Source organism: Anabrus simplex, chromosome 2, assembly GCF_040414725.1.
Source record: "Anabrus simplex isolate iqAnaSimp1 chromosome 2, ASM4041472v1, whole genome shotgun sequence".
Lineage (NCBI taxonomy): Eukaryota > Metazoa > Arthropoda > Insecta > Orthoptera > Tettigoniidae > Anabrus > Anabrus simplex.
In genome coordinates this window covers 1108510606-1108654784 of record NC_090266.1, presented here as the reverse complement: position 1 = coordinate 1108654784, position 144179 = coordinate 1108510606, and the positions used below count along the sequence as shown (strand labels likewise).

At 40.6% G+C, this 144179-nt stretch overlaps 11 pseudogenes; all 11 read right to left on the bottom strand.

The window, feature by feature from the left end:
• Positions 1 to 37257: 37257 nt before the first annotated feature.
• On the bottom strand, positions 37258 to 43809 carry LOC137498517 (mitochondrial 2-oxoglutarate/malate carrier protein pseudogene; annotated as a pseudogene).
• Positions 43810 to 46494: 2685 nt separating this feature from the next.
• Positions 46495 to 47313, bottom strand: LOC137498516 (mitochondrial 2-oxoglutarate/malate carrier protein pseudogene; annotated as a pseudogene).
• A 2616-nt stretch (positions 47314 to 49929) lies between these two features.
• LOC137498515 (mitochondrial 2-oxoglutarate/malate carrier protein-like) lies at positions 49930 to 50725 on the bottom strand (annotated as a pseudogene).
• Positions 50726 to 51182: 457 nt separating this feature from the next.
• On the bottom strand, positions 51183 to 51978 carry LOC136863796 (mitochondrial 2-oxoglutarate/malate carrier protein-like; annotated as a pseudogene).
• Positions 51979 to 55342: 3364 nt separating this feature from the next.
• Positions 55343 to 56157, bottom strand: LOC136863795 (mitochondrial 2-oxoglutarate/malate carrier protein pseudogene; annotated as a pseudogene).
• A 2845-nt stretch (positions 56158 to 59002) lies between these two features.
• Positions 59003 to 101417, bottom strand: LOC136863799 (mitochondrial 2-oxoglutarate/malate carrier protein pseudogene; annotated as a pseudogene).
• Positions 101418 to 104101: 2684 nt separating this feature from the next.
• LOC137498514 (mitochondrial 2-oxoglutarate/malate carrier protein pseudogene) lies at positions 104102 to 104920 on the bottom strand (annotated as a pseudogene).
• A 2616-nt stretch (positions 104921 to 107536) lies between these two features.
• Positions 107537 to 108332, bottom strand: LOC137498513 (mitochondrial 2-oxoglutarate/malate carrier protein-like; annotated as a pseudogene).
• Positions 108333 to 111105: 2773 nt separating this feature from the next.
• LOC136863797 (mitochondrial 2-oxoglutarate/malate carrier protein pseudogene) lies at positions 111106 to 111901 on the bottom strand (annotated as a pseudogene).
• A 2775-nt stretch (positions 111902 to 114676) lies between these two features.
• LOC137498512 (mitochondrial 2-oxoglutarate/malate carrier protein pseudogene) lies at positions 114677 to 115491 on the bottom strand (annotated as a pseudogene).
• Positions 115492 to 127077: 11586 nt separating this feature from the next.
• Positions 127078 to 130032, bottom strand: LOC136863794 (mitochondrial 2-oxoglutarate/malate carrier protein-like; annotated as a pseudogene).
• Between the last annotated feature and the right edge of the window lie 14147 nt (positions 130033 to 144179).

The window sequence follows — 144179 nt, the reverse complement described above, 5'->3', positions numbered from 1 at the left end:
TTAGTATGAGTGGCGCTATTATGTGATGTGCACCATAGTTCTGCGTTTCCTAAGGTACGAGCAATTTTTAAAATGTTTTTTAAATTTGTGGAACGAAGTGAGTTCCTTAAATTACTTTTTATTTTTTGTTTGATACGAATGTACAGCATCGGATGAGTACACCTTAAGCTCCACACTTCTGTTTTTAATAGCACCAATATCACTCATTTCTTGTTATATCATGTTATATCATGTGTCATTATAACAAATAAGCGAAACAAGACGAACACCACTGGATTACCGACGCGTGTCATTAGTGCACCAAGGTGCCAAACACAATGGCTTCTCGTTGCTTATGAGTGCCGCCATTATGTGAGAATGACGCGCACTTTACATAGATAGATGTCATGTGCGCGCACTTGATATAGAGAGATGTCATATGCCGCGCACTTTATATGGATAGACGTATTGTGCCGCGCACGTTATATAGATAGATCCCATGTGCCGCGCACTTTATATAGATAGATGTTATGTTTCGCGCACTTGATATAGATAAATGTATTGTGCCGCGCACTTTATTTAGATAGGTGTATTGTGCAGCGCACTTTATATAGATAGATGTCTTATTCGCGAACTTTAAATAGATAGATGTATTGTGCCGCGCACGTTATATAGATAGGTGTATTGTGCCGCGCAATTTATATAGATAGATGTCATGTGCCGCGCACTTTATTTAGGTAGGTGTATTGTGCCGCGCACTTAATATAGATACATTTCATGTGCCGCGCACTTTATATAGATAGATTCCATGTGCCGCGCACTTTATCTAGATAGATGCCATGTGCCGCGCACTTTATCTAGATAGGTGTATTGTGCCGCGCACTTCATCTAGATAGGTGTATTGTTCCGCGCACTTGATATAGATACATATCATGTACCGCGCACTTTATATAGATAGATATATTGTGCCGCGCACTTCATATAGATAGATGCCATGTGCCGCGCACTTTATATAGGTACATGTCATGTCCGCGCACTTTATATAGATAGATGTATTGTGCCGCGCACTTTATATAGATAGACGTCATATGCCGCGCGCTTTATATAGATAGGTTTATTGTGCTGCGCACTTTATATAGATACATATCATGTACGGCGCACTTTACATAGATAGATGTATTGTATCGCGCACTTTATATAGATAGATGCCATGTGCCGCGCACTTTATCTAGATACATGTCATGTCCGCGCATTTTATATAGATAGATGTATTGCGCAGCGCACTTTATATAGATAGATATATTGTGCCGCGCACATTATGTATATAGGTGTATTTTGCCGCGCAATTTATATAGATAGATGTCATGAGCCGCGCACTTTATATAGATGTATTGTGCGGCGCACTTTATATAGATGGATGGCATGTGCCGCGCACTTTATATAGATACATGTATTGTGCGGCGAACTTTATATAGATAGATTTCATGTGCCGCGCAATTTATTTAGATAGGTGTATTGTGCCGCGCACATTATATAGATACATATCATGTGCGGCGCACTTTATATAGATAGATGTATTGTGCCGCGCACTTTATATAGATAGATGCCATGTGCCGCACACTTTATCCAGATAGGTGTATTGTGCCGCGCAGTGTATATGTAGATACATATGTGCCGCGCACATTATATAGATAGATGCCATCTGCAGCGCACTTTATATAAATAGATGTCATGTGCAGCGCACTTTATTCAGATAGGTGTATTGTGCCGCGCACTTTATATAGATACATATCATGTGCCGCGCACTTTATATAGATAGATGTATTGTGCCGCTCACTTTATATAGATAGATGCCATGTGACGCGCACTTTATCTAGATAGGTGTATTGTGCCGCGCACTTTATATAGATTGATGTCATGTGCCGCGCACTTTATCTAGATAGGTGTATTGTGCCGCGCAGTTTATATAGATACATATCATGTGCCGCGCCCTTGATATAAATAGATTTCAAGTGCCGCGCACTTAATTCAGATAGGTGTATTGTGCCGCGCACTTTATATAGATAGATGTATTATGCCGCTCACTTTATATAGATAGATGCCATGTGCCGCGCACGTTATCTAGATAGGTGTATTGTGCCGCGCACTTTATGTAGATAGATGCCATGTGCAGCGCACTTTATATAGATAGATGTCATGTGCCGCGCACTTTATTCAGTTAGGTGTATTGTACGCGCACTTTATATAGATACATATCATGTGCCGCGCACTATATATAGATAGATGTATTGTGCCGCGCACTTTATTCAGTTAGGTGTATTGTACGCGCACTTTATATAGATACATATCATGTGCCGCGCACTATATATAGATAGATGTGTTGTGCCGCGCACTTTATATAGATACCATGTGCCGCGCACTTTATATAGATAGATGTCATGTGCCGCGCACTTTACATAGATGTATTTTGCCGCGCACATTATATAGATAGGTGTATTGTGCATCGCAATTTATACAGATAGATGTGTGTCGTGCACTTTATACAGATAGATGTCATGTGCCGAGCACTTTATGTGGGTAGATGTCGTGTGACGCGCTCTTCAGATAGATAGATGTATTAAACCGCGCACTTTACATAGATAGATATTATGTGCCGCGCACTTTATATAGATAGATGCCATGTGCCGTGCACTTGATATTGATAGATGTATTGTGCCGCGCACATTATATAGATAGGTGTATTGTGCCGCGAAATTTATACAGATAGATGTCGCGTGTCGTGCACTTTATACTGATAGATGTCATGTGCCGAGCACTTTATGTAGGTAGATGTCGTGTGCCGCGCTCTTCAGATAGATAGATGTATTAAACCGCGCACTTTACATAGATAGATAGTATGTGCCGCGCACCTGATATAGATAGATGTATTGTTACGCGCACTTTATATAGATAGATATCATGTGCCGCGCACTTTATATAGTTAGGTTTATTGTGCCGCGCACTTTATATAGACAGACGCCTTGTGACGCGCACTTTATAAAGATAGAAGCCTTGTGCCGCGGACGTTATCTAGATAGGTGTATTGTGCCACGCACATTATATAGATAGATGTCGTGCGCCACGCACTTTATATAGATCGATGTATTGTCCTGCGCACATTATATAGATAGGTGTACTGAGCCGCGCAATTTATATAGATAGATGTCATGTGCCGCGCACTTTATACAGATAGATGTATTGTACCACGCCCTTCATATAGATGGATGTCATGTGCCGCGCACTTTATATAGATAGATGTCATGTGCCGCTTAATTTATATAGATAGATGTCATGTGCCGCGCAATATATATAGATAGACGTATTGTGCCGCGCACACTATATAGATAGATGTCATGTGCCGCTTAATTTATGTAGATAGATGTCATGTGCCGCGCACTTTGTATAGATAGATGTCATGTCTCGTTCATTTTATATAGATATACTTATTGTGCCGCACAAGTTATGTAGATAGATATCATGTGCCGCGCAGTTTATATACATTCATGTATAGTACCGCTCACTTTATACAGATAGATATCATGTGCAGCGCTCTTTGTATAGATAGATGTCATGTGCAGCGCACTTCATAAAAATAGATGTATTGTGCCGCGAACGTTGTACAGATAGATGTCATATGCCGCGCACTTTATATCGATAGATGTATTGTGCACCGCACTTTATATAGATAGATGTACTGTGCCGCGTATGTTATATAGATACACGTCTGCTGCCGCGCACGTTATATAGATATTTGTCATGTGCCACGCACTTGATATAGATAGATGTGTAGTGCCGCGCATTTTATATAGATACACGTCTTCTGCCGCGCACGTTATATCGATATTTGTCATGTGCCGCGCACTTTATATAGATAGATGTCATGTGCCGCGCACTATATATATAGATAGATATGATATGCCGCACACTATATATTTATATAAATGTACAGTGCCGCGCACTTTATATAGATAGATGTATTGTGCCACGCACTTTATATTGATAGATGTATTGTGCCGCGCACTTTATATAGATAGGTGTCGTGCCCGCGCACTTTATATAAATAGATGTTTTTGCTGCGCACTTTATATAGATAGATGTAGCGTGCCGCGCACTTTATATAGGTAGATGCCATGTGCCGCGCACTTTATCTAGATGGGTGTATTGTTCCGCGCCCTTGATATAGATAGATGTCGTGTGCCGCGCAATTTATATAGATAAATGTATTGTGCCGCGCACTTTATCTAGATAGGTGTATTGTGCCGCGCACTTTTTATAGATACATATCATGTACCGCGCACTTTATGTAGATAGATGTATTGTGCGCGCACTTTATATAGATAGATGTCATGTGCCGCGCACTTTATGTAGATAGCTGTCATGTTTCACTCACTTTATATAGATAGGTGTATTGTGCCGCGCACTTTATATAGATGTTATGTTTCGCGCACTTGATATAGATAAATGTATTGTGCCGCGCACTTTATTTAGATAGGTGTATTGTGCAGCGCACTTTATATAGATAGTTGTCTTATTCGCGAACTTTAAATAGATAGATGTATTGTGCCACGCACGTTATATAGATAGGTGTATTGTGCCGCGCAATTTATATAGATAGATGTCATGTGCCGCGCACTTTATTTAGGTAGGTGTATTGTGCCGCGCACTTAATATAGATACATTTCATGTGCCGCGCACTTTATATAGATAGATTCCATGTGCCGCGCACTTGATATTGATAGATGTATTGTGCCGCGCACATTATATAGATAGGTGTATTGTGCCGCGAAATTTATACAGATAGATGTCGCGTGTCCTGCACTTTATACTGATAGATGTCATGTGCCGAGCACTTTATGTAGGTAGATGTCGTGTGCCGCGCTCTTCAGGTAGATAGATGTATTAAACCGCGCACTTTACATAGATAGATAGTATGTGCCGCGCACTTTATATAGATAGATGTATTGTTACGCGCACTTTATATAGATAGATATCATGTGCCGCGCACTTTATATAGTTAGGTTTATTGTGCCGCGCACTTTATATAGACAGACGCCTTGTGACGCGCACTTCATAAAGATAGAAGCCTTGTGCCGCGGACGTTATCTAGATAGGTGTATTGTGCCACGCACATTATATAGATAGATGTCGTGCGCCACGCACTTTATATAGATCGATGTATTGTCCTGCGCACATTATATAGATAGGTGTACTGAGCCGCGCAATTTATATAGATAGATGTCATGTGCCGCGCACTTTATACAGATAGATGTATTGTACCACGCCCTTCATATAGATGGATGTCATGTGCCGCGCACTTTATATAGATAGATGTCATGTGCCGCTTAATTTATATAGATAGATGTCATGTGCCGCGCAATATATATAGATAGACGTATTGTGCCGCGCACACTATATAGATAGATGTCATGTGCCGCTTAATTTATATAGATAGATGTCATGTGCCGCGCACTTTGTATAGATAGATGTCATGTCTCGTTCAATTAATATAGATATACTTATTGTGCCGCACAAGTTATGTAGATAGATATCATGTGCCGCGCAGTTTATATACATTCATGTATAGTACCGCGCACTTTATACAGATAGATATCATGTGCAGCGCTCTTTGTATAGATAGATGTCATGTGCCGCGCACTTCATTAAAATAGATGTATTGTGCCGCGAACGTTGTACAGATAGATGTCATATGCCGCGCACTTTATATCGATAGATGTATTCTGCACCGCACTTTATATAGATAGATGTATTGTGCCGCGTATGTTATATAGATACACGTCTGCTGCCGCGCACGTTATATAGATATTTGTCATGTGCCACGCACTTGATAGATGTGTAGTGCCGCGCATTTCATATAGATACACGTCTTCTGCCGCGCACGTTATATAGATATTTGTCATGTGCCGCGCACTTTATATAGATAGATGTCATGTGCCGCGCACTATATATATAGATAGATATGATATGCCGCACACTATATATATATAAATGTACAGTGCCGCGCACCTTATATAGATAGATGTATTGTGCCACGCACTTTATATTGATAGATGTATTGTGCCGCGCACTTTATATAGATAGGTGTCGTGCCCGCGCACTTTATATAAATAGATGTTTTTGCTGCGCACTTTATATAGATAGATGTAGCGTGCCGCGCACTTTATATAGGTAGATGCCATGTGCCGCGCACTTTATCTAGATGGGTGTATTGTTCCGCGCCCTTGATATAGATAGATGTCGTGTGCCGCGCAATGTATATAGATAAATGTATTGTTCCGCGCACTTTATCTAGATAGGTGTATTGTGCCGCGCACTTTTTATAGATACATATCATGTACCGCGCACTTTATGTAGATAGATGTATTGTGCGCGCACTTTATATATATAGATGTCATGTGCCGCGCACTTAATGTAGATAGCTGTCATGTTTCACTCACTTTATATAGATAGGTGTATTGTGCCGCGCACTTTATATAGATAGATGTCGTGTGCCGCGCAATTTATATAGATAGATGTATTGTGCCGCGCACTTTATCTAGATAGGTGTATTGTGCCGTGGACGTTATATAGATACATATCATGTACCGCGCACTTTATATAGATAGTTGTATTGTGCCGCGCACTTTGTATAGATAGTGGTCATGTCTCGTTCAATTTATATAGATATACTTATTGTGCCGCACTAGTTATATAGATAGATGTCATGTGCCGCGCAGTTTATATACTTTCATGTATAGTACCGCACACCTTGTACAGATAGATATCATGTGCAGCGCTCTTTGTATAGATAGATGTCATGTGCCGCGCACTTTATATAGCTACATATCATGTACGGCGCACTTTATACAGATAGATGTATTTTGCCGCACACTTTATATAGATAGATGCCATGTGCCGCGCACTTTATATAGATAGATGTCATGTTTCGCGCACTTGATATAGATAGATGTATTGTGCCGCGCACTTTATTTAGATAGGTGTATTGCGCAGCGCAGTTTATATAGATAGATGTCATGTGCCGCGCACGTAATACAGATATTCGTCATGTGCCGCGCACTTTATACAGATAGAGGTCATGTGCCGTGCACTTTATACAGATAGAGGTCATGTGCCGCGCACTTTATATTGATAGATGTTTTGTGCAGCGCACTTTATATAGATAGTTGTCATATGCCGCGCACTTTACATAGAGAGATGCCATGCGTCGCGCACTATAAAGAAAACGATGTATAGTGCCGCGCACTTTATATAGATGGATGTAATGTGCCGCGTACTTTGTATGGATAGATATCATGTGCCGCGCACGTTAAATAGATAGATGTTATGTGCCGCGCACTTTATATAGAGAGACGTATTGTGCCGCGCACTTTATATAGATAGATGTCATGTGCCGCGCACTTTATATAGATAGATGTCATGTGCCGCAGACGTTATATAGATAGATGTAGTGTGCCGCGAACTTTATATAGGTAGATGCCATGTGCCGTGCACTTTATCTAGATTGGTGTATTGTGCCGCGCACTTTATATAGATAGATGTGTGCCGAGCAATTTATATAGATAGATGTATTGTGCCGCGCACTTGATATAGATAGATGCCATGTGCCGGGCATTTTATCTAGATAGGTGTATTGTGCCGCACACTTTATATAGATACATATCATGTACCGCGCACTTTATATAGATAGTTGTGTTGTGCCGCGCACTTTATATTGATAGATGCCATGTGCCGCGCACTTTATTTAGATAGATGTATTGTGTCGCGCACTTTATATCGATAGACGTCATGTGTCACGCGCTTTATACAGATAGGTTTATTGTGCATCGCACTTTATATAGATACATATCATGTACGGCGCACTTTATATAGATAGATGTACTGTGCCGCGCAGTTTATATACATAGATGCCATCTACCGCGAACTTATCTAGATAGGTGTATTCTGCCACGCACTTTATATAGATAGATGTCATGTGCGCGCAATTTATATAGATAGATGTCATGTGCCGCGCACTATATTTACATAGGTTTATTGTGCCGCGCACTTTATATAGATACATATCATGTACCGCGCACTTTATATAGATAGATGTATTGTGACGCGCACTTTGTATAGATAGATGCCATGTGCCGCGCACTTTATCTAGATAGATGCCTTGTGCCGCACACTTCATCTAGATAGATGGCATGTGCCGCGCTCATTATATAGATAGGTGTATTGCACCGTGCAATTTATATAGATAGATGTCATATGCCGCGCACTTTATTCAGATAGGTGTATTGTACCGCGCACGTTATATATATACATATCATGTGCCTTGCACTTTATATGGATAGATATCATGTGCCGCGCAATATATTCAGATAGACGTATTGTGCTGCGCACTTGATATAGATAGATGTCATGTGCCGCGCACTTTATATAGATAGATGTATTGTGCCGCGCACATTATATAGAAAGGTGTATTGTGCCGCGCTATTGATATAGATAGATTTCATGTGCCGCGCACTTAATTTACATAGGTGTATTTTGCCGGGCATTTGATATAGATACATATCATGCCTCGCGCACTTTATGTAGATAGATATATTGTGCCGCGCACTTGATTTAGATAGGTGTATTGTGCCGTGCAATTTATATAGATACATATCATGTACCGCGCACTTTATATAGATAGATGTATTGTGCCGCGCACTTCATATAGATATTTGTCATGTGCCGCGAACTTTATATAGATTGGTGTCATGTGCCGCGCACTTGATATACATAGATGTATTGTGCAGCGCTAATTATATACATAGATGTCATGTACCGCGCACTGTAAATAGATAGATGTCATGTGCCGCGCACTTTATATAGATAAATGCTCTGTGCCGCGCACTTTATCTAGATTGATGCCATGTGCTGCGCACTTGATCTAGATAGGTGTATTGTGCCGTGCACTTTATATGGATACATATCATGTACCGCGCACATGATATAGATAGATGTATTGTGCCGCGCACTTAATATAGATAGATGCCATGTGCCGCGCACTTTATCTAGATAGATGCCATGTGCCGCGCACTTTATCTAGATAGGTGTATTCTGCCGCGCACTTTATCTAGATAGGTGTATTATGCCGCGCACTTTATATAGATTCATGTCATGTACCGCGCACTTTATATAGATAGATATATTGTGCCGCGCACTTTATGTAGATAGATGCCATGTGCCGCGCACTTTATATAAATAGACGTCATGTGTCGCGCGCGTTATATAGATAGGTTTATTGTGCCACGCACTTTATATAGATACATATCATGTACGGCGCACTTTATATAGATGGATGTACTGTGCCGCGCACTTTATATAGGTAGATGCCATGTGCCGCGCACTTTATATAGATAGATGCCATGTTTCGCACACTTTATATAGATAGATGTATTGTGTCGCGCACTTTATTTAGACAGGTGTATTGTGCAGCGCACTTGATATAGATAGATGTCATGTGCCGCGCACTTTAAATAGATAGATGTATTGTTCCGCGCACGTTATATAGGTAGTTGTATTGTGCCGCGAAATTTATATAGATAGATGTCACGTGTCGCTCACTTTACTTAGATAGGTGTATTGTGCTGCGCACTTTATGTAGATACATATAATGTGCCGCCCACTTTATATAGATAGATGTATTGTGCCGCGCACTTTATATAAATAGACGTCATGTGTCGCGCGCGTTATATAGATAGGTTTATTGTGCCACGCACTTTATATAGATACATATCATGTACGGCGCACTTTATATAGATGGATGTACTGTGCCGCGCACTTTATATAGGTAGATGCCATGTGCCGCGCACTTTATCTAGATAGGTGTATTCTGCCGCGCACTTTATATAGATAGATGTCATGTGCGCGCACTTTATATACATAGATGTATTGTGCCGAGCATTTTATTTAGATAGGTGTATTGTGCAGCGTACTTTATATAGATACATGTCACGTGCCGCGCAGTTCAAATAGATAGATGTATTGTGCCGCGCACATTTATAGATAGGTGTATTGTGCCGCGCAACTTATATAGATAGATGCCATGTTCCGCGCACTTTATTTAGATAGTTGTATTTTGCCGCGCACTTTATACAGATACATATCATGTGCCGCGCACTTGATATAGATAGATGTATTGTGCTGCGCACTTTATATAGGTAGATACCATGTGCCGCGCACTGTATCTGGATAGGTGTATTGTGCCGCGCACTTTATATAGATACATATCATGTACCGCGCACTTTATATAGATAGATGTATTGTGCCCCGCACTTCATACAGATCGATGCCATGTGCCGCGCACTTTATGTAGATAGATGTCTTGTGCCGCGCACTTTATTTAGACAGGTGTATTGTGCCGCGCAATTTGTATAGATAGATGTCAAGTGCTGCGCATTTTATTAAGGTAGGTGTATTGTGGCGCGCACTTTATATAGATACATATCATGTGCCGCGCACTTTATATACATAGATGTATTGTGGAACGCACTTTATATAGATAGATGCCATGTGCCGCGCACTGTATATAGATAGATGTAATGTTTCGCGCACTTAATACTGATAGATGTATTGTGCCGCGCACTTTATATAGATATCGTGTGCCGCGCAATTTATATAGATAGATGAATTGTGCGGGGCACTTTATTTAGATAGGTGTATTGTGCCGCGCAATTTATATAGATAGATGTCATGTGCCGCGTACCTAATATAGATAGGTGTATCTTGCCGCGCATTTTATATAGATGAATGTCGTGTGCCGCGCACAGTATATAGATACATATCATGTGCGGCCACTTTATAAAGGTAGATGTATTGTGCCACGCACTTTATATAGATAGATGCCATGTGCCGCGCACTTTATCTAGATAGGTGTATTGTGCCGCGCACTTTATCTAGATACATATCATGTGTGGCGCACTTTATATAGATAGATGTATTGTGCCGCGCACTTTATACAGACAGATGTATTTTGCCGCTCACATCATATAGATAGATGTATTGTGCCGCGCACTTTATTGAGATAGTTGTGCTGTGCCGCGCACTTTATATAGATGTATTGTGCCGCGCACTTTATTCAGATAGGTGTATTGTGCCGCGCAATATATAGAGATACATATCATGTGCCGCGCACTTTATATAGATAGATGTATTGTGAAGCGAACTTTATATAGATTGGTGTATTGTGCCGCGAAATTTATATAGATAGATGTCATGTGCCGCGCACTTGATATAGGTAGATGTATTGTGCCGTGCACATTATATGGATAGATGTATTTTTCCGCGCAATTTATATAGATAGATGTCATGTGCCGCGCACTTTATATAGATATATGTATTGTGCGGCGCACTTTATTTAGATAGGTGTATTATGCCGCGCAATTTGTATAGATAGATGTCATGTGCCGCGCACTTTATATAGATAGATGTATTGTGCCGCGTACCTGATATAGGTAGGTGTATTTTGCCAAGCAAATTTATATAGATGAATTTCATGTGCCGCGCAATTTATTTAGCTAGGTGTATTTTGCCGCGCACAGTATATAGATACATATCATGTGCCGCGCACTTTATCTAGATAGGTGTATTTGCCGCGCAATTTAGATAGATATATGCCATGTGCCACGCACTTTATCTAGATAGGTGTATAATGCCGCGCACTTTATCTAGATAGGTGTATTGTGCCGCGCACTTTATATAGATAGATGTATTGTGCGGCGCACTTTATTTAGATAGGTGTATCGTGCAGCGGACTTTATATAGATAGATGTCATATGCCGCGCACGTTAAATAGATAGATGTATTGTTCCGCGCACGTTATATAGATGCGTGTATTGTGACGCACAATTGATATAGATAGATGTCATGTGCCGCGCACTCTATATAGATACATATCATGTGCAGCGCACTTTATATAGATAGATGCCGTGTGCCGCGCAATTTATATAGATAGATGTATTGTGCCGGGCACTTTATTTAGATAGGTGTATTGTGCCGTGCACTTTATATAGATAGATGTCGTGTGCCGCGCACTTTATATAGATAGATGTATTGTGCCGCGCACATTATATAGATAGGTGTATTGTACCGCGCACGTTATATAGATACATATCATGTCCCGCGCACTTTATATAGATAGATGTATTGTGCCGCGCACTTTATATAGATAGATGACATGTGCTGCGCACTTGATTCAGGTAGTCGTATTGTGCCGCGCAGTTAATATAGATAGATGTACTGTGCCGTGCACTTTATATAGATACATATCATGTGCCGTGCACTTTAATAGATGTATTGTGCCGCGCACTTTATATAGATAGATGACATATGCCGCGCACTTTATTTAGATAGGTGTATTTTGCCGCGCATTTATATAGATAGATGTACTGTGCTGTGCACTTGATATAGTTGAATATATTGTGCCACGCAATTCATCTAGATAGATGTCATGTGCCGCGCACTTTATATAGATACATATCATGTACCGTGCACTTTATATAGATAGATGTCACGTGCTGCGCAATTTATATAGATGAATGTAATGTGCCGCGCACTTTATATACAGAGATGCCATATGCCCCGCAATTCATATAGATAGATGAATAGCCGTGCACTTTATATGGATATATGTATTGTGCCGCGCCCTTTATATCGGTAGGTTTATTGTGCCGCGCACTTTGTCTACATACATATCATGTACGGCGCCATTTATATAGACAGATGTATTGTGCCGCGCACTTTAGACAGATGCCATGTGCCGCGCACTTTATCTAGATAGGTGTATTCTGCCGCGCACTTTATATAGATAGATGTATTGTGCCGCTCACTTCATATAGATAGATGTATTGTGCAGCGCACTTTATTGAGATAAATGTGTTCTGCCGCGCACTTTATATAGATAGAGGTATTGTGCCGCGCAATTTATGTAGATAGGTGTATAGTGCAACGCAATTTATATAGATAGATGTGTTGTGCCGCGAACTTTATATGGATAGAAGCCATGTGCCGCGAACTTTATATAGATAGATGTCATGTGCCGCGCACTTTGTGTAGATAGATGTATTGTGCCGCGCACATTATATAGATAGGTGTGTTGTGCCGCGCAGTTTATATAGACAGATGTCATGTGCCGCCCACTTTATATAGATAGAAGTTATGTTTCGCGCACTTTATATAGATGTATTGTGCCGCGCACATTATATAGATAGATGTATTGTGACGTGCAATTTATATAGATAGAAGCCATGTGCCGCGAACTTTATATAGATAGATGTCATGTGCCGCGCACTTTGTGTAGATAGATGTATTGTGCCGCGCACTTTATTTAGATAGGTGTATTGTGCAGCGCACTTGATATAGATAGATGTCATGTGCCGCGAATTTAAATAGATAGATGTGTTGTTCTCGCACGTTATATAGATAGGTGTATTGTGCCGCGCAAGTTATATAGATAGATGTCACGTGTCGCTCACTTTATTTAGATAGGTGTATTGTGCCGCGCACTTTATATAGATAGATGTATTGTGCCGCGCACTTTATATAGATAGACGTCATGTGTCGCGCGCGTTATATAGATCGGTTTATTGTGCCACGCACTTTATATACATATCATGTACGGCGCACTTTATATAGATAGATGTACTGTGCCGCGCACTTTATATAGATAGATGCCATGTGCCGCAAACTTTATCTAGATAGGTGTATTCTGCCGCGCGCTTTATATAGATAGATGTCATGTGCGTGCACTTTATATACACGGATGTATTGTGCCGCGCACTTTATGTAGATAGATGCCAAATGCCGCGCACTTTATATAGATAGATATGATGTAGCGCGCACTTTATATGCATAGATGAATTGTGCCGCGCACATTATATAGATAGATGTCATGTGCGTGCACTTTATATACACGGATGTATTGTGCCGCGCACTTTATGTAGATAGATGCCAAATGCCGCGCACTTTATATAGATAGATATGATGTAGCGCGCACTTTATATGCATAGATTAATTGTGCCGCGCACTTTATATAGATAGATGCCATGTGCCGCGAACTTTATATGGACAGATGTCATGTGCCGCGCACTTTATATAGATAGATGTGTTGTGCCGCGTACTTTATTTAGATAGGTGTATTATGCCGCGCCCTTTATTCATAGATGTCATGTGCCGCGCACTTTATATAGATAGATGTATTGTGCGGCGCACTTTATATAGATAGATATATTGTGCCGCGCACATTATATAGATAGTTGTATTTTGCCGCGCAATTTATATAGATAGATGTCATGTGCCGCGCACTTTAAATAGAACATGTATTGTGGCGCGCACATTATATAGATAGGTGTGTTGTGCCGCGCAGTTTATATAGATAGATGTCATGTGCCGCGCACTTTATATAGATAGATGTATTGTGCCGCGCACATTATATAGATAGGTGTATTTTGCCGCGCAATTTATATAGATAGATGTCATGTGCCGCGCACTTCATATAGATAGATGTATTGTGGGGCGCACTTTATTTAGATAGGTGAATCGTGCAGCGGACTTTATATAGATAGATGTCATATGCCGCGCACGTTAAATAGATAGATGTATTGTTCCGCGCAATTTATATAGATAGATGTCATGTTCCGCGCCCTTTATATAGATACATATCATGTGCCGCGCACTTTATATAGATAGATGTATTGTGCTGCGCACTATATAGATAGATTTATTGTGCCGCGCACTTTATATAGATAGATGCCATGTGCCGCGCACTTTTTCTAATATAGGTGCCATGTGCCGCGCACTTATCTAGATAGTTGTATTGTGTCGTGCATTTTATCTAGATAGGTGTATTGTGCCGCGCACTTTAAATAGATACATACCATGTGCCGCGCACTTTATATAGATAGATGTATTGCGCCGCGCGCTTTATATAGACAGATGCCATGTGCCGCGCACTTTATACAGATAGAAGTTATGTTTCGCGCACTTTATATAGATGGATGTATAGTGTCGCGCACTTTATTTAGATAGGTGTATTGTGCAGCGCACTTTATATAGATACATATTATGTGCCGCGCACTTTATATAGATAGATGTATTGTGACGCGCAATTTATATTGATAGATGCCATGTGCCGCGAACTTTATATAGATAGATGTCATGTGCCGCGCATTTTATGTAGATAGATGTATTGTGCCGCGCACTTTATATAGATAGGTGTATTGTGCAGCGCACTTGATATAGATAGATGTCATGTGCCGCGCACTTTAAAATAGATAGATGTATAGTTCCGCGCACGTTATATAGATAGGTGTATTGTGCCGCGCAATTTATATAGATAGATGTCACGTGTCGCGCACTTTATTTAGATAGGTATATTGTGCCGCGCACTTTATATAGATACATATCATGTGCCGCGCACTTTATATAGTTAGATGTCACGTGTCGCGCACTTTATTTAGCTAGGGTTATTGTGCCGCGCACTTTATATAGATACATATAATGTTTCGCGCACTTTATATAGATAGATGTATTGTGTCGCGCACTTTATATCGATAGACGTCATGTGTCACGCGCTTTATACAGATAGGTTTATTGTGCATCGCACTTTATATAGATACATATCATGTACGGCGCACTTTATATAGATAGATGTACTGTGCCGCGCACTTTATATACATAGATGCCATCTACCGCGAACTTATCTAGATAGGTGTATTCTGCCGCGCACTTTATATAGATAGATGTCATGTGCGCGCAATTTATATAGATAGATGTCATGTGCCGCGCACTATATTTACATAGGTTTATTGTGCCGCGCACTTTATATAGATACATATCATGTACCGCGCACTTATATAGATAGATGTATTGTGACGCGCACTTTGTATAGATAGATGCCATGTGCCGCGCACTTTATCTAGATAGATGCCTTGTGCCGCACACTTCATCTAGATAGATGGCATGTGCCGCGCTCATTATATAGATAGGTGTATTGCACCGTGCAATTTATATAGATAGATGTCATATGCCGCGCACTTTATTCAGATAGGTGTATTGTACCGCGCACGTTATATATATACATATCATGTGCCTTGCACTTTATATGGATAGATGTCATGTGCCGCGCAATATATTCAGATAGACGTATTGTGCTGCGCACTTGATATAGATAGATGTCATGTGCCGCGCACTTTATATAGATAGATGTATTGTGCCGCGCACATTATATAGATAGGTGTATTGTGCCGCGCTATTGATATAGATAGATTTCATGTGCCGCGCACTTAATTTACATAGGTGTATTTTGCCGGGCATTTGATATAGATACATATCATGCCTCGCGCACTTTATGTAGATAGATATATTGTGCCGCGCACTTGATTTAGATAGGTGTATTGTGCCGTGCAATTTATATAGATACATATCATGTACCGCGCACTTTATATAGATAGATGTATTGTGCCGCGCACTTCATATAGATATTTGTCATGTGCCGCGAACTTTATATAGATTGGTGTCATGTGCCGCGCACTTGATATACATAGATGTATTGTGCAGCGCTAATTATATACATAGATGTCATGTACCGCGCACTGTAAATAGATAGATGTCATGTGCCGCGCACTTTATATAGATAGATGCTCTGTGCCGCGCACTTTAGCTAGATTGATGCCATGTGCTGCGCACTTGATCTAGATAGGTGTATTGTGCCGTGCACTTTATATGGATACATATCATGTACCGCGCACATGATATAGATAGATGTATTGTGCCGCGCACTTAATATAGATAGATGCCATGTGCCGCGCACTTTATCTAGATAGATGCCATGTGCCGCGCACTTTATCTAGATAGGTGTATTCTGCCGCGCACTTTATCTAGATAGGTGTATTATGCCGCGCACTTTATATAGATTCATGTCATGTACCGCGCACTTTATATAGATAGATATATTGTGCCGCGCACTTTATGTAGATAGATGCCATGTGCCGCGCACTTTATATGGATAGATGAATTGTGCCGCGCACTTTATATAGATGCCATGTGCCGCGCACTTTATATAGACAGATGTCATGTGCCTCGCACTTTATATAGATAGATGTGTTGTGCCGCGTACTTTTTTTAGATAGGTGTATTGTGCCGCGCCCTTTATATAGATAGATGTCGTGTGCCGCGCACTTTATATAAATACATGTTTTTGCCGAGCAATTTATATAGATAGATGTCATGTGCCGCGCACTTATATAGATAGATGTATTGTGCGGCCCACTTTATTTAGGTAGGTGTATTCTGCAGCGTACTTTATATAGATCGATGTAATGTGCCGCGCACTTTATATAGATAGATGTATTGTGCCGCGCACCTTATATAGATAGGTGTATTGTGCCGCGCCCTTTATATAGAAAGATATCATGTACCGCGCACTTTATATAGATAGATCTATTGTGCCTCGCTCTTTGTATAGATAGATGCCATGTGCCGCGCACTTTATATAGATAGATGCCATGTTTCGCACACTTTATATAGATAGATGTATTGTGTCGCGCACTTTATTTAGACAGGTGTATTGTGCAGCGCACTTGATATAGATAGATGTCATGTGCCGCGCACTTTAAATAGATAGATGTATTGTTCCGCGCACGTTATATAGGTAGTTGTATTGTGCCGCGAAATTTATATAGATAGATGTCACGTGTCGCTCACTTTACTTAGATAGGTGTATTGTGCTGCGCACTTTATGTAGATACATATAATGTGCCGCCCACTTTATATAGATAGATGTATTGTGCCGCGCACTTTATATAAATAGACGTCATGTGTCGCGCGCGTTATATAGATAGGTTTATTGTGCCACGCACTTTATATAGATACATATCATGTACGGCGCACTTTATATAGATGGATGTACTGTGCCGCGCACTTTATATAGGTAGATGCCATGTGCCGCGCACTTTATCTAGATAGGTGTATTCTGCCGCGCACTTTATATAGATAGATGTCATGTGCGCGCACTTTATATACATAGATGTATTGTGCCGAGCATTTTATTTAGATAGGTGTATTGTGCAGCGTACTTTATATAGATACATGTCACGTGCCGCGCAGTTCAAATAGATAGATGTATTGTGCCGCGCACATTTATAGATAGGTGTATTGTGCCGCGCAACTTATATAGATAGATGCCATGTTCCGCGCACTTTATTTAGATAGTTGTATTTTGCCGCGCACTTTATACAGATACATATCATGTGCCGCGCACTTGATATAGATAGATGTATTGTGCTGCGCACTTTATATAGGTAGATACCATGTGCCGCGCACTGTATCTGGATAGGTGTATTGTGCCGCGCACTTTATATAGATACATATCATGTACCGCGCACTTTATATAGATAGATGTATTGTGCCCCGCACTTCATACAGATCGATGCCATGTGCCGCGCACTTTATGTAGATAGATGTCTTGTGCCGCGCACTTTATTTAGACAGGTGTATTGTGCCGCGCAATTTGTATAGATAGATGTCAAGTGCTGCGCATTTTATTAAGGTAGGTGTATTGTGGCGCGCACTTTATATAGATACATATCATGTGCCGCGCACTTTATATACATAGATGTATTGTGGAACGCACTTTATATAGATAGATGCCGTGTGCCGCGCAATTTATATAGATAGATGTATTGTGCCGCGCACTTTATTTAGATAGGTGTATTGTGCCGTGCACTTTATATAGATAGATGTCGTGTGCCGCGCACTTTATATAGATAGATGTATTGTGCCGCGCACATTATATAGATAGGTGTATTGTACCGCGCACGTTATATAGATACATATCATGTCCCGCGCACTTTATATAGATAGATGTATTGTGCCGCGCACTTTATATAGATAGATGACATGTGCTGCGCACTTGATTCAGGTAGTCGTATTGTGCCGCGCAGTTAATATAGATAGATGTACTGTGCCGTGCACTTTATATAGATACATATCATGTGCCGTGCACTTTAATAGATGTATTGTGCCGCGCACTTTATATAGATAGATGACATATGCCGCGCACTTTATTTAGATAGGTGTATTTTGCCGCGCATTTATATAGATAGATGTACTGTGCTGTGCACTTGATATAGTTGAATATATTGTGCCACGCAATTCATCTAGATAGATGTCATGTGCCGCGCACTTTATATAGATACATATCATGTACCGTGCACTTTATATAGATAGATGTCACGTGCTGCGCAATTTATATAGATGAATGTAATGTGCCGCGCACTTTATATACAGAGATGCCATATGCCCCGCAATTCATATAGATAGATGAATAGCCGTGCACTTTATATGGATATATGTATTGTGCCGCGCCCTTTATATCGGTAGGTTTATTGTGCCGCGCACTTTGTCTACATACATATCATGTACGGCGCCATTTATATAGACAGATGTATTGTGCCGCGCACTTTAGACAGATGCCATGTGCCGCGCACTTTATCTAGATAGGTGTATTCTGCCGCGCACTTTATATAGATAGATGTATTGTGCCGCTCACTTCATATAGATAGATGTATTGTGCAGCGCACTTTATTGAGATAAATGTGTTCTGCCGCGCACTTTATATAGATAGAGGTATTGTGCCGCGCAATTTATGTAGATAGGTGTATAGTGCAACGCAATTTATATAGATAGATGTGTTGTGCCGCGAACTTTATATGGATAGAAGCCATGTGCCGCGAACTTTATATAGATAGATGTCATGTGCCGCGCACTTTGTGTAGATAGATGTATTGTGCCGCGCACATTATGTAGATAGGTGTGTTGTGCCGCGCAGTTTATATAGACAGATGTCATGTGCCGCCCACTTTATATAGATAGAAGTTATGTTTCGCGCACTTTATATAGATGTATTGTGCCGCGCACATTATATAGATAGATGTATTGTGACGTGCAATTTATATAGATAGAAGCCATGTGCCGCGAACTTTATATAGATAGATGTCATGTGCCGCGCACTTTGTGTAGATAGATGTATTGTGCCGCGCACTTTATTTAGATAGGTGTATTGTGCAGCGCACTTGATATAGATAGATGTCATGTGCCGCGAATTTAAATAGATAGATGTGTTGTTCTCGCACGTTATATAGATAGGTGTATTGTGCCGCGCAAGTTATATAGATAGATGTCACGTGTCGCTCACTTTATTTAGATAGGTGTATTGTGCCGCGCACTTTATATAGATAGATGTATTGTGCCGCGCACTTTATATAGATAGACGTCATGTGTCGCGCGCGTTATATAGATCGGTTTATTGTGCCACGCACTTTATATACATATCATGTACGGCGCACTTTATATAGATAGATGTACTGTGCCGCGCACTTTATATAGATAGATGCCATGTGCCGCAAACTTTATCTAGATAGGTGTATTCTGCCGCGCGCTTTATATAGATAGATGTCATGTGCGTGCACTTTATATACACGGATGTATTGTGCCGCGCACTTTATGTAGATAGATGCCAAATGCCGCGCACTTTATATAGATAGATATGATGTAGCGCGCACTTTATATGCATAGATGAATTGTGCCGCGCACATTATATAGATAGATGTCATGTGCGTGCACTTTATATACACGGATGTATTGTGCCGCGCACTTTATGTAGATAGATGCCAAATGCCGCGCACTTTATATAGATAGATATGATGTAGCGCGCACTTTATATGCATAGATTAATTGTGCCGCGCACTTTATATAGATAGATGCCATGTGCCGCGAACTTTATATGGACAGATGTCATGTGCCGCGCACTTTATATAGATAGATGTGTTGTGCCGCGTACTTTATTTAGATAGGTGTATTATGCCGCGCCCTTTATTCATAGATGTCATGTGCCGCGCACTTTATATAGATAGATGTATTGTGCGGCGCACTTTATATAGATAGATATATTGTGCCGCGCACATTATATAGATAGTTGTATTTTGCCGCGCAATTTATATAGATAGATGTCATGTGCCGCGCACTTTAAATAGAACATGTATTGTGGCGCGCACATTATATAGATAGGTGTGTTGTGCCGCGCAGTTTATATAGATAGATGTCATGTGCCGCGCACTTTATATAGATAGATGTATTGTGCCGCGCACATTATATAGATAGGTGTATTTTGCCGCGCAATTTATATAGATAGATGTCATGTGCCGCGCACTTCATATAGATAGATGTATTGTGGGGCGCACTTTATTTAGATAGGTGAATCGTGCAGCGGACTTTATATAGATAGATGTCATATGCCGCGCACGTTAAATAGATAGATGTATTGTTCCGCGCAATTTATATAGATAGATGTCATGTTCCGCGCCCTTTATATAGATACATATCATGTGCCGCGCACTTTATATAGATAGATGTATTGTGCTGCGCACTATATAGATAGATTTATTGTGCCGCGCACTTTATATAGATAGATGCCATGTGCCGCGCACTTTTTCTAATATAGGTGCCATGTGCCGCGCACTTATCTAGATAGTTGTATTGTGTCGTGCATTTTATCTAGATAGGTGTATTGTGCCGCGCACTTTAAATAGATACATACCATGTGCCGCGCACTTTATATAGATAGATGTATTGCGCCGCGCGCTTTATATAGACAGATGCCATGTGCCGCGCACTTTATACAGATAGAAGTTATGTTTCGCGCACTTTATATAGATGGATGTATAGTGTCGCGCACTTTATTTAGATAGGTGTATTGTGCAGCGCACTTTATATAGATACATATTATGTGCCGCGCACTTTATATAGATAGATGTATTGTGACGCGCAATTTATATTGATAGATGCCATGTGCCGCGAACTTTATATAGATAGATGTCATGTGCCGCGCATTTTATGTAGATAGATGTATTGTGCCGCGCACTTTATATAGATAGGTGTATTGTGCAGCGCACTTGATATAGATAGATGTCATGTGCCGCGCACTTTAAAATAGATAGATGTATAGTTCCGCGCACGTTATATAGATAGGTGTATTGTGCCGCGCAATTTATATAGATAGATGTCACGTGTCGCGCACTTTATTTAGATAGGTATATTGTGCCGCGCACTTTATATAGATACATATCATGTGCCGCGCACTTTATATAGTTAGATGTCACGTGTCGCGCACTTTATTTAGCTAGGGTTATTGTGCCGCGCACTTTATATAGATACATATAATGTTTCGCGCACTTTATATAGATAGATGTATTGTGTCGCGCACTTTATATCGATAGACGTCATGTGTCACGCGCTTTATACAGATAGGTTTATTGTGCATCGCACTTTATATAGATACATATCATGTACGGCGCACTTTATATAGATAGATGTACTGTGCCGCGCACTTTATATACATAGATGCCATCTACCGCGAACTTATCTAGATAGGTGTATTCTGCCGCGCACTTTATATAGATAGATGTCATGTGCGCGCAATTTATATAGATAGATGTCATGTGCCGCGCACTATATTTACATAGGTTTATTGTGCCGCGCACTTTATATAGATACATATCATGTACCGCGCACTTATATAGATAGATGTATTGTGACGCGCACTTTGTATAGATAGATGCCATGTGCCGCGCACTTTATCTAGATAGATGCCTTGGGCCGCACACTTCATCTAGATAGATGGCATGTGCCGCGCTCATTATATAGATAGGTGTATTGCACCGTGCAATTTATATAGATAGATGTCATATGCCGCGCACTTTATTCAGATAGGTGTATTGTACCGCGCACGTTATATATATACATATCATGTGCCTTGCACTTTATATGGATAGATGTCATGTGCCGCGCAATATATTCAGATAGACGTATTGTGCTGCGCACTTGATATAGATAGATGTCATGTGCCGCGCACTTTATATAGATAGATGTATTGTGCCGCGCACATTATATAGATAGGTGTATTGTGCCGCGCTATTGATATAGATAGATTTCATGTGCCGCGCACTTAATTTACATAGGTGTATTTTGCCGGGCATTTGATATAGATACATATCATGCCTCGCGCACTTTATGTAGATAGATATATTGTGCCGCGCACTTGATTTAGATAGGTGTATTGTGCCGTGCAATTTATATAGATACATATCATGTACCGCGCACTTTATATAGATAGATGTATTGTGCCGCGCACTTCATATAGATATTTGTCATGTGCCGCGAACTTTATATAGATTGGTGTCATGTGCCGCGCACTTGATATACATAGATGTATTGTGCAGCGCTAATTATATACATAGATGTCATGTACCGCGCACTGTAAATAGATAGATGTCATGTGCCGCGCACTTTATATAGATAGATGCTCTGTGCCGCGCACTTTAGCTAGATTGATGCCATGTGCTGCGCACTTGATCTAGATAGGTGTATTGTGCCGTGCACTTTATATGGATACATATCATGTACCGCGCACATGATATAGATAGATGTATTGTGCCGCGCACTTAATATAGATAGATGCCATGTGCCGCGCACTTTATCTAGATAGATGCCATGTGCCGCGCACTTTATCTAGATAGGTGTATTCTGCCGCGCACTTTATCTAGATAGGTGTATTATGCCGCGCACTTTATATAGATTCATGTCATGTACCGCGCACTTTATATAGATAGATATATTGTGCCGCGCACTTTATGTAGATAGATGCCATGTGCCGCGCACTTTATATGGATAGATGAATTGTGCCGCGCACTTTATATAGATGCCATGTGCCGCGCACTTTATTTAGACAGATGTCATGTGCCTCGCACTTTATATAGATAGATGTGTTGTGCCGCGTACTTTTTTTAGATAGGTGTATTGTGCCGCGCCCTTTATATAGATAGATGTCGTGTGCCGCGCACTTTATATAAATACATGTTTTTGCCGAGCAATTTATATAGATAGATGTCATGTGCCGCGCACTTATATAGATAGATGTATTGTGCGGCCCACTTTATTTAGGTAGGTGTATTCTGCAGCGTACTTTATATAGATCGATGTAATGTGCCGCGCACTTTATATAGATAGATGTATTGTGCCGCGCACCTTATATAGATAGGTGTATTGTGCCGCGCCCTTTATATAGAAAGATATCATGTACCGCGCACTTTATATAGATAGATCTATTGTGCCTCGCTCTTTGTATAGATAGATGCCATGTGCCGCGCACTTTATATAGATAGATGCCATGTTTCGCACACTTTATATAGATAGATGTATTGTGTCGCGCACTTTATTTAGACAGGTGTATTGTGCAGCGCACTTGATATAGATAGATGTCATGTGCCGCGCACTTTAAATAGATAGATGTATTGTTCCGCGCACGTTATATAGGTAGTTGTATTGTGCCGCGAAATTTATATAGATAGATGTCACGTGTCGCTCACTTTACTTAGATAGGTGTATTGTGCTGCGCACTTTATGTAGATACATATAATGTGCCGCCCACTTTATATAGATAGATGTATTGTGCCGCGCACTTTATATAAATAGACGTCATGTGTCGCGCGCGTTATATAGATAGGTTTATTGTGCCACGCACTTTATATAGATACATATCATGTACGGCGCACTTTATATAGATGGATGTACTGTGCCGCGCACTTTATATAGGTAGATGCCATGTGCCGCGCACTTTATCTAGATAGGTGTATTCTGCCGCGCACTTTATATAGATAGATGTCATGTGCGCGCACTTTATATACATAGATGTATTGTGCCGAGCATTTTATTTAGATAGGTGTATTGTGCAGCGTACTTTATATAGATACATGTCACGTGCCGCGCAGTTCAAATAGATAGATGTATTGTGCCGCGCACATTTATAGATAGGTGTATTGTGCCGCGCAACTTATATAGATAGATGCCATGTTCCGCGCACTTTATTTAGATAGTTGTATTTTGCCGCGCACTTTATACAGATACATATCATGTGCCGCGCACTTGATATAGATAGATGTATTGTGCTGCGCACTTTATATAGGTAGATACCATGTGCCGCGCACTGTATCTGGATAGGTGTATTGTGCCGCGCACTTTATATAGATACATATCATGTACCGCGCACTTTATATAGATAGATGTATTGTGCCCCGCACTTCATACAGATCGATGCCATGTGCCGCGCACTTTATGTAGATAGATGTCTTGTGCCGCGCACTTTATTTAGACAGGTGTATTGTGCCGCGCAATTTGTATAGATAGATGTCAAGTGCTGCGCATTTTATTAAGGTAGGTGTATTGTGGCGCGCACTTTATATAGATACATATCATGTGCCGCGCACTTTATATACATAGATGTATTGTGGAACGCACTTTATATAGATAGATGCCGTGTGCCGCGCAATTTATATAGATAGATGTATTGTGCCGCGCACTTTATTTAGATAGGTGTATTGTGCCGTGCACTTTATATAGATAGATGTCGTGTGCCGCGCACTTTATATAGATAGATGTATTGTGCCGCGCACATTATATAGATAGGTGTATTGTACCGCGCACGTTATATAGATACATATCATGTCCCGCGCACTTTATATAGATAGATGTATTGTGCCGCGCACTTTATATAGATAGATGACATGTGCTGCGCACTTGATTCAGGTAGTCGTATTGTGCCGCGCAGTTAATATAGATAGATGTACTGTGCCGTGCACTTTATATAGATACATATCATGTGCCGTGCACTTTAATAGATGTATTGTGCCGCGCACTTTATATAGATAGATGACATATGCCGCGCACTTTATTTAGATAGGTGTATTTTGCCGCGCATTTATATAGATAGATGTACTGTGCTGTGCACTTGATATAGTTGAATATATTGTGCCACGCAATTCATCTAGATAGATGTCATGTGCCGCGCACTTTATATAGATACATATCATGTACCGTGCACTTTATATAGATAGATGTCACGTGCTGCGCAATTTATATAGATGAATGTAATGTGCCGCGCACTTTATATACAGAGATGCCATATGCCCCGCAATTCATATAGATAGATGAATAGCCGTGCACTTTATATGGATATATGTATTGTGCCGCGCCCTTTATATCGGTAGGTTTATTGTGCCGCGCACTTTGTCTACATACATATCATGTACGGCGCCATTTATATAGACAGATGTATTGTGCCGCGCACTTTAGACAGATGCCATGTGCCGCGCACTTTATCTAGATAGGTGTATTCTGCCGCGCACTTTATATAGATAGATGTATTGTGCCGCTCACTTCATATAGATAGATGTATTGTGCAGCGCACTTTATTGAGATAAATGTGTTCTGCCGCGCACTTTATATAGATAGAGGTATTGTGCCGCGCAATTTATGTAGATAGGTGTATAGTGCAACGCAATTTATATAGATAGATGTGTTGTGCCGCGAACTTTATATGGATAGAAGCCATGTGCCGCGAACTTTATATAGATAGATGTCATGTGCCGCGCACTTTGTGTAGATAGATGTATTGTGCCGCGCACATTATGTAGATAGGTGTGTTGTGCCGCGCAGTTTATATAGACAGATGTCATGTGCCGCCCACTTTATATAGATAGAAGTTATGTTTCGCGCACTTTATATAGATGTATTGTGCCGCGCACATTATATAGATAGATGTATTGTGACGTGCAATTTATATAGATAGAAGCCATGTGCCGCGAACTTTATATAGATAGATGTCATGTGCCGCGCACTTTGTGTAGATAGATGTATTGTGCCGCGCACTTTATTTAGATAGGTGTATTGTGCAGCGCACTTGATATAGATAGATGTCATGTGCCGCGAATTTAAATAGATAGATGTGTTGTTCTCGCACGTTATATAGATAGGTGTATTGTGCCGCGCAAGTTATATAGATAGATGTCACGTGTCGCTCACTTTATTTAGATAGGTGTATTGTGCCGCGCACTTTATATAGATAGATGTATTGTGCCGCGCACTTTATATAGATAGACGTCATGTGTCGCGCGCGTTATATAGATCGGTTTATTGTGCCACGCACTTTATATACATATCATGTACGGCGCACTTTATATAGATAGATGTACTGTGCCGCGCACTTTATATAGATAGATGCCATGTGCCGCAAACTTTATCTAGATAGGTGTATTCTGCCGCGCGCTTTATATAGATAGATGTCATGTGCGTGCACTTTATATACACGGATGTATTGTGCCGCGCACTTTATGTAGATAGATGCCAAATGCCGCGCACTTTATATAGATAGATATGATGTAGCGCGCACTTTATATGCATAGATGAATTGTGCCGCGCACATTATATAGATAGATGTCATGTGCGTGCACTTTATATACACGGATGTATTGTGCCGCGCACTTTATGTAGATAGATGCCAAATGCCGCGCACTTTATATAGATAGATATGATGTAGCGCGCACTTTATATGCATAGATTAATTGTGCCGCGCACTTTATATAGATAGATGCCATGTGCCGCGAACTTTATATGGACAGATGTCATGTGCCGCGCACTTTATATAGATAGATGTGTTGTGCCGCGTACTTTATTTAGATAGGTGTATTATGCCGCGCCCTTTATTCATAGATGTCATGTGCCGCGCACTTTATATAGATAGATGTATTGTGCGGCGCACTTTATATAGATAGATATATTGTGCCGCGCACATTATATAGATAGTTGTATTTTGCCGCGCAATTTATATAGATAGATGTCATGTGCCGCGCACTTTAAATAGAACATGTATTGTGGCGCGCACATTATATAGATAGGTGTGTTGTGCCGCGCAGTTTATATAGATAGATGTCATGTGCCGCGCACTTTATATAGATAGATGTATTGTGCCGCGCACATTATATAGATAGGTGTATTTTGCCGCGCAATTTATATAGATAGATGTCATGTGCCGCGCACTTCATATAGATAGATGTATTGTGGGGCGCACTTTATTTAGATAGGTGAATCGTGCAGCGGACTTTATATAGATAGATGTCATATGCCGCGCACGTTAAATAGATAGATGTATTGTTCCGCGCAATTTATATAGATAGATGTCATGTTCCGCGCCCTTTATATAGATACATATCATGTGCCGCGCACTTTATATAGATAGATGTATTGTGCTGCGCACTATATAGATAGATTTATTGTGCCGCGCACTTTATATAGATAGATGCCATGTGCCGCGCACTTTTTCTAATATAGGTGCCATGTGCCGCGCACTTATCTAGATAGTTGTATTGTGTCGTGCATTTTATCTAGATAGGTGTATTGTGCCGCGCACTTTAAATAGATACATACCATGTGCCGCGCACTTTATATAGATAGATGTATTGCGCCGCGCGCTTTATATAGACAGATGCCATGTGCCGCGCACTTTATACAGATAGAAGTTATGTTTCGCGCACTTTATATAGATGGATGTATAGTGTCGCGCACTTTATTTAGATAGGTGTATTGTGCAGCGCACTTTATATAGATACATATTATGTGCCGCGCACTTTATATAGATAGATGTATTGTGACGCGCAATTTATATTGATAGATGCCATGTGCCGCGAACTTTATATAGATAGATGTCATGTGCCGCGCATTTTATGTAGATAGATGTATTGTGCCGCGCACTTTATATAGATAGGTGTATTGTGCAGCGCACTTGATATAGATAGATGTCATGTGCCGCGCACTTTAAAATAGATAGATGTATAGTTCCGCGCACGTTATATAGATAGGTGTATTGTGCCGCGCAATTTATATAGATAGATGTCACGTGTCGCGCACTTTATTTAGATAGGTATATTGTGCCGCGCACTTTATGTAGATACATATCATGTGCCGCGCACTTTATATAGTTAGATGTCACGTGTCGCGCACTTTATTTAGCTAGGGTTATTGTGCCGCGCACTTTATATAGATACATATAATGTTTCGCGCACTTTATATAGATAGATGTATTGTGTCGCGCACTTTATATCGATAGACGTCATGTGTCACGCGCTTTATACAGATAGGTTTATTGTGCATCGCACTTTATATAGATACATATCATGTACGGCGCACTTTATATAGATAGATGTACTGTGCCGCGCACTTTATATACATAGATGCCATCTACCGCGAACTTATCTAGATAGGTGTATTCTGCCGCGCACTTTATATAGATAGATGTCATGTGCGCGCAATTTATATAGATAGATGTCATGTGCCGCGCACTATATTTACATAGGTTTATTGTGCCGCGCACTTTATATAGATACATATCATGTACCGCGCACTTATATAGATAGATGTATTGTGACGCGCACTTTGTATAGATAGATGCCATGTGCCGCGCACTTTATCTAGATAGATGCCTTGGGCCGCACACTTCATCTAGATAGATGGCATGTGCCGCGCTCATTATATAGATAGGTGTATTGCACCGTGCAATTTATATAGATAGATGTCATATGCCGCGCACTTTATTCAGATAGGTGTATTGTACCGCGCACGTTATATATATACATATCATGTGCCTTGCACTTTATATGGATAGATGTCATGTGCCGCGCAATATATTCAGATAGACGTATTGTGCTGCGCACTTGATATAGATAGATGTCATGTGCCGCGCACTTTATATAGATAGATGTATTGTGCCGTGCACATTATATAGATAGGTGTATTGTGCCGCGCTATTGATATAGATAGATTTCATGTGCCGCGCACTTAATTTACATAGGTGTATTTTGCCGGGCATTTGATATAGATACATATCATGCCTCGCGCACTTTATGTAGATAGATATATTGTGCCGCGCACTTGATTTAGATAGGTGTATTGTGCCGTGCAATTTATATAGATACATATCATGTACCGCGCACTTTATATAGATAGATGTATTGTGCCGCGCACTTCATATAGATATTTGTCATGTGCCGCGAACTTTATATAGATTGGTGTCATGTGCCGCGCACTTGATATACATAGATGTATTGTGCAGCGCTAATTATATACATAGATGTCATGTACCGCGCACTGTAAATAGATAGATGTCATGTGCCGCGCACTTTATATAGATAGATGCTCTGTGCCGCGCACTTTAGCTAGATTGATGCCATGTGCTGCGCACTTGATCTAGATAGGTGTATTGTGCCGTGCACTTTATATGGATACATATCATGTACCGCGCACATGATATAGATAGATGTATTGTGCCGCGCACTTAATATAGATAGATGCCATGTGCCGCGCACTTTATCTAGATAGATGCCATGTGCCGCGCACTTTATCTAGATAGGTGTATTCTGCCGCGCACTTTATCTAGATAGGTGTATTATGCCGCGCACTTTATATAGATTCATGTCATGTACCGCGCACTTTATATAGATAGATATATTGTGCCGCGCACTTTATGTAGATAGATGCCATGTGCCGCGCACTTTATATGGATAGATGAATTGTGCCGCGCACTTTATATAGATGCCATGTGCCGCGCACTTTATATAGACAGATGTCATGTGCCTCGCACTTTATATAGATAGATGTGTTGTGCCGCGTACTTTTTTTAGATAGGTGTATTGTGCCGCGCCCTTTATATAGATAGATGTCGTGTGCCGCGCACTTTATATAAATACATGTTTTTGCCGAGCAATTTATATAGATAGATGTCATGTGCCGCGCACTTATATAGATAGATGTATTGTGCGGCCCACTTTATTTAGGTAGGTGTATTCTGCAGCGTACTTTATATAGATCGATGTAATGTGCCGCGCACTTTATATAGATAGATGTATTGTGCCGCGCACCTTATATAGATAGGTGTATTGTGCCGCGCCCTTTATATAGAAAGATATCATGTACCGCGCACTTTATATAGATAGATCTATTGTGCCTCGCTCTTTGTATAGATAGATGCCATGTGCCGCGCACTTTATATAGATAGATGCCATGTTTCGCACACTTTATATAGATAGATGTATTGTGTCGCGCACTTTATTTAGACAGGTGTATTGTGCAGCGCACTTGATATAGATAGATGTCATGTGCCGCGCACTTTAAATAGATAGATGTATTGTTCCGCGCACGTTATATAGGTAGTTGTATTGTGCCGCGAAATTTATATAGATAGATGTCACGTGTCGCTCACTTTACTTAGATAGGTGTATTGTGCTGCGCACTTTATGTAGATACATATAATGTGCCGCCCACTTTATATAGATAGATGTATTGTGCCGCGCACTTTATATAAATAGACGTCATGTGTCGCGCGCGTTATATAGATAGGTTTATTGTGCCACGCACTTTATATAGATACATATCATGTACGGCGCACTTTATATAGATGGATGTACTGTGCCGCGCACTTTATATAGGTAGATGCCATGTGCCGCGCACTTTATCTAGATAGGTGTATTCTGCCGCGCACTTTATATAGATGGATGTCATGTGCGCGCACTTTATATACATAGATGTATTGTGCCGAGCATTTTATTTAGATAGGTGTATTGTGCAGCGTACTTTATATAGATACATGTCACGTGCCGCGCAGTTCAAATAGATAGATGTATTGTGCCGCGCACATTTATAGATAGGTGTATTGTGCCGCGCAACTTATATAGATAGATGCCATGTTCCGCGCACTTTATTTAGATAGTTGTATTTTGCCGCGCACTTTATACAGATACATATCATGTGCCGCGCACTTGATATAGATAGATGTATTGTGCTGCGCACTTTATATAGGTAGATACCATGTGCCGCGCACTGTATCTGGATAGGTGTATTGTGCCGCGCACTTTATATAGATACATATCATGTACCGCGCACTTTATATAGATAGATGTATTGTGCCCCGCACTTCATACAGATCGATGCCATGTGCCGCGCACTTTATGTAGATAGATGTCTTGTGCCGCGCACTTTATTTAGACAGGTGTATTGTGCCGCGCAATTTGTATAGATAGATGTCAAGTGCTGCGCATTTTATTTAGGTAGGTGTATTGTGGCGCGCACTTTATATAGATACATATCATGTGCCGCGCACTTTATATACATAGATGTATTGTGGAACGCACTTTATATAGATAGATGCCATGTGCCGCGCACTGTATATAGATAGATGTAATGTTTCGCGCACTTAATACTGATAGATGTATTGTGCCGCGCACTTTATATAGATATCGTGTGCCGCGCACTTTATATAGATAGATGAATTGTGCGGGGCACTTTATTTAGATAGGTGTATTGTGCCGCGCAATTTATATAGATAGATGTCATGTGCCGCGTACCTAATATAGATAGGTGTATCTTGCCGCGCATTTTATATAGATGAATGTCGTGTGCCGCGCACAGTATATAGATACATATCATGTGCGGCCACTTTATAAAGGTAGATGTATTGTGCCACGCACTTTATATAGATAGATGCCATGTGCCGCGCACTTTATCTAGATAGGTGTATTGTGCCGCGCACTTTATCTAGATACATATCATGTGTGGCGCACTTTATATAGATAGATGTATTGTGCCGCGCACTTTATACAGATAGATGTATTTTGCCGCTCACATCATATAGATAGATGTATTGTGCCGCGCACTTTATTGAGATAGTTGTGCTGTGCCGCGCACTTTATATAGATGTATTGTGCCGCGCAATATATATAGATACATATCATGTGCCGCGCACTTTATATAGATAGATGTATTGTGAAGCGAACTTTATATAGATAGGTGTATTGTGCCGCGAAATTTATATAGATAGATGTCATGTGCCGCGCACTTGATATAGGTAGATGTATTGTGCCGTGCACATTATATGGATAGATGTATTTTTCCGCGCAATTTATATAGGTAGATGTCATGTGCCGCGCACTTTATATAGATATATGTATTGTGCGGCGCACTTTATTTAGATAGGTGTATTATGCCGCGCAATTTGTATAGATAGATGTCATGTGCCGCGCACTTTATATAGATAGATGTATTGTGCCGCGTACCTGATATAGGTAGGTGTATTTTGCCAAGCAAATTTATATAGATGAATTTCATGTGCCGCGCAATTTATTTAGCTAGGTGTATTTTGCCGCGCACAGTATATAGATACATACCATGTGCCGCGCACTTTATCTAGATAGGTGTATTTGCCGCGCAATTTAGATAGATATATGCCATGTGCCACGCACTTTATCTAGATAGGTGTATAGTGCCGCGCACTTTATCTAGATAGGTGTATTGTGCCGCGCACTTTATATAGATAAATATCATGTACCGCGCACTTTATATAGATAGATGTATTGTGCCGCGCACTTTATATAGATGGATGCCATGTGCCGCGCACTTTATATAGGTAGATATCATGTGCCGCGCACTTTATATAGATAGATGTATTGTGCCGCGCACTTTAGATGGGTGTATTGTGCCGCGCACATGATATAGATAGGTGTATTGTACCGCGCAATTTATATAGATAGAAACGTGTGCTGCGCACTTTATTTAGATAGATTCCATCTGCCGCGCACTTGATATAGATAGATGTCTTGTGCCGCGCACTTTATATAGTTAGATGTATTGTGCCGCGCACATTATATAGATAGGTGTATTGTGCCGCGCATTTATATACATAGATGTCATGTGCCGTGCACTTTATACAGATAGATGTCATGTGCCGAGCACTATATGTAGGTAGATGTCGTGTGCTGCGCACTTCAGATAGATAGATGTATTAAACCGCGCACTTTACATAGATAGATATAATGTGCCGCGCACTTTACATACATAGACGTCATGTGCCGCGCACTTTATATAGATAGATGTATTGTTACGTGCACTTTATATAGATAGATGTCATGTGCCGCGCACTCTGTTGGTTTATTGTGCCGCGAACTTTATATAGATAGGCGCCTTGTGCCGCGTACTTTACATAGATAGATTTATTGTGCCACGTCTTTATCTAGATAGGTGTATTGTGCCACGCACTTTATATAGATAGATGTCGTGTGCCGCGCACTTCATATTGATCGATGTATTGTTCTGCGCACATTATATACATAGGTGTACTGTGCCTCGCAATTGATATAGATGTCATGTGCCACGCACTTTATATATATATATGTCATGTGCCGCGCCCTTTATCTACATACGTGTATTCCGCCGCCGATTTTATATAGATAGATGTCTTGTGACGCGCACCATCTATAGACTGATGTCATGTGTGAGCAATATATCTACATAGGTGTATTCTGCCGCGTACTTTATATAGAAAGATGTCATGTGCCGTGCACTTATATAGATAGATGTAATGTCCCGCGCACTTTATGTAGGTAGATGTCATGTGCCGCGCACTTCAGATAGATAGATGTATTAAATCGCGCACTTTATATAGATAGATATCATGTGACGCGCACTTTATATACATAGACGTCATGTGCCGCGCACTTTATATAGATAGATGTATTGTTACGCTCACTTTGTGTAGATAGACGTCATGTGAGTGCGCTTTATATAGATATGTTTATTGTGCCGCGCACTTTATATAGATTAGTTGTATTGTGCCGCGCACTTTATCTAGATAATTGCATTGTGCCCCGTACCTCATCTAGATAGACGTCATGTGCCGAGCACTTTATATAGAAAGATGTCATGTGCCGCGCACTTTGTATAGATAGATGTATTAAGCCGCGCACTTTATATAAATAGATGACATGTGCCGCGCACTTTAAATAGATAGATGTATTGTGCCCCGTACCTCATCTAGATAGACGTCATGTGCCGAGCACTTTATATAGAAAGATGTCATGTGGCGCGCACTTTATATAGATACTTGTATTGTGCCGCGCACTGTTTTGAGATAGATGTATTGTCCCGCGCACATTATATATATAGGTGTATTGTACCCCGCAATTTATATAGATAGATGTCATGTGCCGCGAACTTTATTTAGATAGGTGTATTGTGCCGCGCATTTTATACAGATAGATATACTGTGTCGTGCACTTTATATAGGTAGATGTCATGTGCCGCGCACTTTATATAGATATCATATGGCGCGCACTTTATATAGATAGATGTATTGTGGCGCGCACTTTAGATAGATAAATGTCATGTGCCTTGCACTTTAGATAGATAGATGTCATGTGCCGCGCATTTTATATAGATAGATGTATTGTGCCGCGCACTTTATATAGAAGGATGTCATGTGCCGCGCATACTATATAGGTAGATATCATGTGCCGTGCACGTTATGTGGATATATGTATTGTACCGCGCACTATATATAGATAGATATATTGTTCCGCGCACTTTAGATAGATATCATATTCCGCGCACTTTATGTAGATAGATGTATTGTGCCGCGCACTTTATATAGATGGATGTTGCGTGCCGCGCACTTTATTTAGATTCATATCCTGTGCCGCGCACTTTATCTAGATAGATGCATTGTGCCGCACACTGTATATAGATGATGTCATGTGCCTCGCACTTTATATAGATAGATGTAATGTGCCGCGCTCATTACATAGAAAGATGTATTGTGCCGCGCACTTTATATAGATAGATGCCATAGATGAATATCATGTGCCGCGCACTTTATATAGATGGATGTATTGTGCCGCGCACTTTATATAGATAGATGTCAAGTTCCGCGCACTTGATATATATATATTGCCGCGCACTTTATACAGATAGATGTCATGTGCAGCGCGCTTTATATAGATAGATGTATTGGGCCTCGCACTTTACATAGATAGATGTCATGTGCCGCATTCTTTATATAGATAGATGTCGTGTGCCGCGCACTTTATATAAATAGATGTTTTTTGCCTCGCACTTTATATAGATAGATGTATTGTGCCGCGCACTTTATCTTGATAGATGTATTGTGCCGCGCACATTATATAGATACACGTCGTCTACCGCACCGTTATATTGATCGATGTATAATGTCGCGCACTTTATATAGATAGATGTCATGTGCCGCGCACTTTAAATAGATAGATGTAATGTGCGCGCTCAAGGTCACAGATCTGCTGTGAGTGATTGCTTCCGACAGGCGGTTTTTATTCACCTCACTGTGAGTGCCTGCTCTAAATTTGTGAGTAAAGAGTGCGTGCTCATTTTTATTCACACCACCCAATGTTAAAACTATAATCACAAACACGAGCATAATACTTTCAGGTTGCACATCACTGGAAAGCCAAGAGCTTCTTAACCACATTTCTGCTCCAGTGCAACATGAGGAAGCACTGCCTAGTTTTGCTAGATGCTTCTTTTTCAATTTTCTAGTACTCTGATATTCCATGATCTCTTCATGACATCTTCTCATCCTAACATTGTTATGGATATTGAGCAGAACTCCCCGTAGGTGGGGGTGTTCAATTTAATACCAACGGTATACCCTGCCTGTCGTAAGAGCCAACAAAATGGCCAGAGGGCTCTCAACTTGTGAGCGAGGGCTGACGACAACGGGGCTCTCAGCTGAGTCCTATTATTGCTTATGATTCTCTCCCAAGGAACTGAAACTTCGTCAATCCTACTAGACTTCCCTTGTCAACACTTGCTTTTTTCCAACCCCGATGTTCCTAGTCCATTCGGGGGCTAGGGAGTCCCTCATTTTCACGTCCTTCGTGTTACTTGTCTTCGTATTGCCGATAACTTCGTTTCTCGGAGTGTCGGATCTCCTGCGTTTTTCTTTCTTGTTAGTGTCATATAGAGGGTGGTTGCTAAGAGGTACTTCCATTAAAAATATATTCAGAACCAACGACAGTACTTTTGTGGGAGCAGTATCACCTGCGAAGCCAAGAGTCTCTTCACCGTGATGCTTCTGGAGAGCAACACGAGGAACCTTTGCGAAATTTTGTTACATTCTTCCTTTTTATCTTTCTCCGTCTCTGATCTTGCCTGATCTATACTTGTCCAGTTCTGATCCTATCAATCTTAGGTTTATTGAGGTCTTTGTACCCCTGTGTTTTGGGTAATTGAAATTATCACCCATGGTAATCACTTCCTGTCATAAGAGGCGACTAAACGCTGCCACGTGGGTTCTCACCTTTGTACCATGGTTGGCGAAAAAGGGGCCTTATTTGAGTCCTGGTATTGCTTCCGACTAGTTGTGCAAGACTCCTCACTTCCATCTATCCGATCTGAATTCGCTTGGTCGACTCTTGTTCTTTTCCAACATCGCCGTTATTAGAGCATTCGGGTCTAGGGAATCTTTCGTTTTGAAACCATTCGTGGCCCTTGTTGTTCTTTGGCTGATATCTCCACTTTTCGACGCGTCATGTCCATTCCATTTTTTCTTCTCTAATTTGTGTTACACAGTATATAATCTAGTTTAAAACTATAGTTAAAACCACCATCATAGTCCTCTTGAGTGCAGTACAACTTGCAAGGGAAAGAGCTACAATACCATACTTCAACTCCAGAGCAGACGATCCTGCGTACGTTTGTATGCGACTTCTTTTTCAACTTTCTCCTTTTCTGATCTTCGCTGATATTTCTTCTTCTCTTGTGATCCTAACAATGTTAGGAAGATCAAGGGCTTTCTCCCTCCTGTTGGTGGGAGTGGCAGTATGTGCACTCCCGTTATCCCCTGCCTGTCGTAAAACGCTACTAAGACAGGCCAGAGGGCTCTTAAATTGGGTTCGTGGGTTGGTGACAATGAGGCCGATTACAGAGTCCAGGTACTGCCTTCACATATTTCTGCCATGGCTCCACATTTATTTCTATAATATCCCACCTCCCTTGTGAAAATCCATTTTTTTCCGAACCGATGCTCTTAAAATTTTTGTGGCCTATAGATCCTCTCATTTTCACTCCCTTCGAGGCCCGTGTTTTCCTATGACCGATACCATCATTTTCGGAAGTTTCACAACCCTTCCATGGTTTCTTTGTGTTTAGTGTTATATAGAACATTTTTACTAAGATTTTCTTCCTGTTAAAACTATAACCAAAAACATCAGAATAATATTTTCAGGCTGCACATCACATGAAAGATATGTTCTTCTTACGGACAGAGATAGCTCATATGACGACGATGCGATAGGAAAGACCTAGGAATGGAAGGACGTGGCCGTGGCCTTCATTAAGGTACAGCCCCAGCATTTACCCGGTGTGAAAATGGGGAAAAACGGAAACCATCTTTAGGGCTGCCGACAGTGGGGCTCGAACCCACTATCTTCCGGATGCAAGCTTACAGCTGCGCACCCTTAACCGCAGGGACAACTCACCCGGTAGAGGATTCTTAATCATATTTCTGCTCCAGAGCAGCATCAAGAATCTCTGCCTAGTTTTGCTAAAAGCCTCTTTGTTCCGTGGTTTCCGTGGAACGCAGAGGTGAGGTTAAAGAAGGTGCCGGGGTGAATGGGTCTAAGTACAATATCAAAATTAATTTAAAACTTAAACTGAAGGTTATATTTTCAGAACTTCAAACTTAACCGTTTCTTGACAATATTACAGGTACAAGTAGCAATCATTAAACAAGACTGGGAAAAATCCAAGATTCTGAACCTTAACACTTTGGGCTTTAAGCCCCTAGTTTTACAATTTTACAAAAGGAAGAGGAATTATTTAATGAGGGACAGAAATCCCCTAATTCAAGAGCACTTGCTCCCTAAAACACAATATCTAGCCTCCCCAGAGGCACACTGTACAGTTACGAAACTAGACAAAGAGCTAACAGGCTCTCAGTTTCTTACTGCCTACTCAAGGCAACATTAAATCAATCTCTGGTCTCCCAGGCCACCATTTACAAATTGAACTTACTTTTACAGGGGTATTTAATACCCAACCTACCAGGCCTTCATGGAAACGAACAGGTTAAATAACTGGCCCAAACACAAAAGGAATGGAAGCACACGGCTTTCCAATATAATGAACACTTAAAAACCTAAAGGGCTATTGCTAAACTATTGAGGTGACTCGTATAGGATTTACTTTAACACTTTACAGAAGAAAAGTTACAAAACATAGTCGCCTCAATCCAAGATGAAGGGGAGCTCGAGAGGGTACATCACTCTCTATCCCCGATCTACAGTTAAAGATTTAACGAAGTTTTACATTAGCCGAAAGAAGATTTACATTTTAGAAAAGTTGGTTACATAGCTAAAGATTCGGACCTTTCCCTCGGGTTGAACTGCGGAGGTAGTAAGGAGGAATAAAGTTATGTGGCCATTACCTTGTAGATGTTCTGCTGACCGATGAAAGAGGCCGCCCGCCTCCTGCTTTGACACACACACTCAGTAAGATGACGACCAATTGGCCAAGAAACGAGAAAAGCCGCAGTTTATGAACCCGCAGAGAAGGTACGAGATCATTCAAGACGAAACCAGCCACACCCTTTCATTTTAATTGGTCAATTTCAAAGTTACACTCAGAGTCGAACAAGAAACCTGTGAGAGGTTGAAAATTAATTACAGAAAATTGGGATTGGCTAGATTCAAAACTAGCGGAAATAAAAAGGAAATATTGCCAACCCAAAAATAAATGAACATCATTCAGTTACAAAAACTTAGAAATACAAAATTTCTTTAACTTTATAACATCTTACACCTCGCACCAGGGTGCGTGATCATAGTTTTTAGTAGTGTCATCTGTGGAGGAACGACCAAACTTCGTGATGAATGGCAAACCAAACGAGGAGAAATTCACTAAGTTTAGGCAACTGCACAATAAAAAAATTACATCATATTTATGTGGTGACATCTTCTGAGTTAAGTTCTAAGTTGGTGTAGTTTCAGTTTGACTGTTTTACCAAAAGAGGAGCTCATTTAGGCGCTAGATTTGAATGCGCGGCGTTGAGGTGTACCTCCCGGTACACTCTTTTTCAATTTTCTAATTCTCTGATATTCCCTGATGTCTTCGTAACCTCTTCTGATCCTAAAAATGTTATGGTTATTGAGGAGTTTCTCACCCTTCAGGTCTGGGTTGTAAAATTAACACCAACGGTATCCTCTGCTTGTTGTAAGAGGAGATTAAAATGGCCAGAACGGCTCTCAACCTATGAACATGGCCCGGCGACCACGGGGCTCTCTGCTGAGCCCTGGTGTTGCTTGTGATTCTCTCCGCCAGGCTTCAGTTTAGCAACTATCCTATCTGAACTTCCTTGCTCAAATATGCGTCTTTTCCTACCCCGTCCTTCTTAGACCATTCGGCTAATGTGTCTTCCATTTTCGGCCCTTAATGGCCCTTGTCGTTTTTGGCCGGTAACATCACTTTTCAAAGTGTCGGACCCATTCCATTTTTCTCTCTGATTAGTGTTTTATAGAATATAGTTTCTAAGATCAGCTTCTTCTAAAGACTATAGTCCTTCTGGATGTAGTATAACTTGCGAAGGAAACAGCTACTCCTACATACTTCAGCTCGAGAGCAGCATCACGGTTCTGCATACTTTTCCTAGTCTTCTTTTCTCAACTTTCCCCTTCTCTGATTTTCGCTGATCTCTTCTTCTCTTCTGATCCTAAAAATATTGGGAATATTCCGGGATTTTTCACCCAGTGGGTGAGGGGTTTAAAATTATCACGCATGGTAATTACTTCCTGTCATAAGAGGCAAATAAACGGGGCCCCATGGCTCTCAGCATTGACCGTTATTGGCGAAAAGGAAGTCTTTATCTGAGTCCTGTTATTTCTTCCCACTAGTTGTGCAAGACACCTTACTTCCATCTATCCTATCTGAATTCTCTTGGTCAACTCTTGTTCTTTCCCATACCGACGCTATTAGAGCATTCGTGGGAGAGATGTATATCGTTTTCACACCATTCGTGGCCCTTGTTATATGGCCGATATCTCCATTCTTCGAATTGTCGGATCCCCTCCATTTTCTCACAGATTCGTGTTATATAGTGGATGATTGCTAAGAGTACTTCTTTTTAAAATTGTATTCAAAGCCAACAGCACAGTGTTTTTGTGGGAGCAATATTGCTTCACCATGGTACTACTGGAGAGGACATGAGGAGTGTTTGCGAAATTTTTCTAGACTCTTCGTTCTTAACTTTCTCATTCCCTGAACTTTCCCGATCCCTACTTGTAAATATCTGATCCTTAAAAAAAGGAATAATTGAGGGCTCTCTCCCCCCATTCGAGGTTTATAGATTCTTTCATCGCTTCCATTCCGTGCAGCTCGACAACCTCGTTTTGCAGCAGGATAATACTTGGAGTCAGACAACATAGGTATCTCTGGTTAGCCTTCGTGATGTTAATATGCTTCCTTCGCCAGCAAATTTGCCGGTCCTTCCGTCCATCAGAAACAAATGAAATCATATTGGAGAGTGTTGCTGGAATGAAAGATGACAGGGAAATCCGGAGTACCTGGAGAAAATCCTGTCCCTACTCCACTTTGCCCAGCAAAAACGTCACATTGTGTGACCATAGAAACCACTGGCCATCTCCCGCCCGAGTCACGGATGTTTTTAAGGCAAATAAACTGTTCACTTGAGAAAATAAATAAATTGACTTTCATGCGGCCGAACGTCAAAAGATTCGAACCCACATTTTTTAACGTACATGCCACCAGCCACAAATTATGATATTGTTCGCAAGTAATTCACTTAAGCCTTCGAAGAATATAGCACTATTATTTATAGACTTCTACGGCTTGGCGATTATTTTGCAAGTATTTACGAAATTTATTTAACACTGTTAAGACGCTATGAATAGCAATTACTCAATCTGTCATGTTCGTGTTCACACACGAATAATAATGCTGGTAAGGCGTTATAATACTTTGATAGTGAAAATTATTTCCGTTCACTAGTACTCCTGATCTCAGTTAAAGATACCCTGAAATAATAAGAGAATTCAGACGTGAAGTTTGATGGTTCCCTAACATTCATCATTCACTTGAATAAATACAAGTCCTAATGCACTCTTCAAATTTTAAGTTCGTTGTCTGAAGAAATATTTCAATTACTTTGAAGTATTTAATACCTGAGAAAACACAATTCCTAATGCACTCGTTCATAATTCTAAGTGCGCAAAACTTTTGGAATGTTTTCATCACTTCTCACCGTAATTTCATTGATTGTAGACTTCAATTCCGTACTGTCACTTCGCGACGCAATTTTCCCCTAGCCTACCGACCTACTTTGACTGTGGGACAAGACTGTGTCGTGTTGAATTTTCGCTACTCTTTTTACCAAAATTCCGGAGATTGAAGTTGTTTCATTTCTTTCAGTATCTTCCTTAACCCGAGGTGGACCTTAACGAAACTTGATGGTACTGTGTATATTAAAAGGGTGTATACGCCGGTTTTATTATATTCATGTTATAATTCTTATACGAGTTATCTATGATGGAAGGTTTGGAAGAATCTATAGATGATGCTACCTAGCCTTAGCGAGACGGGGCTGGCTCCTACGTCACTCGCCTAACTCTAATGCTGGACCAGCGTTCCTGGTACATATCCCATTTCCTTGGGAAAAAGAAAATTCTATAGGGATTTTCATTTTCTTCAATTTTCCTCTCGAAGTATTTCCTTAAATTTGTTGAATTGTAAATTCCCTTGACGCCACCATGTAGCTTATCAACTTGATAAGCTCCGTTGTCGAGTACCTCAGCTATCTTGAATAGTCCTATGTAAAGAGGACAAAATTTGGCATAGATGCGGAGTTCAAGATGTGACACAGCAGGTTTCATTATTAAAGCCAAGTCATCAACTTGTAACGGTTGCCTAAAGGCACGATTCCCCTCTCGCCTATCCCTTGTTCGCGCAGCGTTTCGAAGCCTCTCCGTAACTATCGTCACACGAGTCGGGTGGATTACTGCTGCATCTTCACGTGCTGGCAAAATCTGATCCCTCGGTCTATCAGGTGTAAGATCCTTATGCACTCTTATAGGGAGGTCTTGGATGGACTCGTGAGTCATTGAGTTGACTATCATCTGAATTACGGGGAGAACCTCGACCCATTTCCAATGTTGTGATCCGCAGTATAGTCTACAAAACCTCGCAATTACACGCGTGATTGATTCTGCGGGATTTGTTTCCGTGTGCCTTATGGAGTTCATTATATGCTTCATTTTAAGCTTTTCAATGTCCGCCTGGAATTGCACAGAAGTAAATGGCGTCCCATGATCGATTAATAAAAATTCCGGTTTTCTATAAATGGAATTCATGTTTTGTATTCTTCTGTTGGCCATATCCACAGGCATTGAAGCAGCAGCATTAACCAGCCCAAATATCATGCTGCTGCAGAAGTGGCCGAATATATTGTCTTTGAAATTACCTGTGCCAAGAAGGAATTGTGTATAGCTCCCCGACATAAGGTGAAGACACCTCCCTCCTTTGAGATACGAAACAGAGTTTCCACCACATTCGTGTAGTTTCTCGATCTTCCAGAGGTAACCGACCGTACGCAGTCAAGGGAATTATGGTCACTTCAGCAGGTGAGCCTACAAATGCACCAGTGGTCCCAGCACCCTTTCCAAGAAGAGCTTTAATGGCAAAGTTTGGTGGTTGTCCATCCGCTCCAGTGAATATTTCAAACAACCATGTATATACTGTATGGTATATGTCGCCTGAAGTAGAAGTCCTGAAGAAAGGGAAGTGTACATGCCCACAATTCCTTTCTTTCTTAAAATGCCTGGAAATTGCATGAGAACTTGTTTTGTACTCTTTTGCTGCTCCGCACATTCCGCTCAACTGCATTCTGTTTTTCACCAAATCAAGAGGCTGACTAAAACATGTTGCTCCCATATCGGCTAGACCACCAAATAGGAACTTAACCCTTCTTTGAATAGACGGTTGTTTCAGTTCAGCCATTTCAGTGATATATTTCGTCCCTTAAGTATGTACAACTATTTCGAACTTAATGTCAGTCTTATTTTTGAATGACAAAAAATGGTTAACAGCATAATATATTATCACTCATTTGTAAAGATCTCAATATCACCTTTAATGTCCAATGGTTTAAAGTTCATCTAGAAATATATACTCAAATATTTAAACATCTTAACTTTTTAATCATTTACACTATATAAAAAATCAACGTTCAATATTTTCTATATTACCAGCCTAGTATTGTGCCGTATAGTATAATCATCACTTAACTTCTCGGAAACACAAAGTTTTTCTTAATTTAAAGTTCACTCGAGTATTGAATGTTATTGTCTGATTGCTCCAAGTAAATTGAATCACTTTATTAATTGCACTTCAATGAAGCTAAATACGGCTGTGGCGTTATTTTATACTACTGCACTCCAGTCAGCCCCATCACGGCAAGGGCGCCATTTTATATTATCTCTCTCCTCTCTGTAACAGGAAATGCCCGTATTTTAAGTTTGAAGAGCACGAGATGGTACGCAGGGCGTGTACGGCACATTAAATTAGAGTGGTACTGAGAGTGAGAGGATTTGTTTGAATAATGATCTAAAAATTTTTTTAAACTGTTCGTGTTGATTTGTTGTGAAAAGTCAAGTTCATATCACCTTAGTACAGTAGAAGATGAACTGGGCGTGACCTTTCTCCGTTCTCTGGCTGGCCATGTCCCGCGTTGCTCTGCTACTCCTCTCGTCCTTACCATGGATAAGCTCTCCGCACCATGGAAACACGTATACTCCAACGAGGTAAGCTCTAGATGTTCTAGAAATCCTTGAAGTTCTTGACGATCTTGGATGTCTATGAGTTTGGTTCCTCGAGATTACTCACTCGGAAGGAAAGCGTGAAGAAGCGTATTTAAGCCTTTGGACATAATGGACGTGTTAGTCTGAGGTGTAATTCCTGAACTGAAGGAAATAAATGCACTGATGCCGTGTCGAATGTCAATGCAATCCAAGACAAGTGTATCTTTAAGTCAAATAAACTGTTCACTTGAGAAAATAAAGCAATAACTTTCATGCGGCCGAATGTCAATAGAATCGAACCCGTATATTTTTACGTACGTGACACTTTACACAAATTATGATATTGTTCGCAAATAGTTCACTTAAGCATTTGAAGAATATAGCATAATTATTTATAGAGTTGTACGGCTTGGCGATTATTTTTCAGGTATTTACAAAGTTTCTTTCACACTGTTGTGAGGCCCTGAAGGGCAATTACTTCAAACTGTTAGAAGTTAAATGCTTTGCTTGTGAGATTAGTTTCGTTCACAGGCACTGCCATGTTCATATTCAAACACGAATAATAATGATGTTAAGGCTTTATAATACTTAGATAGTGAAAATTATTTCCGTTCACTAGTAGTCGTGAGTTCAGTTAAAGACACCGTCAAATTATAAGTGAATTCAGACGTGAAGTTAGATGTTTCGCTAACATTCAGATTTCACTTGTATAAATACAAGTCCTAATGCATTCTTCATATTCTAAGTTCGTTATCTGTTGAAATATTTCAATCACTTAGAAGTATTTAACACTTGAGAAAATACAAGTCTTAATGCACTCGTTCCAAACTCTTAAGTTCGCAAGACTATTGAAAGGTTTCAATCACTTCTCACTGTAATCATGTTGACTGTAGACTTCCATTCCGTACTGTCACATCGCGACGCAAACTTCCACCAGCCAACCGTCCTGGTTGGACTTTGGGACAAGACAGTGTCGTGTTGAATTTTCGCTCCTGTTTTATACCAAAGCCACGGAGATTGCAGCTGTTTCATTTCCTTCAATATCTTCTTTAATCCGAGGTGAATTTTAATGAAACTTGGTGGTATTGGACATATTAAAATGTTGTATACGTTGATGTTATTATATTCTCATTGTAAATCCTATACGAGTTATTTATGGTAGAATGTTAGGAAGGTACTATGGATGATGCAACTTAGCCTTTCCGAGCCGGGGCTGGCTTCTAGGTCACTCGCAGCACGCTCGTTGTCGCGAGCTGCTCCGTTGGCGCGCAGAGCGTATTTTATGTTTGAAATACATAACCATAATGCTGGACCAGCGTTCCTGGTAGATCTCCCCTTTCCTTAGGGAAAATACATTTCTATAGGGATTTTTCTTCAATTTTCCCTCTTGAAGTATTTCTTTAAATTTTCTGAACTGTAAATTTCGTTGACGCCACCATCTAGCTTATCAACTTGATAAGCTCCCTTGTCGAGTATCTTAGCTACCTTGAATGGTCCTATGTAGAAAGGACAAAAATTGGCATAGATGCGGAGTTCTGGATGTGATACAGCAGTTATCCTGATTAAAACCAAGTTATCAACTTGTAACGGTTGCCTAAAGACACGATTTCTCTGTCGCCTTTCCCTCATCCGCGCAGCGTTTCGAATACTTTCCTTAGCTATCGTCACTAGTCTGATGGGTTACTGCTGCAACTTGACGTGCTGATAATATCTGATCCCAAGGTCCATCAGATGTAAGGTCCTTATGCACCATTATAGGGATGTCTTGGATATACTCGTGAGTCGTTGAGTTGACTATCTTCTGTATTATGGGGAAAACCTAGACCTATTTCCAATACTGTCATCCGCAGTATAGTCTACAAAACCTCGCAATTTCACGCGTGATTCAATGTGCGGGATTTGCTTCCGGGTGCCTTATGGAGTTCATGATATGCTTGATTTCAAGCTTTTCTAAGGCCGCTTGGAATTCCACGGAAGTACATTTTGTCCCATGATCGTTTAATAAAAATTCCGGTTATCCATTAATGGTCTGCATGATTTGTATTCGTGTCGTGGCTATATCCACAGGCATTGAACCAGCAATAGTAACCAGCCCAGATATCATGCTGCTTCAGAAGTGGCAGAATATATTGTCTTTGAAATAACCTGTGCCGGGTAGGAATTGTTCAGCCTCAGAATATGTAGCAAGTTGGGCAGCATTCACGACCATAGTTCTTCCTCCTTCGAGATATGGAACAGAGCTTCCACCATATTCTTGTAGTTCCGTTGCTCTTCGAGAAGAATCCGACCGCCGGCAGTCATGCGAATTAAGGCCACTACAGCAAGTGTGCCGACAAATTCAACAGTCATCCCAGCCCCATCCCAAGAAGAGCTTTCATGGCAAAGTTTGGTGGTGGTCCATCCGCTCCAGTGAACATTTCAAACAACCATGTATGTACTCCAAGCCTAATGGTGGAATATGTCGCCTGACGTTGAAGTCCAGCAGAAAGGTAAGTGTACATGCCCACAATTCCTTCTTTTCTTAAAATGCCTGCATTGCATGAAAACTTGTTTTGTACTCTCTTGCTCCGCCCATTCCGCTCAACTACATTCTGTTATTCGCCAAATACAGAGGTTGTAGGACGCATGTTCCTCCCATACCGTCTAGACCACCAAATAGGAACTTAACCCCGTTGGGAATGGATGGCTGTATCAGTTCTGCCATTCAGACATTTTCCTCATATGATTTGGGAATAAACTATCCTTGATTCAAGGAGACCATAATTTTTAGCAATAATCATTTGAATGCGACGTAATGACAAGATGTCAATATGACAATTTTACTAAGATGTAATAATTGATAATAGAATTTGTAAAGATGCAATAACACCTCATAATTCACATCTTAATTTATTATAATATTACCACATTTGTATTAAATAAACTGCTTATGGAAACACAATATTTTATTTATGACATGTCTGGAGTTGTTCGAATGCAGCAAGATTATACTGCCAATTGTTGCTACTTCTTACCCTTGCTTTGGATGTGATTGAGACCGCACAAGAACGCCGAGCATTGATATACGTACATTCATAACCGCCGCGCTATATACGCACATCTTCGACGTGTATACGACAGAACGGGTCGCGAACTCTCGTACGGTCGGATTACCGGAATTCTAATATTAAGGAAAGAATTATTAACTGTGATTCTTTGTATATTGCATTTGAAACACTTCCGCTTCCGCGTGTGTTTTGCTTTAACTAATATCTAATTGGCATGTGCTTCTCTTATATAACAATGTGTGATATTATTTTTCAGTGCGCGATGAACGCGAAAGTATTCTTAATTTGTGAGTGTAACATCAAGATATAGTAGACATGTGAGGCGTAAGGACAACGTCCAGGATGGATTATAACGCATCACCTGGTGCCCGGTTCTTCAAACGGTAAGTCCTAGCATCATTATTTACTAATGAGTATTCTCTTCCAGCTGCTGGATTTCTGTATCAATTTTAGTGTACTAACGAGCAGAACATGTACAATATTTAGAAATATGAAATTGATATCGTGTCATCGAGTGAAATCAAAGTACCCATGGATGTAAATCTTCATTCAATAACCTAAGCCCGCAAGATTTCAATAATTTCATTGTACCTCAATTCATAGTATTGAATTTCTGTAAGCCATTCGCCAATACACAGTAATTTCAGTTATATAACATCGGGCAAACTAATTGGGATCTTCGAAAATGCTAGTTATTTTTCGTAGAATTACTTGATTTTTATCTGTATTAAAATGTAGAGCAGGAATTTTATTTCAGTGTAGTGCAGCAGAATTATGGTAGAATAGTACGGCAATTTTATTACAGGAGGAGCGAAAACAGTGTTAGCTACGTGTTATCGTGAACCTACGTGTTATTGTGAATCTACGTGCTTATTATGAGTCTACGTCTTTATTGAGATAGAGAGGAATTTGTTGAGTATAGAATCTTCGCATATGATTATGAGTGGGACGTTTACAGTAATGCATAAGTATGAAATCGAGAGAATATAGCGATCCTCGATATGAATCAAAATAGGTCTTAGAATCCGTATGTCAAATTTTGCTCTCGTTATTTCCTCAAGGTACATTCTACGGTAAACTGACCAGATCCTGTGACCAGCATCATCATTGTAGTATTATGCATGTGCATGATGATTTATTACAGTCATTCGTAATTGAGTTATCCAGAATCATCCATCCAATGTGGATATGCAACTGAAGTGTATTTGGAAATGTATTTCAAACATTCTAGGAACGGGCCTGAGCCACGTTATTGTTATTTCTATTCGCATGTTGGTGTATTATTATTTTATTACTTTGAGATGTTGTTATATTTGCGTATCGTATCTTCAAAATGAATTCTTTTAATTTCATGATATCTACATTTACATTGAATTACGTGATTTGGTAAAGGGAAAATCTCTTTCATATTTTAATGAATATCTGGATGTTATGCCATTGATGTGATATTAATTTATATTTATTTTAATTAAAAACGACCTGGAGACGAGTAATGACATTGGCGTGAGGATTTTTCTTTAGATCCGTGAGCAAATGAAGCGATAATTCACCAAATCATACAACCGATGTATTTATGTTTCAAGTCGTATATTTAAATATACATACAAGCCATGATTTTCTAATGGTACTTCAAGTCATTCCTTATAAGATTTTCAAATATTCATTTTGAATATTGTTCTGATTCATTGATTTAATAATGTAAAGATTTATTTAAACTGTTTACATGGACTAAACGGTATGATAATTATTTGTAAATTGAACTAAATTTCTTGGACATGTTGGATATGGACATGGACATCATTGTTTAAAGTACACCACTGTTAAAGACCAATACCATCGTTATCGTCACCTCATTTCTCATAAACTAGGTAATGTTGCCTCTCCACCACAATGCAAAGAATGTAAATAAACCACCCATCCCATATTTAATATTATTTGTAGATAGGGAATCCTTTCATATCCCTTCATTTATATTAAATTATTACCATTGCACGAAACGCTGTCATTCTCAGGTGCTGGCAAAATCTGATCCCACCGTCTATCAGGTGTAAGATCCGTCCCACGGTCTATCAGGTGTAAGATCCGTATGCACCCTTATAGGGATGTCTTGGATAGACTCGTGGGTCGTTGAGTTGACTATCTTCTGCAGTATGGGAAGATGCTCGACCCATTTCCAATGCTGTGATCCGCAGTATAGTCTACAAAACCTCCCAATTTCACGCATGATTCGTTCTGCGCTATTTTTACGGGTGCCTTACTGAGTTCATGATATGCTAGATTTTAAGCTCTTCTAAGGCCGCTTGGAATTCTATAAAAGTAAATTGCGTCCCATGAAATCTTAATAAAAATTTCAGCTTTCCATCAAAGGCCTTCATGTTTTGTATTCTTGTCTTGGCTATATCCACGGGCATTGAAGCAGCTGTAGCAACCAGCCCAGATATGTTGCTACAGAAGTGGCAGAATATTTTGTCTTTGAAATAACCTGTATCAATTATTAATTGTTTAGCATGAGGATAAGTAGCAATTTGGGCAGCATTCCTCTCCCTATTGTAGGTATAGCTCGCCGCCATAAGGTGAAGACACCTTTCTCCTTCGAGATACGGAGCAGATCTTCCAACACATTCCTGTAGTTCCGTCGCTCTTCCAGAGGTAACCGACCGTAGGCAGTCATGCGAATTAAGGCCACTTCAGCAGGTGTGCCGACAAATGCACCAGTCATCGCGGCACCCAATCCAAGAAGAGGTTTCATGGCAAAGTTATGTGGTTGTCCATTCGCTCCAGTGAACATTTCAAACAGCCATGTATATACTCCAAGCCTGGTGGTGGTATATGTCGCCTGACGTAGAAGTCCAGCAGAAAGGTAAGTTTACATTCTCACAATTCCTTCCTGTCTTAAAATGCATGAAAACTTGTTATGTACTCTTTTGCCGCTCCGCCAATTTCGCTCAACTGCGTTCTGTCCTCCATCATATCCAGAGGCTGAACGAAATATGTTTCTCCCATACCGGCTAGACCACCAAATATGACCTTCATCCCGATAGGAATAGGTGGTTGTTCCAGAAAACCCATTTCAGTGATATATTTCGTCCCTTAAGTATACACAAATATTTCGAATTTAATGTCAGTTTTAATTTTGAATGACAGAAACTGGCTGACAGCAGAAAGTATTATCACTCACTTGTAAGGATCTTAATATCACCATTAAGATCCAATTGTTTAATGTTCAACTAGAAATATCCACTCAAATATTTAAAAACCCTAACTTGTTAAACATTTTCACTAGAAATAAATCAATCAGGTGTAAGATCCGTCCCACGGTCTATCAGGTGTAAGATCCATATGCACCCTTATAGGGATGTCTTGGATAGACTCGTGGGTCGTTGAGTTGACTATCTTCTGCAGTATGGGAAGAAGCTCGACCCATTTCCAATGCTGTGATCCGCAGTATAGTCTACAAAACCTCCCAATTTCACGCATGATTCGTTCTGCGCTATTTTTACGGGTGCCTTACTGAGTTCATGATATGCTAGATTTTAAGCTCTTCTAAGGCCGCTTGGAATTCTATAAAAGTAAATTGCGTCCCATGAAATCTTAATAAAAATTTCAGTTTTCCATCAAAGGCCTTCATGTTTTGTATTCTTGTCTTGGCTATATCCACGGGCATTGAAGCAGCTGTAGCAACCAGCCCAGATATGTTGCTACAGAAGTGGCAGAATATTTTGTCTTTGAAATAACCTGTATCAATTATTAATTGTTTAGCATGAGGATAAGTAGCAATTTGGGCAGCATTCCTCTCCCTATTGTAGGTATAGCTCGCCGCCATAAGGTGAAGACACCTTTCTCCTTCGAGATACGGAGCAGATCTTCCAACACATTCCTGTAGTTCCGTCGCTCTTCCAGAGGTAACCGACCGTCGGCAGTCATGCGAATTAAGGCCACTTCAGCAGGTGTGCCGACAAATGCACCAGTCATCGCGGCACCCAATCCAAGAAGAGGTTTCATGGCAAAGTTATGTGGTTGTCCATTCGCTCCAGTGAACATTTCAAACAGCCATGTATATACTCCAAGCCTGGTGGTGGTATATGTCGCCTGACGTAGAAGTCCAGCAGAAAGGTAAGTTTACATTCTCATAATTCCTTCCTGTCTTAAAATGCATGAAAACTTGTTATGTACTCTTTTGCCGCTCCGCCAATTTCGCTCAACTGCGTTCTGTCCTCCATCATATCCAGAGGCTGAACGAAATATGTTTCTCCCATACCGGCTAGACCACCAAATATGACCTTCATCCCGATAGGAATAGGTGGTTGTTCCAGGTCACCCATTTCAGTGATATATTTCGTCCCTTAAGTATACACAAATATTTCGAATTTAATGTCAGTTTTAATTTTGAATGACAGAAACTGGCTGACAGCAGAAAGTATTATCACTCACTTGTAAGGATCTTAATATCACCATTAAGATCCAATTGTTTAATGTTCAACTAGAAATATCCACTCAAATATTTAAAAACCCTAACTTGTTAAACATTTTCACTAGAAATAAATCAAGGTTCTGGTATTAGATGTACCAGCAATTCTTAACTGGGGCTAATAGCTTAACACTCATATGTGATGTGGATTTCCATAGTTGAATATATATACGATTTTTCACGATTTTACACTAAGCTTTTAACATTCAAAGACCGAACATTACTACCTACTGGCCATGGGTACGTACTGCAAGGCGCAAGTACAACTTGCAGAACCGTAGGTCGGTAATGTCTTTGAGGTTGAGCCAGAGGTACTCCTGAAGCCTGTGGTAATGTGATGGGGAGGGCCCACGTAAAATAAACGGTGGTTGGTTCGCGTGGATGTTGACGGGGTGGAAGGAGTACCTTTGGTTGTAGGGCTGTTTTGACTTATGTTATGTAAAAAAAAAACAAGGCATCACTGGGATATGTGTTTAATTGATTGTACAGTTGAAGGTGTGCCATAAAACTACCTCTGTCTACATTAATTATCCATTTATAGAGATGAAAAGTTATTTGTTGCCAAAAGGCAACAGTATGCAGTAGAGGGTTAATGTTCAACTAGAAATATCCACTCAAATATTTAAAAACCCTAACTTGTTAAACATTTTCACTAGAAATAAATCAAGGTTCTATATTGTCTATATTACCAGGCTAGTACCGTATTGTGATTTATATCATTATTCTTATCATCATTAAACTTCTCAAGTATTGAATGTTATTATCTGATTGGTCTAAGTAAATTAAATCACTTTATTAATTGCACTTCAATCAAGCTAAATACGTTTGTGGCGTTATTTTATACTTCTGCACTCCAGTCAGGCCCATCACGGCGAGGGCAGGATGTGCCCGGACTTTAAGCTTGAAGAGCACAAGATGATACGCTGGGCGTGTGCAGATTATTAAACTGGAGTGGTACGGAGAGTGAGAGGATTTGCTCTTAATGAAGTTGTAAAAAAAATTAAAACTCTTATTTGTTGTGAAAAGTCAAGTTCATATCACCTCAATACGGTAGAAGATGAATTGGGCGAGACGTTCCTTGTCCTGTGACTGACCATGTCCCGCGTTGCTCTGCTACTCCTCTCGTTCTCGCCATGGACCAGCTCTCGGCACCGTGGAGCCATGCATACTCCAACGAGAACAGCTCTAGGTCTAGAATTTCTAGAAATTCCTGAAGATCTTGGAGGTCTAGGTGTTCGGTTCGCCGACATCACTCACTCGGAAGCATAGCGTGAACACACGTTTTTAAGCCCATCGACTTATTGGACATGTTAGTGTTCTGAACTGAAGAAAATAAATGAACTGATACAATGTCGAATTGTCAATGAAATCGAAAACAAATGTTCCTTTACGGGAAATAAAAGAATAACTTTCATACTGCCGAATGTCAATACAATCGAACCCGCATTTTTTACGTACTTGACACTTTACACAAATTTTGATATTGTACACAAATAGTTCACTTAATCTTTTGAATAATATAGCACAATTATTTACAGAGTTCTACGGCTTGGTGATTATTTTGCAAGCATTTACAAAGTTTATTTAACACTTTTATGACGCTGTGAAAGGCAATTACATCAATTTGTTAGAAAAAGTTAAATGCTTTGCTTGTTAAATTGGTTTCGTTCACACGCACTGTCATGTTCGTGTTCAAACACGAATAATAATGATGGTAAGGCTTCATAATACTTTGATAGTGCAAATTAGTTACATTCACTAGTAGTCCTGATTTAACGTTAAGATACCGTGAAATTATAAGTGAATTCACACGTGAAGTTTGATGATTCCCTAACATTCAGATTTCACTTGAATAAATACAAGTCCTAACGCACTGTTCAGATTCTAAGTTCGCTATCTGCAGAAATATTTCAATCACGTTGAAGTATTTAAAACTTGAGAAAATCCAAGGCCTGATGCACTGTTACAGAGTCCAAGTTCGGAATTTTCAAAATATTTCAATCACTTTGAAGCATTTAATACTTGAAAAAGTACAAGTTTTAATGCACTCGTTCAAAATTCTAAGTTTGCAAGAATATTGAAATGCTTCAATCACTTCTCACCGTAAATTCGTTGACTGTATACTCCCAATACGTAATGTCACATCGCGAAGCAAACTTCCAGCAGCCAACCGTCCTGGTTCGACTGCGGGACAAGACTGTCTCGTGTTGAATTTTCGCACCTCTTTTATACCAAGGTCGCGGAGATTGCAGCTGTTTCATTTCTTCCAATATCTTCCTTAATCCTAGGTTGATTTTAACGAAACGGTGTGGTATTGGAGATATTAAATTGGTGTATACGGTGATGTTATTATATTCGTATTGTAATTCCTACACGAGTTATTTACGATAGAATGTTAGGAAGGTGCTATGGATGATGCAACTTAGCTTTTCCGAGCCGTGGCTGGCTCCTACGTCACTCGCAGCACGCTCGCTGCCGCCAACATCTCCGTTGAAGCGTGGAGCGTATTTTAAGTTTGAAATACTTAACTCTAATGCTGGACAGGTGCTCCTGGTACATCTCTCATTTCCATAGGGAAAGGAAAATTCTATAGGGATTCCCTCTTTCTTCAATTTACCCTCTCTAAGAATGTATTTATATTTTGCTGAATTGTAAATTCCCTTGAAGCCACCATCTAACTTATCAACTTTATTAGCGTCGTTGTCGAGTACCTCAGCAACCTTGAATGGTCCTATGTAGAAAGGGGAAAATTTGGCATAGACGCGGAGTTCAGGATGTGATAGAGCGGCTTTCCCGATTAAAACCAAGTCGCGGAGTTCAGGATGTGATAGAGCGGCTTTCCTGATTAAAACCAAGTCATCAACTTGTAACTGTTGGCTATGGGTACGATTTCTCTGGCATCTTTCCCATACCCGCGCAGGTTTTCGAAGCCATTCCTTAGCTATCGTCAGGCGATTCTGGTGGGTTTCTGCTGCATATTGACGTGCTGGCAAAATCTGATCCCACGGTCTATCAAGTGTAAGATCCGTATGCACCCTTATAGGGATGTCTTGGATAGACCCGTATGTCGTTGAGTTGACTATCTTATGCATTATGTGGAGAAGCTCAACCCATTTTCAATGCTGCGATCCGCAGTATAGTCTGCAAAACCTCCCAATTTCAAGCATGATTCGTTCTGCGCTATTTTTATCCGGGTGCCTTATGGAGTTCATGATATGCTAGATTTTAAGCTCTTCTAAGGCCGCTTGGAATTCTATAAAAGTAAAATGCGGCCCATGACATCTTAATAAAAATTTCGGTTTTTCATCAATGGCCTTCATGTTTTGTATTCTTGTCTTGGCTATATCCACAGGCATTGAAGCAGCAGTAGTAACCATCCCAGATATGCTGCTACAGATGTGGCAGAATATATTGTCTTTGGAATAACTTGTACCAAGTAGGAACTGTTTAGCCTGTGCATAAGTAGCAAGTTGGGCATTGTTAACGACCATAGCTCTTCCCATTGTAGGTACTGCTCGGCGCCATAAGGTGAAGACACCTTTCTCCTTCGAGATACGGAACAGAGCTTCCAATACATTCTTGTGGATCCGTCGATCTTCCAGAGGGAACCGACCGTGGACGTCATGCGAATTAAGGCGACTTCGGCAGGTGTGCCGACAAATGCACCAGTCATCCCAGCACCCAATTCAAGAAGAGGTTTCATGGCAAAGTTTCGTGGTTGTCCATCCACTCCAGTGAGCATCTCAAACAACCATGTATATACTTCAAACCTGGTGGTGGTATATGTCGCCTGACGTAGAAGTCCAGCAGAAAGGTAAGTTTACATGCCCACAATTCCTTCCTTTCTTAAAATGTCTGCAAATGCATGAAGACTTGTTTTGTACCCTCTTGCTGCTCCGCACATTCCGATCAACGGCATTCTGCCTTTCACGAAATCAAGAGGCTGAACGAAGCATTTTGCTCCCATACCCGCTAGACCACGAAATAAGAACTTATCCCCGTTTGGAATAGTTGGCTGTTTCAGTTCAGCCATTTCAGTGATGTATTTTGCACCTTAAGTATTTACAACTATTTCGAACTTAATATGTCTTATATTTGAATGACAGACAATGGCTACCAGCAGAAAATATTATCACTCACTTGTAAAGATCTTAATATCACCGTTAATGTCCAATGGTTTAAAGTTCAACTAGAAATATCCACTCAAATATTTAAACACACTAACTTGTTAATCATTTACACTAGAAAAATATCGAAGTTTAATATTGTCTATATTACCAACCTAGTCTTGTGCCTTATTATTATTATTATTATTATTATTATTATTATTATTATTATTATTATCATTATTATTATCATTATCATTTAACTTCTTGGAAATACAAAGACTATTCTTACTTGAATATTCAGTCGAGTATTGAATGTTATTGTCTGATTGCTACATGTAAATTAAATCACTTTGTTAATAGCACTTCCTTCAAGCTATATACGGCTGTGGCGTTATTTTATACTACTGCATTCCAGTCAGGCCTATATAATCTCTCTCTCTTTAACAGCAAATGCACGTACTTTAAGCTTGAAGAACACGAGATGGTACGCAGGGGGCGTAAATGGGAGTGACACAGAAAGTGAGATGATTTGCTTTGAACGAAGTTCTAAAAAATTGTTTTAACTCTTTGTCTTATTGTGAGATACCAAGTTCATATCTCCTCAGTACAGTAGAAGATGAATTGGGCGTGATCTTTCTCCGTCATGTGGCTGGAGTTGCTCTGCTACTACTCAGCTCTCGGCACCATGGAACCACGTATACTCCAACGAGGTAAACTCTAGAAGTTCTTGAAGATCGTGGAGGTCCAGGAGTTTGGTTCACCGAGATCACCCACTCTGAAGGATAGTTGAACACACGCATTTAAGCCCTTGGACATATTGGACGTGTTATCCTGAGGTGTAATTTCTGAACAGAAGGAAATAAATGCACTGATGGCGTGCCGAATGTCAAAAGAAAATCGAAAACAAACGTTTCTTTAAGGCAAATAAACTGTTCATTTGAGAAAATAAATAAAGTAACTTCATGTGGCCGAATCTCAATAGAATGCAACATGCATTTTTTAAACGTACGCTACAGTAGACGCAAATTAAAATGGTTCGCTGAAGCCTTCGAAGAATATAGCACAATTATTTGTAGAGTTCTACGGCTTGGCGATAATTTTGCAAGTATCTACCATATTCATTTTACAACACGGATAATAATGCTGTTAAGGCTTTATAATACTTTGATAGTGAAAATTATTTCCGTTCACTAGTAGTCTTGAGTTCAGTTAAAGATACCGTGGAATTATAAGTGAATTCAGATGTGAAGTTCGATGTTTCCCTAACATTCAGATTTCACTTGAATAAATACAAGTCCTAACGCACTGTTCAGATTCTAAGTTCGCTATCTGCAGAAATATTTCAATCACGTTGAAGTATTTAAAACTTGAGAAAATCCAATGCCTGATGCACTGTTACAGAGTCCAAGTTCGCAATCAGCAGAAATATTTCAATTACTTTGAAGTATTTAATACTTGAGAAAATACAAGTCTTAATGCATTCGTTCAAAATTCTAAGATCGCAAGACTATTGATAAGTTTCAATCACATCTCACTATAATTTCGCTAACTGTAGGCTCCCATTCCGTACTGTCACATCGCGACGCAAACTTCCACCAGTCAACCATCCTGGTTCGACTGCGGGACAACACTGTGTCATGTTGGATTTTCGCTCCTCTTCTATAACAAAGTCGCGGAGTTTGCAGCTGTTTCATTTCTTCCAGTATCTTCCTTAACCCGAGGTGGATTTTAACGAAACTTCGTGATAATTTAGATTTTAAATGGTGAATACGGTGATGTTATTATATTCGTATTGTAATTTCTATACGAGTCATTTATGATAGAATGTTAGGAAGGTTCTATTGATGATGTTACTTAGCCTTTCCGAGCCGTGGCTGGCTCCTACGTCACTCGCAGCACGCTCGCTGTCGCCAGCTGCTCCGTTGGCGCGCGGCACGTATTTTAAGTTTGAAATACTTCATTCTAATGCTGGACCAGCGTTCCTGGTACATCTCTCTCTTCCCTGGGGAAAAGAGAATTCTATAGGGATTTTCTTTTTCTTCAATTTTCTCTCGAATAATTTCATTAAATTTTCGGAATTGTAAATTTCCTTGACACCACAATCTAGCTTATCAACTTTATTAGCTCCGCTGTCGAGTACCTCAGCTACTTTGAATGGTCCAATGTACAGAGGGCAAAATTTGGCATAGACGCGGAGTTCAGGATGTGATACAGCATAAAACCAAGTCATCAACTTGTAACGGTTGACTGAAGGCACGATTCCTCTGTCGTCTTTCCCTTATCCACGCAGCGTGTCGAAGCCTTTGCTTAGCTATCGTCACACGAGTCGAGTGGGTTACTGATGCATCTTCACGTGCTGGCAAAATCTGATCCCACGGTCTATCAGGTGTAAGATCCTTATGCACTCTTATAGGGATATCTTGGATGGACACGTGAGTCGTTGAGTTGACTATCTTCTGAATTACGGGGAGAACCTCGACCCATTTCCAATGTTGTGATCCGCAGTATAGTCTACAAAACCTCCCAATTCCGCGCTTGATTCTTTCTGTGGGATTTGCTTCCGGGTACCTTATGGAGTTCATGATATGCTTGCTTTCAAGCTCTACTAAGGCTGCTTGGAATTCCACAGAAGTAAATTGCGTCCCATGATCGGTTAATAAAAATTCCGGTTTTCCATCAGTGGTCTTCACATAACACTATCCTCCACCACAATAACACGCAGTTACCTACATATAGAAGATGCCGCCCACCCTCATCGGAGGGTCTGCCTTACAAGGGATGCACTCGGCTAGAAATAGCCACACGAAAAAAATCAGTGGTCTTCATGTTTTGTACTGTTGTCTTGGATATATCCACAGCCACTGAAGCAGCAGTAGTAACCATCTCGTATTTCATGCTGCTACAGAAGTGGCCGATTATGTTGTACTTTGAAATAACCTGTGCCAGGTAGGAATTGCTTAGCCTGAGAATAAGTAGTGTAACAAATTCGCCCTTAAGTTGTGAAATTGAATACACTGTTAGGCGTCATAATGTAACAAATTAAGTGGTGAAATTGAGCGTCAAAATGGGACAAAATACTGTTACATTAATAGTCATCATGGGCAAACAAAATTAATCATCTGACGGCATCCCAGCATATTTGGATACTATCACAATAAATATGTAATCGTAAATATAAACGGATCTGAATTATTATTAAAGTTGGATGTCATCAAATAACTCTAATGATACATATAGGGTTGGCGCATATCCATGTATATATCATATCATAATTGCGGCGGAACATAAGAATCAGAATAACATCTGACAACGACAGGTGTCTCGTGCAATGGTAGTAATTTCATATAAATGAAGGATATGAAAGGATTCCCTATCTACAAATGATAATTGAATATTGGATGGCTTTTTATTTACATTCTTTGCATTGTTGTGAAGGCGTAACATTACATTGTTGATGAGAAAAACTTTACGATAATGGCTGTATTGATCTTTAGCAATGGCGTAGTTTAACAATGATAACAACATGACTCCGAATTTTAATTCAATTTACAAATAGTTATCATAGTGGTTAGTCCATGTGAAGAGTTAAAATAAATCGTTACATGACATTAAATGAATAAATTTTAACAATATTGAAAATGAATATTTGAAAGTTTTATCAGAAATGACTTAGAGTACCATTAGAAATTCATATCTTAAATGTATATATAAATATACGACATGAAACATAAATATATGGGTTGTATGATTTGGTGAAATATCGCTTCATTGCCCGCGGTTCTAAAGAAAAATCCTCATATCAATGTCAGTTCTCGCCTTCAGGTTGTTTTCAATTAAAACAAATATAAATTAACATTGCATTAATGGCAGCAACATCCAGATATTAATTAAAATATGAAAGAGATTTTCCCTTTACCAAATCACGTAATTCAATGCAAAAGTAGATATCATGAAATTAGAAGAATTCATTTTGAAGATACGATACGCAAATATGACAACATCTCAAAGTAATAAAAGAAGAATACACCAACATGCGAATAGAAATAACAAAAACATGGCTTCGGTTCGTTCCTAGAATGGATAAAATACATTCCCAAAATACATTTCAGTTGCATAGCCACCCTGTATTGATGATTCTGGATCACTCGACCACAAATAACTGTAATTATGCACATGCATAATACTACAATGATGATGCTGGTCACAGGATCTGGTCAGGTTCCCGTAGAATGTACCTTGTAGGAAATAACGAGAGCAAAACTTGACATACGGATTCTAATACCTGTTTTCATTCATATCGAGGATCGATATATTCTGTCGATTTCATACTTATTCATTACTGTAAATATGACACCATATCATTATCATATGCGAAGATTCTATACTCAACAAATTCCTCTCTATCTCATAAATATGTAGACTAGTAGTAAACACGTAGCTTCACAATAACACATATATTCACAATAACACGCAGGTAACGCTGTCTTCGCTCCTCCTGTAATAAAATTACCGTGCTATTCTACCATAATTCTGCTGTACTACAATGAAATGAAATTCCTGCTCTACATTTTAATACAGGTACAAAAACAAGTAATTCTACGATGAATGACTATCATGTTTGAAGATCCTATTTAGTTTGACCAATGTTTCATCACTGACATTAATATATATTGGCGAATTCCTTCCAGAAAGTCGAAGATAGGCGTATATAGCACAGCGGTTACGAATGTAAGTATATCAATGCTCGGTGTGCCCGTGTGGTCTCAATCACATCCATGGGCGCCCGCAAGGGGGGCAAGAGGGGGCACTTGCCTCCCCCCCGGAATTCTAAAGATGTTGATGTTCAATTGTAAGTATATCAATGCTCGGCGTTCTCGTGCGGTCTCAATCACATCCAAAGCAAGGGTGAGAGTAGCAACAATTGGCAGTATAATCTTGCCGCGTTCGAACAACTCCAGACATGTCATGAATAAAATTCTGTGTTTCCATAAGCAGTTTATTTAATACAAATGTGGTAATATTATAATAAATTATGATGTGAATTCCGAGGTGTTATTCCATCTTCATAGACTCCATTGTAAATTACTTCCTTTTAGTAAAATTGTCATATTGCTATAAATTTTGTTCTGAAAGATTGCTTATTCCAAATCCATATAAGGAAAATGTCACAGTAGCAATTTGGACAGTATTCACGATCATAGCCCTTCCAATTGTAGGTATAACACCCCGCCATAAAGTGAAGAAACCCTTCTCCTGTGAGATACGGAACAGCTTCCATCACATTCTTGTAGTTCCGTCGCTCTTCCAGAGGTAACCGTTCGTCGGCAGTCTTGCGAATTAAGGCCACTTCAGCAGGTGTGTCGACAAATGCACCAGTCATCCCAGCAGCCAATCCAAGAAGAGGTTTCATGGCAAAGTTCGGTGGTTGTCCATCCGCTCCAGTGAACATTTCAAACAAGCATGTAGCCTATGTACTCCAAGCCTGGTGGTGGTATATGTCGCCTGACGTAGAAGTCCAGCAGAAAGGTAAGTGTACATGCTCACAATTCCTTCCTTTCTTCAAATGCCTGCAAAAGTATGACAACTTGTATTGTACTCTATTTCTGCTCCACCCATTCCCTCAACTATATCCTATTTTCCACCAAATCCAAAAGCTGAACGAAGCATGTTGCTCCCATACCGGCTAGACCAACAAATAGGAACTTAACCCCGTTGGAAATAGATGGTTGTTTCGGTTCAGCCATTTCAGTGATATATTTGGTCTCTTAAGTATGTACAATCATTTCGAACTTAATGCCAGTCTTATTTTTGATTGGCAGATAATGGCTAAAACAGAAATTATTATCACTCACTTGTAAAGATCTTAATATCACCAGTAATGTACAATGCTTTAAAGTTCAACTGGAAACATCCACTCAAATATTTCAACACTCTAACGTGTTAATTATTTACACTAGAAAAAATTCGTAGTACTATATTGTCCATAATACGAGGCTAGTATTGTGCCTTATGTTATTATTATTAACATCATTTAACTTTTCGGAAACAAAGTTTTTTCTTACTTGAAAGTTTACTCGAGTGTTGTAAGTTATTATCTGATTGCTCCAAGTAAATTAAATCACTTTATTAATTGCACTTCAATCAAGCTAAATACGGTTGTGGCGTTATTTTATACTACTGCACTCCAGTCAGGCTCATCACGGCAAGGGCGCCATTTTATATTATCTCTCTCCTCTCTGTAACAGGAAATGCCCGTACTTTAAGTTTGAAGAGCACGAGATGGTACGCAGGCCGAGTACGGCACATTAAATTAGAGTGGTACTGAGAGTGAGAGGATTTGCTTTGAATGAAGTTCTAAATAATTTTTTTAACTGTTTGTTTTGTTGTGAAAAGTCAAGTTCATATCACCTCAGTACAGCAGAGGATTAATTGGGCCTAACCTTTCTCCGTTCTCTGGCTGGCCATGTCCCACGTTGCTCTGCTACTCCTCTCGCCCTTACCATGGATAAGCTCTCGGCACCATGGAACCACGTATACTCCAACGAGTGAAGCTCTAGAAGTTCTAGGGGCCTTATCTCAGTCTTTTTATTGCTTCCGACTAGTTGTGCAAGATTCCTCACTTCCATTATACGGTCTCAATTCACTTGTCAAATTCCGACACCGCCGTTATTAGAGCATTCGGATCCAGGGAATCTTTCTTTTTGAAACCATTCGTGGCCCTTGTTCTTTGCCCGATATCTCCACTTTTCGAAGTGTCGGGTCCATTCCGTTTTTTCTCTCTGATTTGTGTTACATATAATATCGTTTCTTAGATGTGCTTCCGCTTAAAAGTAACATTACAACCACTATAATAGTTCTCTTGTATGCAGTACAACTTGCGAAGGAAGGAGCTACTTCACTGCAGTTCAGCTCCAGAGCAGCATGACGATTCTGCATACTTATGTAAGAATATTCGTTTTCTGCCTTCTTTTCTGTTCTTCGCTGATCTCTTCATCTTCTCTTCTCATCCAACAACGTTAGGAATATTCAGGGCTCCCCCATGTGCGTGGGAGTGACAGAATGAGCACACACCGTATCCCCTGCCTATCGTAAGCGGCGACTAAAGGGGGACCAAAAGCATTAAAAATTGGGAGCATGAGATAGCGGTGTTGGAGTCCTTAGTTGAGTCCCGTTCCTGTTTCCATATACTTGTACCAGACTCTTCAATTTCATCTATGCTATATGACCTGTCTTTTCAACAACTGTTCTTTTCGACCCCGTCGCTGTTATGCTATTCAAGGTGTAGGGATCCTATAATTTTCATACCTTTCATGGATCTCGCCTTCCTTTGGTCGGTATGTTCATTTTCGAAGTGCCGGATCCCTTCCACTTTTTATCTCCGAATAGTGTTATATAGAGGGCATTTGCTATATTGTACTTCCCATTCAAAGTATGATCACAACTAGCAGCATAATATTTTAGGGTGATGTATCACTTCAAATCCAGAGCTTTTTAATCACATTTCTACTATAGATCAGTATGAGGAATCTCTGCCTAATATTGGTAGACGCTTTGTCTCGAATTCCATACTTATCTTATTACCCCTATTTTGTTCATGACCGCTTCTGATCCCAACAATGCTGGGGTTGGCATAAATAACACAAGCCGCATCTCCTACCTGTCGTAAGAGGCAACTAAATATTCTCCAAGGTGGTGTCAATTTGTGAGCGTGGTCTGTCGAGCACTGGGCCCTCAGCTGAGGCCCGGTAATTGCCTGTGAATATTTCCGCAAGGCTCATCATTTCCATCTACCTTATCTGAACTTTCTTGCTCAACTCTTCTTCTTTTCCGACACCGACGCTTTTAGACCATTCGAGGGCTAATGCGTATTCCATTTTCAGGCTCTTAGTGGCCCTTGTCTTCCCTTGGCCGATATCATCACTTTTCGAAATGTAGGATCCATTTCAATTCCCTCTCTGATTAGTGTTATATAGACTATCGTTTCTAAGATGTGCGTCATCTCAAGCCTCTAATCATAACCTCTCGCAGATTGGACAGCAACTACCCCCAGCAGCAACTGCGGCAAATTTATAGGGTGTCGCGCCAGCTGTGGTAGGACATTTCTGAACACCTGAGGGCCTCCACGCTTCCCCAAAGCACCGTTCATTTTCATGTTACGAATGGTCTAACATGATACTAAGTAAATCCTGGAGAATTCGTTTTGCGCAACGAATGGCTGGTGTGGTAAAATATTTTTATATCTTCAATATACTATCATGACGTGTGCCTCTACACACTCAGGTGCCCCTGCGATGGCTCTTTCATTGTGCGTAATATCACACTGCAATTGAGTGCATTGGAATGAATCAGTGCTGCTAACTCATATTCTATACACCACAGAAACTGCCCTACAGTCACTCTCAAATTCTCTTTACCAGAGAAAACAAATTCTTGTAGAGAATACATGACCCGCTAAAGCATCAAAATTCACATGTAAACTTCTAGTTGAAGAAACTTCATTGGTATAATAATATGATATAATACAATTACATGCATCATAGCGCAAATGTATAAAGTACAACTTGAAAAGCATAATGGTAAGAGATCCGAGGGAAACGTTGAAGAAAGATGATCATCAAATATATGAATCTGAAATGTGGAATGCCCATACAATGATGTGATGATGTGTCTTACACAACCTGAATTATTGTAAAATATATAAAACAATGATGCTCTGCCATCATCTCGTAAAATTTAAAACCTCGCACACTACACTGTAACTGTACGCATTTTCAAAAGGTTGTTTAAGAGCTTTTGAATTTTGAAAGACTTTGTCCCTGGGACTTCTTGCAAGAGTGATAATTTCCCGAGGGTTTGTTCGCTTTACAGACTTTATAGTAAACTTGTCGCAGAGTCTGTAACCCACTCAGTACTACTAGTTTGCCAGGCGTTGGAGCAATATACTTACAGAAATTTATCAAACGCTTGTTTTCAGGGAGATCTACTTCATCGAGATCCAGTATAAGTCTCATAGCAAGGTATATGCTGAGATGATCAACTGAGCAGTTCGCTGCAATCTTGATGTAGAAGATTGAATTACCTTCCATTGCTTAACTATGTGTTCTCAGGTTCCATTTATTGGATGGAGTTTAGGCTACAACTCCATTTCGTAGTCATTCGCTTAGGAGGACTTCTTCACCCTCACCCATAGAAGAATCTTGGGTATTACAACTCGATTCAGAAGATTCAGGTTCTGAATTATGTAATTACTTAGAGCGTTTACCACTTTTAAGTACACTTCACACTGAGAACGGCCTAGAGTCGAGGACTGTGGTGCCTGTGACTGAGACTGTGACAGCACTGGAGAAGTGCCAGTCTGTGCTGTTGGTTGAGGTGGAGGGGCTGGCAGTGAAGACGGTAAGGGAGAGGACTGACTGACAAGTTGATTTTGTACGGATTACATCTCTCTGGCCTTGTTTTGTTCGGGTGTAGGTGAAGAAGGAGCGCTTACATTAGCTGTATTTCTAGGAAAATTTTCTATATCATAGCACGTTTCCTTGATCTCTGTGGCCTGTTCTGAGACTAATTTTATGCCCACCGAAATTGAGTTTACGAGGGCCGTTTGACGGTGACCCTTGTTCAGTTTTGCAACAACTCTCTCTTGATGATCCTCATACTCATCTCGACTGGGGTATATTATGGAAATAAGCTAATCAATATTAGGATCAAGTCTCAGAGAACGTTTCGATACCAATATCTTCCTCCAAATAGGGCACTCCTTGTTGCAGGAACATAAAGCTGTTTTCATACAGTTGTAAAATTCTGAGCATGTGCTGGCGAGCACATGATATAGATAGATGTATAGTGATGCGCACTTTATATAGATACACGTCTTCTGCCCCGCACGTTGTATAGACAGATGTATTGTGCCGCGCACATTATATAAATAGGTGTATTGTGCGTGCACTTTATCTAGATAGGTGTATTGTGCAGCGCACTTTATATAGATACATATCATGTGCCGCGCACTTTATATAGATAGATGAATTGTGCCGCGCACTTTATTCAAATAGGTGTTGTGTGCCGCGCACTTTATATAGATACATATCATGTGCCGCGCACTTTATAATGATAGATGGATTGTGCCGCTCACTTTATATATGTAGATGCCATGTGCCGCGCACTTTATCTAGATAGGTGTATTGTGCCGCGCACTTATTTAGATCGATGTCATGTGCCGCGCACTTTATCTAGATAGGTGTATTGTTCCGCGCAGTTTATACACATACATATCATGTGCCGCGCACTTTATAATGATAGATGGATTGTGCCGCTCACTTTACATATGTAGATGCCATGTGCAGCGCACTTTATATAGATAGATGTCTTGTGCCGCGCACTTTATTCAGATAGGTGTATTGTGCCGCGCACTTTATATAGATACATATCATGTGCCGGGCACTTTATATAGATAGATGCATTGTGGCGCGCATTTTATATAGATGCCATGTGCCGCGCACTTCATATAGATAGATGTTATGTTTCGCGCACTTTATATAGATAAATGTATTGTGCCACGCACTTTATTTAGATAGGTGTATTGTGCAGCGCACTTTATATAGATAGATGTCATGTGCCGCCCACTTTAAATAGATAGATGTGTTGAGCCGCGCACATTATATAGATAGGTGTATGTGCCGCGCACTTTATATAGATACAAATCATGTACCGCGCACTTTATATAGATAGATGTATTGTGCCGCGCACTTTATATAGATAGATGCCATGTGCCGCCCACTTTATCTAAATAGGTGTATTCTGCCGCGCACTTTATATAGATACATATCATGTGCCGCCCACTTGATATAGAAAGATGTATTGTGCAGCGCACTTTCTATAGATAGACGCTATGTGCCGCGCAATTGATATAGATAGATGTATTGTGCCGTTCACATTATATAGATAGGTGTATTGTGCCGGGCAATTTATATAGTTAGATGTCATGTGCCGCGCAATTTATATGGATAGATGTCATATGCCGCGCCCTTTATTTAGATAGGTGTATTGTGCCGCGCACTTTATATAAATACATATCACGTACGGCGCACTTTATATAGATAGATGTATTGTGCCTCGCACTTTATCTAGATAGGTGTATTGTGCCGCGCACTTTATATAGATACATATCATGCGCCGCGCACCTTATATAGATAGGTGTATTTTGCCGCGCAATTTATATAGATAGATGTCATGTGCCGCGCAATTTATTTAGATAGGTGTATTGTTCCGCGCACATTATATATATACACGTCGTCTACCGCACACGTTATATAGATAGATGTATAATGTCGCGCACTTTATATAGATAGATGTATTTTGCAGCGCAATTATATAGACGGATGTCTTGTGGCGGGGACTTTATCTTGTTAGATGTATTGTGCCGCGCACAATATATAGATACACGTCGTCTACCGCACACGTTATATAGATAGATGTATAATGTCGCGCACTTTATATAGATAGATGCCATGTGCCGCGCTCTTTATCTAGATAGGTGTATTCTGCCGCGCACTTTATCTAGATAGGTGTATTCTTCCGCGCACTTTATATAGATAGATGTATTGTGCCGCGCACTGTATTTAGATAGGTGTAATGTGCAGCGCACTTTATATAGATGTCATGTACCGCGGACTTCATATTGATAGATGTATTGTGCCGCGCAATTATATAGACGGATGTCTTGTGGCGCGCTCTTTATATAGATAGATGTCATGTGCCCCGCACTATATATATAAACGTATAGTGCCGCGCACTTTATTTAGATAGGTGTATTGTGCTGGGGACTTTACATAGATAGATGTCATGTGCCGCGCAATTGATATAGATAGATGTCATGTGCCGCGCTCTTTATTTAGATAGGTGTATTGTGCCGCGCACTTTATATAGGTAGATGCCATGTGATGCGCACTTTATGTAGGTAGATAGATTGGTGTATTGTGCCGCGCACCTTATCTAGATAGGTGTATTGTGCCGCGCACTTTATATACATAGACGTCATGTGCCGCGCACTTTATCTAGATAGGTGTATTGTGCCGCGCACTTTATCTAGATAGACGTTTTTGGCCGCGCACTTTATATAGATAGATGTATTGTGCTGCGCACTTTATCTTGATAAATGTAATGTGCAGCGCACATTATATAGGTTCACGTCGTCTACCGCAAAGGTTATATAGATAGATGTATAATGTCGCGCACTTTATATAGATAGATGTACACTGACTGACAGAGCAAATGCAACACCAAGAAGGAGTGGTTCGAAAGGGATGAAAGTTGGGGAAAAACAGAGACGGCACGGACGAATAATTGATGATTATTTCAAACCGATATGCAGGTTACACATTGCGCACGGCATCGACTCAGTAGGATGTAGGACCACCGCGAGCGGTGATGCACGCAGAAACACGTCGAGGTACAGATTCATTAAGAGTGCGGATGGTGTCCTGAGGGATGGTTCTCCATTCTCTGTCAACCATTTGCCACAGTTGGTCGTCCGTACGAGGCTGGGGCAGAGTTTGCAAACGGCGTCCAATGAGATCCCACACGTGTTCGATTGGTGAGAGATCCGGAGAGTAAGCTGGCCACGGAAGCATCTGTACACCTCGTAGAGCCTGTTGGGAGATGCGAGCAGTGTGTGGGCGGGCATTATCCTGCTGAAACAGAGCATTGGGCAGCCCCTGAAGGTACGGGAGTGCCACCGGCCGCAGCACATGCTGCACGTAGCGGTGGGCATTTAACGTGCCTTGAATACGCACTAGAGGTGACGTGGAATCATACGCAATAGCGCCCCAAACCATGATGCCGCGTTGTCTAGCGGTAGGGCGCTCCACAGTTAGTGCCGGATTTGACCTTTCTCCACGCCGACGCCACACTCGTCTGCGGTGACTATCACTGACAGAACAGAAGCGTGACTCATCGGAGAACACGACGTTCCGCCATTCCCTCATCCAAGTCGCTGTGGAGTCAATGGTAGTCTTCTGAGCGGACGCCGGGAGTGCAGGCCTCCTTCAACCAATCGACGGGAAATTGTTCTGGTCGATATTGGAACAGCCAGGGTGTCTTGCACATGCTGAAGAATGGCGGTTGACATGGCGTGCGGGGCTGCCACCGCTTGGCGGCGGATGCGCCGATCCTCGCGTGCTCACGTCACTCGGGCTGCGCCTGGACCCCTCGCACGTGCCACATGTCCCTGCCCCAACCATCTTCGCCACAGGCGCTGCACCGTGGACACATCCCTATGGGTATCGGCTGCGATTTGACGAAGCGACCAACCTGCCCTTCTCAGCCCGATCACCATACCCCTCGTAAAGTCGTCTGTCTGCTGGAAATGCCTCCGTTGACGGCGGCCTGGCATTCTTAGCTATACACGTGTCCTGTGGCACACGACAACACGTTCTACAATGACTGTCGGCTGAGAAATCACGGTACGAAGTGGGCCATTCGCCAACGCCGTGTCCCATTTATCGTTCGCTGCGTGCGCAGCACAGCGGTGCATTTCACATCATGAGCATACCTCAGTGACGTCAGTCTACCCTGCAATTGGCATAAAGTTCTGACCACTCCTTCTTGGTGTTGCATTTGCTCTGTCAGTCAGTGTATTTTGCCGCGCACTTTATATTGATAGATTTATTGTGCCGCGCAATAATATAGACGGATGTCTTGTGGCGCGCACTTTATATAGATAGATGTCATGTGCCGCGCACTATATATATAGATAGATATCATAAGTCGCACACTATATATATAAACGTATAGTGCCGCGCACTTTATATAGATAGATGTATTGTGCCGCGCACTTTATTTAGATAGGTGTTTTGCGCAGCGGACTTTATATAGATAGATGTCATGTGCCGCGCACTTTATGTAGATAGATGTATTGTGCCGCGCACATTATATAGATAGGTGTATTTTGCCGCGCAATTTATATAGATAGATGTCATGTGCCGCCCACTCTACATAGATAGATGTATTGTGCGGCGCACTTTATTTAGATAGGTGTATTGTGCAGCGGACGTTATATAGATAGATGTCATGTGCCGCGCACCTTGTGTAGATAGGTGTATTTTGCCGCGCAAATTATATAGATAGATGTAATGTGCCGCGCAATTTATTTAGATAGGTGTATTGTTCCGCACACATTATATAGATACATATCATGTGCGGCGCACTCTACATAGATAGATGTATTGTGCGGCACACTTTATATAGATAGATGTATTATATCGCGCACTTTATTAGATAGATGTCATGTGCCGCGCACTTTATTAGATAGATGTCATGTGCCGCGCACTATATATATAGATAGTAGTCATGTGCCGCGCACTATATGTATAGATAGATATCATAAGCCGCACACTATATATATAAACGTATAGTGCCGCGCACTTTATATAGATAGATGTATTGTGCCGCGCACTTTATTTAGATAGGTGTTTTGTGCAGCGGACTTTATATAGACAGATGTGATGTGAGGCGCACATTATATAGATAGGTGTACTTTGCCGCGCAATTTATATAGATATATGTCATGTGCCGCGCAATTTATTTAGATAGGTGTATTGTTCCGCACACATTATATGGATACATATCATGTGCGGCGCACTTTATATAGGTAGATGTATTGTGCCGCGCACTTTATATAGATGCCATGTGCCGCGCACATTATGTAGACAGATGCCATGTGCCGCGCACATTATATAAATAGATGTCATGTTTCGCGCACTTTATATAGATAGATGTATTGTGCCGCCCACTTCATTTAGATAGGTGTATTGTGCCGCGCACTTGATATAGATAGATGTCATGTGCCGCACACTTTATCTAGATAGGTGTATTGTGCCGCGCTGTTTATATAGATACATATAGATACATATGTCATGTGCCGTGCACTTTATTCAGTTAGGTGTATTGTGCCGCGCACTTTATATAGATACATATGTGCCGCGCACTTTATATAGATGGATATATTGTGCCGCGCACTTTTTATAGTTAGATGTCATGTGCCGCGCAATTTATATGGGTAGATATCATGTGCCGCCCACTTTATTTAGATAGGTGTATTGTGCCGCGCACTTTATCTGCATAGATGTGTTTTTCAGCGCACTTGATATAGATATGTATTGTGCCGCGCACTTGTATAGATAGATGCCATGTGCCGCGCAATTTATATGGATAGATGTCATGTGCCGCGCACTTTATTTAGATAGGTGTATTGTGGCGCGCACTTTATCTACATGGATGTTTTTTGCAGCGCACTTGATATAGATAGATGTATTTGGCCGCGCACTTGTATAGATAGATGCCATATGCCGCGCACTTTATATAGATAGATGTATTGTGCCGCGCACTTTATCGATATAGGTGTATTGTGCCGCGCACATTATATAGATAGGTGTATAGTGCCGGGCAATTTATATAGTTAGATATCATGTGCCGCGCAATTTAAATGGATAGATGTCATGTGCAGCGCCCTTTATTTAGATAGGTGTATTGTGCCGCGCTCTTTACACAGATACATATCATGTGCCGCGCACTTGATAAAGATAGATGTATTGTGCCGCGCACTTACATAGATAGATGACATGTGCCGCGCACTTTATCTAGATAGGTGTATTGTGCCGCGCACTTTGTATAGATACATATCATGTAAGGCGCACTTTATATAGATAGATGTATTGTGCCGCGCACTTTATCTAGATAGGTGTATTGTGCCGCGCAATTTATATAGATATATATCATGTGCCGCGCACCTCATATAGATAGGTGTATTGTGCCGCGCAGTTTATATAGATACATATCATTTGCTGCGCACTTTATATAGCTAGATGTCATGTGCCGCGCACTTTATATAGATAGATATATTGTGCCGCTCACTTTATATAGATAGATGTATTGTGCCGCGCACTTTATCTAGATAGTTGTATTGTGCCGCGCACTTTATATAGATACAAGTCATGTACCGCGCACCTTATATAGATAGGTGTATTATGCCGCGCAATTTATACAGATAGATGTCATGTGCCGCGCAATTTATTTAGATAGGTGTATTGTTCCGCGCACATTATATAGATACATATCATGTGCACATTATATAGATACACGTCGTCTACCGCACACATTATATAGGTAGATGTATAACGTCGCGCACTTTATATAGATGGATGTATTGTGCCGCGCAATTATATAGACGGATGTCTTGTGGCACGCAATCCATATAGATAGATATCATGTGTCGCGCACTATATATATAGATAGATGCCATATATCGCACACTATATATATATATAAATGTATAGTGCCGCGCACTTTATATAGATAAGTGTATTGTGCCGCGCACTTTATACAGATACATATCATGTGCCGCGCACTTGATAAAGATAGATGCATTGTGCCGCGCACTTACATAGATAGATGCCATGTGCCGCGCACATACATAGATAGATGCCATGTGCCGCGCACTTTATATAGATAGACGTCATGTGACACGCGCTTTATGTAGATATTTTTATTGTGCCGCGCACTTCATATAGATAGGTGTCGTGTGCCGCGCACTTTATATAAATAGATGTTTTTTGCCGCGCAATTTATATAGATTGATGCCATGTGCCGCGCACTTTATCTAGATAGATGCATTGTGCCGTGCACTTTATCTAGATAGGTGTATTGTGCCGTGCACTTTAGATAGATATATATCGTGTACCGCGCACATTAGATAGATGTATTGTGCCGCGAACTTTATATAGAAAGATGTCATGTGCCGCGCACTTTATATAGATAGATGTATTGTGCCGCGCACCTTATATAGATACATATCTTGTACCGCGCAATTTATATAGATAGATGTATTGTGCCGCGCAATTTATATAGATAGATGCCATGTGCGGCACACTTTATATTGATAGATGTATTGTGCCGCGCACATGATATAGATAGGTGTATTGTGCCGCGCAATTTACATAGATAGATGTCATGTGCCGCGCAATTTATATGGATAGATGTCATGTGCCGCGCACTTGATATAGATACGTATCATGTACCGCGCAATTTATATAGATAGTTGTATTGTGCCGCGCACTTTATATAGATAGATGCAATGTGCGGCGCACTTTATACTGATAGATGTATTGTGCCGCGCACATGATATAGATAGGTGTATTTTGCCGCACACTTTATATAGATACATATCATGTGCCGCGCACTTTATATACATAGATGTATTGAGCCGCTCACTTTATATAGATAGATGCCATGTGCCGCGCACTTTATCTAGATAGGTGTATCGTGCCGCGCACTTTATCTAGATAGGTGTATGGTGCCGCGCACTTTAGATAGAGATATATCGTGTACCGCGCACATTAGATAGATGTATAGTGCCGCGAACTTTATATAGAAAGATGTCATGTGCCGCGCACTTTGTATAGATAGATGTATTGTGTGGCGCACGTTATATAGATACATATCATGTGCGGCGCACTTTATATAGATAGATGTATTGTGCCGCACACTTTATAGAGATAGATGCCATGTGCCGCGCACTTTATGTAGATAGGTGTATTGTGCCGCGCACTTTATCATGATAGGTGTATTGTGCCGCGCACTTAATATAGATACATATCATGTACCGCACACGATATATAGATAGATGTATTGTTCCGCGCACTATATATAGATAGATATCATATGCCGCACACTATATATATAAATGTATAGTGCCGCGCACTTTATATAGATAGATGTATTGTGCCACGCACTTTGTATTGATTGATGTATTGTGCCGCGCACTTGATATAGATAGATGTATAGTACCGCGCTCTTTATATAGATACACGTCCCCTGCCGCGCACGTTATATAGATAGATGTCATGTGGCGCGCACTTTGTATAGATAGATGTCAAGTGCCGCGCACTTTATTTACATAGATTTCCTGTTTCGCCCGTTTTATATAGATATCAAGTGGCGCGCACTTTATATAGATAATTGTATTTTGCCGCGCACTTTATATAGACACACGTCATCTGCCACGCACCTTATATAGATATGTCATGTGCCGCGCACGTTATATAGATACAAGTATAGTGCCGCGAACTTTATATAGATATGCCATCTGCCGCGCACTTTGTACAGATATATGTCGTGTGCCGCACACGTTATATAGATAGATGTCATGTACCGCGCACTTTAAATAGATAGATGTATTGTGCAGCGCAATTTATACAGATAGATGTCATGTGCCGCGCACTTTATATAGATAGATGTATAGGACCGCGCACATTATATAGATACACGTCTTCTGCCGCGCACTTTATACAGATACATGTCAAGTGCCGCGCTATTGATATAGATAGATGAATAGTGCCGCGCAGTTTATATAGATACACGTCTTCTGCCGCACACGTTATATAGATATATATAGATCATGTTCCCGCACTTTATATAGAAAGATGTCATGTGCCGCGCACCGTGTATAGATAGATGTATTGTGAAGTGCACATTACATAGATAGATGTCATGTGCCGCGCTCTTTGTTTAGATAGACATGTGCCGCGCACGTTGTATAGATAGATGTCATGTGCCGCGCACTTTACACAGATAGACGTATTGTGCCGCGCCATTTATATAGATAGATGTCATCTGCCGCGCACTTAATATAGATAGATGTCATGTGCGGCGTACTTGATATGGATAGATGTATAGTGCCGCGCAATTTATATAGATAGACGTATTGTACCACGCACTTCATATAGATAGATGTCGTGTGCCGCGCACTTTATATAGATAGATGTCATGTGCCGCGCACTTTATGTAGATAGATGTCATGCGCCGCGTACGTTATATAGATAGATATCATATGCCGTGCACTTTTATAGATAGATGTATTGTGCCGTGCACGTTATATAAATAGATGTCACGTGCCGCGCACATGATATAGATAGTGGTATAGTGCCGAGCAATTTATATAGATAGATGTCATATATCGCGCAATTTATATAGAGGGATGTCATATGCCGCGCACTTTATACAGATAGATGTATTGTGCCGAGCACTTTATATAGATAGATGTATTTTGCCGCGTACGTTATATAGATAGATGTCATATGCCGTTCGCTTTTATAGATAGATGTATTGTGCCGTGCACGTTATATAAATAGATGTCACGTGCGCACTTTATATAGATAAATTGTTTGTGCAGCGCTAATTATATAGATAGTAGTCATGTGCCGCGCACTTTATATAGATAGATGTTTTGTGCCGCGCACTTTATATAGATACACGTCATCTGCCGCGCACGTTATATAGATATGGATATCATGGTCTCCGCACTTTATATAGATAGATGTCATGTGCCGCTCACTTTATATAGATTGATGTATTGTCCCGCGTAGGTTATATAGATAGATGTCAAATGCCGCGCACTTTATATAGATAGATGTATTGTGCGTTGCACGTTATATAGATAGATGTCATGTGCCGCGCACTTTATATAGATAGAATTTTGGGCCACGCACCTTAAAATCATAGATGTCATGTGCCGCGCACTTGATATAGATAGATTTATTGTGCCGCGCACTTTTTATAGATACACGTCTCCTTCCGAGCACGTGATATAGATACTTGTCTTGTGCAGCGCACTTAAATAGATACATGCCATCTCCCGCGCATTGGATAGATAGATGTTGTGTGCCGCACACTTAATATAGATAGATGTCATGTGCCGCGCACTTTATATAGATAAATGTATAGTGCCGCGCACGATATATAGTTAGATGTCATGTGCCGCGCACTTCGTATAGATACATGTGCCGCGCACTTTATATCGATAGATGTATTGTGCCGCGCACATTGTATAGATACAGGTATTCTGCCGCGCAAGTTATATAGATACATGTCATGTGCGACGCACTTTATATAGATGGACGCATTGTGCCGGGCACTTTATATAGATAGATGTTATATATATATATCGTGTATAGTTAGTTGTCATGTGCCACGCACTTTATATAGATAGATGTCATGTGCCGCGCACTTTATATAGATAGACGTATTGTGACGCGCATTTTATATAGATAGATGTGTTGTGCTGCGCACTCTATTTAGATAGATGTTTTGTGCCGCGCACTTTATATAGATGAATGTCATCTGTCGCGCACGTTATATATATAGTTGTCGTGTGCCGCGAACGTCATATAGATAGATGACAGGTGCCGCGCCCGTTATAGATACACGTCATCTCTCGCGCACGTTATATAGATAGATGTCTTGTGCCGAGCACTTTATATAGATAGATGTCATGTGCCGCGCAGTGTTATATACATAGATATCATGTGCCGCGAACTATTTATACATAGTTATCATGTGCCGCACACTTTATATAGATATATTGTGACGCGCACATGATATATAGATACACGTCATCTGCCGCGCATGTTATATGGCTATGTATCATGTGCCGCGCACTTTATGTAGGTGGATGTGTTTTGCCGCACACTTTATATAGATACACATCATCTGTCGCGCACGTTATATAGATACATGTCATGTAACGCGCAAGTCGTATAGATACATGCCATGTGCCGCGCACGTTATATACATAGATATCATGTGAGGTGCAATTGATATAGATAGATGTCATGTGCCACGCACTTTATATAGATAGATGTATTGTGCCGCGCACATTATATAGATAGATGTCATAATTCGCGCACTTTATATAGATACACATCATCTGTCGCGCACGTTATATAGATAGATGTCATGTGCCGTGCACTTTGTATAGATAGATGGCATGTCTTGCGCAATTGACATAGATAGACGTATTGCGCCGCGCACTTGATATAGATACAGGTCATGTGCCGCGCACTTTATACAGATACATGTCATGTGGCGCGCACTAGATACATAGATGTATAGTACCGCGCACTTTATATACATACACGTCCTCTGCCGCGCACGTTATACAGATAGATATCATGCGGCGCGCAATTTGTATAGATAGATGTCATGTGCCGCGCACGTTATATAGATAGATGTCATGTGTCGCGCAATTTACATAGATAGACGTATTGTGCCGCGCACTTTATATAGATATCATATACCGCGCACTTTATTTATATAGATTTTTATATAGATATCAAGTGGCGCGCACTTTATATAGATAATTGTATTTTGCCGCGCACTTTATATAGATACAGATCATCTGCTGCGCACGTTATATAGATATATATAATGTGTCGCGTACTTTATATAGATACACGTCATCTGCAGCGCCCGTAATATAGTTATGTCCTGTGCCGCACACTTTATATATATACACGTCATCTCATACGCATTTTATATAGATACACGTCATCTCCCGCGCAATTTATATTGATATATGTCACCTCCCGCGCACTTTGTATAGATATATGTCGTGTGCCGCGCACTTTATATAGATAGACGTGATCTGGCGCGCACGTTATATATATATCATGTGCCGCGCACTTTATATAGATACATGTATAGTGCCGCGCACGTCATGTACACGTCTTCTGCCGCGCACGTGATATAGATAGATGTCCTGTGCCGCGCACTTAAATAGATACATGTCATCTCCAGCGCACTGTATATAAATAGATGTTGTGTGCCGCGCACTTTAGATAGATAGATGTCATATGCCGCGCAATGTATATAGATTGATGCATGTGTCGCGCACTTTATAAAGATACATGTACAGTTCCGCGCGATTTATATATATATATTGTGACTTCCCCTCTCGGAGAACAATCATCAAATGAGAAATGAACTAGAAAAATACTATTTATTATATTTAATATGAATGACGACGGTTTAACGAGAACTGAATTTAACATCGAAAATGAATTTAACAAAAAATTGAATGACTCTACTTCGCGAAAACTTGCAATATCTTTAACTCGCTTGCTCACCATGTCGTCTTGTTCTGCTGGTCCTTGGAGGTCTGAACTGATTACGAGTTTCGTGATTCTGTGTACTACCGTTATGTCTCATTCCGTTGTGATGACTAAAGTTCTGAATATTCTCCGTTCTACTTCTAAGGTTACCTAATGCATCAAAACTGCCTAGTAGGTTCTCCATCTCCTGAATAGTTCCAACTTTTTGCATACAGGCCGCTTCTCTCACCCTGTCCGGAAAATGTCTCAAAAGTAGTCTTACTACATCAGACCCTTCGGTTATACCGTCTAAGTTCTGACAAATCATGACATGTGCCAGGAAGTACTCGGTCATAGTGACTCCTTCATGCTGTTTGTACCTCCCAAATACCACCCTTTCTCTCTCCCGAGCTTGTATCGCTTCATTCCAGAATTTCTCTCTAAACTTATTTCTGAATTCTTTCAGGTTCGTCATCGTCTGCCTATATACCATGAACCAAGACCGAGTTTCTCCTACAAAAGCATGGTCAATATTTTCCATAACGTCTTCCCAGTCCATAGACCCTTCCTCTAGACGCTTTTCAAACCGTTTCTCTATCATCTTAAGGAAATCTAGCGGGTTCGTTTGTTTCCCATTAAATTTAGGTAGTTCAATTTCCCTAATGTAGCTATTTCCTAGACATTGCCTTCCCGTGAAAACCTGTTTATCCTTTGCCACCTGTTTTAACTGATTTTCTGCTTTCTCCATCCGGCATTCTACATCTTTGTCTCTCCTATCAATTTCTCTCTCCAAATTAACCTGCTTCTCTTTCAATGTCCTAATTTCAATCTTATTCTCTTCAGCTATCGCAAACCTTTCTTCACTTGCCCGGGTCTCATCTTCTATTCTAAGCTTTACCGTGTCAATCTCTTGTTGGACGTGGTCTTTAAATATCCGTATTTCCCCTCTTTGAGTCTCAACTCTCTTATCAATACTAGTGACCTGCCTCATTACTTCCTCCCTAGTAGAGTTGTTTTCCTTCCCCATTAATTCCAGGAATTCACTTCTCTGTTCCGCAAACTTTTCTTCTACCTTTTTCCCTTGCCGTACATATTCACTTTCCTGGTCCTCTAATCGCTTATTAAAATGTTCATTTTTTACCACCAGATCGCGTAACTGCCTACTGTGTTCGTCCATTCTCCGATTCGCTTCCTCCTTATTTTCCCTCATCTCCCTACTTAATTCAGCTTTAGTTTGCTCTAACTGTTCTTTAAGTTCATATTTAATATTCTCAATTTTAGTGTTAGTTTGTTCTAATTCACTTTTAAGCTCAGATTTAGTTTGTTCCAATTCATTTTTTATTTCAGTTTTACTGTCCTCTATCTTACTTAACATTAACTGCATCATTCCCATTAACTGATCATTATTATTACTTTCATTGTTAGTGTTCACTTCCGCTTCGCCCCCCATCCTACTATCATCTGACTCCATACTGACTTCTTTCTGCTTGCCATCACTCTCCATACTACTTACACTTCTATCTTCAATTTCCTCTACTAGACTATACAACTCTTCCTCTGAACTCAATACGTTATTGCCTTTTATCGCCCGTCCACTGCGCAACATCCTCTCCTCTTTCGTCTGATCAGCCATGACCCTTCCCACAATCAAACACTCTTAATGAAACGTGGATATCCAAATTTTGCCCATAATACGAATTCTGATATCGTTACTGTCATTAACTGCTCCGTACTTAATGATTTTCTCGCCACACGTTGGAGCGGCATTTATGTGACTTCCCCTCTCGGAGAACAATCATCAAATGAGAAATGCAACCAAGCAAGCAAAGGGCGCCAATCTTTAAGTTGAGGACTTAAAGATAAAATTTATAATCAAGCTTGGACAGACTCTTATCACAGGGGTGAGGTGATAGTGCACTAATCATTAAGCAGGAGAATTAGAAATTAAAAGGCTAATTAAGGCAAATTGATTAAAGTAAACTAGAAAAATACTATTTATTATATTTAATATAAATGACGACGGTTTAACGAGAACTGAATTTAAAATAGAAAATGAATTTAATAAAAAATTGAATGACTCTACTTCGCGAAAACTTGCAATATCTTTAACTCGCTTGCTCACCATGTCGTCTTGTTCTGCTGGTCCTTGGAAAGCTTCCCTCCTTGTAGCGGGAACATCACCGTTCGTCTTTGAGATCTCTTCATCTGCAGCTCAGTACCATTCCTGCCTTGCCAATTGCACCCACCACTAATTGGAAGATGACTTCAAAACTAACACTCCCTATTATGCTCTATCCCATATATTGGAGATAAGCCCTAAGTCATAGTTAGAAGAACCACCTTGGGTTATATGGAGAGGATACTCAATTAAGAATCCTTCCAACTTTACTGATAATGTTCTCTGAAGTTTCATTTCTATCTAGATTAAAACTATCTATTGACTTAGACTGGTTCAAACCGGTCTTATAGCCGTGCTGTACGTACTTCCTCATGAGAGTGGCTATACACCCCTCATTCAGAATTTCTAAGTATCGAGACGCAGAATCAAGTAGAAAATCAAGTAGAAGCCTCGTAGAAGATCGTAGAATAATGTAGAGAGACTCGCAGAAGCGAATAAGACGTTGTAGAGAGACCCTCCAGGAGCTCCAACACGCCCTTTTATAACTTTCTCTCGCGCTAATTACAGGCCGCTACACGTGGTCCAATCAGATGACACTTCTCTCCCCACTCTAGAAATTAGAGTTGACGGGCCATATCCATGATATCAACTGTTCTTCTATTCGTCCTTTCACTCAGTATCCATGGCAACATGACGCTCCTTTGAAAATATAGGCGTTGATCAGTTCGAATAATTCTGGTCGAAATACGGTAGCTTACGTTAGGACGCGTGAACACGTGCTCGCTTTTCTCAGAACTTGGTGTTTAAATTTGTCCTTCCTTCCTCCTCGGTGATGTGGCAAGATAACTGAAATCTACTGCAAGTTAATTTTAACCAACTGTCGCAAGAATCTAAGTGAATATTAGGATATTCAGCCCTCGTTTATAAGTCGTAGTTACAAAGTAATGAAATGATAGTGAGCAAATGATTAAACATGAATTATAATACAATTACATACCAAATAAATATCATGACGTTAAATTCCTGAATTAATTACACATAATAAAATTAACATAATTACACTGTAACGTCTGGAACGTTACAATATATGTCATCTGTCGCGTACATTGTATAGATATATGTCGTCTGCCGCGCACTTTAGATAGATAGACGCCATCTGCCGCGCACGTGATAGATATCATGTGCCGCGCACTTCATATAGATAGATGTCATGTGCCGCGCACTTTATATAGATACACATCATCTGTCGCGCATGTTATATAGATAGATGTCATGTGCCGCGCAATTTATATAGATACATGTATAGTGCCGCGCAATTTATATAGATATATGTCATCTCCCGCGCACTTTGTATAGATATATGTCGTGTGCCGCACACTTTATATAGATACACGTCATCTCATACGCATTTTAGATGTCATGTGCCACTCACTTTATATAGATCTAATGTGCCGCGCAATTTATATAGATAGATGTCATGTGCCGCGCTATTTATATAAATACATGTAGAGTGCCGCGCAATTTATACAGATAGATGTCATGTGTCGCGCAATTCATATAGATACATGTATAGTGAAGCGCAATTTATATACATATATGTCATCTGCTGCGCACTGTGTATAGATATATGTCATGTGCCGCGCACTTTATATAGATAGATGTCATGTGCCTCGAACTTTATATAGACAGATATATTGTGCCGCGTACTTTATATAGATACACGTCATCCTCCGCGCACGTTATATACATAGATGTCATGTGCCGCGCACGTTATATAGGTAGATGTCATATGCCGCGCACTTTATATAGATAGATGTATTGTGCCGCGCACTCTACATAGACAGATGTCATGTGCCGCGCAATTGATATAGATAGATGTCATGTGCCGCGCACTTTATATAGATATGTATTGTGCCGCGCACGTTGTATAGATACATATCACTTGCCACGCACGTTATATAGATATATATCATGAGCCGCGCACTTTATATAGATAGATGTCATTTCCCGCGCACTTTATGTAGATAGATATATTGTGCCGCGCACTTTATATAGATACACGTATCCTGCCGCGCACGTTATATAGATATATGTCATGTGCCGCGCACTTTACATTGATAGGGTAATGTGCCACGCACTTTATATAGATTGATGTCATGTGGCGCGCACTTTATACCAGTTGGCTCAGGGACGCCGTACTTTCTACTTATAAATGTCCCGCGTGCATAAGTGATGTGTGGGGTGTCTACCAACTGATTTAAACAGGGGAACTACTGCCAGCGGGCATGTTACGTCAGAATATGAACAGATAAGAAACAGAGTCACACTCGCAGCATGTTACTCAGCGCTGGCGGTCGAATGCACCCCTTGCATTAGTAAACATCGTTTTCGACCGCATCGTTCTAGGCTGGTGTATCTTACAGCCGCACTATATTTACTGTCTGCTTATCGCCAATGGCTAGTGTGTTCAGCTGCGACGAATACATAGACATTATTTTATTCTGGACAACCCGGTCGGAATGCCACCGAAGCTCCAAACAGACGTATGCCTTCTACACAAGTATTTTACCGAACAGTATCGTTTTTGTTTCATACAAGCAACTCTTTTATCGAGTGGAATGTCTACACATGTATAAATTAACAAGTGATTAAAATTTCCTTTTCTGCATCTTTGACGTGTTAACAAAAAGTAGGGGCGATGGGGGGTAGGGCGTGAAGGGAAAGTCGCCCCCGGCCCTCACCACTTTGTGGAGTAAACATTACATATTCACTTTAGCCACCTGAACTAGGAATTATTATTATTTCTTTTGCTAATTGCTTTACGTCGCACCGACACAGATAGGTCTTATGGCGACGATGGGATAGGAAAGGCCGAGTTGTTGGAAGGAAGCGACCGTGCCTTAATTAAGGTACAGCAACAACACGGCCGCTTCCTTCCACTTCCTAGGCCTTTCCTATACCATCGTCGCCATACGACTTATCTGTGTCGGTGCGACGTAAAACAAATAGCAAAAAACACCAATTTCATTTATTCCTTGTTATATCATGTGTCACTATATATACTTTTTATTTGTTGTATAATACGAATGTACAGCATCGGATGAGTATACCTTATGCTCCTCACTTTTGTTTTTAATAGCACAAATATCACTTATTTCATGTTATATCATGCGTCACGATAACAAACAAGCGAAACATGAGGAACACCACTGGATTACCGACGCGTGTGATTAGTGCACCTAGGTGATGAACACAATTGCTTCGCGTTACTATGAGTGGCGCCATTATGTGATATGTCCCATAGTTCTGCGTTACCTGTGCGACGTAGAATATTTAAAAGTTGTTGTATAATGAGTGGAGCGCACGGAGTTCTTTACAATATCTCTTATTTGTATGTACTTTGATACGAATGTAAAGATTTCGAAGAGTATATTCTAAGTTCCACACTTCTGCAGTTAATAGCACCAATATCATCGATTTCATGTTAAACCAGACATAACAATAACAAACATGCGAAATGTAAGGAATACGAAAGGTTTCCCGAAGCCTGTGTTTAGTGCACATAGGTGAGGAACACAATGCCTTCTCGTTGCTTATGAGTGTCGCCATTATGTGAGAAGGACCATACTTTGCCTCTTTTATGCGACGTACAAATCTTAAATGCGGTTTTACGTGTAGAATTCAGTGAGTTTTTTAAAAATACGTTTATTTGTTTTTTGACACGGATGTACAGCTTTCGATGAGTATATTCTAAGTTCCGCTCTTCTGTTTTTAATAGCACCAATATCATCCATTTCATGTTATATCAAGCATAACAATAACAAACAATCGAAATGTTAGGAACACAAAGGGAATACCAAAGGTTGTGATTAGTGCACCTCGGTGAGGAACACAACGACTTTGCATTGCCTATGATTGCCGCCATTCTGTGAGATGGACCATACTTTTGCGTTATTTGCGCGACGTACAAATACATAAAAGTAGATTTATAATGTGTGGATTGCTGTGAGATATTTAAGAATATTTTTATTTTTATTTGACACGAATGTACAACTTTGGATGACTTTATTACGTGTTCCACATTTCTGTTTTGAATACTACCAATATCATTCATTTAATGTTATATCAGGTGTCACTGTGACGAACAATTGAAACTTGAGGAATGACATGGGTATACCGACGCCTGTGATTACTACACCTAGGCGAGGAACACAATGGTTTGCGTTACCTATGACTGGCGCCATTATGTACGATTCACCGTATTACTGCGTTACCTCAGTGACGTAATACGGTGAATCGCACATGTTATATCAGGAGCCACTACCGCAAATAATGTAAAAGGAAGGAATACCAAGGAAATACGGAAGCCGGTGATTAGTGCACCTACGTGAGGGATACAATGGCATTCTGTTGCCTAACCTTTGCGTCATCATGGGAGCAGCACCATAGTTCGGCGTTGCCTGTGCGACGCACACAAAATGTCTTTTCATAGACTGTGGAACGAGGTGACATGCTTACAATTCCTTTTATTTTTTTATTTTGCATGAATGAACAGCTTGGGATGAATATATTCCAAGTTCTACACTGCTGGTTTTAATAGCACCAACATAATAAACTTCGTGTTATATCAGGCATGACCATAACGAACAATCGAAATATGAGGGGCACGAAGCGAATACCGACGTCTGTGATTATAATGACTAGGTGAGGCACAGAATGGCTTTGCGTTAATATGAGTGGCGCCATTATGTTGGGTGCACCATTGTTCTGCGTTACCTAAGCGACGTACAATACTTAAAAGTAGTTTTATAATGTTTAGAATGCTGTGAGTTCTTTAAAAATAGTTTTATTTTTTGTTTGATACGAATGCACAATCTTGGATGATAGATTACATGTTCCACATTTCTGTTTTCAATACGACCAATATCATTCATTTCATGTTATATCAGGTGTCACTGTAACAAACAAGTGAAACATGAGGAACACCACTGGATTACCGACGCGTGTGATTAGTGCACCTAGATGAAGAACATAATATTGCTTTACGTTACTATGAATTTCGCCATTATGTGATATACCCCGTAGTTCTGCGTTACCTGTGCGACGTAGAATACTAAAAAGTTTTTGTACAATGTGTGGAACGCAAGGAGGTATTTTAATTAGTTTTATTTTTAATTTGACACGATTATACAGCTTTCGATGAGTATATTCTAAGTTCCACACTTCTGTTTTTAACAGCACCAATATCATCAATTTCGTGCTAATCAGGCATGACAATAACGACCAATCGAAATATGAGTAACACGAATGGAGTACCGACGCATATGATTAGTGCACCTAGGTGAGGAACATAATTGCTTTACGTTGCCAATGAGTGGCGCCATTATGTGCAATGCACCGTATTACTGCGTTACCTGTGCGACGTAGAATAGCCTACTTAAAAGTAATTGTAAATGAGTGGAGCGCAAGGAGTACTTTACAATATCTCTTATTTCTAATTTGACACGAATGTACAGATTTCGAAGAGTATATTTGTTCTACGTTCCACACTTCTGTAATTAATAGCACCAATATCATCGATTTCATGTTATATCAGACATCACAATAACAAACAAGCGAAATGTAAGGAACACGAAGGGTTTTCCGAAGCCTGTGTTTAGTGCACCTACGTGAGGTACACAATGCCTTCTCGTTGTTTATGACCATACCTTGCGTCCTTTATTCGACGTACAGTACTTAAAAGCGGTTTTATAATGTGTGGAATGCAGTGAGTTCTTTCAAAATACGTTTATTTGTTATTTGACACGGATGTACAGCTTTCGATAATCTATGTTTCGCTCTTCTGATGTTAATAGCACCAATATCATCCATTTCATGTTATGTCAGGCATCACAATAAAAAACAATCGAAATGCAAGGAACACAAAGGGAATATGAAAGCTTGTGATTAGAGCACCTAGGTGAGGAGCACAACGGCTTTGCTTTGCATATGAGTGGCGCCATTATGTGAGATGGACCATACTTTTGCGTTATTTGCGCGACGTACAAATACTTACAATTAGTCTTATAATGTGCGGAATGCTGTGAGATATTTAAAAATAGTTTTATTTCATATTTGACACTAATGTACAACCTTTGTTGACTAAATTCCATGTTCCACATTTATGTTTTAAATACGACCAATATCATTCATTTCATGTTATATCAGGTGTCTCTGTTACAAAAAATCGAAAGAAGAGCACTGGAATAACGACGCTTGTGATTACTTTACCTAGGTGAGGAACTTAATGGTTTGCACCATAGTTCTGCGTTGCTTGTGCGACGTACAATACATAAAAGTTCTTTCATAGACTGTGGAACGAGGAGACATTTTTACAATTCCTTTTATTTTTTTATTTGACATGAATGAACATCTTGGGATGAATATATCCTAAGTTATACACTCCTGTTCTTAAGAGTACCAATATAATCCATTTCATGTTATAAAAGATCTCACAATAACAAACAATCGAAATATAAGGAACACGAAGGGAATATCGAAGCCTGCGTTAGGTGCACCTAGGTGAGGTACACAATGGCTTTTCGTTGTTTATGAGATCCGTTACTTGTGCGGCGTACAATACTCAAATATAATTTTACAATGTGTGGAAGGCAAGGAGTTTTTTACAATTACTTTTAAAAGTTATTTCGCAAGAATGTGCAGCTTCGAATGAGTTTATTTAAGATTTTAATAGCACGAATATAATCCATTTCATGTTATGTCAGGAGCCACTACCGCAAATATTATAACAAGGCGGAATATGAATAGAAAACCGAAGCCTGTGATTAGTGCACCATAGTTCTGCGTTACCTGTGCGAGGTAAATACACTGACTGACAGAGCAAATGCAACACCAAGAAGGAGTGGTCAGAACTTTATGCCAATTGCAGGGTAGACTGACGTCACTGAGGTATGCTCATGATGTGAAATGCGCCGCTGTGCTGCGCACGTAGCGAACGATAAATGGGACACGGCGTTGGCGAATGGCCCACTTCGTACCGTGATTTCTCAGCCGACAGTCATTGTAGAACGTGTTGTCGTGTGCCACAGGACACGTGTATAGCTAAGAATGCCAGGCCGCCGTCAACGGAGGCATTTCCAGCAGACAGACGACTTTACGAGGGGTATGGTGATCGGGCTGAGAAGGGCAGGTTGGTCGCTTCGTCAAATCGCAGCCGATACCCATAGGGATGTGTCCACGGTGCAGCGCCTGTGGCGAAGATGGTTGGCGCAGGGACATGTGGCACGTGCGAGGGGTCCAGGCGCAGCCCGAGTGACGTCAGCACGCGAGGATCGGCGCATCCGCCGCCAAGCGGTGGCAGCCCCGCACGCCACGTCAACCGCCATTCTTCAGCATGTATAAGACACCCTGGCTGTTCCAATATCGACCAGAACAATTTCCCGTCGATTGGTTGAAGAAGGCCTGCACTCCCGGCGTCCGCTCAGAAGACTACCATTGACTCCACAGCATAGACGTGCACGCCTGGCATGGTGCCGGGCTAGAGCGACTTGGATGAGGGAATGGCGGAACGTCGTGTTCTCAGATGAGTCACGCTTCTGTTCTGTCAGTGATAGTCACCGCAGACGAGTGTGGCGTCGGCGTGGAGAAAGGTCAAATCCGGCACTAACTGTGGAGCGCCCTACCGCTAGACAACGCGGCATCATGGTTTGGGGCGCTATTGCGTATGATTCCACGTCACCTCTAGTGCGTATTCAAGGCACGTTAAATGCCCACCGCTACGTGCAGCATGTGCTGCGGCCGGTGGCACTCCCGTACCTTCAGGGGCTGCCCAATGCTCTGTTTCAGCAGGATAATGCCCGCCCACACACTGCTCGCATCTCCCAACAGGCTCTACGAGGTGTACAGATGCTTCCGTGGCCAGCGTACTCTCCGGATCTCTCACCAATCGAACACGTGTGGGATCTCATTGGACGCCGTTTGCAAACTCTTCCCCAGCCTCGTACGGACGACCAACTGTGGCAAATGGTTGACAGAGAATGGAGAACCATCCCTCAGGACACCATCCGCACTCTTATTGACTCTGTACCTCGACGTGTTTCTGCGTGCATCGCCGCTCGCGGTGGTCCTACATCCTACTGAGTCGATGCCGTGCTCATTGTGTAACCTGCATATCGGTTTGAAATAAACATCAATTATTCATCCGTGCCGTCTCTGTTTTTCCCCAACTTTCATCCCTTTCGAACCACTCCTCCTTGGTGTTGCATTGTCACTGTCAGTCAGTGTATTTACGTTCTACACCAATATCATCAACTTCATGTTATATCGGGATTCACTATAACAAACATTCGAAAAGTGAGTTAGACCCCGCGAATTGCGAGGCCTGTGGTTAGTACAGGTAGGTGTGGAACAAATTGGCTGTGCGTTGCCTATGATTCCGCCATTATGTGAGAGGCACCGTACTCTTGCGTTACCGAGCAACGTACTTTACTTAAATATAGTTTCATAATAAGTATGACGCAGTGAGTCCCTTGCAATTAATTTTATTTGTTATTTGACACGAATATACAAATTTGGATGAGTATATTTTATGTTCCACACTTCTATTCTTAATGGCACCAATAACATCCATTTCGTGTTACATAAGGAGTCACTGTAAAGAACATTCAAAATGTTCAAAATCTCAGCTATACCGACGGCTGAGAAAAGTGCACCTAGATGAGGAATACGATGGCTTTGTGTTGGCTATGAGTGGCGCCATTATCTGAAAAGCACCAAAGTTCTGACTTTCCTGTGCGACTTACAATACTTAAAATACTTTTATAGTGTGTGGCACGCAGTTAGTTCTTTACAATTAAATTTATTGTTATTGACAAAAATGTGCAGATTTCGATGGGTATATTTAAAGTTCCACATTTCTGTTTCTAATAGCACCAATGTCATCCACTTCATGTTATATCAGTATTCTGTATAATAGACATTCTAAATATGAGGAACACAATGGCTTTGTTTTGCATATGAGTGGCGGCTTTATTTGAGAAGCGCCTTAGTTCTGCGTTACCGTTGTGACGTACAGTTCATAATATAATTTTTAAATTTACAATTACTTTTATTTGTTATTTGACAATAATGTACAGCCTTGGTTGAGTATATTTTTAGTTCCAAACTTCTGTTTTTAATAGCATCAATATAATCCATTTCATGTTATATCAGGAGCCACTATAACAAACATTCAAAATGTGAGCAATACCATGGTTCTGCTTTACTGGCGATTAGTAGGCTACCGTCACAAAGGGCCGTTGACCTCAATTTTTGCCCCCCTTTAGTCAACAAATAAAATCGATTCAGGATTGTGGCTTGGAAGCAGTCCCTTGGTCAGTGATACTATTATTTTATGTTCCGCTGATTATTTCATTTTCGTCCATTCATTCTCCATTATCACGTCAAAAATTCTGGTCAGAATATTAAATTTTTCCTTTTAAATTGTCATATTTCGTCTTATTGCGTACTAATAGTGGCCGTTAACCTAGATAGTATTACCCATTTAACAACAAGCATCATCACCTTTAAGGCAAACCTTGTGGTGAAGACTGGAATTGAGTGATTAATTCTGAATGCAGATAGTAACTAATTAACTTGTACCCATTTTAACGCTGTTAAGAGCCCTGAGGATCTCTTAACAATATGCTTGTGGCTGGTACCCATGGGGCATTTTGTTGAGTCCTGGCATTGCGTCCACTGGCTTGTGCTAGGCTTCTCACTTTTATATATCCTATCCGACCACCCGTGGTCAAGTCTTCGACCCCGACTCTCTTAGGGTTTCATTTTCCCACCATTCGTGACCCTTGTCTTTCATTGACCGACATCTTCATTTATCAAAGTGTTGGACCCCTCCAATTTTCCTCTCCGATTCGTGTTATATAGGGGATGGTTGAGCAGTTGTTCTTCCTCTTAAGATTGTAATCACCACCAACACTCATAAAGGAAGATGGCTTATGATTTATGTGAATCAGTAATATAAATATGGGGGTTATTTTCGAGGCTATTAGTTTCTGACGGCTAAGGTGTCCATTTTTACACCCTTCGTGACGCTCGTCTTTCTTTGTCCCATAATTTTTTCAAAGCGTCTGACCCCTCCATTTTTCTCTCCTATTCATGTTGAGGAAAGCAGCGAGAAATTACCTCACTCCTCATTTCCCTAGTACGCCTCTTCAGTGACACCTAGGCCATCTATGACAGGTAATGGTGAACCTTTTGAGGATCCAACCAGCCTTCGGGCTGAATACCTAACATAAATACATACATAGGGTATTGTTGAGCAGTTGTTCTTCCCTCTTAAAATTGTGATCACCACCAACAATCCCAAAGGAAAACAATTGGAAAATTGTCACGCCTCACTTTCATGTATCCTGTCCGACCTCACTGGGTTAAATCTTGTTCTTTTCCGACCCCGATGGTATTAGAGCATTCGGATCCTGGGGAGTCGTTCGTTTTCACGCCTTCGTGGCCCTTGCCTTTCTTCATCTGTTACTTCATTTTTTTAAGTAACGCTTACTTTCCTTTTCTTTCCTTTTTACACTCTCTCCCTATAAGCTCACAGTGTGGGGGACACAGAAGAAGAATGCATCCATGGTATTCCGTGCCTGTCATAAGAGGTGACTAAAAAGGCGACTAATGGGTGATTGAATAAAAAACATGAAATTACTTGTGATTAGTACTATCGCGCGGGGAACACCATGGGTCGCCTGTACTTGCTAGTAGTGCCACTATGTAACGTACACAGTAGGTTTGTGATTAGTAGTAGCAGAGAGTATTTCTCTGTGGGTTTACAGTGCCTGTGATTAGTAAACTATATGCGGAATACCATGGGCTTATGTTACCTGTGATTAATACCATTATGTGAGAAATAAAACGGATCTGGGCGTTGGCTGTGATTAGTGCCACCATTTGAGCAACACCGTGGGTCTGCGTTGCCTGTGAATATTACCCACTATGTGAGGAACACCACGGGAACACCGACGTCTGTGTCTAGTACACCTAGGTGAGGAACACCATGCCTTTTTTTGTCTATGTGTGGCGCCATTATGTGCGAAGCACCATCGTTCTGCGTTACCTGTGCACGTACAATACTAAAAAATAGTTTTATAACGCTACTATTGATTAGTACGGTACCTCAACATGAGTGATACCATGTTTCCTATTTGCTAGCGATTAGCGATTATGAGGGGCCGTTGACCTGGATTTTTGACCCCTTTAGACATTAAGCACCATCGATTCAGGATTGTGCTTTGGAAGCCGTCCCTTGGTCAGTAATACTATTGTTTTAAGTTTCACTCATTATTTTGATTTCATATTCGTGCATTCATTCTTCATTATCAAGTTTAGAATTCTGGTCAGTCGATTAATTTTGGACTTTAAAATTGCCATTGTATTTCGCCTCAATTCGTACCATTAGGGGCCGTTGATCTAGACGTTAGGCCCCATTAGAAACAAGTATCATGATAAAGATAAACCTTTTGATGAAGACTGGATTTGAGTAATTAATTCAGAATACAGATCTTAAACCAATCAATCTGTACACTTTCTGTACACTTTGTCTGTAATTCGGCTTCTCGCTGTTTTGGTTTCCCAAATAAATAAATAAATAAAAAATTAAATAAATAAATAAATAAATAAATATGTTTAGAGCCTTCAGAGTCTTTTAACAATGGGAGCGTGGCTGGTGACGATGGGACATTTAGTTGAGTCCCGTCATTCATATCCGACCACCCTTGGTCAACTCTTGTTTGTTTCCGGCACCGGGTGTCTTTCATTGCCCGACATCTTCATTTATAAAAGTGTCGGACTCCTGCCATTTTGCGTTATATAGTGGATGGTTTCCCAGTCACCACCAACACTTATAAAGGAGGAATGTAACTAGAAAATTCTCAATTGAATCAGTAATACGAACATGTGAATATTTACAATACACTTCAGCAAAGCTCACAAAAATGTTCGCTTACACGCAGGAGAAAAGCTATACACAATGGCTACCATTCATTCTAAGACAAACCCTGTTGATCGGGGACGCAGATTTAGAATACAACCACGGTGTCCCGTACCTATCTAGAGGCGACTAAAATGGCCTTGGGCATTCAAATTGGGACCGTGATTTTGCGATGACGTGGTCCTTAGTTGAGCCCTGGTACTGCTTCCAGATACTTGTGCTAGTGTCCTAAATTTCATCTATCTTATTTGGCCCGTCTTGCCGACACTGTTTCACCATTCGAGGGATAGATGTTCTATCATTTTCAAACCATTCAGGGATCTTGTCTTTCTTTGCCCGGTATGTTCAATTTCGAAGTGTGGGATCCCTTGCACTTTTTCTATCTGATTAGTGTTAAACAGTACTACAGTGCTATATTGTACTTCCCCTAAAACTATGATCACAACCAGCAGCATAGTATTTTCGGGGTGCAGTATCACTTCAAATCCAAGAGCTGTTTAACCACATTTCTAGTACAGATCAGCATGAGGAACCTCTGCCTAGTTCCGCTAGACGCTTTTTTTCGATTTTGTTACTTATCTGGTATCCCCTGTTTTTTTCATGACCGCTTCTGATCCGAGCAATATTGAGGGTGTCAGAAAGAATGCTGGCGAGCACAGGGCCATCAACTTAGGTCTGGTATTGCTTGTGAATATTTCCGCAAGGCTCATCTTTTTTGCATCTATCCTATCTGAACTTCCTTACTGAACTCTCCTTTTCGGATCCGACGCTCTTAGACCATTGGACGGCTAATATGTCTTCCATTTTCTGGCTCTTAGTGGCCCTTGTCTTTCTTTGGTCGATATCATCACTTTTCGAAATGTCGGATCCATTTCAGTTTTCCTCTCTGATTAGTGTCGTATAGAATATCGTTTCTAAGATGAGCTTCCTCTTAAAACTATTATCATAACCTCCGGCATATTGTTTCTGGATGCAGTATAACTAGCGTGGGAAAGAGCTACTTTACTATATTCCAGCTCTGCATACTTTTGTAAGAGGCTTCTTTTTCAACTTTCTCCTTATCTGCTCTTCGCCGATCTCTTCTTCTCTTCTGATCCTAACAATGTTAGGAAAAATAAGGGCTTTCTCTCCCCTGTGGATTGGAGCGGTAGGAAGTGCACTCCCGTTATCTCCTGCCTGTCGTAAAACGCGACTAAAAGGGGTTGGCCACCATGAAGCCCATTACAGAGTCGAAGTATTGCCTCCACATATTTGTGCCATGGCTCCACACTTTCTTATATACGTACTATCCCACCTCCCTTGGCCAAATGTTTTCTTTCCGAACCGACGCTCTTAATCTTCTCGCGGGCCATAGATCCTCTCATTTTCACGCCCTTCGAGGCCCGTGTCTTCCTATGGCCGAAATCTTCATTTCTAGAATTGTCGCAACCCTTCTATGTTTTCCCCGTGATTAGTTTTATATAGAGGATTTTTACTAAGATCTACTTAATGTTAACACTATAATCACAAACACGAGCATAATACTTTCAGGGTGCACATCACTGGAAAGCCAAAAGCTTCTTAACCATATTTCTGCTCCAGTGCAGCATGAGGAAGCACTGCCTAGTTTGGCTAGATGCTTCTTTTTCAATTTTATAATACTCTGATATTCCCTGATCTCTTCATGACCTCTTCTGATTCTAACGATGTTATGGACATTGAGCAGTACTCCTCCTAGGTGGGGGTGATAAATTTAATACCAACGGTATACCCTGCCTGTCGTAAGAGGCAACAAAATGGCCAGAGGGCTCTCAACTTGTGAGCGAGGGCTGACAACAACGGGGCTCTCAGCTAAGTCCTATTATTGCTTATGATTCTCTCCCACGCACTCAAACCTCGTCAATCCTGCTAGACCTCCCTTGTCAACACTTGCTTTTTTCCAACCCCGATGCTCCTAGTCCATTCGAGGGCTAGGGAGTCCCTCATTTTCACGGTCTTCGTGGTACTTGTCTTCGTATTGCCGATAATTTCGTTTCTCGGAGTGTCGGATCTCCTGCGTTTTTCTCTCTTGTTAGTGTCATATAGAGGATGGTTGCTAAGAGGTACTTCCATTAAAAATATATTCATAACCAACGACATAGTACTTTTCTGGGAGCAGTATCACCTTCGAAGCCAAGAGCCTCTTCACCGTGGTGCTTCTGGAGAGCAAAATGAGGAACCTTTAGGAAATTTTGTTACATTCTTCCTTTTTATCTTTCTCCGTCTCTGATCTTGCCTGAACTATACTTGTCCAGTTCTGATCCTATCAATCTTAGGTTTATTGAGGTCTTTGTTACCCTGTGTTTTGGGTAATTGAAATTATCACCCATGGTAATCACTTCCTGTCATAAGAGGTGACTAAACGCTGCCACGGGGGTTCTCAACTTGGTACCATTGTTGGCGAAAAAGGGGCCTTATCTGAGTCCTGGTATTGCTTCCGACTAGTTGTGCAAGACTCTTCACTTCCATCTATCCGATCTGAATTCGCTTGGTCGACTCTTGTTCTTTACCAACACCACCGTTATTAGAGCATTCGGGTCTAGGAAATCTTTCGTTTTGAAACCATTCGTGGCCCTTGTTGTTCTTTGGCTGATATCTCCACTTTTCGACGCGTCATGTCCATTCCATTTTTTCTTCTCTGATTTGTGTTACACAGTACATAATATAGTTAATTAGATGTGTTTCCTCTTAAAATTATAGTTAAAACCACCAGTTAATTAGATGTGTTTCCTCTTAAAATTATAGTTAAAACCACCATCATAGTCCTCTTGAGTGCAGTACAACTTGCGAGGGAAAGAGCTACAATACCATATTTTAGCTCCAGAGCAGACGATACTGCATTCGTTTGTATGCGACTTCTTTTTCAACTTTCTCCTTTTCTGATCTTCGCTGATATTTCTTCTCCTCTTGTGATCCTAACAATGTTAGGAAGATCAAGGGCTTTCTCCCTCCTGTTGATGGGAGTGGCAGTATGTGCACTCCCGTTATCCCCTGCCTGTCGTAAAACGCTACTAAGACAGGCCAGAGGGCTCTTAAATTGGGTTCGTGGGTTGGTGACAATGAGTCCAGGTACTGCCTTCACATACTTCTGCCATGGCTCCACATTTACATTTACTTCTATAATAACCTACCTCCCTTGTGAAAATCTATTTTTTTCCGAACCGATGCTCTTGAAATTTTCGTGGCTTTTAGATCCTCTCATTTTCACTTCCTTCGAGGCCCGTGTTTTCCTATGACCGACACCATCATTTTCGGAAGTGTCACAACCCTTCCATGGTTTCTTTGTGTTTAGTGTTCTATAGAACATTTTTACTAAGATTTTCTTCCTGTTAAAACTACAACCACAAGCATCAGAATAATATTTTCAGGCTGCACATCACATGAAAGCCATGATCTTCTTACGGACAGAGATAGCTCATATGACGACGATGCGATAGGAAAGACCTAGGAATGGAAGGACGTGGCCGTGGCCTTCATTAAGGTACAGTCCCAGCATTTGCCTGGTGTGAAAATGGGGAAAAACCGAAACCATCTTTAGGGCTGCCGACAGTGGGGCTCAAACCCACTATCTCCCAGATGCAAACTTACAGCTGCGCACCCTTAACCGCAGGGACAACTTGCCCGGTAAAGGATTCTTAATCATATTTCTGCTCCAGAGAAGCATCAAGAATCTCTGCCTAGTTTTGCTAGAAGCCTCTTTGTTCCGTGGTTTCCGTGGAACGCAGAGGTGAGGTTAAAGACGGTGCCGGGGTGAATGGGTCTAACTACAATATCAAAATTAATTTAAAACTTAAACTGAAAGTTATATTTTCAGAACTTAAAACTTAACAATATTTTTGACAATATTACAGGTACAAGTAGCAATCATTAAACAAGACTGGGAAAAAACCAAGATTCAGAACCTTAACACCTTCGGCTTTAAGCCCCTAGTTTTACAATTGTACAAAAGGAAGAGGAATTATTTAATGAGGGGCAGAAATCCCCTAATTCAAGAGCACTTGCTCCCTAAATCACAATATCTAGCCTCCCCAGAGGCACACTTTACAGTTACAAAACTAGACAAAGAGCTAACAGGCTCTCAGTTTCTTACTGTCTACTCAAGGCAACATTAAATCAATCTCTGGTCTCCCAGACCACCATTTACAAACTGAACTTACTTTTACAGGGGTATTTAATACCCAACCTACCAGGCCTTCATGGAAACGAACAGGTTAAATAACTGGCCCAAACACAAAAGGAATGGAAGTACACGGCGTCCCAATATAATGAACACTTATAAACCTAAAAGGCTCTAGGCCAAGGAAACAGGGGCTATTCCCAAACTACTGAGGTGACTCGTATAGGATTTACTTTAACACTTTACAGAAGAAAAGTTACAAAACGTAGTCACCTCAATCCAAGATGAAGGGGAGCTCGAGAGGGTACATCACTCTCTATCCCCTATTTACAGTTAAAGATTTTACGAAGTTTTACATTAGCCGAAAGAAGATTTACATTTTAGAAAAGTTGGTTACATAGCTAAAGATTCGGACCTTTCCCTCGGGTTGAACTACGAAGGTAGAAAGAAGGAATAAAGTTATGTGGCCATTACCTTGTAGATGTTCTGCTGACCGATGAAAGAGGGCGCCCGCCTCCTGCTTTGACACACACACTCAGTAAGATGACGACCAATTGGCCAAGAAACGAGAAAAGCCGCAGTTTATTAACCCGTAGGGAAGGCACGAGATCATTCAAGACGAAACCAGCCACACCCTCTCATTTTCATTGGTCAATTTCAAAGTTACACTCAGAGTCGAACAAGAAACCTGTGAGATGTTGAAAATTAATTACAGAAATTTGGGATTGGCTAGATTCAAAACTGGTGGAAATAAAAAGGAAATATTGCCAACCCAAAAATAAATGAACATCATTCAGTTACAAAAACTTAGAAATACAAAACTTCTTTAACTTATAACATCTTACACCTCGCACCAGGGTGCGTGATCATAGTTTTTAGTAGTGACATTTGTGGAAGAATGACCAAAGTTCTTGATGAATGGCAAACAAAACGAGGAGAAATTCACGCAGTTTAGGCAACTGCACAATAACAAAATTACATCATATTTATGTGGTGACATCTTCTGAGTAAGGCTCTAAGTTGGTGTAGCTTCAGTTTGACTGTTTTACCAAAAGAGGAGCTCATTTAGGCGTTAGATTTGAATGTGCGGCGTTGAGGTGTACCTCCCGGTACACTCTTTTTCAATTTTCTAATTCTCTGATATTCCCTGATGTCTTCGTGACCTCTTTTGACCCTAAAAATGTTATGGTTATTGAGGAGTTTCTCACCCTTCAGGTCTAGGTTGTAAAATTAACACCAACGGTATCCTCTGCTTGCTGTAAGAGGAGATTAAAATGGCCAGAACGGCTCTAAACCTATGAGCTTGGCCCGGCGACCACGGGGCTCTCTGCTGAGCCCTGGTGTTGCTTGTGATTCTCTCCGCCAAGCTTCAGTTTAGCAACTATCCTATCTGAACTTCCTTGCTCAAGTATTCGTCTTTTCCTACCCCGTCCTTCTTAGACCATTCGGCTAATGTGTCTTCCATTTTCGGCCCTTAATGGCCCTTGTCGTTTTAGGCCGGTAACATCACTTTTCAAAGTGTCGGACCCATTCCATTTTTCTCTCTGATTAGTGTTATATAGAATATAGTTTCTAAGATCAGCTTCCTCTAAAGACTATAGTCCTTCTGGATGTAGTATAACTTGCGAAGGAAACAGCTACTCCTACATACTTCAGCTCGAGAGCAGCATCACAGTTCTGCATACTTTTCCTAGTCTTCTTTTCTCAACTTCCCCCTTCTCTGATTTTCGCTGATCTCTTCTTCTCTTCTGATTCTAAAAATATTGGGAATATTCCGGGTTTTTTCACCCAGTGGGTGAGGGGTTTAAAATTATCACACATGGTAATTACTTCCTGTCATAAGAGGCAACTAAACGGGGCCCTGTGGCTCTCAACATTGACCGTTATTGGCGAAAAGGAAGTCTTTATCTGAGTCCTGTTATTTCTTCCCACTAGTTGTGCAAGACACCTTACTTCTATCTATCCTATCTGAATTCTCTTGGTCAACTCTTGTTCTTTTCCATACCGACGCTATTAGAGCATTCGTGGGAGAGAAGTATATCGTTTTCACACCATTCGTGGCCCTTGTTATATGGCCGATATCTCCATTCTTCGAATTGTCGGATCCCCTCCATTTTCTCACAGATTCGTGTTATATAGTGGATGATTGCTAAGAGTACTTCTTTTTAAAATTGTATTCACAGCCAACAGCACAGTGTTTTTGTGGGAGCAATGTTGCTTCACCATGGAACTACTGGAGAGGACATGAGGAGTGTTTGCGAAATTTTTCTAGACTCTTCGTTTTTAACTTTCTCATTCCCTGAACTTTCCCGATCCCTACTTGTCAATATCTGATCCTAAAAAAAATAGGAATAATTGAGGGCTCTCTCCCCCCATTCGAGGTTTATAGATTCTTTCATTGCTTCCATTCCGTGCAGCTCGACAACCTCGTTTTGCAGCAGGATAATACTTGGAGTCAGACAACATAGGTATCTCTGGTTAGCCTTCGTGATGTTAATATGCTTCCTTGGCCAGCAAATTTGCCGGTCCTTCCGTCCATCAGAAACAAATGAAATCATATTGGAGAGTGTTGCTGGAATGAAAGATGACAGGGAAATCCGGAGTACCTGGAGAAAATCTTGTCCCTCCTCCGCTTTGCCCAGCAAAAACGTCACATTGTGTGACCATAGAAACCACTGGCCATCTCCCGCCCGAGTCACGGATGTTTTTAAGGCAAATAAACTGTTCACTTGAGAAAATAAATAAATTGACTTTCATGCGGCCGAACGTCAAAAGATTCGAACCCACATTTTTTAACGTACATGCCACCAGCCACAAATTATGATATTGTTCGCAAGTAATTCACTTAAGCCTTCGAAGAATATAGCACTATTATTTATAGACTTCTACGGCTTGGCGATTATTTTGCAAGTATTTACGAAATTTATTTAACACTGTTAAGACGCTATGAATAGCAATTACTCAATCTGTCATGTTCGTGTTCACACACGAATAATAATGCTGGTAAGGCGTTATAATACTTTGATAGTGAAAATTATTTCCGTTCACTAGTACTCCTGATCTCAGTTAAAGATACCCTGAAATAATAAGTGAATTCAGACGTGAAGTTTGATGGTTCCCTAACATTCATCTTTCACTTGAATAAATACAAGTCCTAATGCACTCTTCAAATTCTAAGTTCGTTGTCTGAAGAAATATTTCAATTACTTTGAAGTATTTAATACCTGAGAAAACACAATTCCTAATGCACTCGTTCATAATTCTAAGTGCGCAAAACTTTTGGAATGTTTTCATCACTTCTCACCGTAATTTCATTGATTGTAGACTTCAATTCCGTACTGTCACTTCGCGACGCAATTTTCCCCTAGCCTACCGACCTACTTTGACTGTGGGACAAGACTGTGTCGTGTTGAATTTTCGCTCCTCTTTTTACCAAAGTCCGGAGATTGAAGCTGTTTCATTTCTTTCAGTATCTTCCTTAACCCGAGGTGGACCTTAACGAAACTTGATGGTACTGTGTATATTAAAAGGGTGTATACGCCGGTTTTATTATATTCATGTTATAATTCTTATACGAGTTATCTATGATGGAAGGTTTGGAAGAAACTATAGATGATGCTACCTAGCCTTAGCGAGACGGGGCTGGCTCCTACGTCACTCGCCTAACTCTAATGCTGGACCAGTGTTCCTGGTACATCTCCCATGTCCTTAGGGAAAAGGAAATTCTATAGGGATTTTAATTTTCTTCATTTTCCTCTCGAAGTATTTCCTTAAATTTGTTGAATTGTAAATTCCCTTGACGCCACCATGTAGCTTATCAACTTGATAAGCTCCGTTGTCGATTACCTCAGCTATCTTGAATAGTCCTATGTAAAGAGGACAAAATTTGGCATAGATGCGGAGTTCAAGATGTGACACAGCAGGTTTCATTATTAAAGCCAAGTCATCAACTTCTCTCTCGCCTACCCTTGTTCGCGCAGCGTTTAGAAGCCTCTCCGTAACTATCGTCACACGAGTCGGGTGGATTACTGCTGCATCTTCACGTGCTGGCAAAATCTGATCCCTCGGTCTATCAGGTGTAAGATCCTTATGCACTCTTATAGGGAGGTCATGGATGGACTCGTGAGTCATTGAGTTGACTATCATCTGAATTACGGGAAGAACCTCGACCCATTTCCAATGTTGTGATCCGCAGTATAGTCTACAAAACCTCGCAATTACACGCGTGATTGATTCTGCGGGATTTGTTTCCGTGTGCCTTATGGAGTTCATTATGTGCTTCATTTTAAGCTTTTCAATGTCCGCCTGGAATTGCACAGAAGTAAATGGCGTCCCATGATCGATTAATAAAAAATTCCGGTTTTCTATAAATGGAATTCATGTTTTGTATTCTTCTGTTGGCCATATCCACAGGCATTGAAGCAGCAGCATTAACCAGCCCAAATATCATGCTGCTGCAGAAGTGGCCGAAAATATTGTCTTTGAAATTACCTGTGCCAAGAAGGAATTGTGTATAGCTCCCCGACATAAGGTGAAGACACCTCCCTCCTTTGAGATACGGAACAGAGTTTCCACCACATTCGTGTAGTTTCTCGATCTTCCAGAGGTAACCGACCGTACGCAGTCAAGGGAATTATCGTCACTTCAGCAGGTGAGCCTACAAATGCACCAGTGGTCCCAGCACCCTTTCCAAGAAGAGCTTTAATGGCAAAGTTTGGTGGTTGTCCATCCGCTCCAGTGAACATTTCAAACAACCATGTATATACTGTATGGTATATGTCGCCTGAAGTAGAAGTCCTGAAGAAAGGGAAGTGTACATGCCCACAATTCCTTTCTTTCTTAAAATGCCTGGAAATTGCATGAGAACTTGTTTTGTACTCTTTTGCTGCTCCGCACATTCCGCTCAACTGCATTCTGTTTTTCACCAAATCAAGAGGCTGACTAAAACATGTTGCTCCCACATCGGCTAGACCACCAAATAGGAACTTAACCCTTCTTTGAATAGACGGTTGTTTCAGTTCAGCCATTTCAGTGATATATTTCGTCCCTTAAGTATGTACAACTATTTCGAACTTAATGTCAGTCTTATTTTTGAATGACAAAAAATGGTTAACAGCAGAATATATTATCACTCATTTGTAAAGATCTCAATATCACCTTTAATGTCCAATGGTTTAAAGTTCATCTAGAAATATATACTCAAATATTTAAACATCTTAACTTTTTATCATTTACACTATATAAAAAATCAACGTTCAATATTTTCTATATTACCAGCCTAGTATTGTGCCGTATAGTATAATCATCATTTAACTTCTCGGAAACACAAAGTTTTTCTTAATTTAAGGTTCACTCGAGTATTGAATGTTATTGTCTGATTGCTCCAAGTAAATTGAATCACTTTATTAATTGCACTTCAATGAAGCTAAATACGGCTGTGGCGTCATTTTATACTACTGCACTCCAGTCAGCCCCATCACGGCAAGGGCGCCATTTTATATTATCTCTCTCCTCTCTGTAACAGGAAATGCCCGTACTTTAAGTTTGAAGAGCACGAGATGGTACGCAGGCCGTGTACGGCACATTAAATTAGAGTGGTACTGAGAGTGAGAGGATTTGTTTGAATAATGTTCTAAATTTTTTTTTTAAACTGTTTGTGTTGATTTGTTGTGAAAAGTCAAGTTCATATCACCTTAATACAGTAGAAGATGAACTGGGCGTGACCTTTCTCCGTTCTCTGGCTGGCCATGTCCCGCGTTGCTCTGCTACTCCTCTCGTCCTTACCATGGATAAGCTCTCGGCACCATGGAAACACGTGTACTCCAACGAGGTAAGCTCTAGATGTTCTAGAAATCCTTGAAGTTCTTGACGATCTTGGATGTCTATGAGTTTGGTTCCTCGAGATTACTCACTCGGAAAGAAAGCGTGAACAAGCGTATTTAAGCCATTGGACATAATGGACGTGTTAGTCTGAGGTGTAATTCCTGAACTGAAGGAAATAAATGCACTGATGCCGTGTCGAATGTCAATGCAATCCAAGACAAGTGTATCTTTAAGTCAAATAAACTGTTCACTTGAGAAAAAAAGCAATAACTTTCATGCGGCCGAATGTCAATAGAATCGAACCCGTATATTTTTACGTACGTGACACTTTACACAAATTATGATATTGTTCGCAAATAGTTCACTTAAGCATTTGAAGAATATAGCATAATTATTTATGGAGTTGTACGGCTTGGCGATTATTTTTCAGGTATTTACAAAGTTTCTTTCACACTGTTGTGAGGCCCTGAAGGGCAATTACTTCAAACTGTTAGAAGTTAAATGCTTTGCTTGTGAGATTAGTTTCGTTCACAGGCACTGCCATGTTCATATTCAAACACGAATAATAATGATGTTAAGGCTTTATAATACTTAGATAGTGAAAATTATTTCCGTTCACTAGTAGTCGTGAGTTCAGTTAAAGACACCGTCAAATTATAAGTGAATTCAGACGTGAAGTTAGATGTTTCGCTAACATTCAGATTTCACTTGTATAAATACAAGTCCTAATGCATTCTTCATATTCTAAGTTCGTTATCTGTTGAAATATTTCAATCACTTAGAAGTATTTAACACTTGAGAAAATACAAGTCTTAATGCACTCGTTCCAAACTCTTAAGTTCGCAAGACTATTGAAAGGTTTCAATCACTTCTCACTGTAATCATGTTGACTGTAGACTTCCATTCCGTACTGTCACATCGCGACGCAAACTTCCACCAGCCAACCGTCCTGGTTGGACTTTAGGACAAGACAGTGTCGTGTTGAATTTTCGCTCCTGTTTTATACCAAAGCCACGGAGATTGCAGCTGTTTCATTTCCTTCAATATCTTCTTTAATCCGAGGTGAATTTTAATGAAACTTGGTGGTATTGGACATATTAGAATGTTGTATACGTTGATGTTATTATATTCTCATTGTAAATCCTATACGAGTTATTTATGGTAGAATGTTAGGAAGGTACTATGGATGATGCAACTTAGCCTTTCCGAGCCGGGGCTGGCTTCTAGATCACTCGCAGCACGCTCGTTGTCGCGAGCTGCTCCGTTGGCGCGCAGAGCGTATTTTATGTTTGAAATACATAACCATAATGCTGGACCAGCGTTCCTGGTAGATCTCCCCTTTCCTTAGGGAAAATACATTTCTATAGGGATTTTTCTTCAATTTTCCCTCTTGAAGTATTTCTTTAAATTTTCTGAACTGTAAATTTCGTTGACGCCACCATCTAGCTTATCAACTTGATAAGCTCCCTTGTGGAGTACCTTAGCTACCTTGAATGGTCCTATGTAGAAAGGACAAAAATTGGCATAGATGCGGAGTTCTGGATGTGATACAGCAGTTATCCTGATTAAAACCAAGTCATCAACTTGTAACGGTTGCCTAAAGACACGATTTCTCTGTCGCCTTTCCCTCATCCGCGCAGCGTTTCGAATACTTTCCTTAGCTATCGTCACTAGTCTGATGGGTTACTGCTGCAACTTGACGTGCTGATAATATCTGATCCCAAGGTCTATCAGATGTAAGATCCTTATGCACCATTATAGGGATGTCTTGGATATACTCGTGAGTCGTTGAGTTGAATATCTTCTGTATTATGGGGAAAACCTAGACCTATTTCCAATACTGTCATCCGCAGTATAGTCTACAAAACCTCGCAATTTCACGCGTGATTCAATGTGCGGGATTTGCTTCCGGGTGCCTTATGGAGTTCATGATATGCTTGATTTCAAGCTCTTCTAAGGCCGCCTGGAATTCCACGGAAGTACATTTTGTCCCATGATCGTTTAATAAAAATTCCGGTTATCCATTAATGGTCTGCATGATTTGTATTCGTGTCGTGGCTATATCCACAGGCATTGAACCAGCAATAGTAACCAGCCCAGATATCATGCTGCTTCAGAAGTGGCAGAATATATTGTCTTTGAAATAACCTGTGCCGGGTAGGAATTGTTCAGCCTCAGAATAAGTAGCAAGTTGGGCAGCATTCACGACCATAGTTCTTCCTCCTTCGAGATATGGAACAGAGCTTCCACCATATTCTTGTAGTTCCGTTGCTCTTCGAGAAGAATCCGACCGCCGGCAGTCATGCGAATTAAGGCCACTACAGCAAGTGTGCCGACAAATTCAACAGTCATCCCAGCCCCATCCCAAGAAGAGCTTTCATGGCAAAGTTTGGTGGTGGTCCATCCGCTCCAGTGAACATTTCAAACAACCATGTATGTACTCCAAGCCTAATGGTGGAATATGTCGCCTGACGTTGAAGTCCAGCAGAAAGGTAAGTGTACATGCCCACAATTCCTTCTTTTCTTAAAATGCCTGCATTGCATGAAAACTTGTTTTGTACTCTCTTGCTCCGCCCATTCCGCTCAACTACATTCTGTTCTTCGCCAAATACAGAGGTTGTAGGACGCATGTTCCTCCCATACCGTCTAGACCACCAAATAGGAACTTAACCCCGTTGGGAATGGATGGCTGTATCAGTTCTGCCATTCAGACATTTTCCTCATATGATTTGGGAATAAACTATCCTTGATTCAAGGAGACCATAATTTTTAGCAATAATCATTTGAATGCGACGTAATGACAAGATGTCAATATGACAATTTTACTAAGATGTAATAATTGATAATAGAATTTGTAAAGATGCAATAACACCTCATAATTCACATCGTAATTTATTATAATATTACCACATTTGTATTAAATAAACTGCTTATGGAAACACAATATTTTATTTATGACATGTCTGGAGTTGTTCGAATGCAGCAAGATTATACTGCCAATTGTTGCTACTTCTTACCCTTGCTTTGGATGTGATTGAGACCGCACAAGAACGCCGAGCATTGATATACGTACATTCATAACCGCCGCGCTATATACGCACATCTTCGACGTGTATACGACAGAACGGGTCGCGAACTCTCGTACGGTCGGATTACCGGAATTCTAATATTAAGGAAAGAATTATTAACTGTGATTCTTTGTATATTGCATTTGAAACACTTCCGCTTCCGCGTGTGTTTTGCTTTAACTAATATCTAATTGGCATGTGCTTCTCTTATATAACAATGTGTGATATTATTTTTCAGTGCGCGATGAACGCGAAAGTATTATTAATTTGTGAGTGTAACATCAAGATGTAGTAGACATGTGAGGCGTAAGGACAACGTCCAGGATGGATTATAACGCATCACCTGGTGCCCGGTTCTTCAAAAGGCAAGTCCTTGCATCATTATTTACTAATGAGTATTCTCTTCCAGCTGCTGGATTTCTGTATCAATTTTAGTGTACTAACGAGCAGAACATGTACAATATTTAGAAATATGAAATTGATATCGTGTCATCGAGTGAAATCAAAATACCCATGGATGTAGATCTTCATTCAATAACCTAAGCCCGCAAGATTTCAATAATTTCATTGTACCTCAATTCATAGTATTGAATTTCTGTAAGCCATTCGCCAATACACAGTAATTTCAGTTATATAACATCGGGCTAACTAATTGGGATCTTCGAAAATGCTAGTTATTTTTCGTAGAATTACTTGATTTTTATCTGTATTAAAATGTAGAGCAGGAATTTTATTTCAGTGTAGTGCATCAGAATTATGGTAGAATAGTACGGCAATTTTATTACAGGAGGAGCGAAAACAGTGTTAGCTACGTGTTATCGTGAACCTACGTGTTATTGTGAATCTACGTGCTTATTATGAGTCTACGTCTTTATTGAGATAGAGAGGAATTTGTTGAGTATAGAATCTTCGCATATGATTATGAGTGGGACGTTTACAGTAATGCATAAGTATGAAATCGAGAGAATATAGCGATCCTCGATATGAATCAAAATAGGTCTTAGAATCCGTATGTCAAATTTTGCTCTCGTTATTTCCTCAAGGTACATTCTACGGTAAACTGACCAGATCCTGTGACCAGCATCATCATTGTAGTATTATGCATGTGCATGATGATTTATTACAGTCATTCGTAATTGAGTTATCCAGAATCATCCATCCAATGTGGATATGCAACTGAAGTGTATTTGGAAATGTATTTCAAACATTCTAGGAACGGGCCTGAGCCACGTTATTGTTATTTCTATTCGCATGTTGGTGTATTATTATTTTATTACTTTGAGATGTTGTTATATTTGCGTATCGTATCTTCAAAATGAATTCTTTTAATTTCATGATATCTACATTTACATTGAATTACGTGATTTGGTAAAGGGAAAATCTCTTTCATATTTTAATGAATATCTGGATGTTATGCCATTGATGTGATATTAATTTATATTTATTTTAATTAAAAACGACCTGGAGACGAGTAATGACATTGGCGTGAGGATTTTTCTTTAGATCCGTGAGCAAATGAAGCGATAATTCACCAAATCATACAACCGATGTATTTATGTTTCAAGTCGTATATTTAAATATACATACAAGCCATGATTTTCTAATGGTACTTCAAGTCATTTCTTATAAGATTTTCAAATATTCATTTTGAATATTGTTCTGATTCATTGATTTAATAATGTAAAGATTTATTTAAACTGTTTACATGGACTAAACGGTATGATAATTATTTGTAAATTGAACTAAATTTCTTGGACATGTTGGACATGGACATGGACATCATTGTTTAAAGTACACCACTGTTAAAGACCAATACCATCGTTATCGTCACCTCATTTCTCATAAACTAGGTAATGTTGCCTCTCCACAACAATGCAAAGAATGTAAATAAACCAGCCGTCCCATATTTAATATTATTTGTAGATAGGGAATCCTTTCATATCCCTTCATTTATATTAAATTATTACCATTGCACGAAACGCTGTCATTCTCAGGTGCTGGCAAAATCTGATCCCACCGTCTATCAGGTGTAAGATCCGTCCCACGGTCTATCAGGTGTAAGATCCGTATGCACCCTTATAGGGATGTCTTGGATAGACTCGTGGGTCGTTGAGTTGACTATCTTCTGCAGTATGGGAAGAAGCTCGACCCATTTCCAATGCTGTGATCCGCAGTATAGTCTACAAAACCTCCCAATTTCACGCATGATTCGTTCTGCGCTATTTTTACGGGTGCCTTACTGAGTTCATGATATGCTAGATTTTAAGCTCTTCTAAGGCCGCTTGGAATTCTATAAAAGTAAATTGCGTCCCATGAAATCTTAATAAAAATTTCAGTTTTCCATCAATGGCCTTCATGTTTTGTATTCTTGTCTTGGCTATATCCACGGGCATTGAAGCAGCTGTAGCAACCAGCCCAGATATGTTGCTACAGAAGTGGCAGAATATTTTGTCTTTGAAATAACCTGTATCAATTATTAATTGTTTAGCATGAGGATAAGTAGCAATTTGGGCAGCATTCCTCTCCCTATTGTAGGTATAGCTCGCCGCCATAAGGTGAAGACACCTTTCTCCTTCGAGATACGGAGCAGATCTTCCAACACATTCCTGTAATTCCGTCGCTCTTCCAGAGGTAACCGACCGTCGGCAGTCATGCGAATTAAGGCCACTTCAGCAGGTGTGCCGACAAATGCACCAGTCATCGCGGCACCCAATCCAAGAAGAGGTTTCATGGCAAAGTTATGTGGTTGTCCATTCGCTCCAGTGAACATTTCAAACAGCCATGTATATACTCCAAGCCTGGTGGTGGTATATGTCGCCTGACGTAGAAGTCCAGCAGAAAGGTAAGTTTACATTCTCACAATTCCTTCCTGTCTTAAAATGCATGAAAACTTGTTATGTACTCTTTTGCCGCTCCGCCCATTTCGCTCAACTGCGTTCTGTCCTCCATCATATCCAGAGGCTGAACGAAATATGTTTCTCCCATACCGGCTAGACCACCAAATATGACCTTCATCCCGATAGGAATAGGTGGTTGTTCCAGGTCACCCATTTCAGTGATATATTTCGTCCCTTAAGTATACACAAATATTTCGAATTTAATGTCAGTCTTAATTTTGAATGACAGAAACTGGCTGACAGCCGAAAGTATTATCACTGACTTGTAAGGATCTTAATATCACCATTAAGATCCAATTGTTTAAAGTTCAACTAGAAATATCCACTCAAATATTTAAAAACACTAACTTATTAAACATTTTCACTAGAAATAAATCAAGGTTCTATATTGTCTATATTACCAGGCTAGTACCGTATTGTGATTTATATCATTATTCTTATCATCATTAAACTTCTCAAGTATTGAATGTTATTATCTGATTGGTCTAAGTAAATTAAATCACTTTATTAATTGCACTTCAATCAAGCTAAATACGTTTGTGGCGTTATTTTATACTTCTGCACTCCAGTCAGGCCCATCACGGCGAGGGCAGGATGTGCCCGGACTTTAAGCTTGAAGAGCACAAGATGATACGCTGGGCGTGTGCAGATTATTAAACTGGAGTGGTACGGAGAGTGAGAGGATTTGCTCTTAATGAAGTTGTAAAAAAATTAAAACTCTTATTTGTTGTGAAGAGTCAAGTTCATATCACCTCAATACGGTAGAAGATGAATTGGGCGAGACGTTCCTTGTCCTGTGACTGACCATGTCCCGCGTTGCTGTGCTACTCCTCTCGTTCTCGCCATGGACCAGCTCTCGGCACCGTGGAGCCATGCATACTCCAACGAGAAAAGCTCTAGGTCTAGAATTTCTAGAAATTCCTGAAGATCTTGGAGGTCTAGGTGTTCGGTTCGCCGACATCACTCACTCGGAAGCATAGCGTGAACACACGTTTTTAAGCCCATCGACTTATTGGACATGTTAGTGTTCTGAACTGAAGAAAATAAATGAACTGATACAATGTCGAATTGTCAATGAAATCGAAAACAAATGTTCCTTTACGGCAAATAAAAGAATAACTTTCATACTGCCGAATGTCAATACAATTGAACCCGCATTTTTTACGTACTTGACACTGTACACAAATTTTGATATTGTACACAAATAGTTCACTTAATCTTTTGAATAATATAGCACAATTATTTACAGAGTTCTACGGCTTGGTGATTGTTTTGCAAGCATTTACAAAGTTTATTTAACACTTTTATGACGCTGTGAAAGGCAATTACATCAATTTATTAGAAAAAGTTAAATGCTTTGCTTGTTAAATTGGTTTCGTTCACACGCACTGTCATGTTCGTGTTCAAACACGAATAATAATGATGGTAAGGCTTCATAATACTTTGATAGTGCAAATTAGTTCCATTCACTAGTAGTCCTGATTTAACGTTAAGATACCGTGAAATTATAAGTGAATTCACACGTGAAGTTTGATGATTCCCTAACATTTAGATTTCACTTGAATAAATACAAGTCCTAACGCACTGTTCAGATTCTAAGTTCGCTATCTGCAGAAATATTTCAATCACGTTGAAGTATTTAGAACTTGAGAAAATCCAAGGCCTGATGCACTGTTACAGAGTCCAAGTTCGGAATTTGCAAAATATTTCAATCACTTTGAAGCATTTAATACTTGAGAAAGTACAAGTTTTAGTGCACTCGTTCAAAATTCTAAGTTTGCAAGAATATTGAAATGCTTCAATCACTTCTCACCGTAAATTCGTTGACTGTATACTCCCAATACGTAATGTCACATCGCGAAGCAAACTTCCAGCAGCCAACCGTCCTGGTTCGACTGCGGGACAAGACTGTCTCGTGTTGAATTTTCGCACCTCTTTTATACCAAGGTCGCGGAGATTGCAGCTGTTTCATTTCTTCCAATATCTTCCTTAATCCTAGGTTGATTTTAACGAAACGGTGTGGTATTGAAGATATTAAATTGGTGTATACGGTGATGTTATTATATTCGTATTGTAATTCCTACACGAGTTATTTACGATAGAATGTTAGGAAGGTTCTATGGATGATGCAACTTAGCTTTTCCGAGCCGTGGCTGGCTCCTACGTCACTCGCAGCACGCTCGCTGCCGCCAACATCTCCGTTGAAGCGTGGAACGTATTTTAAGTTTGAAATACTTAACTCTAATGCTGGACACGTGTTCCTGGTACATCTCTCATTTCCATAGGGAAAGGAAAATTCTATAGGGATTCCCTCTTTCTTCAATTTACCCTCTCTAAGAATGTATTTATATTTTGCTGAATTGTAAATTCCCTTGACGCCACCATCTAACTTATCAACTTTATTAGCGTCGTTGTCGAGTACCTCAGCTACCTTGAATGGTCCTATGTAGAAAGGGCAAAATTTGGCATAGACGCGGAGTTCAGGATGTGATAGAGCGGCTTTCCCGATTAAAACCAAGTCGCGGAGTTCAGGATGTGATAGAGCGGCTTTCCTGATTAAAACCAAGTCATCAACTTGTAACTGTTGGCTATGGGTACGATTTCTCTGTCATCTTTCCCATACCCGCGCAGGTTTTCGAAGCCATTCCTTAGCTATCGTCAGGCGATTCTGGTGGGTTTCTGTTGCATATTGACGTGCTGGCAAAATCTGATCCCACGGTCTATCAGGTGTAAGATCCGTATGCACCCTTATAGGGATGTCTTGGATAGACTCGTGAGTCATTGAGTTGACTATCTTCTGCAGTATGGGAAGAAGCTCGACCCATTTCCAATGCTGTGATCCGCAGTATAGTCTACAAAACCTCCCAATTTCACGCATGATTCGTTCTGCGCTATTTTTACGGGTGCCTTACTGAGTTCATGATATGCTAGATTTTAAGCTCTTCTAAGGCCGCTTGGAATTCTATAAAAGTAAATTGCGTCCCATGAAATCTTAATAAAAATTTCAGTTTTCCATCAATGGCCTTCATGTTTTGTATTCTTGTCTTGGCTATATCCACGGGCATTGAAGCATCTGTAGCAACCAGCCCAGATATGTTGCTACAGAAGTGGCAGAATATTTTGTCTTTGAAATAACCTGTATCAATTATTAATTGTTTAGCATGAGGATAAGTAGCAATTTGGGCAGCATTCCTCTCCCTATTGTAGGTATAGCTCGCCGCCATAAGGTGAAGACACCTTTCTCCTTCGAGATACGGAGCAGATCTTCCAACACATTCCTGTAATTCCGTCGCTCTTCCAGAGGTAACCGACCGTCGGCAGTCATGCGAATTAAGGCCACTTCAGCAGGTGTGCCGACAAATGCACCAGTCATCGCGGCACACAATCCAAGAAGAGGTTTCATGGCAAAGTTATGTGGTTGTCTATTCGCTCCAGTGAACATTTCAAACAGCCATGTATATACTCCAAGCCTGGTGGTGGTATATGTCGCCTGACGTAGAAGTCCAGCAGAAAGGTAAGTGTACATTCTCACAATTCCTTCCTGTCTTAAAATGCATGAAAACGTGTTATGTACTCTTTTGCCGCTCCGCCCATTCCGCTCAACTGCGTTCTGTCCTCCATCATATCCAGAGGCTGAACGAAATATGTTTCTCCCATACCGGCTAGACCACCAAATATGACCTTCATCCCGATAGGAATAGGTGGTTGTTCCAGGTCACCCATTTCAGTGATATATTTCGTCCCTTAAGTATACACAAATATTTCGAATTTAATGTCAGTCTTAATTTTGAATGACAGAAACTGGCTGACAGCCGAAAGTATTATCACTGACTTGTAAGGATCTTAATATCACCATTAAGATCCAATTGTTTAAAGTTCAACTAGAAATATCCACTCAAATATTTAAAAACACTAACTTATTAAACATTTTCACTAGAAATAAATCAAGGTTCTATATTGTCTATATTACCAGGCTAGTACCGTATTGTGATTTATATCATTATTCTTATCATCATTAAACTTCTCAAGTATTGAATGTTATTATCTGATTGGTCTAAGTAAATTAAATCACTTTATTAATTGCACTTCAATCAAGCTAAATACGTTTGTGGCGTTATTTTATACTTCTGCACTCCAGTCAGGCCCATCACGGCGAGGGCAGGATGTGCCCGGACTTTAAGCTTGAAGAGCACAAGATGATACGCTGGGCGTGTGCAGATTATTAAACTGGAGTGGTACGGAGAGTGAGAGGATTTGCTCTTAATGAAGTTGTAAAAAAATTAAAACTCTTATTTGTTGTGAAGAGTCAAGTTCATATCACCTCAATACGGTAGAAGATGAATTGGGCGAGACGTTCCTTGTCCTGTGACTGACCATGTCCCGCGTTGCTGTGCTACTCCTCTCGTTCTCGCCATGGACCAGCTCTCGGCACCGTGGAGCCATGCATACTCCAACGAGAAAAGCTCTAGGTCTAGAATTTCTAGAAATTCCTGAAGATCTTGGAGGTCTAGGTGTTCGGTTCGCCGACATCACTCACTCGGAAGCATAGCGTGAACACACGTTTTTAAGCCCATCGACTTATTGGACATGTTAGTGTTCTGAACTGAAGAAAATAAATGAACTGATACAATGTCGAATTGTCAATGAAATCGAAAACAAATGTTCCTTTACGGCAAATAAAAGAATAACTTTCATACTGCCGAATGTCAATACAATCGAACCCGCATTTTTTACGTACTTGACACTGTACACAAATTTTGATATTGTACACAAATAGTTCACTTAATCTTTTGAATAATATAGCACAATTATTTACAGAGTTCTACGGCTTGGTGATTGTTTTGCAAGCATTTACAAAGTTTATTTAACACTTTTATGACGCTGTGAAAGGCAATTACATCAATTTATTAGAAAAAGTTAAATGCTTTGCTTGTTAAATTGGTTTCGTTCACACGCACTGTCATGTTCGTGTTCAAACACGAATAATAATGATGGTAAGGCTTCATAATACTTTGATAGTGCAAATTAGTTCCATTCACTAGTAGTCCTGATTTAACGTTAAGATACCGTGAAATTATAAGTGAATTCACACGTGAAGTTTGATGATTCCCTAACATTCAGATTTCACTTGAATAAATACAAGTCCTAACGCACTGTTCAGATTCTAAGTTCGCTATCTGCAGAAATATTTCAATCACGTTGAAGTATTTAGAACTTGAGAAAATCCAAGGCCTGATGCACTGTTACAGAGTCCAAGTTCGGAATTTGCAAAATATTTCAATCACTTTGAAGCATTTAATACTTGAGAAAGTACAAGTTTTAATGCACTCGTTCAAAATTCTAAGTTTGCAAGAATATTGAAATGCTTCAATCACTTCTCACCGTAAATTCGTTGACTGTATACTCCCAATACGTAATGTCACATCGCGAAGCAAACTTCCAGCAGCCAACCGTCCTGGTTCGACTGCGGGACAAGACTGTCTCGTGTTGAATTTTCGCACCTCTTTTATACCAAGGTCGCGGAGATTGCAGCTGTTTCATTTCTTCCAATATCTTCCTTAATCCTAGGTTGATTTTAACGAAGCGGTGTGGTATTGGAGATATTAAATTGGTGTATACGGTGATGTTATTATATTCGTATTGTAATTCCTACACGAGTTATTTACGATAGAATGTTAGGAAGGTTCTATGGATGATGCAACTTAGCTTTTCCGAGCCGTGGCTGGCTCCTACGTCACTCGCAGCACGCTCGCTGCCGCCAACATCTCCGTTGAAGCGTGGAGCGTATTTTAAGTTTGAAATACTTAACTGTAATGCTGGACAGGTGCTCCTGGTACATCTCTCATTTCCATAGGGAAAGGAAAATTCTATAGGGATTCCCTCTTTCTTCAATTTACCCTCTCTAAGAATGTATTTATATTTTGCTGAATTGTAAATTCCCTTGACGCCACCATCTAACTTATCAACTTTATTAGCGTCGTTGTCGAGTACCTCAGCTACCTTGAATAGTCCTATGTAGAAAGGGCAAAATTTGGCATAGACGCGGAGTTCAGGATGTGATAGAGCGGCTTTCCCGATTAAAACCAACTCGCGGAATTCAGGATGTGATAGAGCGGCTTTCCTGATTAAAACCAAGTCATCAACTTGTAACTGTTGGCTATGGGTACGATTTCTCTGTCATCTTTCCCATACCCGCGCAGGTTTTCGAAGCCATTCCTTAGCTATCGTCAGGCGATTCTGGTGGGTTTCTGCTGCATATTGACGTGCTGGCAAAATCTGATCCCACGGTCTATCAGGTGTAAGATCCGTATGCACCCTTATAGGGATGTCTTGGATAGACCCGTAAGTCGTTGAGTTGACTATCTTATGCATTATGTGGAGAAGCTCAACCCATTTTCAATGCTGCGATCCGCAGTATAGTCTGCAAAACCTCCCAATTTCAAGCATGATTCGTTCTGCGCTATTTTTATCCGGGTGCCTTATGGAGTTCATGATATGCTAGATTTTAGGCTCTTCTAAGGCCGCTTGGAATTCTGTAAAAGTAAAATGCGTCCCATGACATCTTAATAATAATTTCGGTTTTTCATCAATGGCCTTCATGTTTTGTATTCTTGTCTTGGCTATATCCACAGGCATTGAAGCAGCAGTAGTAACCATCCCAGATATGCTGCTACAGATGTGGCAGAATATATTGTCTTTGGAATAACTTGTACCAAGTAGGAACTGTTTAGCCTGTGCATAAGTAGCAAGTTGGGCATTGTTAACGACCATAGCTCTTCCCATTGTAGGTACTGCTCGGCGCCATAAGGTGAAGACACCTTTCTCCTTCGAGATACGGAACAGAGCTTCCAATACATTCTTGTGGTTCCGTCGATCTTCCAGAGGGAACCGACCGTGGACGTCATGCGAATTAAGGCGACTTCGGCAGGTGTGCCGACAAATGCACCAGTCATCCCAGCACCCAATCCAAGAAGAGGTTTCATGGCAAAGTTTCGTGGTTGTCCATCCACTCCAGTGAGCATCTCAAACAACCATGTATATACTTCAAACCTGGTGGTGGTATATGTCGCCTGACGTAGAAGTCCAGCAGAAAGGTAAGTTTACATGCCCACAATTCCTTCCTTTCTTAAAATGTCTGCAAATGCATGAAGACTTGTTTTGTACCCTCTTGCTGCTCCGCACATTCCGATCAACGGCATTCTGCCTTTCACCAAATCAAGAGGCTGAACGAAGCATTTTGCTCCCATACCCGCTAGACCACGAAATAAGAACTTATCCCCGTTTGGAATAGTTGGCTGTTTCAGTTCAGCCATTTCAGTGATGTATTTTGCACCTTAAGTATTTACAACTATTTCGAACTTAATATCAGTCTTATATTTGAATGACAGACAATGGCTACCAGCAGAAAATATTATCACTCACTTGTAAAGATCTTAATATCACCGTTAATGTCCAATGGTTTAAAGTTCAACTAGAAATATCCACTCAAATATTTAAACACACTATCTTGTTAATCATTTACACTAGAAAAATATCGAAGTTTAATATTGTCTATATTACCAACCTAGTCTTGTGCCTTATTATTATTATTATTATTATTATTATTATTATTATTATTATTATTATTATTATTATCATTATTATCATTTAACTTCTTGGAAATACAAAGACTATTCTTACTTGAATATTCACTCGAGTATTGAATGTTATTGTGTGATTGCTACATGTAAATTAAATCACTTTGTTAATAGCACTTCCTTCAAGCTATATACGGCTGTGGCGTTATTTTATACTACTGCATTCCAGTCAGGCCTATATAATCTATCTCCTCTCTCTTACAGCAAATGCACGTACTTTAAGCTTGAAGAACACGAGATGGTACGCAGGGGGCGTAAATGGGAGTGACACAGAAAGTGAGATGATTTGCTTTGAACGAAGTTCTAAAAAATTGTTTTAACTCTTTGTCTTATTGTGAGATACCAAGTTCATATCTCCTCAGTACAGTAGAAGATGAATTGGGCGTGATCTTTCTCCGTCATGTGGCTGGAGTTGCTCTGCTACTACTCAGCTCTCGGCACCATGGAACCACGTATACTCCAACGAGGTAAACTCTAGAAGTTCTTGAAGATCGTGGAGGTCCAGGAGTTTGGTTCACGGAGATCACCCACTCTGAAGGATAGTTGAACACACGCATTTAAGCCCTTGGACATATTGGACGTGTTATCCTGAGGTGTAATTTCTGAACTGAAGGAAATAAATGCACTGATGGCGTGCCGAATGTAAAAAAAAATCGAAAACAAACGTTTCTTTAAGGCAAATAAACTGTTCATTTGAGAAAATAAATAAAGTAACTTCATGTGGCCGAATCTCAATAGAATGCAACATGCATTTTTTAAACGTACGCTACAGTTGACGCAAATTAAAATGGTTCGTTTAAGCCTTCGAAGAATATAGCACAATTATTTATAGAGTTCTACGGCTTGGCGATAATTTTGCAAGTATCTACCATATTCATTTTACAACACGGATAATAATGCTGTTAAGGCTTTATAATACTTTGATAGTGAAAATTATTTCCGTTCACTAGTAGTCTTGAGTTCAGTTAAAGATACCGTGGATTTATAAGTGAATTCAGATGTGAAGTTCGATGTTTCCCTAACATTCAGATTTCACTTGAATAAATACAAGTCCTAACGCACTGTTCAGATTCTAAGTTCGCTATCTGCAGAAATATTTCAATCACGTTGAAGTATTTAAAACTTGAGAAAATCCAATGCCTGATGCACTGTTACAGAGTCCAAGTTCGCAATCAGCAGAAATATTTCTGTTACCGTGTTTTTGTGGTAGTTATGCATGAAAGAAGGTGCTGGGTGGTGAATAGGTCTCAAGCTACTAAAGTGAAATTAATTTTAAAATTTAACAAGGTTATATTTTCTTTTCAAAATTAGGTAACAACAAATAGAACAGGTACTTAGTAGCCGAAACACGATTGAAAAATACATTTACATAGGTACCCCATTTGGGGCTTCAAAAGTCAGAAACATAATTCTTGAGCAATGAGCCCAACCTTACAGTGAACACCATACAACAAAGGGGCCGAAAACCCCCAAACATGCCAGAAACATTTGCTTCCAATTACACCCAAAAAGCCTCCTTGAGGCAGAAACACAATTTTCAAGAAAGGGCAACTTCCCCCTAAAATACAAGCCTATCATAGGCCACTCCGAACTCCACCTTTAAGCTGTCCTCCAAGGACATATACACAGGGGTAAAATACCCAACCTACTGAGGTCTGTTAAATGACAAGAAGGTTAATGCATGACCTCTAAAATACAATTTGAGAGGAGGCGAACTTGCACTCCCAATACACTTTGCTTAAGACCTACTTGGCCCTAGGCCGTTAATACAAGGGCTAATCCCATACTAAAGAGGTGACTTAAGAAGAGAACAATTTGTTTTACGTTAACGAAGAATAGGTTGAGAAAACTAAGTTCACCTCACAACAATATGAGTGGGAGCTCGAGAGGGTTAGCACTCTCTATCCCAGTATGAAGCTTTAAAAGAGAATATATGAAAAGAGTAGTTACATTTTAGGAAAAGGTTACATGGTTGAACGCTTAGAACCCGCCCCGAAAGTTAAACTGCTGAGCTAGCAAAGGAAGAAGTTATAAATCGGCCATTACCTTGTTGTTGACCGCTGCCGAAGAAAGAGGCGCTTCCCGCCCCCTGCTATGTACTTTACACACAGAAAGATGGATCAGAAGTGGCGCAGAGACCCAAAAATCAGCAGTTTATATCCTCTCGCGGAAGGTTCTAGGAGTTAGGGGAATGAAAACACCCGCCCACAATAATTTTATTGGCTAGGGTACAGAAACATATCCAAGTTGGGGGAAAATACATCGGATTGGTCGGAAATTACCAAAAGAAATTCGGGATTGGATAAACCTAAAACAAGGGGAAAAAGAGGGGTATACAGCCAACTTAAACAATAACAGAAGGAAATTTAACAAGAAACAAACATTTGAAATAAAAGTTTCTCCAACAAAATAGTTCTTTGACTCCGCACTAGGGTGCACTATTGTTGATCTTCAGTAGTGTCCTCTAGGAGAGAAAGTTTACACTTCTTACTTCAAGCGAAACAAAAACACATCAAAAATGACACAGTTCAAAAACTCAAAATTTTCCACGTGGTGACATCTTCTGAGAAGGTAAAGAATTAACAGCGTAGATAAAGTTCAGACTTCCTCCAGCAGAGGAGTTTCACCTGGCGCAATTTTTAAATTAGCGGCGTGGAGGTGTACCGCCCGGTACAGACCTCCCCCCCCAAAAGTTCCTCCAGGGGTGACACATGAAATCTGTTTGAAACAAGGTCCAAGTTATGCTGTGGATATGAAGATTGATTGCAGAAGCATTTATAAGATTTCTTAATTTGGTTTGATTCAGTTTCAAAATTTTGTTGTTGCAGATGAAGTAAAGTCTTTATATTTGTAGAAGTTGAATTTCTGAAGATAACTTTTTATACTTGAAAGTGAAGAAAAATTTTTTTTTCAAAGTCCACCAAATATTGCAGTTGAATTCCCAAGTGTAGTCATTACTTATAGTAACTGTTCATGTAGTAGATGGTGATGAAGTGGGATGGCCAGACCGGCCGTTGCGGCTTGCGTCCAAAGGAGGCCGCTCGGACCCCTCAAGTACCCTGAGATACCGCTCGCCCGCACTATGAGGGGAGCAGAGGTGTTGAAGCACGCCGCGCCCGCGGTGAACATATACAGGCTGCGGGCAAGTAGCAGGTCGTGCGCCGCACATCAGCCTTGGCCGGGAGGAGAGCTCCGGCTCGCCGTGCACACTTCGTCCTCGCTGGGGCCGAGGGGGCCCGTCCTCTGCTCCAGTTGCTGCACGGCGCCGCGCGGCTGCGGGGGCACTGAAACATTAAAGCTTGGCGGCAGAATTGTGTTGGACCATCATCTTTTTTTTTAAGGGCACAGGCTTGGTGAGGAGGTTGAGGGGTCAGCGGCGTGCAGATATCCATGGCATTTACTCAAATCAAGCCACAGTGTGTATTGAAGCAGGAGACGGGAGCGTGGTAATGGCCGAGGCAAGGACAGAATGGCAGTTTAACGGATCGGGGAAGGTTTTACAAGAGGCTTACATATAAGACAAAATGTTATAGAAGGGGCAGAAAGCCTTAAAAGTTGAACTCAAAAAAAATATAACCTTCATATTCCTTTCAAATTATATGAAGCAAGTTGACACAAAATTTACACTGGTTTCACCTGTGACAGGTGAACCCTAAATATCCTCTCGGTGGCTGGATTGCTTACTAACAACGTAACTGGCGTAAGAAAATCGAGAATGATGCATGGCCCATGAAATCTGGGGGCAAGCTTGCCCGCGGGAACAAAATTCTTGAACATTACCTGGTCACCTAGATTCAAAGTGGTGGGTCTCCGTCCACGATCATACCTTTCCCTGACCTTTTCGTGAGACACTTTAAGATTGGCTTTAGCCTTCTTCCAAAGCTCTTTAATATTATCCGGATCTATTGTCTCGGGTAGAATGTCACTCAGAGACCAGAGGTTAGAGAGCGGCGAGTTGGGAACAAACTTGAACATCAAAGAAGCTGGAGTGAATTTATGTGATTCATGAACCGCTGAATTCAAAGCAAAAGCTAACCAATGCAGGGACGTGTCCCACCTGGAATGATCATCATGATGATAGGCAATCAGTGCGGACCTGAGATTACGATTAACCCGTTCAGCCAGAGATGGTTGAGGGTAATAAGCAGAAGTAGTTACATGAGAGATGGATAAGTCAAAACAGAATTTACGAAATAAATTAGATGTAAAAGCCTTAGCATTATCAGATACAATATATTGGCACGGACCAAAAGAAGCAAAAATAGAATTTAGGCAAGTAATGGTGGACTGAGCGGTAGCCAGCTTAGTCGGAAATAACCAGGAAAATCTGGTAAAACCATCTACACATACAAAGATGAATTTGTTGGCATTTCCTTTCGACTGGGGGAAGGGTCCTACATAATCAATATACAGGCGTTCCATGGGGCGCGATGCTTGATGCGAAGACAAGAGGCCTACCTTGGTGGACATGGTTGGTTTACTAATCAAACAGGATTTACAAGCCTTTACTAGTTCACGGATTTCACCGTCCATACCTTTCCAGATGAACATTTCACGAATCTTTTCACGAGTTTTAAAGATACCAAGATGCCCTCCTAATGGGGTCTCATGATAATACTTGAAGATCATAGGTACAAGAACCGCTGGAACAACAACCTTCATCATCTTATCATGCCTCGAAGGGCAACATAGAACACCATTCCTCAGAACATAAGGGACGACATGTTCCCCAGAAGAAAGGGTTTCCATTATCGGAGCCAGCGTCGGATCTTCACGTTGGTATTTCTCAATATCCCTAAAAAGCATGGGAGCATCTGTTAAGATGGCATTAACACCAGATAGTATGGACTCGGGAGGTGATGAACTGTCGACCGGTTCCTGGGTCTCGACGTCGTTAGAAAACATACGGCTGAGTCCATCAGCAACAACATTTTCGGTACCTCGGATATGCCTGACATCAAATTGGAAGGCAGAAATACGGATGGCCCAACGGGCTATACGACCAGTACGACGCGGCCTACCTAAGACCCAGCTTAGGGCTTGATTATCTGTCTCCAGGTCGAATTTGACATGTTCCAGATAGAGACGGAACTTCTCTAAGGCGAATAAGACTGCCAAACCTTCGAGCTCATAGATGGAATACTTGACTTCTTGAGCCGACAATGTCCTAGACGCATAGGCGATGGGGCGCCTCCCTAGTTCAGTCTCTTGAAGAAGGACTGCAGCTACCGCTGACGACGACGCGTCGGTTTGGACGATGAATTTCTTCGAGAAATCAGGCATAGCAAGTACAGGGGCATTACAAAGTGCTAATTTAAGGTCTTCAAAAGCGGCTTGTTGAGAAGGTCCCCACTCGAATTTGATGCCTTTCCTACGAAGAAGGTTTAAGGGCGCCGCTCTCTTAGCGAAGTTAGGAATAAACTTCCTGAAGAAATTCACCATACCAATGAACCTGGCGATACCTTTAATGTCCTTGGGAGGTTTGAAATCACGGATGGCCTGGGTTCTAGAATGATCGACTGCTACACCATCAGGTGACACAATATGCCCTAGGAAGGACATAGAGGGCTTAGCGAAGGCGACCTTGGACAACTTAACAGTTAACCCAGCCTTACGAAGGCGATCGAGAACTTCTCGCAGATGATCTAGATGTTCTTCAAAAGTCTCTGAAAATACGACTACATCATCCAAGTAGTGATATAAGTACTCAAATTTGATGTCGGAGAAGACCCTATCTAGTAGCCTAGTGAGTACAGCTGCTCCGGTGGGGAGCCCGAAAGGCACGCGGTTGTATTCATATAAATTCCAGTCCGTGGCAAACGCTGTAAGGTGTTTAGACTCTTCGGCAAGGGGAATTTGATTGTAGGCCTGTTTTAAGTCCAAGATAGTAAAGAACTTGGCCTTACGAAACCATGAAAAACAAGAATGAAGGTCAGGAAGGGGCACAGATTGCAACACCACCTTCCGATTGAGAGCCCTATAATCAATGACAGGCCTGAAGCCTCCTTGGGGTTTCGGAACTAGAAAAATAGGCGAAGAATACGCCGACTTAGAGGGCCTAATAATACCATCCTTCAACATCTGATCGATAATTTCTTTCAGAGCCTTCATTTTAGGTGGAGATAGCCTATACGGTGGAAAACGAACAGGAATCGAATCCGTGACCTCAATTTTGTATTCGATCAGGTCAGTAACACCAAGAGTATCAGAGAACGCCTCGGGAAACGACTGACACAATTTGCGAATACTATCAGCCTGCTCCTCAGGTAGATGTCTAAGGTCTAACAACATCTCATCCTGGGTAGGCGAAATAGAAGAACATGATGCAGATTTACACTTTAATAGAGGAATGCTACAATTAGAGGCAAATTTGAAAGTGCAAGACCTACTCTGAAGATCGAGCACAAGACCAGTGTGAGAAATAAAGTCCGCTCCCAATATAATGGGGCAAGACAAGAGCTTGGCCACAAGCAATTTAACTCTCCAGTGAATTTAAAAATACGAGTTTTGACCAATAAGGAACCTAGAATTTCTAATGGGGATGAATTAGCCGAAACATATTGCACAGGAGATGAGACATAGTCAGGTAGTTTACAAACAGATTTCAATTTAGAATACCATTCAGCCGAAATAATCGAACAAACACTGCCTGAGTCTAAGAGAGCTGTAATAGGCTCGTTATTTAACTCAATCTTAAGAAAAGGAACCGGTGCGGGAGAATCCGCCGCAATCCTAAGACACTCTTTGGGACCTTCAAAAGATAAATTTGAAAATTGCTCGTTCTCTAAATTTACAACCTGTTTACCAGGGGCTGAGTCTCGGGAAGATGGATTAGTTGACTCAGCCGAAGCCACTAGTCACTTTTTATTATTGGCATAGGTAGAATTTGCACCAGAAGTTGAGCAGGAGGGGGTGCTATTCGAGTTTGGGCAATTCTTGGCGATATGTGAGAAAGCCCCACATTTAAAACAGCCTTGTGCTGAACCAGCTCCATTATTTGCCCTACTAGTTTTGACCAATGGACATTTATTGCGAAGATGGTCAGGCGACCCGCAAGCATAACATTTAAGGGGTGTGACTGGTCGGCGAGGTGGAGGCCGAGTGTTACTAAAGGAAGGCGGGGGTTCTTTCGCTACACGCAAAGAATCGGCGTATCTAACTCCTTCCGCTGAGACGGCCAACGCTTCAAGTTCAGAGAAAGTTTGCGGGCACGCCGCGAAACACAAGTATGACCTATAAGATGGTGAAATGCCTTCCACAATAGCCTGTACAATCTGATCTTCAGGAAAATGAAGGGCAAACACCCTAGTATAAAACTTAATACCTTGGATGAAGTCTGCCAAGTTTTCATCCAAGCGCTGTACACGGTAATAGTACTTCTGAATAAGGGAGGACCTGGCCCTAGCCGGGATGAAGTTAGCTAGCAAATGGGCATGGAAATCCTCAATAGATGATTGCTCGGCAATGGCTCTTACGATTTTATCAGAGAGAATACCAATAGCATACGGATAGATAATTTGCAAAATTTGACATGGAGAAAGAGAAAACACAAGGGCATGATCCTGAAATTCAACCAGAAATCTTAAAAATGAAATTACTTCACTGGTGGTATTAACCGAAAACTTAGAGATACCTCTGAGCAACATTGCCAATGGATGAGGCAAGCTGCTAAACCCGGGTGACATAGTAGGTAAAGGTTTCAATGGCAAGGAAGTTAATTCAGAACGAATGTTACTCAACGATGCACGGCGTTCAGGCTCGTTGTCCAATGGGGCAGAGATAGTTTGGGCAGCAATGGTTTTCCTATTTACTTCTCCCTTAGGAGGTGCTTCCTCACTACATACATTCACTATGGTGGGTTGATCAGATTTGGGAGGAACTTCCCCAGTTAACAATCGAGTGACCTTGCTAGATAATTCAGACATATTTTCAAGTAGCGTACTACCTTCCTTCTTCTGAACGTCATTCAACTTTAGAGACAACAGATCGTTAACTCTATTTGAAAAGTGATATAGCCTAGCTTGCACACGCTTAATTTGATTGGGAGAAGGATCATTTTCATCAAAAAAACTAACTACAGAAGCTAGCCCAGTAATATTCTCCGTGATCGTGGAAAAAGAGTCGTCAATTTCTTTCTCTCCCAAATTGGGGATGGAAATGGGCAAATCTAGGGACTCTCTAAGCTTGTTAGTGTCTACTGCAACCGTGCCTCCAGATTGCACATTTCTGATAGTTAATTCATAGATCAACTCCTCTTTGCGCAAATAATTAAGATGGAGAACATCGCGAGGGCCTGGCATGATGACAGAACAATTTTGAAAAAGTCAAAAAATTCCAGCAACTGAGAAAATGGTTAGAGTTCGGATCAAAACAATGTGTAGCCGTCAAAAGGGGCTAAATTGAGACCCATTCAACCACGCTCTGCTACCACTTGTTACCGTGTTTTTGTGGTAGTTATGCATGAAAGAAGGTGCTGGGTGGTGAATAGGTCTCAAGCTACTAAAGTGAAATTAATTTTAAAATTTAACAAGGTTATATTTTCTTTTCAAAATTAGGTAACAACAAATAGAACAGGTACTTAGTAGCCGAAACACGATTGAAAAATACATTTACATAGGTACCCCATTTGGGGCTTCAAAAGTCAGAAACATAATTCTTGAGCAATGAGCCCAACCTTACAATGAACACCATAAAACAAAGGGGCCGAAAACCCCCAAACATGCCAGAAACATTTGCTTCCAATTACACCCAAAAAGCCTCCTTGAGGCAGAAACACAATTTTCAAGAAAGGGCAACTTCCCCCTAAAATACAAGCCTATCATAGGCCACTCCGAACTCCACCTTTAAGCTGTCCTCCAAGGACATATACACAGGGGTAAAATACCCAACCTACTGAGGTCTGTTAAATGACAAGAAGGTTAATGCATGACCTCTAAAATACAATTTGAGAGGAGGCGAACTTGCACTCCCAATACACTTTGCTTAAGACCTACTTGGGCCTAGGCCGTTAATACAAGGGCTAATCCCATACTAAAGAGGTGACTTAAGAAGAGAACAATTTGTTTTACGTTAACGAAGAATAGGTTGAGAAAACTAAGTTCACCTCACAACAATATGAGTGGGAGCTCGAGAGGGTTAGCACTCTCTATCCCAGTATGAAGCTTTAAAAGAGAATATATGAAAAGAGTAGTTACATTTTAGGAAAAGGTTACATGGTTGAACGCTTAGAACCCGCCCCGAAAGTTAAACTGCTGAGCTAGCAAAGGAAGAAGTTATAAATCGGCCATTACCTTGTTGTTGACCGCTGCCGAAGAAAGAGGCGCTTCCCGCCCCCTGCTATGTACTTTACACACAGAAAGATGGATCAGAAGTGGCGCAGAGACCCAAAAATCAGCAGTTTATATCCTCTCGCGGAAGGTTCTAGGCGTTAGGGGAATGAAAACACCCGCCCACAATAATTTTATTGGCTAGGGTACAGAAACATATCCAAGTTGGGGGAAAATACATCGGATTGGTCGGAAATTACCAAAAGAAATTCGGGATTGGATAAACCTAAAACAAGGGGAAAAAGAGGGGTATACAGCCAACTTAAACAATAACAGAAGGAAATTTAACAAGAAACAAACATTTGAAATAAAAATTTCTCCAACAAAATAGTTCTTTGACTCCGCACTAGGGTGCACTATTGTTGATCTTCAGTAGTGTCCTCTAGGAGAGAAAGTTTACACTTCTTACTTCAAGCGAAACAAAAACACATCAAAAATGACACAGTTCAAAAACTCAAAATTTTCCACGTGGTGACATCTTCTGAGAAGGTAAAGAATTAACAGCGTAGATAAAGTTCAGACTTCCTCCAGCAGAGGAGTTTCACCTGGCGCAATTTTTAAATTAGCGGCGTGGAGGTGTACCGCCCGGTACAATTTCAATTACTTTGAAGTATTTAATACTTGAGAAAATACAAGTCTTAATGCATTCGTTCAAAATACTAAGATCGCAAGACTATTGATAAGTTTCAATCACATCTCACTATAATTTCGCTAACTGTAGGCTCCCATTCCGTACTGTCACATCGCGACGCAAACTTCCACCAGTCAACCATCCTGGTTCGACTGCGGGACAACACTGTGTCATGTTGGATTTTCGCTCCTCTTCTATAACAAAGTCGCGGAGTTTGCAGCTGTTTCATTTCTTCCAGTATCTTCCTTAACCCGAGGTGGATTTTAACGAAACTTGGTGATAATTTAGATTTTAAATGGTGCATACGGTGATGTTATTATATTCGTATTGTAATTTCTATACGAGTCATTTATGATAGAATGTTAGGAAGGTTCTATTGATGATGCTACTTAGCCTTTCCGAGCCGTGGCTGGCTCCTACGTCACTCGCAGCACGCTCGCTGTCGCCAGCTGCTCCGTTGGCGCGCGGCACGTATTTTAAGTTTGAAATACTTCATTCTAATGCTGGACCAGCGTTCCTGGTACATCTCTCTCTTCCCTGGGGAAAAGAGAATTCTATAGGGATTTTCTTTTTCTTCAATTTTCTCTCTTGAGTAATTTCATTAAATTTTCGGAATTGTAAATTCCTTGACACCACAATCTAGCTTATCAACTTTATTAGCTCCGCTGTCGAGTACCTCAGCTACTTTGAATGGTCCAATGTACAGAGGGCAAAATTTGGCATAGACGCGGAGTTCAGGAAGTGATACAGCATAAAACCAAGTCATCAACTTGTAACGGTTGACTGAAGGCACGATTCCTCTGTCGTCTTTCCCTTATCCACGCAGCGTGTCGAAGCCTTTGCTTAGCTATCGTCACACGAGTCGAGTGGGTTACTGATGCATCTTCACGTGCTGGCAAAATCTGATCCCACGGTCTATCAGGTGTAAGATCCTTATGCACTCTTATAGGGATATCTTGGATGGACACGTGAGTCGTTGAGTTGACTATCTTCTGAATTACGGGGAGAACCTCGACCCATTTCCAATGTTGTGATCCGCAGTATAGTCTACAAAACCTCCCAATTCCGCGCTTGATTCTTTCTGTGGGATTTGCTTCCGGGTACCTTATGGAGTTCATGATATGCTTGCTTTCAAGCTCTTCTAAGGCTGCTTGGAATTCCACAGAAGTAAATTGCGTCCCATGATCGGTTAATAAATATTCCGGTTTTCCAACAGTGGTCTTCACATAACACTATCCTCCACCACAATAACACGCAGTTACCTACATATAGAAGATGCCGCCCACCCTTATCGGAGGGTCTGCCTTACAAGGGCTGCACTCGGCTAGAAATAGCCACACGAAAAAAATCAGTGGTCTTCATGTTTTGTACTGTTGTCTTGGATATAACCACAGCCACTGAAGCAGCAGTAGTAACCAGCCCATATTTCATGCTGCTACAGAAGTGGCCGATTATATTGTACTTTGAAATAACCTGTGCCAGGTAGGAATTGCTTAGCCTGAGAATAAGTAGTGTAACAAATACGCCCTTAAGTTGTGAAATTGAATACACTGTTAGGCGTCATAATGTAACAAATTAAGTGGTGAAATTCAGCGTCAAAATGGGACAAAATACTGTTACATTAATAGTCATCATGGGCAAACAAAATTAATCATCTGACGGCATCCCAGCATATTTGGATACCATCACAATAAATATGTAATCGTAAATATAAACGGATCTGAATTATTGTTAAAGTTGGATGTCATCAAATAACTCTAATGATACATATAGGGTTGGCGCATATCCATGTATATATCATATCATAATTGCGGCGGAACATAAGAATCAGAATAACATCTGACAACGACAGGTGTCTCGTGCAATGGTAGTAATTTCATATAAATGAAGGATATGAAAGGATTCCCTAGCTACAAATGATAATTGAATATTGGATGGCTTTTTATTTACATTCTTTGCATTGTTGTGAAGGCGTAACATTACATTGTTGATGAGAAAAACTTTACGATAATGGCTGTATTGATCTTTAGCAATGGCGTAGTTTAACAATGATAACAACATGACTCCGAATTTTAATTCAATTTACAAATAGTTATCATAGTGTTTAGTCCATGTGAAGAGTTAAAATAAATCGTTACATGACATTAAATGAATAAATTTTAACAATATTGAAAATGAATATTTGAAAGTTTTATCAGAAATGACTTAGAGTACCATTAGAAATTCATATCTTAAATGTATATATAAATATATGACATGATTTGGTGAAATATCGCTTCATTGCCCGCGGTTCTAAAGAAAAATCCTCATATCAATGTCAGTTCTCGCCTTCAGGTTGTTTTCAATTAAAACAAATATAAATTAACATTGCATTAATGGCAGCAACATCCAGATATTAATTAAAATATGAAAGAGATTTTCCCTTTACCAAATCACGTAATTCAATGCAAAAGTAGATATCATGAAATTAGAAGAATTCATTTTGAAGATACGATACGCAAATATGACAACATCTCAAAGTAATAAAAGAAGAATACACCAACATGCGAATAGAAATAACAAAAACATGGCTTCGGTTCGTTCCTAGAATGGATAAAATACATTCCCAAAATACATTTCACTTGCATAGCCACCCTGTATTGATGATTCTGGATCACTCCACCACAAATAACTGTAATTATGCACATGCATAATACTACAATGATGATGCTGGTCACAGGATTTGGTCAGGTTCCCGTAGAATGTACCTTGTAAGAAATAACGAGAGCAAAACTTGACATACGGATTCTAATACCTGTTTTCATTCATATCGAGGATCGATATATTCTGTCGATTTCATACTTATTCATTACTGTAAATATGACACCATATCATTATCATATGCGAAGATTCTATACTCAACAAATTCCTCTCTATCTCAATAAATATGTAGACTAGTAGTAAACACGTAGCTTCACAATAACACATATATTCACAATAACACGCAGGTAACGCTGTCTTCGCTCCTCCTGTAATAAAATTACCGTGCTATTCTACCATAATTCTGCTGTACTACAATGAAATGAAATTCCTGCTCTACATTTTAATACAGGTACAAAAACAAGTAATTCTACGATGAATGACTATCATCTTTGAAGATCCTATTTAGTTTGACCAATGTTTCATCACTGACATTAATATATATTGGCGAATTCCTTCCAGAAAATCGAAGATATGCGTATATAGCACAGCGGTTACGAATGTAAGTATATCAATGCTCGGTGTGCCCGTGTGGTCTCAATCACATCCATGGGCGCCCGCAAGGGGGGCAAGAGGGGGCACTTGCCTCCCCCCCCCCCGGAATTCTAAAGATGTTGATGTTCAATTGTAAGTATATCAATGCTCGGCGTTCTCGTGCGGTCTCAATCACATCCAAAGCAAGGGTGAGAGTAGCAACAATTGGCAGTATAATCTTGCCGCGTTCGAACAACTCCAGACATGTCATAAATAAAATTCTGTGTTTCCATAAGCAGTTTATTTAATACAAATGTGGTAATATTATAATAAATTATGATGTGAATTCCGAGGTGTTATTGCATCTTCATAGACTCCATTGTAAATTACTTCATTTTAGTAAAATTGTCATATTGCTATACATTTTGTTCTGAAAGATTGCTTATTCCAAATCCATATAAGGAAAATGTCACAGTAGCAATTTGGACAGTATTCACGATCAGAGAACTTCCAATTGTAGGTATAACACCCCGCCATAAAGTGAAGAAACCCTTCTCCTGTGAGATACGGAACAGCTTCCATCACATTCTTGTAGTTCCGTCGCTCTTCCAGAGGTAACCGTTCGTCGGCAGTCTTGCGAATTAAGGCCACTTCAGCAGGTGTACCGACAAATGCACCAGTCATCCCAGCAGCCAATCCAAGAAGAGGTTTCATGGCAAAGTTCGGTGGTTGTCCATCCGCTCCAGTGAACATTTCAAACAAGCATGTAGCCTATGTACTCCAAGCCTGGTGGTGGTATATGTCGCCTGACGTAGAAGTCCAGCAGAAAGGTAAGTGTACATTCTCACATTCCTTCCTTTCTTCAAATGCCTGCAAAAGTATGACAACTTGTATTGTACTCTATTTCTACTCCAACCATTCCCTCAACTACATCCTATTTTCCACCAAATCCAAAAGCTGAACGAAGCATGTTGCTCCCATACCGGCTAGACCAACAAATAGGAACTTAACCCCGTTGGAAATAGATGGTTGTTTCGGTTCAGCCATTTCAGTGATATATTTGGTCTCTTAAGTATGTACAACCATTTCGAACTTAATGCCAGTCTTATTTTTGATTGGCAGATAATGGCTAAAACAGAAATTATTATCACTCACTTGTAAAGATCTTAATATCACCAGTAATGTACAATGGTTTAATGTTCAACTGGAAACATCCACTCAAATATTTCAACACTCTAACGTGTTAATTATTTACACTAGAAAAAATTCGAAGTACTATATTGTCCATAATACGAGGCTAGTATTGTGCCTTATGTTATTATTATTAACATCATTTAACTTTTCGGAAACAAAGTTTTTTCTTACTTGAAAGTTCACTCGAGTGTTGTAAGTTATTATCTGATTGCTCCAAGTAAATTAAATCACTTTATTAATTGCACTTCAATCAAGCTAAATACGGTTGTGGCGTTATTTTATACTACTGTACTCCAGTCAGGCCCATCACCGCAAGGGCGCCATTTTATATTATCTCTCTCCTCTCTGTAACAGGAAATGCCCGTACTTTAAGTTTGAAGAGCACGAGATGGTACGCAGGGCGTGTACGGCACATTAAATTAGAGTGGTACTGAGAGTGAGAGGATTTGCTTTGAATGAAGTTCTAAATAATTTTTTTAACTGTTTGTTTTGTTGTGAAAAGTCAAGTTCATATCACCTCAGTACAGCAGAGGATTAATTGGGCCTAACTTTTCTCCGTTCTCTGGCTGGCCATGTCCCACGTTGCTCTGCTACTCCTCTCGCCCTTACCATGGATAAGCTCTCGGCACCATGGAACCACGTATACTCCAACGAGTGAAGCTCTAGAAGTTCTAGGGGCCTTATCTCAGTCTTTTTATTGCTTCCGACTAGTTGTGCAAGATTCCTCACTTCCATTATACGGTCTCAATTCACTTGTCAAATTCCGACACCGCCGTTATTAGAGCATTCGGATCCAGGGAATCTTTCTTTTTGAAACCATTCGTGGCCCTTGTTCTTTGCCCGATATCTCCACTTTTCGAAGTGTCGGGTCCATTCCGTTTTTTCTCTCTGATTTGTGTTACATATAATATCGTTTCTTAGATGTGCTTCCGCTTAAAAGTAACATTACAACCACTATAATAGTTCTCTTGTATGCAGTACAACTTGCGAAGGAAGGAGCTACTTCACTGCAGTTCAGCTCCAGAGCAGCATGACGATTCTGCATACTTATGTAAGAATATTCGTTTTCTGCCTTCTTTTCTGTTCTTCGCTGATCTCTTCATCTTCTCTTCTCATCCAACAACGTTAGGAATATTCAGGGCTCCCCCATGTGCGTGGGAGTGACAGAATGAGCACACACCGTATCCCCTGCCTATCGTAAGCGGCGACTAAAGGGGGACCAAAAGCATTTAAAATTGGGAGCATGAGATAGCGGTGTTGGGGTCCTTAGTTGAGTCCCGTTCCTGTTTCCAGATACTTGTACCAGACTCTTCAATTTCATCTATGCTATATGACCTGTCTTTTCAACAACTGTTCTTTTCGACCCCGCCGCTGTTATGCTATTCAAGGTGTAGGGATCCTATAATTTTCATACCTTTCATGGATCTCGCCTTCCTTTGGTCGGTATGTTCATTTTCGAAGTGCCGGATCCCTTCCACTTTTTATCTCCGAATAGTGTTATATAGAGGGCATTTGCTATATTGTACTTCCCATTCAAAGTATGATCACAACTAGCAGCATAATATTTTAGGGTGATGTATCACTTCAAATCCAGAGCTTTTTAATCACATTTCTACTATAGATCAGTATGAGGAATCTCTGCCTAATATTGGTAGACGCTTTGTCTCGAATTCCATACTTATCTGATTACCCCTATTTTGTTCATGACCGCTTCTGATCCCAACAATGCTGGGGTTGGCATAAATAACACAAGCCGCATCTCCTACCTGTCGTAAGAGGCAACTAAATATGCTCCAAGGTGGTGTCAATTTGTGAGCGTGGTCTGTCGAGCACTGGGCCCTCAGCTGAGGCCCGGTAATTGCCTGTGAATATTTCCGCAAGGCTCATCATTTCCATCTACCTTATCTGAACTTCCTTGCTCATTAGATAGATGTATTGTGCCGCGAACTTTATATAGAAAGATGTCATGTGCGCGCACCTTATATAGATTAGTGTATTTTGCCACGCAATTTATATAGATAGATGTCATGTGCCGCGCAATTTATTTAGATAGGTGTATTGTTCCGCGCACATGATATAGATGCATATCATGTGCGGCGCACTTTATATAGATAGATGTATTGTGCCGCATACTTTATATAGATAGATGCCATGTGCCGCGCACTTTATGTAGATAGGTGTATTGTGCCGCGCACTTTATCATGATAGGTGTATTGTGATGCGCACTTAATATAGATACATATCATGTACCGCACACGATATATAGATAGATGTATTGTGCCGCGCACTATATATATATAGATAGATATCATATGCCGCACACTATATAAATGTATAGTGCCGCGCACTTTATATAGATAGATGTATTGTGCCACGCACTTTGTATTGATTGATGTATTGTGCCGCGCACTTGATATAGATAGATGTATAGTACCGCGCTCTTTATATAGATACACGTCCCCTGCCGCGCACGTTATATAGATAGATGTCATGTGGCGCGCACTTTGTATAGATAGATGTCATGTGCCGCGCACTTTATTTATATAGATTTCCTGTTTCGCCCGTTTTATATAGATATCAAGTGGCGCGCACTTTATATAGATAATTGTATTTTGCCGCGCACTTTATATAGACACACGTCATCTGCCACGCACGTTATATAGATATGTCATGTGCCGCGCACGTTATATAGATACAAGTATAGTGCCGCGAACTTTATATAGATATGCCCTCTGCCGCGCACTTTGTACAGATATATGTCGTGTGCCGCACACGTTATATAGATAGATGTCATGTACCGCGCACTTTAAATAGATAGATGTATTGTGCAGCGCAATTTATACAGATAGAAGTCATGTGCCGCGCACTTTATATAGATAGATGTATAGGGCCGCGCACATTATATAGATACACGTCTTCTGCCGCGCACTTTATACAGATACATGTCAAGTGCCGCGCTATTGATATAGATAGATGAATAGTGCCGCGCACTTTATAGAGATACACGTCTTCTGCCGCACACGTTATATAGATATATATAGATCATGTTCCCGCACTTTATATAGAAAGATGTCATGTGCCACGCACCGTGTATAGATAGATGTATTGTGAAGTGCACATTACATAGATAGATGTCATGTGCCGCGCTCTTTGTATGGATAGACATGTGCCGCGCACGTTGTATAGATAGATGTCATGTGCCGCGCACTTTACACAGATAGACGTATTGTGCCGCGCCCTTTATATAGATAGATGTCATGTGCCGCGCACTTAATATAGATAGATGTCATGTGCGGCGTACTTGATATGGATAGATGTATAGTGCCGCGCAATTGATATAGATAGACGTATTGTACCACGCACTTCATATAGATAGATATCGTGTGCCGCGCACTTTATATAGATAGATGTCATGTGCCGCGCACTTTATGTAGATGTCATGTGCCGCGCAATTTATATAGATAAATTGTCCCGCGTGGGTTATATAGATAGATGTCAAATGCCGCGCACTTTATATAGATAGATGTATTGTGCCTTGCACGTTATATAGATAGATGTCATGTGCCGCGTACGTTATATAGATAGATATCATATGCCGTGCACTTTTATAGATAGATGTATTGTGCCGTGCACGTTATATAAATAGATGTCACGTGCCGCGCACATGATATAGATATTGGTATAGTGCCGAGCAATTTATATAGATAGATGTCATATATCGCGTAATTTATATAGAGGGATGTCATATGCCGCGCACTTTATACAGATAGATGTATTGTGCCGAGCACTTTATATAGATAGATGTATTTTGCCGCGTACGTTATATAGATAGATGTCATATGCCGTTCGCTTTTATAGATAGATGTATTGTGCCGTGCACGTTATATAAATCAATGCCACGTGCGCACTTTACATAGATAGATGTATTGTGCAGCGCTAATTATATAGATAGTAGTCATGTGCCGCGCACTTTATATAGATAGATGTTTTGTGCCGCGCACTTTATATAGATACACGTCATCTGCCGCGCACGTTATATAGATATGGATATCATGGTCTCCGCACTTTATATAGATAGATGTCATGTGCCGCTCACTTTATATAGATAGATGTATTGTCCCGCGTAGGTTATATAGATAGATGTCAAATGCCGCACACTTTATATAGATAGATGTATTGTGCCTTGCACGTTATATAGATAGATGTCATGTGCCGCGCACTTTATATAGATAGAATTTTGGGCCACGCACCTTAAAATCATAGATGTCATGTGCCGCGCACTTGATATAGATAGATTTATTGTGCCGCGCACTTTTTATAGATACACGTCTCCTGCCGAGCACGTGATATAGATACTTGTCTTGTGCAGCGCACTTAAATAGATACATGCCATCTCCCGCGCATTGGATAGATAGATGTTGTGTGCCGCACACTTAATATAGATAGATGTCATGTGCCGCGCACTTTATATAGATAAATGTATAGTGCCGCGCACGATATATAGTTAGATGTCATGTGCCGCGCAGTTCGTATAGATACATGTGCCGCGCACTTTATATCGATAGATGTATTGTGCCGCGCACATTGTATAGATACAGGTATTCTGCCGCGCAAGTTATATAGATACATGTCATGTGCCGCGCACTTTATATAGATAGACGTATTGTGACGCGCATTTTATATAGATAGATGTGTTGTGCCGCGCACTCTATTTAGATAGATGTTTTGTGCCGCGCACTTTATATAGATGCATGTCATCTGTCGCGCACGTTATATATATAGTTGTCATGTGCCGCGAACGTCATATAGATAGATGACAGGTGCCGCGCCCGTTATAGATACACGTCATCTCTCGCGCACGTTATATAGATAGATGTCTTGTGCCGCGCACGTTATATAGATATATGTCGTGTGCCGAGCACTTTATATAGATAGATGTCATGTGCCGCGCACTTTATATAGATACATGTCATGTGCCGCGCACGTTATATACATAGATATCATGTGCCGCGAACTATTTATACATAGTTATCATGTGCCGCACACTTTATATAGATATATTGTGACGCGCACATGATATATAGATACAAGTCATCTGCCGCGCATGTTATATGGCTATGTATCATGTGCCGCGCACTTTATGTAGGTGGATGTGTTTTGCAGCACACTTTATATAGATACACATCATCTGTCGCGCACGTTATATAGATAGATGTCATGTAACGCGCAAGTCGTATAGATACATGCCATGTGCCGCGCACGTTATATACATAGATATCATGTGAGGTGCAATTGATATAGATAGATGTCATGTGCCACGCACTTTATATAGATAGATGTATTGTGCCGCGCACATTATATAGATAGATGTCATAATCCGCGCACTTTATATAGATACACATCATCTGTCGCGCACGTTATATAGATAGATGTCATGTGCCGTGCACTTTGTATAGATAGATGGCATGTCTTGCGCAATTGACATAGATAGACGTATTGCGCCGCGCACTTGATATAGATACAGGTCATGTGCCGCGCACTTTATACAGATACATGTCATGTGGCGCGCACTAGATACATAGATGTATAGTACCGCGCACTTTATATACATACACGTCCTCTGCCGCGCACGTTATACAGATAGATATCATGCGGCGCGCACTTTGTATAGATAGATGTCATGTGCCGCTCACGTTATATAGATAGATGTCATGTGTCGCGCAATTTACATAGATAGACGTATTGTGCCGCGCACTTTATATAGATATCGTATACCGCGCACTTTATTTATATAGATTTTTATATAGATATCAAGTGGCGCGCACTTTATATAGATAATTGTATTTTGCCGCGCACTTTATATAGATACAGGTCATCTGCTGCGCACGTTATATAGATATATATAATGTGTCGCGTACTTTATATAGATACACGTCATCTGCAGCGCCCGTAATATAGTTATGTCCTGTGCCGCACACTTTATATATATATACACGTCATCTCATACGTATTTTATATAGATACACGTCTTCTCCCGCGCAATTTATATTGATATATGTCATCTCCCGCGCACTTTGTATAGATATATGTCGTGTGCCGCGCACTTTATATAGATAGACGTGATCTGGCGCGCACGTTATATATATATCATGTGCCGCGCACTTTATATAGATACATGTAAAGTGCCGCGCACGTCATGTACACGTCTTCTGCCGCGCACGTGATATAGATAGATGTCCTGTGCCGCGCACTTAAATAGATACATGTCATCTCCAGCGCATTGTATATAAATAGATGTTGTGTGCCGCGCACTTTATATAGATAGATGTCATATGCCGCGCAATGTATATAGATTGATGCATGTGTCGCGCACATTATAAAGATACATGTACAGTTCCGCGCAATTTATATATATATATATGTCATCTGTCGCGCACATTGTATAGATATATGTCGTCTGCCGCGCACTTTAGATAGATAGACGCCATCTGCCGCGCACTTCATATAGATAGATGTCATGTGCCGCGCACTTTATATAGATACACATCATCTGTCGCGCATGTTATATAGATAGATGTCATGTGCCGCGCAATTTATATAGATACATGTATAGTGCCGCGCAATTTATATAGATATATGTCATCTCCCGCGCACTTTGTATAGATATATGTCGTGTTCCGCACACTTTATATAGATACACGTCATCTCATACGCATTTTAGATGTCATGTGCCACTCACTTTATATAGATCTAATGTGCCGCGCAATTTATATAGATAGATGTCATGTGCCGCGCAATTTATATAGATACATCTAGAGTGCCGCGCAATTTATACAGATAGATGTCATGTGCCGCGCAATTCATATAGATACATGTATAGTGAAGCGCAATTTATATACATATATGTCATCTGCTGCGCACTGTGTATAGATATATGTCATGTGCCGCGCACTTTATACAGATAGATGTCATGTGCCTCGAACTTTATATAGACAGATATATTGTGCCGCGTACTTTATATAGATACACGTCATCCTCCGCGCACGTTATATACATAGATGTCATGTGCCGCGCACGTTATATAGGTAGATGTCATATGCCGCTCACTTTATATAGATAGATGTATTGTGCCGCGCTCTTTATATAGATAGATGTCATGTGCCCCGTACTTTATATCGATAGGTGTATTGGGCCATGCACTTTATATAGATATATTGTGCCGCGCACTTTATATGGATAGATGTCATGTGCCGCGCACTTTGTATAGATAGATGGCATGTCTCGTGCAATTTATATAGATACACGTCATGTGCCGCTCAACTTATATAGATACATGTCATGTGCCGCGCAATTTATATATATACATGTATAGTACCGTGCAATTTATATAGATATATGTCCTCTCCCGCGCACTTTGTATAGATATATGTCGTGTGCCGCACACTTTATATAGATACACGTCATCTCATACGCATTTTAGATGTCATGTGCCGCTCACTTTATATAGATGTAATGTGCCGCGCACTTGATATAGATAGATATCATGGGCCGCGCACTTTATATCGATGCGCGTCATCTCCCACGCATTTCATATAGATACATGTCGTGTGCCGCCCATTTTATATAGATAGATCTAATGTGCCGAGCACTTTATATAGATAGATGTCATGTAATGCGCACTTTATATACAGAGATGTCATATGCCGCGCACTTTATATAGTTAGATGTAATGTGCCGCGCACGTTATATGGATAGATGTCATGTGCCGCGCACTTTATATAGATAGAAGTCATGTGCCGCGCACTTTATATAGATAGATATATTGTCCCACGCACTCTACATAGACAGATGTCATGTGCCGCGCAATTGATATAGATAGATGTCATGTGCCGCGCACTTTATATAGATATGTATTGTGCCGCGCACGTTGTATAGATACATATCACTTGCCACGCACGTTATATAGATATATATCATGAGCCGCGCACTTTATATAGATAGATGTCATTTGCCGCGCACTTTATGTAGATAGATGTATTGTGCCGCGCACTTTATATAGATACACGTAATCTGCCGCACACGTTATATAGATGTCATGTGCCGCGCACTTTACATTGATAGGGTATTGTGCCACGCACCTTATATAGATTGATGTCATGTGGCGAGCACTTTATACCAGGTGGCTCAGGGACGCCGTACTTTCTACTTATAAATGTCCCGCGTGCATAAGTGATGTGTGGGGTGTCTACCAACTGATTTAAACAGGGGAACTACTGCCAGCGGGCATGTTACGTCAGAATATGAACAAATAAGAAACAGAGTCACACTCGCAGCATGTTACTCAGTGCTGGCGGTCGAATGCACCCCTTGCATTAGTAAACATCGTTTTCGACCGCATCGTTCTAGGCTGATGTATCTTAGAGCCGCACTATATTTACTGTCTGCTTATCGCCAATGGCTAGTGTGTTCAGCTGCGACGAATACATAGACATTATTTTATTCTGGACAACCCGGTCGGAATGCCACCGAAGCTCCAAACAGACGTATGCCTTCTACACAAGTGTTTTACCGAACAGTATCGTTTTTGTTTCATACAAGCAACTCTTTTATCGAGTGGAATGTCTACACATGTATAAATTAGCAAGTGATTAAAATTTCCTTTTCTGCATCTTTGACGTGTTAACAAAAAGTAGCGGCGGTGGGGGGTAGGGCGTGAAGGGAAAGTCGCCCCCGGCCCTCACCACTTTGTGGAGTAAACATTACATATTCACTTTAGCCACCTGAACTAGGAATTATTATTATTTCTTTTGCTAATTGCTTTACGTCGCACCGACGCAGATAGGTCTTATGGCGACGATGGGATAGGAAAGGCCGAGGTGTTGGAAGGAAGCGGCCGTGCCTTAATTAAGGTACAGCAACAACAAGGCCGCTTCCTTCCACTTCCTAGGCCTTTCCTATACCATCGTCGCCATACGACTTATCTGTGTCGGTGCGACGTAAAACAAATAGCAAAAAAACACCAATTTCATTTATTCCTTGTTATATCATGTGTCACTATATATACTTTTTATTTGTTGTATAATACGAATGTACAGCAGCGGATGAGTATACCTTATGCTCCTCACTTTTGTTTTTAATAGCACAAATATCACTTATTTCATGTTATATCATGTGTCACGATAACAAACAAGCGAAACATGAGGAACACCACTGGATTACCGACGCGTGTGATTAGTGCACCTAGGTGATGAACACAATTGCTTCGCGTTACTATGAGCGGCGCCATTATGTGATATGTCCCATAGTTCTGCGTTACCTGTGCGACGTAGAATATTTAAAAGTTGTTGTATAATGAGTGGAGCGCACGGAGTTCTTTACAATATCTCTTATTTGTATGTAATTTGATACGAATGTAAATATTTCGAAGGGTATATTCTAAGTTCCACACTTCTGCAGTTAATAGCACCAATATCATCGATTTCATGTTAAACCAGACATAACAATAACAAACATGCGAAATGTAAGGAAGACGAAAGGTTTCCCGAAGCCTGTGTTTAGTGCACATAGGTGAGGAACACAATGCCTTCTCGTTGCTTATGAGTGTCGCCAATATGTGAGAAGGACCATACTTTGCCTCTTTTATGCGACGTACAAATCTTAAATGCGGTTTTACGTGTAGAATTCAGTGAGTTTTTTAAAAATACGTTTATTTGTTTTTTGACACGGATGTACAGCTTTCGATGAGTATATTCTAAGTTCCACTCTTCTGTTTTTAATAGCACCAATATCATCCATTTCATGTTATATCAAGCATAACAATAACAAACAATCGCAATGTTAGGAACACAAAGGGAATACCAAAGCTTGTGATTAGTGCACCTCGGTGAGGAACACAACGACTTTGCATTGCCTATGATTGCCGCCATTCTGTGAGATGGACCATACTTTTGCGTTATTTGCGCGACGTACAAATACATAAAAGTAGATTTATAATGTGTGGATTGCTGTGAGATATTTAAGAATATTTTTATTTTTATTTGACACGAATGTACAACTTTAGATGACTTTATTTCGTGTTCCACATTTCTGTTTTGAATACTACCAATATCATTCATTTAATGTTATATCAGGTGTCACTGTGACGAACAATCGAAACTTGAGGAATAACACGGGTATACCGACGCCTGTGATTACTACACCTAGGCGAGGAACACAATGGTTTGCGTTACCTATGACTGGCGCCATTATGTACGATTCACCGTATTACTGCGTTACCTCAGTGACGTAATACGGTGAATCGCACATGTTATATCAGGAGCCACTGCAGCAAATAATATAAAAGGAAGGAATACCAAGGGAATACGGAAGCCGGTGATTAGTGCACCTACGTGAGGGATACAATGGCATTCTGTTGCCTAACCTTTGCGTCATCATGGGAGCAGCACCATAGTTCGGCGTTGCCTGTGCGACGCACACAAAATGTCTTTTCAAGACTGTGGAACGAGGTGACATGCTTACAATTCCTTTTATTTTTTTATTTTACATGAATGAACAGCTTGGGATGAATATATTTCAAGTTCTACACTCCTGGTTTTAATAGCACCAACATAATAAACTTCGTGTTATATCAGGCATGACCATAACGAACAATCGAAATATGAGGGGCACGAAGCGAATACCGACGTCTGTGATTATAATGCCTAGGTGAGGCACAGAATGGCTTTGCGTTAATATGAGTGGCGCCATTATGTTGGGTGCACCATTGTTCTGCGTTACCTAAGCGACGTACAATACTTAAAAGTATTTTTTAATTGGTGGAACGAAGTGAGTTCCTTAAAAATACTTTTGTTTGTAATTTGACAAGAATGTGACAGCTTTCGATGTGTATATTCTAAGCTCCACACTTCTGTTTTTAATATCACCAACATATTAATTTCGTGTTATATCAGGCATGAGAATAACGAACCTTCGAAATATGAGGACATGTAGGGAATACCGACGCCTGTGATAATTATAACTAGGTGAGGAACATAGTGGCTTTGCGTTACCATTATTGTCGCCATTATCTGGGATGCACCATAGTTCTGCGTTACTTGTGAGACGAAGGATACTTTAAAGTAGTTGTATAATGTGTGGAATGCAACGAGTTGGTACAGTTACTTGTATTTGTAATTTGACACGAATGTACAGATTTCGATGTGTATATTCTAAGCTCCACTCTTCGGTTTTCAATAGCACCAATATCATGCATTTCATGTTGTATCAGGCATCACAATTGCCAGCAATCTAAATTTACCGAACACAAAGGTAATACCAAATCTTGTGATTAGTGCACCTAGGTGAGAAACACAATGGCTATGCGTTGCCTATTAGTTCCGCCGTTATATGAGAAGGAACATACTTTTGCGTTGTTTGTGCGGCGTACAAAACTTAAAAGTAGTTTTATAATTGTACCGGGCGGTACACCTCCACGCCGCTAATTTAAAATGTGCGCCAATTGAAACTCCTCTGCTGGAGGAAGTCTGAACTTTATCGACGGTATTAATTTTCAAGTTTCTCAGAAGATGTCACTACTTGGAAAGTTTGGAGTTTTTGAACTGTGCCACTTTTGATGTATATTTGTTTTACCGGTAGTAAGAAGTGTGAACTTTCTCTTCTAGAGGACACTACTGAAAAACTACAATGGTGCACCCTAGTGCGATGTGAAAGAACTGTTTTTTGGAGAAATTTTTATTTCAAAAGTTTGTTTCTTGTTAAATTTATTTCTGTTATTGTTTAAGTTGGCTGTATACCCCTCTCTTTCCCCTTGTTTTGTATTTAGCCAATCCCGAATTTCTTTAATTAATTTCTGACCAATCTGATGTATCTTCCCCCAACTTGAATATGCTGCTTATCCCTAACCAATAAAGTGATTGTGGGCGGGTGTTTTCTTCCCTAAAACGCCTCGAACTTTCCGCGAGAGTATATAAACTGCTGATTTTTGGGTCTCTGCGCCACTTCTGTTCCATCTTTCAGTGTGTAAAGTACATAGCAGGGGGCGGGAAGCGCCTCTTTCTTCGGCAGCGGTCAACAACAAGGTAATGGCCGATTAATAACTTGTTTCTTTGCTAGCTCAGCAGTTTAACTCTCGGGGCGCGTCCGAAGTTTTTCCATAATGTAACCTTCCTTAAAATGTATAGACCCTTGGTATCTATTCTATCTTTAAACTGCATATCGGGATAGAGAGTGCTTAACCCTCTCGAGCTCCCACTCATATTGTTTTGAGGTGAACTTATTTTTTCTCAACCTATTCTTCGTTAACGTAATGTAAATTGTTCCTTCTAAAGTCACCTCTTTAGTATGGGATTAGCCCCTGCATTAATGGCCTAGTGCCAAGTAGGTTTTAAACAAAGTGTATTAGGAGCGCAAGTTCGCCTCCTCTCAAATTGTTATTTTAGAGGTCATGTAATTAATCTTTTTCTCACTTAATAGACCTCAGTAGGTTGGGTATTTTACCCCTGTGTCTATGTCCTGAGAGGACAACTTGAAGGTGGAGTTTGGTGTGGCCTTTGAGAGGCTTAAAGTTTGAGAGCGAGTGGCTCTTTCTTGAAAATTGAGTGTTGTATGCCTCGAGGAGGCTTTTCTGTGTAATTTGGAGCATGTGCTCCTGAGCATGAATGGGGTTTTCTGCCCCTCTGTTAAAACTTATTTTGGAGTAAGGTTGGGCTGATTGCCCAAGAATTGTGAAGTCGGGGCGCGAAGCCCAAATCCGGTAAATATTGCAACTACATTTTGTTGCCTTGCTACTCTGTACCTGCCATGCTTGTTATTTCTTTATTTTAAAAAGAAAATATAACCTTGTTAATTTTACATGCACTCTAATTTCGTAGCTTGAGACCCGTTCACACCCGCACCTTCTTTCACCTCTAACTACCGCAAAAACACGGTAACAAGTGGTAGCAGAGCGTGGTTGAATGGGTCTCAATTTAGCCCCTTTGGACGGCTAAACATTGCTTTGATTCAAACTCTAACAATTTTCTCAGTTGCTGGAATTTTTGATCTTTCCTGTTTCAAAATTTTTCTGTCATCATGCCCGGCCCTCGCGATGTTCTCCATCTTAGCTATTTGCGCAAGGAGGAGTTGATCTATGTGTTAACTATCAGAAATGTGCAATCCGGAGGCACGGTTGCGATAGACACCAACAAGCTTAGAGAGTCCCTTGATTTGCCCATTTCCATCCCCAATTTGGGAGAGAAAGAAATTGACGACTCTCTTTCCACGATCACCGAGAATACTACTGGGCTAGCATCGGTAGTTAGTTTTTTTGACGAAAATGATCCTTCTCCTAATCAAATTAAGCGTGTGCAAGCCAGGCTATGTCATTTTTCAAATAGAGTTAACGATCTGTTGTCTCTGAAGTTGAATGACGTTCAGAGGAAGGAAGCTAGTACGTTGCTTGAAAGTATTTCTGAATTATCTAGCAAGGTCACTCAATTGTTAACTGGGGAAGTTCCTCCCAAAATTGATCAACCCACCACGATGAATGTAGGTAGCGAGGAAGAGCCTCCTAAGGGAGAAGCCAATAGGATAACCGTTGCTGCTCAAACTATCTCTGCCCCATTGGACAACGAGTCTGGACGCCGTGCATCGTTGAATAATATACGTTCTGAATTAACTTCCTTGCCACTGAAACCTTTACCTACTATGTCACCCGGGTTTAGCAGCTTGCCTCATCCATTGGCAATGTTGCTCAGAGGTATCTCTAGGTTTTCCGTTAATACCACCAGTGACGTAATTTCATTTTTAAGATTTTTAGTTGAATTTCAGGATCATGCCCTTGTGTTTTCTCTTTCCCCATGTCAGATTTTGCAAATCATCCATCCCTATGCAATTGGTATTCTCTCAGACAAAATAGTACGAGCCATTGCCGAGCAATCATCTGTTGAGGATTTCCACGCCCACTTGCTAGCTAACTTCATCCCGGCTAGGGCCAGGTCCTCCCTTATTCAGAAGTAATATTA